The 119,244-nt window shown below is 39.5% G+C and overlaps 2 protein-coding genes across 2 annotated transcripts; one reads left to right on the plus strand and one right to left on the minus strand.

The window, feature by feature from the left end:
* Positions 1-16,007: 16,007 nt before the first annotated feature.
* kdm6a (lysine (K)-specific demethylase 6A) lies at positions 16,008-78,405 on the minus strand. The gene is given in 31 exon segments (XM_028435460.1): positions 16,008-16,405; positions 18,248-18,418; positions 21,593-21,719; positions 21,814-21,955; positions 23,749-23,936; positions 24,336-24,450; positions 24,525-24,673; positions 24,756-24,830; positions 26,588-26,640; positions 27,927-28,132; positions 28,775-28,853; positions 28,855-28,881; positions 28,967-29,096; positions 32,625-33,232; positions 34,842-35,135; positions 35,230-35,328; positions 36,197-36,256; positions 36,333-36,425; positions 37,889-38,023; positions 38,187-38,406; positions 39,719-39,817; positions 42,094-42,220; positions 47,971-48,064; positions 50,195-50,229; positions 51,882-51,936; positions 58,174-58,294; positions 65,242-65,300; positions 68,170-68,219; positions 68,323-68,431; positions 77,654-77,717; positions 77,890-78,405. Coding segments are annotated over 31 exon segments (3,993 nt in total). The 5' UTR covers positions 78,048-78,405; the 3' UTR covers positions 16,008-16,354.
* Positions 78,406-81,216: 2,811 nt separating this feature from the next.
* fundc1 (FUN14 domain containing 1) lies at positions 81,217-93,126 on the plus strand. The gene is made up of 5 exons (XM_028436969.1): positions 81,217-81,349; positions 90,302-90,455; positions 90,542-90,617; positions 92,255-92,383; positions 92,472-93,126. The coding sequence occupies exons 1-5, from the start codon at positions 81,331-81,333 to the stop codon at positions 92,547-92,549; spliced, it is 456 nt and encodes a 151-aa protein (XP_028292770.1). The 5' UTR covers positions 81,217-81,330; the 3' UTR covers positions 92,550-93,126.
* Positions 93,127-119,244: the final 26,118 nt, after the last annotated feature.

Here is a 119,244-nt window from a genome sequence, read left to right on the forward strand (position 1 = left end):
AGGAATTCAAATGAAGAACAAGCTGCTCTTTGAAGACCAAGTGTGTGTGTGTGTGTGTCTGTGTGTGTGTGTCTGTGTGTGTGTGTGGAGCTATGTCAGTTATGAAGACCTGGGCACCAGATGTGAGGAGATCCAGGAGCTTCTCCGTGTTTTTACCACCAGAAGAACGATGGACTTTCATCGTCGGGTGAAACAGAGAAACAGGGTTAAGAACACATGCCATTAACCCTTTGATAAAAAAACATATAAGAAATGATTGGTTTGACTCATTCACTTCTAGATATCAATGGTTCTAGAAGTTGTTGTTTCCTGAAACTGGATTTTTAAAATCTGAAAATGTGTTTTATCTGTGACAGAAATGTCACAAAGATAAAATTAGGCATAGAACAGGTTTGATTGTACTGTGTGTAAACTCTGATAATCTAAAAACGCACACACAGAACCAGCCTATCCCACCAGTGATCTTCCTCCAAGACAGAAATCTCACGTGATCAAATGAGATCTAACAACGTGATCTATTGCTGCATTCAAAGTAACTTGGAACTCTGGGTTTTCTGACCTCCTACTTGAACTTGTTACTTGGAACGCCACATGAAGCCGGAGTTCATACTCGGTAAAGTCGGGAAACAAATCTAATATTCTAGCGGTCAGCCATGTTTGAAATATTTCCCCGTGCTGAACACATTTGAACAATTTTCAACTCGGAAATGCTAAATTCAGGGGTTCCTTGAATGCAGCATTATGTGTTTCTCAATCAGCTCGCTTTTTGATTGGCTACATTTGTTCCACGTTACAAATCACAGGTCATGAGCCTGGAGTTGTCGGCTTTCCTCACAAACACATGACGAGTTAAGGCCGTAAATATTGAACAAGTTTAATATCTACGATTGTCGACACCGACCCGTTTAAGACCAGCTTCAATCAACACATCTCATACCACAGGATTATTTGATAGGATGATCTCATAAAACATGAGATCCTTTGGAGTTTGTTGTCCATTTGTCAGGAAGGTTTAGAATCATTATCTTTAGCTAAATGAGCTAAAAGAGTAAAACTAGCTAAACATTGCAAAGTCTGTGGACCAAAAATAGAGCCTTTAGTGACCAAACTTAGCACACAGGCCTTTTGATTGACACCATTATTTGTTGCAGATGGTACAGGTGGGTCAACAAGCGTGGCAGTGTCTACCTTATACGTTTGAATTTTGGCCATAACTAATAATATAATGCAATGTAATGTAATTACTTTTTTAATGAAATTGCCGTTAATTCAAATCAATTCAACTTTATTTGTATAGTGCAATTTACAACAAAGTCATCTCAATTCGCTTATCAAAATATAAAATTCATTATAAGAAAGAGAAAACCCCACAAGATCCACATGATCAAGCATTTAGCGACAGTGGGAAAAAAACAACTCCCTTATAACAGGAAGAAATCTCCATTAGAACCAGGTTCAGAGGTGGCAGCCATCTGCGTCGACTGGTTGGGGTTAGTGGACAGAAGGACCAACAGAACAGGATAGAGAGATAGAACATCAGAGTGTTCCAGACTAGTTGAGCCGTGAACCACAGATCAGGAACTGCCATCATCAACTTCACGACACCTGAAACAGAGCAGAGAGAGAAGGACGAGGAGAAGACACTGACTGCAGAAAAACATGATACATTATTATCTAGTCAGCCTGTCTTGGCCTTGGGCCTCACTCCCAGTGGCCTAGTCAATACTTATTATGAAAGTGATGAATCTCTTCCCGTTTATTGGTAAGCTAACAGCGACTCCAAGGTCTGTAAATGCAACCGTTCACAGACGAGCCCATGTCCACTCTAGTTGATAGGTTATGTTATGATTCAGTCCTGTTTATGCAGACTGTAAATCATAACCAGCTACATCACAATTTGAATCTCTTCCCATTGTTCAGTGCATTATTTAATTATTATTACGTAGATTAGTAAACTCGCTCTTTTTGGTCGGTGGCTACATAGTTTTATGTTCTTTTGTTCTAAATTGAAACAGACGATCATGGCGTCACAGATGAGTTCCTATTCTCATTATTTCTCATTTGTCTAAAACAAAGACGATAAGATTGTAGTTGAATGTATTCTATGTCTGGGCTCAAAGCTTCAATCTACTCCCAGTAAAATGATTTCTAATGTGTGGAAGCTTGATGAAGCTCAAAGTTTATAATGATTTCATAAGCAGCTTTAAGCCGTGGTCGAAAAAATGATTCATTTATATCGTGACATGGTTTTGTTTTTGTTTTTCTGTTATTCTTCCATATCCAAACTCTACTACTGCAGTCATTACATGTGTTTGGTTTTCTGTGTCTATGCTTTGGTTCGAGCCCCCTTTCTGTATTGCGCCCCCTGTTCTTTCTATTGCTGGTTTTGTGTCAATGATCTGATTCCAGGCGAGAATCTGTGCTAAATATCTCTGCACACATTACACGTTTATATCTATTTAACCCTGCTATTATTCTCAAATATTACCAACACATTTTAGCCTTGGGGTCAATCTGACCCAGAGATCCAGTATTTACCTCCAGAAAATGATTTTCAGAAAATTGTTGACCATGTATGTGTGTCAGACACTTTGTTTATTTGTTGAATACATAAATAGGCCCTTGATGATGAAACCTTGACCTGTTCTCTAGCGCCACCATCAGGACAGGACAGATTTAGAGTTAGTGTATCTTGGAAATCTTTCATCCAAATGTTTTCTAATTTGGGGTGCACATTCATGACTCCCACAGAATGAACCACCATATATTGACTGATGTTGGTCTTTCCATTTCAGGAAGGGATTGCGTCTGCTGGAGGGTCAAAACTCTCATTCTCATCAGATGAGAATACCTCAAAAATCAGCGTTCTCCTTAAACAGCTAAAGCAGCTTGGGGTCAAATTGACCCGAGAGAAACACCATTGTGTGCAATATGTTTCAGCACATTGAAAAAATAGCCTCAAGATAATTTTATGCCTAATCAATTGTAGCCATCAAATTAGGTAAAGTCATGAAATATAAAGCAAAAAAACAACAAAATCAACTATTATTTTTTGAATGATAAACATTGAATGGGGTCAAATTGACCCCGAGGATAATAGGTGGGTTAAGATGAACTTGTTGCATGCAGAGCTCCAGAGCTGATTAATGCAAGTCTATAGGCTTAGTCATGGAGCTCCATAGTGAGACCTTCTTCCATGAGGAGGAAACATCAAGCATCCCTTCATCACGTCTTCATTCTCTTGTTCATTAAAGCTCATACCCGTAGTTTCTGACAAACCATATATGTTTATGTCTGATTCTTTTGAAATGCAAAAAAATACCTAACTAGTCTTTTACTATGGTCCACTGCCGGTGGTCATTCATATACATTAATGTATATAAGTCCCTCCTTCGTCCTATAGACCCCTATACAAATGGAAACGATCGCAGAGTGCGCCCAGCCAATAGGCTTCGACTTCCTGTTTTTGAGGCTGTCAATCAAAGTGAATGCGGAAATGTGCACGAAAACAAGGACACACGTCTTAACAGCAAACAAGTAAATATGATTTTGTCTCTTACCTGACCCATAGACCTATTTCCCCATGCTTATATCACATGATGCAAATCATTTTAAATCTGAAATTGTTAAAAGAACGCTCAACTTTTCCCAAATCCTGCAATTTTCTTCAAATCATTTCACAAAATGTCCCCAAATTACATCAGAAATTGGCCACAAATTCAAACAAATTTCTATTACTCCTGCAGGGACTGATATCAGTCACTTATTGCTATGATATTATCAGTGTTGTAAACATTTCATCATTTATTTATATGTGGATGCGCAATAATGATTACAATCACATTTTATTTCTAAAGATGAAGATGATTCTTCCAATGAATGAACAAGTGTAAGGATGAGTCAGGAACGTCAATACGCAGACATGGAACACAGATCTGCAGTGACTCGCCGTTGTTAGTGGCTTCACGTGTTTGTCTTCCTGCATTAACGACTTTTCTACAGACACATTCCTCTCCAACCACTGACTGACTTCCTCCTGCAGATCCTACCACGCCACCCAACCAACAACACTTCTGCCCTCGTGCTCCTCCACTTCCTGTTCTCATATCCATGCATGTGTCCTCGCTGCCAACTGCAGCATGACTCACTCTGAGAGAATAAGAGAGAGAGTGAAGAGATAAAAACAGCCTGACTCACAGCTGTGACTCAAACATCTGGAATACACCTTCAGGAGCCACAGTGAGGGTTTCTCTGGCTTCTATCATGACTACAGTGACATCTACTGGTCTGTTTTTCAGAGTAAAGGCCAGACATCACATAAAGCAATGGTTCTCAACCTTTTCAGCCCCAAAATAAAGGTCCCAGAGAGCAGGGACCCCCACTGTAGCTGAAGGTGGTTGAACACAGACATGAACATTGAAGAACAGTCATGTGGAGACAGGACCATCTATAAGGGGGAATAAAGGGGAGAGATTTTTGGGGTCCATCCATAAAGTCAGTAAAATGATGGTCTATTGTTTTATGAATCTGTGATAACCACATTTATTTATTCATCTGGATAATATCCACTGTTATCCAGGAACTTTTATTATTATTTGGTCCATAATATATAGTCATCTTAAAGATGTAAATCCTTGTTTTAATCAGAAAATGGGATCTTAAAAAAAAAAAAAACTGAAATTGGTTAAAAGTTACAAATCAGAGTGGCCAAAAATGGACAAAGTGGTAAAAAGGGTTCAAAGAAATAATATTGACTTAAAAGTGGCAGAAATGGGGGGATGAGGGTGTTGGGGTAATGTAACAATTAGTTGAAACTTGCAAATAATGGGTGTGACAAATGGTTAATGTGGTTAAATTGGCAAAAAATAAGCATGAAATATGGTGAAAAGAGGTTGAAAGAGAAAGTACAAGTACAGTACAAGGAATTTGTCTTGGTAGTTGGTGCACAAAACAAACAACAAAAAAAAAGAGAAAAAAAACAAAGAACAACCCAGCAACAATAATAATAATAATAATAATGATAAATATAAAGGATGAGGGATAAATAAAGGATTGATAGAGAATAAAGGATAAATAGGATAAATATAAATATATATATATATATATATATATATATATATATATATATATACAGTGCAGCAGATAATGTCATCGTGGAGGTGGTGATCGGGTGGGTGGGGGGGGGGTTCAGTGGGTGACTTGGGGTGTGTTCATGTGGATGGTGGCAGAGGGAAAGAAGCTGTTTTTGTGTCTGGAGGTTCTGGTCCTGATGGACCGAAACCTCCTTCCAGAAGGGAGAGATTGAAACAGTTTATGACCGGGGTGGGAGGGGTCGGCCACAATCTTTCCTGCACGCCTCAAAATCCTGGAGGCGTACAGGTCCTGGAGGGAGGGCAGATTGCAGCCGATGACCTTCTCTGCAGAGTGGATACACTGCAGTCTGGCCTTGTCCTTGGCCGTAGCTGCAGCGTACCAGATGGTGATGGAGGAGCAGAGGATGGACTGGATGATGGAGCTGTAGAAGTTCACCATCATCTTTGTTGGCAGACTGAACTTCTTCAGCTGCCGCAGGAAGTACATCCTCTGCTGAGCTTTTTTGATAAGGGAGCTGATGTTCAGCTCCCACTTGAGGTCCTGAGTGATGATGGTCCCCAGGAAGCAGAAGTACTCCACAGAGCTCACTGTAGAGTCTCCCAGGGTGAGGGGGGTGAGGGGGGCTGGGTTCTTCCTGAAGTCTGCTATCATCTCCACTGTCTTTAAAGCGTTGAGCTCCAGGTTGTTCTGGCTGCACCAGGACACCAGCCGGTCTGTCTCCCACCTGTAGTCAGACTCGTCTCCATCAGAGATGAGACCGATGATGGTCGTGTCGTCTGCAAACTTCAGGAGTTTGACCGACTGGTGAGAGGAGGTGCAGCTGTTGGTGTACAGGGAGAAGAGCAGAGGAGAAAGAATACAGCCCTGAGGAGATCCAGTGCTGATGGTCCGGGGAGCAGAGATGGATTTTCCCAGCTTCACGTGCTGCTTCCTGTCAGACAGGAAGTCTGTGATCCACTTGCAGGTGGAGTCTGGCACGTTCAGCTGGAAAAGCTTGTCCTGAAGGAGAGCTGGGATTATAGTGTTGAAAGCAGAGCTGAAGTCCACAAACAGGATCCTGGCGTAGGAGCCTGGGGAGTCCAGGTGCTGGAGGATGAAGTGGAGAGCCAGGTTTACAGCATCGTCTACAGACCTGTTGGATCTATAAGCAAACTGCAGGGGGTCCAGGTGGTTTAAGGTGGAAGGAGAGACAGAGTCCGGTCCACAAGCCTTACGGGGGTTTTGTCTCCTGAAAAGTCTATTTACAGTACATCTCTCTCTTTGATGGAGAAAGGTGTCTCTGTGGGAGGATAGGGAGGAGAGCCTCTGTAAGCAGCTGTGGTGAGACTGTAGCTTTGATGGGGGGGGTGAAGGTGTTGGAGTGAGGCTGGTCAGAGGTGTGAGGGGGGTTGGAGTCAGGTCTGTCCCATTGTCTGTCAAATCTACAATAGAAGTCATTCAGACTGTGGCCAGGCAGAGGTCGTTAGCAGCCAGCAGGGGCTCTGGGCTTGTAGTTTGTAATTTGCCTGAGCCCTCTCCAGACAGAAGCCGAGCCATTCGCAGAGAACTGATGTTGTAGCTTCTCTGAGTACAAACGTTTGGCTTTTCTCACCTCCTTTCCAAACGTGTACTTCGACAATGGGTCAACATTTGCGACACAAGGTGAGAAAAGTGATGGAAAGGGTTTAAAAAGTGCTAAAAAAAAGTATTGAAAGTGGAAAAAATGTGCAAAAAAGGCATTGAAATTAATGGAGAAGGTTCAGGCAGAATGGGAGTAATGTAGAAAAATGCATTAAAAGGAGCACAAATATGGCAAGAAAAAGTGATGAAAATGATTCAAATATAGCAGGTTTGGAATAGTAAGGATAAAAATAAGCAAAAAGGGGCTGAAATTGGTCAAAAAATGTTCTTAGTGTCTTGAAGGCATCTGGCGACCCCTCCCAGTGTCTCACAACCCCAAATAGGGTCCTGACTCCAAGGTTGAAAACCACTGACATAAAAATCAAGAAAAATACAGAAAAATACTCCAAAAACACACAAAGCCTTTGTTCTTTCTAATGTTAAAATTCATATTGGTCATTATTCTGAATGCTAACACGAATGTTGATAATTTGATGCTTTTTGGGTTAAAAAAAAATCATGTTTTTGTGGCCCTCTGTGTGATAGACACTGGCCTAGAGTAACCAACATGTGCAGTAATTGTCCTAAAATAGAAAGAACAAAGAAGTGGTAAAAACAACAAAACATTTGAAAGCTGATAGTTGAGTTGAACTTTTGATTCCACATACCAATAAATATATCAAATGGACTCAAGAAACAAAACATTGACTTATTAAAAATACTTTTAGCAGCATCAGAAAATCTACTCTAACACAGGTGTTCTCACCCTTGGGGCCAGGACCCCATTTGGGTCTCCAGACACTGGTAGGGGGTCGCCAGATGTCTTCAAGAAACTTTTTTACAATTTGAGCTCATTTTTGCTCCTTTTAAACCATTTTCTTCTACAACTACACTAAACTTGCCATGTTTTTAACCTATTTTCATCACTTTTTGTCAACATATTTTGGTCCATTTAATGCATTTTCGTTACATTACTCCTATTTCTGCCACTTCTCCATCAAATTTCAATGCTTTTTCATATTTCTGTCACTTATAAACCCTTTCCACCACTTATCCCAGCTAATGTTGCATATGTGAACCCATTACAGTCACTTTTAACCTCTTTTCACCATATTTCATGCTTATTTTTGCGAATTTAACCACATTCATAATTTGTCATGCCCGTTATTTGCTAGTTTAAACTAATTGTTAATACAAATTTATCCAATATTGACACTTTGAACCCTTTTTACCACTTTTTCTGACCTTTTTGGTCACTCTAATTTGAAACCTTTAACCTATTATGGTGGTTTTTAAAATCCCAGTCTATGGTACCTTATTTTGGCGATCGTGGGCTGAAAAAGTTGAGAACCACTGCTTAGTCTAAATGACTGGAAGGAAATGTCAGTTTATCTGATGAGTCTGATTCATCAGATGATCTTCTGAAGTGGATGATCTTTTTAACAGTTTGGACCTGTAGCTTTCCTAACTTCTCTAACTCTCACTTTTACTGAAATCAGAATTAAAAACACAGCCTGTCAGTCCATGTGGGATGTTTTTAAAGCACATTTCTGAATAAATGAAAGGTGTTTTGGTAGCAGCCTGCGGGTTTGAAATGACCACCTGTGGCTATGATAATGAAGCCCACATTGCTGAGTCACTTTATTACAGTCACACAATGAGTGTCAGATCATGATGGAGGCTGAGAATTACACTGTTCAAAGAAATCTGACACCCCAAAGGTCCAAAGAGGTCTCGTTCTGTGTAAGTGATTCTCACAGCAGCAGTTAGTCTGAGCCAGCATTTACACTGCATTGTTCCCCAATATGAAACCAATGCTCTGCTATTGGTACTTTCATATTCCAAACATGTGGGGTGCTGAATTAATTGTTAAGTTGTGTACAATAAAATAAACAGAAACGTTTTGCAACACTTATCAACAAACCACGTTTAACAATCTTGTGAATTTTTTGTTACTTTTGACCAGATTTACAACAATATTTGTGACTTCTTTTCCTCATAAAAATATAATGTTAAATCTCAATGTTAAATATTACATCTAAATGTTCAATCTAAATCTAAATGTTAAATATTACATCTAAATCTAAATGTTCAATCTAAATCTAAATGTTAAATACTATATATAAATCTAAATGTTAAATACTATATATAAATCTAAATGTTAAATACTATATATAAATCTAAAGGTTCAATCTAAATGTTAAACAATAAATCTAAATATTAAATCCAATTGTTAAATGTAAATCTTAAATGTTACATATTAAATCTAAATCTAAATGTTAAGCATTAAATTTAAAAGTTAAATGTAAATGTAAAATCTAAATGTAAATGTTAAATGTAAATGTTAAGCATTAAATTTAAATGTTAAATGTAAATGTAAATGTAAAATCTAAATGTAAATGTTAAATGTTAAACATTAAATCTAAATGTTAAATCCAATTGTTAAATGTAAATCTTAAATGTTACATGTTAAATGTTAATGCAAACGTTAAATCTATATACTAAGCAATAAATCTAGAGCTAAATGTTAAATCTAAATGTAAATGTAAATGTTAAATGTAAACGTTAAACATTAAATCTAAATGTTAAACATTAAATCTAAATGTTAAACATTAAATCTAAATGTTAAACATTAAATCTAAATGTTAAATCCAATTGTTAAATGTAAATCTTAAATGTTACATATTAAATCTAAATCTAAATGCTAAATGTTACGCATTAAATCTAAATGTTAAATCTAATTGTAAATGTTAAATGTAAATGTTAAACATTAAATCTAAATGTTAAATCCAATTGTTAAATGTAAATCTTAAATGTTACATATTAAATCTAAATCTAAATGTTAAGCATTAAATTTAAAAGTTAAATGTAAATGTAAAATCTAAATGTAAATGTTAAATGTAAATGTTAAGCATTAAATTTAAATGTTAAATGTAAATGTAAATGTAAAATCTAAATGTAAATGTTAAACATTAAATCTAAATGTTAAATCCAATTGTTAAATGTAAATCTTAAATGTTACATGTTAAATGTTAATGCAAACGTTAAATCTATATACTAAGCAATAAATCTAAAGCTAAATGTTAAATCTAAATGTAAATGTTAAATGTAAACGTTAAACATTAAATCTAAATGTTAAACATTAAATCTAAATGTTAAACATTAAATCTAAATGTTAAATCCAATTGTTAAATGTAAATCTTAAATGTTACATATTAAATCTAAATCTAAATGCTAAATGTTACGCATTAAATCTAAATGTTAAATCTAATTGTAAATGTTAAATGTAAATGTTAAACATTAAATCTAAATGTTAAATCCAATTGTTAAATGTAAATCTTAAATGTTACATATTAAATTTTATTTTTAATATACTGTAAATGTTAAATGTAAATCCTAAATGTTAAATGTAAATGTTACATCTAAATGTAAATGTTAAATGTTAAATCTCAATGTCACAGGTGAAACTAAATATTTAGCTATTATGCAAATTCACTGGAAGTTCCAAAATAAAAGCTCCATGCAGGAACCAGTCACACATGTTTTGGTTAGCTTAGCATATAGCAGCACGGTCAAAGAATAAAAGGTCAAATGTAAGCTATAGCTGATGCACAGCAATGGTCAGTGTCAGCAAATTTAATGCAAAATGGTCCAATTCTGAGCAACAAACAAAGTGGAAGAAGATTTAAAAAAAAAAAAAAAAGTATGTAATTATGTAATTTTACATCAGTTGAGGCTTGAACTCACAATTTCTGGGACAAAAGATGATGCTCTGTGTCACTGAGTTAATTAATAAGAGACAACTCTGTGGTACATATGTTTAAAACTTCTCATTCTACGGATGCAATGAATTAATCAATCAATAAGTTGGATAATTTCTGAGATCCATAAGTGAAAAACTGATGTTTAAAAATGCTATTTTGGTATTGGCTTCAATTGTTCACATTAGAATGAAATTCAAAATATTGTGAACATTTCAGTTTTTGGAAACAAATTCAGATATTTTCCAAACCTCATCATAAATAACTATAAAATGTTCTCTTTTCTTTTTTTTGATAAACATTGAAAATGTATTATTGCAGAAATGCAAAAGTATGTTTACATTACCATTTACAATCAAACATGTTGATGCACCGTGGGCTCAATTTTTGATAAATCAGAAATGTGTGTGGATGGTTTGTGTAGAACAGTCTGAAGATGAGCTGTAGAACAGTTTGGTGTCAGTTGAATGGAGATAAGTTTAATATGTTCCACAGATTTTGATTAAAAAAAAATTGATGCAATTGATAATTTGCAACAAGTTTAAATTGACATGAGTTTCTTCAGTGTTGGGGCTACATTTGGGGAAAGATGCAAATCTGTGGCACATATGTTTGTTTTGTTGTAAATTTTAAAGACCTGCTGCAGCGCCAGCTTTAGGGCGATTAGTCTGTTTTTACAGCTGAGGTAATCTGACATGGGACTGGACCTTTGTGCAAAATATAGTGATTGTTCTCACATGGGAAAGTAGGATCTCCTCCTCCTCAGAAGAAGATGAACATGCAGGATAACAGGTAACTATGGCACAATACAAAGAAATAGTCACACCTCATCACATGGTGTAGGCTAATGTGCAGAACCTGAGATCCAATTAATCTCAGGCTATTTTAAAGTGCAGAGCTACGTTAACCCTGCTGTTGGAGCTGATGTGGAATTAATCTCCTGGGCTGAGTGAGAGTTCTTAATGGAAACCACTTTGACTCCTCCAGAGGTTTAGAAAGAAAAAAGCCTCTATTACAGTCTCCACAGCCTGGCTCTTGGTTTTTAGTTGAAAATAACCTGTTCAAACCGAGGCAGAGTGTTTTATTCCTGATGTAGACGCTGTGCTGAGCGACAACACTAACACTTAGTGAGCTTTCTCACAATACCATGCTGCGCTGCAGGCTGCATTTGGTGCACTACAAGTTTGCATTGACTACATTTTGATATTAACTAGACCCTAGTTCCCAAAGTGGAGTACGGGTACCCCCAGTGGTACGCAAATTGTCATAGGGGGTACAAGCAATAACGGATTACAAGAATTTACGTTACTGTAATTGCGTTTCTTTTATGGGTACTTGTACTTTTTTGAGTATATTTCTAAATCAGTCATTTTACTTGTAAAGGTGTAACTCTCAGATCTCTCCCTCTCCGCTGCTCTTTTGCCCTGCCTCCAAAGTCCCTCCCTCAGAGGAGCAAACAAGCCAACGTTAGCCCGACAGCAACATCACAGTAATATAACATGCTCTGTTAAAAGCATATTACTGCAGCGCTTCTCTCTCTCAATGTGTACCACAAGCATCAGCAGCAGCAACACACAGTGTGATTTACATTTAGTTGATTTGTAATTGTACACTAGAGCTCTGTAGTGCAGGTGTTGTTCATGTGTGCGACAGGCTTCGTTTGGGCTGCTGTAACTGACACTGTGTTTGCTGCTGCTGGCAGCGTGTGTGCACAATGAGAGAGAGAAAAGTGTTTCAGTAATATGCTTTTAACAGAGCATGTTATATTACTGTGATGTTGCTGTCAGAACGTTAGCTTGTTAGCTCCTCTGAGGGAGGGACTTTAGAAAGTTTGGAGGCAGGGCAAGAGAGCAGCGAGGAGGGAGGGGGAGAGAGGGATCCGAGAGTTGCAGACTGCACCTTTAAAGCTCCCATGATGCTACTTTCTTCATAAAGACACACTACACTTGGACGGATGTAGTAGAAATGGAAAGTATGCTTGAATATTCTTGGTCTCTGTGTTTTTACAGTCATTTTGTGTGTTGGTATTGGTATTTTGTGTGTTATTGGAGTCACTTTGTGTGTTTTGGAGTCGTTTAGTGTATTTTTATTGTAGTTTTTGTGGGGTATTGAATAATTTTCAGCTTTTGTTGTAATATGTGTTTTTGTTTTCATTTTGTGCATCTTTGTTGTATTTATGTATCTTCTGTGTGTTTGGTGTAATTTTGTGTGTTTTTGGTTTCCTTTGTTTTTTGTTGTCATATATCTTTTTGTGTTTTTTGGTTTGATTGTGTGGCATATGCAATTGAAGGTGGCACTATAACCCGGGTTGGGCCACCAGATGTCATGTCTAGCCTACATCTCTTGGGCACTTTATTAAAAATTTGAGTGTCTATTCATACGGAAACGTACCATAGACCCTGGGACTATTGACATGGAAACCGACGTTTTCCGGACCTTTTCTACATAAGCGTATGTGCCTGTGTGTTTTCAATGTGGCCAGGATGACTGAGTGGTCCAAGCGCCTGACTCAAGAACCTCTCTTTTTCCCTGCCGTCGGTTGAATTCTGCTTTGCAATATATATTTTTTTTTCATTTAAATATTTAACCAGCAAATTCCACCTTTAAAAATACAAACAGAAAAATATTAAAATTTTAGAGTATTCCCAAACAAAGGGAATGTCGTTTAAGGATATGGTTAGGGTTAGGGCTAAAATGAAAGGGTTAGCGGGGTAGCTAAAAATAAATATGAGCTAAAATAAAACGGTACTTAAAGTCACATGGTGCACCTATCGCTTCACCTAAAAAGGCCAATGAGGGGGCACTCTGTAAGGATAGAGGGGGAGTCAATTAATACATTTCCGTACAAATAGCCACGGCCTTAAAGATTTCAGTCTTCAAATATTTTTTGTCCATTTTTCATTTTTATCATTCTTATATTTTAGTGCTCTAAGCTTTATCATCTGCCTTTGTTTGCATTAGCATTTAGTCTGTTTTCACTGACGGGTAAAAGAACATTTAGGAACGCATCAACGGAATAAAACTGTGATCGCTGATAGTATTTTATTACTTCTGTTGGTTTTCAGTCTAAAAACATCTTCCACTGTGAATTAAAACTTTCTCTCAGACTTTATTTTTGACGACGGCAACATTCAAAGCTTGTCTTTGTCGCTCAAACGTGATGAAATGAGTCCTGATGAGGTCACTGTTCACTTTGTTTCCTCTGATTACTTCACATAGAGGAAACACGCCCTCATGTTCCTCTTTTACAAACTGACAGTTATCAGAGTTCCTCTTTGTTTCACAGTCCGTCATTAGCACTGAGCTGAATGAACACCAGGACAAACAGATAATATTATAATAATAATAAAAAAATAAAAATTCATCCTCTTCACGTGTTTACCATCCGACCTAAATGAACGGATTACACTCAATCATGATGTGTCATGTTCAAAGCTCCAGCTCCACCACAGAGGAAGTCAGTCGCTCAGAACAGGAAGAAAGTAATGGGCTACTGACTTCACTATTCTAAGCCCTTATGTTGAAGTTGAACTAGATTAGTTTTTTTTTTACATTAAATTAAATCATTTTTGTGTTTGTCTTGATCAGATTCCATTTTTATATATTTTTACCGTAATTACTGAGATAACTTCAGGTTACTCTCATAACCCCGGTTCTATGAGTAATATTAGTGAGATGTCTCACTATGGGATGCGACCTCTGTCTACATTCCTCAGAAGCACTCTATTTCACTGTGCCAATCCTGATTGGCCGGTGAAGTGTGACAGTCCGCTGGGAGACCCTTCCACCTCCTATGAAAGGAGGACACGGACAGGTGCGCGCCATTCAAAAAAGCAAACCACTTCTCCTCGTTCAAGAAAAGGGGCCGTCTGGTGAGACATCTCACTTATATTACTCATAGAACCGGGGTTACGAGGGTAACTTAAAGTTCTATTTCATAATATTTAATTAGATGTCTCACGATGGGCTATGGAAACCCCCGTAGTGTAGACATGCTTATCGAGCAGCACCAGCCTTCAGGGCAGAAGTCTGATTGCATCAGGACAGTAAAACTGCCCGTGCCACGCACAGCGAACAGCTGATCGCTCCTCCTGAGGCACCTTGTCCTGCCCATATAAGTGCGGACAAACAGGGCACAACAAATGAGGCCACTGCTCACCCTGTGAGGCAGAAAACGCTAGCAGGTCTATGGGAGAACATGAGCACACCACCTTCGGCACAAAAGCCAGGTTGGGCCTCAGAATGATTCTCTCATCACCTGGGAAAAGCTGAGCTTATGACGGGTGAACCGAGAGCGCATGGATGTCACTGACCCTCTTGGCCGAAGCCAGAGCCAGCAACAAGACAGCTTTAAAAGAGGCGAACTTCAGGTTCGTCTCAACCATCGGTTCGAACGGAGGACTCTTAAGTCCCTCCAGAACCACTGTCAGATCCCATGGTGGAACCATCAGTCTGGACACGAGGAGGAGCCTGCACGCACCCTTTATTAACCGGCAGACCAGCGAGGGCTGACTCTATTCTTAGTATAATACATACCCCCAGTTGAAAAATGTATTGATCATTTCTAATTAATACCCGATATAACTTTCGTCCATTTTTGGAAATCAGTTTGATTTTTGGGCTTTTATTGATTAGCCATGGAGTTGGTTCCTCAGAGGTCGTAGCACTAAAAGGGCATGAATTCTTGTAGTAAATCTATTATAGTAATACACTGATCAATCAACCAAGATTAATCGAGCCAATTCTAAGTCCATCGTACAACCATGACATGAGTGTGTGAAGCCTGAATTCTGAAGTATCACAATGAAGTGACAGATTTAAGTGATTTAAAGCCAAGGTGTCGTGGGGGCAGACTGGGTGACACAGGAGGTGGGGGTCCGATAATGAGGGTCAGATTTTTTCCTCTACTTTTTCTGAATACATAAAGAATTAAATGCTGTGTTAGATGTTTTATACTGCATTTTATTTGAAATAGATTTATTTTTGAGAAACTTTAAGTTGTGTATTTGAAAAAATAATAATTAAAAAATTGGAAAAATAGAATTTTAATCCATTTTACCTATATTTTTAACCAATTACTAGACATTTCAGGTGACCACATTTTAACTCCAGGCAACCCCACATGGGGTCCCGACCCAGAGGTTGAAAAACTCTGATCTAAAATAATTCAAAGAGACACATTTATGTGCTTTTACTCTGATGATGTCAGGAAATGAAGGTTTAAAAAGTCAGTAACTGGATGCTAACGCTTCTTCAAAAGGTTCCAAACGACTAAAATACGACACAGCAGCTGTGGATGTCAATAAAGACACATTTTGTTTATTGACACATGAAACATCCTTCAAACAATGTCTCTGTACAATGCTGACTCAGCATATTCAGATAGAAAACATCGGAGGTGCCGTGTTTAAAACCACCAGGCTCCTTTAAAGGTAATGGCAAGTTATTTTGGAAAAACAAACAGAAAAAATACAGCATTTTATCAACAAATATTTTAAGTAATAAATATGTTTTTTTTATAAATAGTGTAAATCTACATCCAAAAAAACCAAAAACAAATTAAAGTTCACTTTTTAAGTCGTAACCTGGTTTGAAGTGATAAGTATCACTAAACCCTTCACATTACAAATAACTCGTTCTTTTTCTCTTGATCTCACTGAAACTGTCCAAATGAACATGAAAAAAAAAACGAATGAAAAAACAGTCAGTAGTCATTTGATGTTGAAACAATAAGTAAAAAAATTTTTCAATAAGAAATGATTCCAGCAGACGAACAGAGGGGGGCTGTACCTCTCTTGTCCTCCAGGGGGCGACAGGTTGCATAGATGTGCAGCTTTTCAAGCAGCTGCCATGAAATAAAGAAGCTACAGAGTGGAGATTTCCTTCCTGAATATCAGAAACTAGGAATGGGTGAAGGTTTTTGGGTTGTTGGTGGAAGGCAGAGGAGTCGCCTGCAGAAGAAGAAGACAATCACACCTGTGTGGACATCTGTTGCTTTAAATTCACTCGCAGATACACAGCCCTCCTATTTTTGCTGCAATTTAACAAAGATCAGCCTGTGTGGGACAGGAAGTATTGCATAAACACAGAATAAAATACTCAGTGTTCAAGGCAGCCATTGACCTGGTAGAGGAAAACAGACATTCCATGGCCTCATTTATTAACTAATTGTTTTGAAGTTGGGGACCATGCTTGTAAAACCACACTACTGACAGTTTGCACAATACAAAAATGTACCATAACAATGGTGCACAATGTTGATTATTTGTAAAATCAAAGGCACTAAAATTCATGGACCTGGTGGATCAAAAACAGCAAGGGGGGGCGTTATCCCCTCAGTGCAGTGGCAGACTGTGTATGCTCTGACCTGAACATAATACCTTATGAACCATTTTCAAAAAACTGAGCACTAGGGATGTAACGATTCACTCAACTCCCGATACGATACTGGGTTCACGATACGATTCTCTCACGATTTATTTTACAATATAGGACTGTAGACAAATGATAGAAAATACTGTACTATTTTCCTTTTATTTTTCATTGTCAAAAGAATATCTTGATAAACTATTCAAAACAATGCAATTGAACGAAAATCTTGAATGAAATAAATAAAGGAATAACACAAATGAAGGAGAAGCCTATTAATTTAAATTCTGGTTCTATAAAAACAATGCAAAACTGCATAATAGTTCTTTTTCTTTTTAAAAGTGCAACTAAAAATGCATTTTGTGCCTTAACAATTGGACTTTAAAAAAAAAAAAAGCAGTCATTGCACTGTATTTACGTCAGATATGTGTTTGGACCAGCAGAGGGCATTGGTGACCCAGTGGTTGGTTGGCATGTAGTTATTCTAGCAGTGAAGAAGCGATGCTATGCTAGCAGACAGAGCTAATAGAAAAACGTGACTTTTACAGATATTCTCGTAATATTACAGATATTCTTTCAGTGCTAAAGGGGTAGGGAATCATTTATGAACATGTTTTAGAGTAGAAGGCAGCCAGAAAGAAAGTAGTAGGAGATTCCACCTGCCGCCTCCGCTTCTGGACAAGAGAAGGATAAATAGATAGTATTGATGTGAACCGTGATACCTATGAATCGATTTTTAACTGAATGACGATTAACCGTTACATCCCTACTGATCACATATTCGGACTCGGGGGAATAAAATCTGTCCACTGATGCCACATTTTTGACAAAATAAGCACTTTTTTTCCTCCTGCGGGCCCAATTCGGACTCTACCTGAAAACGAAGCATATATTCGGACTCGGAGAGACCACACCCTTCCGCTGACACTACATTTGGCCTGATCTGAGCACTTTTAAAATCATATTCCCCATATACATTTTGACTATAATTACTATTATTATAGTGTTTCTGGTTAGTTTTTTGGTCTTCGCACCATCCACCAAGTCACATTCCTTGAATTGTTATTCAACTGTACTTGGTGAATAAAACTTTCCTGATCTCTGACCTTATCCATGGTTGCATCACAATGATCTCCACAAAAGCTGAAGATCTACAGGACAGGACTGAGTGGATTTCCTTCTGCTCCAAAGACACAATGAACTGTTTGTATGGCTTTATGGTTCTCTTTGTATCAACTACAACTCACTACACAGCGAGATTACACGTGAATTAGCGAGATCTCCAGAGTGCTCGCTGCAACAGTGACGCAGCACAGAGGCGGTGGGAAATGACGGACTACAGATTACGCTGCAGTTTTACAGCAGAGACGTTTTGGAGCAGTTACGGATCCAGTGGAAATCCGGTGTCAGTGTGTGCTACTCACCAGTGTGAACTGGTCGTACACCTGCATGAGGTCTGCGATCCTGTACTGCTCCAGCACTACAAAGTTGTCCAGGTTAGGGCTCCCCCTACAGGCGCAGTCCTGACAGTGCACCACGTACGTCTTCCTGCTGTTGCTCTCGCTGGTGACGAACAGCAGGTCAAACACTTCCACCTTAGAGGACACGGAGGACGGAATTCATTTATTAATTTTGTCTTATGTATTTTTGTGTGTTATGTGTATCAAGGTTCTCGCCAGCGCTGTCTAGCGTAGGGGCCCCCAAGGCTGTGAATTTGATCCCCTACTCTGTGATGTCAGGCCCTAGTAGGCTTGGTAACACGGTAATATCGTATACAGCGGTGTCAAAAAAAGCAACGTTATCAGTTTCAATACTGTTTAAAAATAAAAAAATGCAATACACTTATATAGGTGATAAGGATTAAAAATCAAATATAATATATTTAATGTCTAAACATGATTCTATGTCCAGTAACAGCTCTGTGTGAGTGAGTGCTGGCTGAAAAAAAAAAAAGTGTTGCGCTGCCACTGACAAGCATCCACTATTGAATCAATCCTTTTTCTGCACAAGAACATGGATTATCCTTAGATTTGATACGTGGATTATGTAAATAGATCCACTGCTGTCTCTGGCGCCGCGGGCACACTGCACACCTGTGTTTGACGTGTGTTTGTTTCCTCGTGCACTGATCAGATGTTGACATTAACAGTTCATTAATAAAAGCAGGCTTACCACTAAAACTAACGTAAATATGTCATTTATATGAGGAAAAAAAAGGTTTTAATTATCGGTTTCATGTCGGGCACAGACATAAATACCTAATGTCTGCCAGACCTGTAGGTTTCACTTCTGCTTTGTCGGGTTCAGGTCAAAGCTTGAATAAGGTTCATATCATAAATGGTCTGTGTTTAAAAGCAAACCGGCACCACGAAACACCAAAACAAAATATTTGTCTCTCTTTTTTGTCTTTCTCCTCGTCCTCTTCCACCTGCTCATTCATTTTCCGGCTCCGCTGCACAAAAACTTTGAGACAAACGCGTCAATGCACATGCGGGTCACATTAGAGCCACAAACCGCCCACACTGGAGTCTGATACAGGTCACATTTTAAATAGTAATGTGAACAGACAAACAAAAAATTGGATCTGTGTTTGGTATTCAGAACGGTGAAGTTTGGTGATGCTGTCTGAGCCTTAGGTCATAATTTCTAATTAGTCACGGTAATATGGTATACCGCGGTAAATTTGGGAGGAGGTTTGACAGTATCAAAATTTGGATCCCGCCCAAGCCCAGCCCTAACGCTCTGTTTCAACCAGCAATCTTATCTTAATACCATCCATTGTCAGGTTTACCAATAGTAATTAAAACTTGAAAAAATGCATTAACTTGTGCTTTATATTTTAGTCGACTAAAACTGAAATAGTCCTGATGACTAAAACCAAGCATTTTAGTCAAAAGACTACAACTAAAACTAAATTTGCTGTATTAAGTATTAAGCAGCTAGTTAGCATAGCATAGAATGTTCAGTAACACTTAACTTGAAGTTTTATACATAAAGGCTGACATTACGCTGTTATTATTATGACACCTGTCATTAGCATGAATAAGGTGTCATCACAGCTTCAGTAAAATTATATTCAAGACTTTTTAAGACTTTTTAGTGCCATCTGAAATTAAATTTAAGACAAACGCCACATCAATCATATACGATTAGGGGGAATTTTTTCCAGTGTCTCGTGCAGATGTGGAACTGGCGGCCCCCCAAAGAAAACAGTGACAGTAAGATACACAAAAAACAGACTAAAATAGTTGGACAGGCAATTTTTGTTACATTTACATTTCAACATGTTGTTGACAGTTGCTACAAACATGACGTGCATCTGCACAGAGTTACAGTCAATGATTTATTAAAAAAAACACAAACGTTACCATTTAATTTGAAATGTGAGACTAATTACAATCATAAAATCTTTCTTACTGTGTGTTAAAATTTAAGACTTTTTAAACATTAATTTAAGACATTTTTAAATTAATTAATTTAATGCCTATTAAGAATTTTTAAGGATCCGCGGTAACCCCACTAGATCCCTCCAACTAACCCAAAAATGCCAACATAGCTCCAAAGGTTTCATCATTTAGTGAACGACACTTAACACAGCCTTCATGACACCCTATTCATGCTAATGACAGTGTAATGTCAGCATTATGTATAAAACTTCCAGTAAAATGTTACCTATTGTTCTTTAGAGATTTTAGAGCTACTAGTACAGTGTCCGTCGGAAGTTTGTATTCATATAGTGGGAGGAGCTTAAGTAGAGTTGTCAATTATGGCCAAATGAGTATGTGTTTGAAGGTTGGATGTACAAAGAGGTGTACATACTAAGTAGCATTAAAGCGTTCCTCCTGCTGCTGAGGTGTTTCTGCTGCACGCCGTCTTGCCTTGTGCGCAGCGTTGCTGGCCAGGCGATTAAATGATAAATGTTTGTTTTATTTTTTTTTTAACCATTTTTATATTTTTTTTAATTTGGTGTATTTTTCTGTAATGTATGTTTATTGGAGTCATTATGTGTATTTTTGGAGCATTTTTTGGTGTAGTTTTGTGCATTTCTGTTGTCATTTTGTGTATTTTTGCAGCTTTTTGTATGTGTTTTGGAGTCATTGTGTGTGTTTTTTGAGCTTTTTTGTGTATATTTACAGTTATTTTGTCAGTTTTTGTTGTAATTTTGTGTGTTTCTGGAGTCATTTTGTATGTTTTTGTGCATTTCTATTATAGTTTTGTGTACTTTTTGTATAAATATTGTTTATGCTTTTGTTTTATTTTCCTCATTTAGTATATTTTTACTATAAATACCTTGTGTGTTTTGAGGTGTGTGTGTGTGTGTGTGTGTGTGTGTGTGTCTGTGTGTGTGTGTGTGTGTGTGTGCGTGTCTCTCTCTCTCTCTCTCTCTCTCTCTCTCTATCTCTCTGCCCGTGGTGACGGTGGCTGGATGCACACACTGGGACTATGTTCTAGCTGCTAAAAAAGTTTAAAACAGCCAAAATGATGCATGCACACACAAACAGGACAATTTTTTTAATGAAATTATTCATTAAATGGACTATTTCAGTCCAAACAAATCCCTCGTTGCACAGATTTGAACCAAGCTGCAGATATGTAGCAAGTATGAGCTCTGTCTGTCCCTGAACAGAAAGACACACAGACATTCCTTGCTTTAATAGAGAAATGGACTAGGTGACCTGAAGTCATTGCTTTTGTGTTTGTTATTTAAAAAGCCGTTTTGTGTTTTGGTATATTTGTCTCTGTTCACGTTATTCCTCTCAGCTGCTCACCTCACAGACGCTGCAGTAATGAGCCGGCTCATTCTGGCTCCTCCCGTGCCACACCAGCTCCTTCCCGGCCGCCAACAGTGAATCTCTCTGAGTCTGACACTGCTTTAACGTCCTTAACAGGCAGTACCTGAAAACACAAACATATGATTTAAAGCAACACGCACACACACACACACACACACGCAGAGCATTCAAAAAGGTCACTGTCACTGAGCGCTCACTTGATCATCTCAAAGAGCCGTCGGTCCGACACTTTGATGTTCCTGGCCATGTTCCAGGACAGGTGGATCATGGGTACGATGGATTTGACGCTCTGCAGCTTGTTCCACTCGTAGCGCTCCACGGCTAGCTTATACTGATGAGCTGTCAGAGGATGAGGAAGGAATAAATCACTGCCCAGCCCCCGTCGGCTAAAACAACTGCACTTCAATTAAAAAAACAACTAAAATGTAAGAATGATACGACACGCAACAAACACACGCAACAATATTTCTGTAACACGTGGATAATAAGACGTTTAAAAACTGCAGGAAACAAAAAGAAGCTGAAGGTTTGTCAAGCTGTAACCAAAGTCCAGATCAAAGATAACCTCATGCATTGCTTAGATGAGGTCATGTGACTCGCACAAATGGACCAATCAGTGTATGAGGAACACTTAATAAATATGAAAAATATTAAAACTGCAGAGTTCTTAAACTAACTTCCTAACATCTTGGTTGCCACAGTAACACAGTCTGTGGTGCAAACCTGCTGCTGACCAGGTTTGAGCTGCAGACTCACTCTTATGTCATCATTTTGAAATAAGTCATTTATCGTTGCTTTAAAACACTCAACAAATATCTACAAAAAGAAAAAGTCAAAAAGACTTCTATTCTGTTCTAGTTTTTTTTTAATACCATTTTAATGCGGTATTTAAAAACAATATTAAACTCAATATGATGGTAAATGTTTAATAATGATTTGAAATTGATACAAATGATGATAAAATAATCATCTTATTACATGTTTAATGTTTCCCGTACTTTTTAATGAGATGATCACAGTCTCCATGTGTTTAAACGGTATCTGTTTAGGGACAGTCACAGGGCAGAGCACTAAGGCTCCTTAATGACAAACTCCATCAAAACTAACGCATTTTGCACCTGGAGCATCTGCAATGTTGGACGTGAGAATCCAACAGCATCGCAAAGCATCCATCGTTGTCATTTAATGTTTAGCGCTGAGTTGAAGAAAATAGTTATGAAACACTCAAGTCTCATAAATTACATATTACATACTCATCAAACTCACACGATTAGTGTGTGATCAGAAATGCTTCAGCTGTTTTCTATGATAAATTGACTAAATAACACCAACTTTAGCCCTTAACTACTTTCAAACCACAGAAACTTATTAAAGTTTTTGTCCTTTTTTCCCTTGACCTTTATTCTTATTGCTCAGTAACAGATGATGTCACGTCCTGTTGGTATCAGCAGTGGTTTCTATTGGCTGTTTAAAGATATATATTCCATACCAGTTCAGACCTTTGCTGAAAACCCATTCACACAATGTGTTTGTGGCTTTGTTTGCATGAAGACGGTGTTGAAAATGGGTCAAAAACGTGTTGATTTTTTTCAATGTTTTATCAACTCTGAAGAAATTATTCTGGCTTGTTTTAGTGAGTTTGTGCCTGTAATCCTTGTCCTTTTAAACACCCCTTTGAACGATGTCCAGACCTTCCTGGAGACATTTGAAGCCACAGTTTTGAAACAAGGTTTATTATTTGTTGATTATCGTAACAGGCCAAACCAACACCTCTTCCTTGTTCTGAAATTCCTTTTCCTCGTCTTTAATGGAAGGTAAAAAACTCGCTTGAATATAAAAACCATTCATGAGCTCCTCTGGGCTTCACACTTACACACTGTCATTTTTAAGGGTTTTTTCATTCTAAAAATCCTCTGAATTTTTTGACACAGCACATTTTCAGATTTATGGCGTACGCACACTTTTAGTACAAATTCTAAACAATGCTTTATAATTGAGGCACAGACATGCACATTAACCAGTACCACATTGTTCACAGGTGGGAGGAGCTTGTGTGGTTGATGTGTTGTGTTTTTTAAGATGACTTATATTCCCCTATGTGTGTGTGTACTACCGATGAGTCTCTTCTCTACCTGTGAGCGGCCCCAGGTTCCAGGCGATGTTGTTGCACCAGCCGATGGCCTGCACCCAGTGGACGGTGCCAGTGTTCAGCCACACCAGGTCCCCAGGGCGTTGGATGAAGCGGTAAACAGGCACATTGGTCTCATAGAGTTCCTCCAGGTTGGGCCACCAGGAGCCCATCAGGAAGTTGATGTTGTTTCTGTAAAAAAAAAAAAGGCACAACACAAAGTAAAGTCATGCTACTTAACATTTGTTTTCATGTATCTGGCTTTCTGCAGTACAAAAAATAAATGTTCCCATTGTGGGGATAAAAATATTGTTTTATCTTTGTTTCTGGGTACTTTGCACATGTTTGTTAAAAAGATAAGATTAATATTTTTATATAGAAAGTTTGTTGAGCATTTGAATAATATTAGATGATAAGACTGTTGACAGGATTTGTCTGAAGGATAAATACTGCCGTATGTAGCCCGTAATGGTTAAAATCAGTCATTAATTGTGCAATGCTGACTCAGTGTTCACACTATTACTGCTGACTCAGCGTTCCCAGAACAACAGATGCCTCCACAGTGCAATCATTTGGCTCCTGCTGACTTACTTTTCACAGAAGTTGTTGATGACGCCCCAGTACGGCTCAGGCACAGCGAACCACTCACAGTCTCCAGGACCAATGTTGATGTTGACCGAGCAGAAGTTGTTGTTCTCTTGATGCCCTGAAAAACAAAGTGGATTGCTCAAAACTCCCATCAGGCTTCTTTTTACAGCCAATCACTGTAAATGTGGATACCTGGTGTTCTGCTGCCTGGAACCTTCATGTAGAGCTGGACCGTGTTCATGCCCAGGATGGTGTGTCCCACGTGGCTCAGCAGGTTTCCAGCAGAGACAACGCGGGAAAAGGCCGGCAGCTTACTGAGCTCTTGGAGCTGCAGCTTCCACCTGTGCAGAAGAAAGAAGAAGAGTCACAGTGAGGCCCAGACGACTCGTTCAGGGACGCCTCACGTCTCCAAGTCTTACTGACTTCTTCTCGTCTGAGAGGTCGATGTTTGTGCCAAACTTGATGTGCTTGAAAGAACCTTTCCTGTGTCGCGTTGCACTGCAGATGTTGGATTAAAAAAAAAAATATTAAAACAAAAAATCATTGGCAACATCAAGCACACAATCATTGTGGAACAGGACACACAATAAGTATCAGTCGGCAAAGTTCCAGACGCCCCAACCGGCACCGCTAAGTGCTAAGCTAACCAGAACATGTGGTAATTGTGGGAATGCAAAACATTCATACTGCATGCAAATCTTAACTGATTTACACCATTCAAAGATTAAAATGTTCTGCTGCTTAGTGACTATGATATATAATTTGTAAAATGCTTACTTATGTAGTTCATGGTTTTATGCAAATTAGGCTGCTTTTGCAAACCTTAGAGTTCTTGATTAGGTCTAATGATTGCTCATGAACTTTGAGGAAAAACTGCTGTTATTAAAGCGTTAATTCTGCAGATATAGCCACAATTTGAAGCTTAAAATTATACTTTAAGTGGGAACGCTTAGCATTCATCTCTTACTTTGCTTCATTAGGTAGGACTTTTACCTCAGCTCAGTGTGATCAGAGCCTGCTTCTACCTGCTTTTGATCAATCAAGTAGAAACTGGTTCGTATCTTGCCCCCCACAATGTTTCTCACCTTCACTTTAAATAAATGCTTGTTAAATCCTCAATGACTTACAAGAGACATATTAGGAAAAATCCACTTTTGCTGTTTTTTTGAACACATGAGGTAACTTGAGTGCATACCTGTCAAGTATCCCGTTTTGGCCGGGAAACTCCCGTATTTTACCCCTCTCTCACGCCATCTTCCCGTATTAGTATTTTCCCATAAACATCCCGTATTTTAATGTAATAATAATTAAAAGATGCCTTATTAAACTGAGAGCCGTCACTAGCCTCGCGAGAACTGCCACCTGAAATGGCCTGAGTGACAGTTATCGCGAGATTAATGCTGACATCGGCAACTAACACGGAAACAACTCAGAAGAGAGATGGATTGGTGAAGACGTTCCGGCAAAAAAAAAAAACAAAGAACTGATGTAAATACGTTGTGGAATGTGAGTTTATCTTCCTAAAAAGCAGCAGGATAGGACATAGTTACACGTCCTGTTAGATTAATAACTGAGATTTTAACGTCTCCCACAGTGGAAGGAACGACGTAAGTCAGCATGAAAAATCAGCCAATCACAAGCTCCACAAATATACACTGCTTTCAAAAAGTGTTAAATGATGTAAAGGCTGTAATAAATCTATTTAATAAGTCATTAGTGAATACCAGAGAACCACATGAGTGAGCATGAGAAATTAAAAGAAAATACATAATGAAAATAAAATGTTATTGTTTAACTTAAAGACAAGCAACGTGAAATTAACAGTAAATATACAATGTGTTGACTTGTATATAAACTGTAAATATATTAAATAAACATGTACTTAATATATCCATGTATGTTTTTATTTAGGCTGTTTTAGAATTTAAGAATTAGGGCTGGGCGATATATCGAAATTCCAAATGTATCGAGTTTTCTATTTTGGCGAACACGCACAGCCAAAGGAGTTGGCTGTACGTTTTTGGCGTTCCAAATGTTTCTAGTTCAAAATGCAGTGTTTAATCACATGATGATAATGATAATAATTATGAAGTGTCTAGTAAAAATGTTTATTTCACGTTTGAGTAGCTGTTAGATTACAGATTCTACCAGTAGATAAAACCAGTCCAGGTTTGGTGTAGAGTTAAAGTAAGCAGGTAGATGAAGGATGGATTGGGCATAAAAACCTTATGGAGCACAAAAAAATAAAATCTCACCTGTCTGATGAACCAGCCTCTGATTCCAACTCCTTTTTCTTCTCGTTTTCCTCCTGAAATAAACGATATGTAATTAACGCAAATCAAAACCCGAAAGACTCACAGAACTAGGAGTTAAGGTTCCTACACACTTTGAGAGAACAGAGCACTAAAGTGTTTTGGTCGGTGAAAGTATAAAGTCTAAGATGTCTGAGGATTTTAACTGATGGAGGAAAACAACTCGATGGAAGCACCGAAGAGAGGAAAAAAAAACACTAGTACAAACCTGTTGGTGTATTGCTTCAACCAACTTGTGATGTCAGTAGAAATGGGCCGTAATGCCTTTTTAGTCACAATAAAATCAGTTCAAATAGTTTTAAATTTTTACAATATCCATCATAAAAATCAACTTCCATCAACCACTTTCTGCTGGGGTCTGCTGGTGCCTATCTCTAGCTTACTTCAGCGATAGGCAGGGGTACACCCAGTTCATCGCAGGGCAACACACAGACGCACACAACCATTCACTCCTAAGGGAAATTTAGAGACTTCAATCAACCTAACAGTCATGATTTTGGAAATGCTTAGGAAGCCGGAGTACCTGGAGGAAACCCACGGTGAGAACATGCAAACTCTGCAGGGGCTTGAAACCAGAACCTTCTTGCTGTGACTAGTTAACCATATTCTTAAATTATTTAGAGAATATCAACAGGAGGAAATTGGTTTACAATGACCTCTTTTACTGTCATAAATGAATATTGAATTGCAGCCATACCAAAGTCCATTAAAAGATCTCGGACTTTAAGCAAGGACTGACCTAACATATGTACTATATTTATTTTCTTCTTCTTTTGTTTTGTAATTGGGTAAGCACAGAGAAAACATGTAAACTCCACACAGAAAGGACCCAAGTGTCCACCCCAGGGCTTGAACCCAGAACCTTCTCGCTGCGAGACGGAAGTGTTTTAACCACTGAGCCACCATGATAATCAACTTGTTTGTCAGAAAGCAGTCATAAGTTATCATGATCAACACTCACTAGCATTTTCCTGCTCCAAAAGACAAAGAAGGACAAGGAGACATGTTTGAACTGTTTCAGGAAGTCTAACGTTGGTTTTGATGACTTTGTGATTCATTTAACACACACACAGATTAGAGTCATTGATCCATGAAGCAGAGAAAACTCAGAATAAACTGATGTAACTTTGTTCTCACAGACGTACGACAGAGAGAGAGAGAGAGAACAAAGTTGTCTGTCCTCTAAAAGTATGCAGGAACCTTAAACTACACTTCTGGCCAATCTTCACTTTGATATTGTGCTTCATCAAGATAAAGTCCTGTTGCACAGCCGCCCACTGACCCTCAGCGACTCCTGGAAGGACGAGGCCTGGTACTGGGCGTATTTGATGATGGTGGTGTGTGAGCGGCTGCTCTCACAGCGCCACATCTTCCTGCTGCCGCTCGGGTCCCAGTTCTCATCGGTGGGCTGAGCTAGCTGGGTCCGCACCTCCACCAGGTGGTCAGGGTTGGCCTCCACCAACGTTTTGGTGGAAAACAGACCCAAGTCTAGAGGAGGAGGATTTAAAAAATGTATGAGAATTTTACCAAGAGTACGTTACAGCTTTCAGTTTGATAAGTTATTCATCTAGAAGTGCTATTAGGATAATTTGAGAAGACAATATGGACCAATGGCAAAGCCCCGCCCCTTTACATATTGATCCTACAAGCTAAGCTAACCTAAACATATGGAACTGGTCATGGTATGGAGTTTCATCTTTAAGTTTCCTTTTCCCTCAGTTAAGACAACGCAGTAAAAATGACAGCGATTGGACAGAATATGAAATGGATTCTGCACTAGGGCTGGACAATTAGGACCAAAACTCATGGCGATATATGATATGAATCTCAATATTTTTAACTCAAAGTCTAACTAGAAAGACAATTTGGGTTAAATAGGCTGATGCATTGTCAGAATTTACATAAACTACATAAAAATACAACAAAAACCAAGTATAAACTACTTTTTAGATTAAAATGCTGCATAGATTAAAGCAGGTTAACTGTCATTTATTAGTGGTGCATCACTTGTCTCCTGTGTGCAGTACCTACTCCCACATGCAGGTGGCGCTGTCGTCACACACATCACATTCACTTGTGAAATCAAACACTGGGCCACTGAGGCACATAGTATGGTTTTCCTGCTCTTACCCAGTTTGAGCGCTCCTGCTAACCCTCTGATGACGGTGATGGGGTTGGCTGGGTTGGTGCAGAACTGGTGGAGGGGGGGGGAAGAAGGCGTCCCTCTTGTTTTCTAGCTGGAATTCATAGAAGAGGAACAGAGAGCGTCAACATGAGCCAACAAACACCGTCAGAAGATAATCCTGCACTGTTTGTACCCACATAAATACTGGGTGTCGGGGGGTTGAGTTTGTCCTTTGGTAGGGGGGGAGAGGGTGCTCGGGGGGGCCTTGGCGGGGGACATCTGTCCAGTAGGATGCTGCTCATGGAAAGGCCGTTTTTACTCAGATTCCTGTAGATCAGAAAGAGGTTTCCTTGATTAACTCATTCAGTGCCAGCCATTTTCAGATTTTCTACCCCCCTCAGTGCCAGCTGCTTCTGAGCATTTTGACTGATTAAAGACCCGCAGAATATTTTCTACTATGACTATCTGAAATCGGACACCAGATTCTGAAAGATTGTAGCCTCTACTTTCATTAATGTGGCTCGTTTCGTTCTTTTGTTATCAGCCATTGAATAGAGCAAGTTTTACACAAATCTTCAGTTTCAGAGCAAAAACCTGAGAAAAAAAACCCTGTCAGTGACTTTAAAGCTATTTTTTTTTCTTTAGTGACAACTCTAACATCTGAACATTGTTTCCTTATATAAAACATTAAAAATAACACTGAGACCAGGCTTTTGATGGCAAAATTAATATTATTTTACTATCTGGTTCAGAGTTGAATGTATTTCTTACTGTATTTTGGTGTTTCTCCAACTTTCTCCCCCGTCATTCTGCACACACGCAACTTCCTCTTCCTCCACGACATGCAGAGTGTCACTGCTTGCCCCATTTTTTTTATTGTTTTATCTCACAATCGCCACACTATCCATGAGTTCCACACATGCTCTGGTCGAGTGTGCGCTGCTGGGAACGTCAACTCTCATACGTAGCGCCATTTTCTGTCTCATAAGCGCCTTTCCTCTCACCCTCTGAGCTCTGCTGAGCATTGATGATCTCTCATCCAAAGGTGCGCTGCTACCTCCTACATGTCACCTATTATTTTGCTATCTGGCTCATAGACTGGGGGTCTTTTGTAATTGACGAGTTATCTCGTCAATGGCACTGAGTGAGTTAAAAATGAACTGTAAACTTATATAATTAGCCCCCCCTCAAACTCTTTCACACATGAACAAAGATCTAATCATTGTTGTTTTCACTACGGACATTTTAGAGACTCCAATCAACCTAACAGTCACGTTTTTGATTGTGGGAGGAGGCTGGAGTACAGGGAGAAAACCCACTTAAGCACAGGGAGAACATGCAAACGCTGCACAGAAAGGATGGAAGTTTCCACCTGAAGGCATGAACCCACATCGTCCTTACTGTGAGGCAGACGTGCTAACCACTATGCCACCATGCTCCTCTTCTATGTTGTCTTTTTGCATTTATAATAGTGTATACCTATATTATTTTCTTAATTTTTATTTTTATGTTAATTATTTTGTCACATCCAAAATAAACTAACTTCTCCACATTAGTTATAAGATTTATTTTTCAGCGTAAATTCTATTTTCCCAGTTAACAGGGTCTTGTTCAATCTTTTCATAATTAATCTATTAATATATATTTTTTATCATCATTGCTTCTAACTAATTATTTCAAATATGCCTTATTCTCAAATCTTTTTCTTATTTTTTTCTTAACATCACAAAAAAAAACAGACAACGGTCATCACAGGAACACAACAACAACAACAACAGAAACCACAGTGACCAACAAACCCTTTTCTTTAAACATTTATTAGTTTAGCATCATTGACCAGAATTCAGGTAAAATGGGAGAAAATATTTTTGTGTAAGTGGTCTACAGTACCAACCGTACACAATTCAGAAATGGTTCCTACAAGACCCCAGAACAGACCTGCTACAACCCGACAAAATGGAGAAAACACCCTGAAAAACAGTTCCTCAGATTAACTGAGAATGCTTCTGTTTCCCAGTTCTTACACAGTCACCAGCCTCCGTGCTGGTGCTGTGGTTATCTCGATAACTCTGCCTGTAATAATTCTTCCGCTCACACAGCGAGAAACACAAACCTTTGCATGTTATATACCGACCAAAGGCGTCAGCGGCCACAAACCCTGCCTCATACTGGACATCTCACTCCGTAATCAGTAGCTCAGACTCTAACTGAGACCCAGTTGCAGGGACTCTCCTGTTACAATTTCTTGTCCAGGCGGGTGCCCCCTAAGCACCCGTCTTTACCTGTCCCACAGGCTCTCCTACCATATGCTGTAATCACTGCCTAATGTTCAAATCACTGATTTTGTGTGGATTTTAAGGCAAAATCCTGAGTTACAATTTAGATTTATAGTAAAAATACAGACTGTGTTGCAGCAACAAGACAAATCATATCAGAAATTTAGACCTCTAATGCTTGACTGCTTCACATCTCTTTTGTTTTGGGGGAAAAACAATTGAAATTTTCCCACTATTTCACCACCACAAATTAAGATTTTAATAAGTTAATTTATGGAATCAATCATTTAACAGGCAAGGCACAGATTTCCATCTGAAATGTTAAGAAGGAAACTTCTGCACTCACCTCATTATCTGAGGTATTTAAACCTTGAGGCGAGCCCCCAACTGTTGTGGCTGTTTTGAATGGAATGAGACAGGGTCAAGTTGTAGGGTTACTGGTCAGATGCGGACACAAGGTTTATTTGGTCAAAGGGTTTTTGAGGCAGACCAGTCTGGGATTCAGAGGTTTACATGTGTGTATGTCCCAATGAATCTGTAGTTGTTCTGTGCTCTCAGGGTTTTGTATGCTGCTGATAACGCTAAGCATAACAATGATGGTCTCTGAGAAGTTTATGATGATATCTTAGGGCAGTTTGACCAGGACCAGGAGAGATTCCGTAAGCACATATTTCTCACGTACTCAATCTTTTCATTATAATAATAATGACGCATTCTATTTTATATAGCGCTTTACCATAGACACTCAAAGCGCTTTACGGAATTAAGGCATTATTCTTTTACTCCACACTTAGTGGTGGTAAGCTGCCATAGTGCGCTATCGGCCCCTCCGACCACAACCAACACTCACTCACACACTACATTCATACTAGGCAATGTGGGTGAAGTGACTTGCCCAAGGACACAATGACATATACCACTGGGGTGACTGTCCCCCACTGTGGGAACTGGAATTGTCAGCGGTCTTCCATCCAACTACTAACCAGGCCCAGACCTGCTTAGCTTCAGAGATCAAACGAGATCGGGCAATGACAGGCTGGTAATCTGAACGCACTACATACTAATTTTAACGTCAGACTTAGGATGAGTAGTACGTTAGGATAACCTTAACGACACAATCATGGTTTAGGCCTCACAGATCAATAAATCAAAAATCATTTGCTTGGAAAAAGATGTAAAAGGTTGACATTTCTGCTGGAAAGATCTCCACTATAAACACTGTCTTGTTGACATTGTTGGAAAAGTTTGGGGTGATGCAATGTGGGATGTGGAGGAGACATAGGAGTGTTTTTACTTGATTCAAAAACTCTGCCAAAGAAACTTCCCAACACATTTCTGATGTTTTCACTGAACGTTGAAGTAAAACAATGGAGGGTGTTTACTTTGGGGTTTACACGGAAATACCAGGAACAAACTAGAACAAAAATGGTGTCAAGCCAATCACTGTCCTCCCTGTCTAGAGAAGAAACATGTCACAAATATGTCACCCAGTCCTACATGGAACGCCAAAATTCCCAGAGAAGCGAATGCATCATCAAGACATGTTATGTATGAGACCACAGGTGAACAGAAGCCCTACCTGCAGGCTTTGAGGACGTCACTAGAGCTGGGATGGATGGAGACTGAAGAGCAAGCAGCCAGACGGCTAGAGACGGAGCGTTTGTGAGCTCCGGCTGGTGGCTCCACCCTGAGAGGACTGGTCATCCCAGTCATTGTGACGCCCTGATTGTCGTAGTGAGGGGGGCTGTTAAGGCTGGGGAGAGAACCTGTGGCATCAGCACGGTGTAGTCCTGGGTGGACGTTGTTGACCTTCTCAAAGGAAGACCCTCTGTGGTTATTGGTACCATCGATAGTGGTGCTGTGGGTTTTTTCCTTTAGTGGGGCTGAGAGAGGACGATTGTCTGGAGTGGGAGGAGATCCTGGATCAGAGCGGCATTTCTGCTGAATGTGATTAGCTAATCCCTGTGAGGGAGTGTGGTCAGGAGCGTTGGGACTTTTTCCAGCAGAGGGTGCTGCGTCTTTGGTGAGAACCCCCGAGGTAGTAGCAGCATGGGGGGGCGAGGACAGGTGGGTGGGTGTGATCTGTGGGGAGGTGGGCGACAGAGAGGAGGCTGAGGACGAGGCAGTGCAGGAAGCAGGTTCTCCATTAGAACCTGCCCAATGGGAACATGGACCTTTCAGAAGCCCCTTTAAGAGAAAATGACAGTCAGTCACATGACACAACACAGGTTTCTATGGCAATGGTTGGTGACCAAATGGTGCCTGAGCAAAAATAAATTCTGTTAACGTAGAAGACAGACATCATATACTGTACTGCTGATTGGAGCAGGCGTAATTTCACGGCGCAATCTTGCTTGGGGAATACCCATTACGTGCATTATGTTTATGGAGGATTAGCTTATACTATTATTAGGAACGGGGGTGCCCAATGCGTTGACCGGTCAGTCCACCACTCCCGGATCCCAGCGGAGAAGAAAAGGCTCACGTCCAGAGCCGCGCCGAATAGGCAGCCAGCGGGCGCCCGTTGGCGGGCCCAGAACCAGCAGAGATTGGACCCCAAACCAGAAGGAACCAGAACAGAAGCAGCACCGGCAGCAGCCCGCCCAAGGACAACGGCCACATCCCCAATCGCCTGGGGCACCAAGGGGACGCAGTTCGAGACGAGACAAAATGTGTTACATTTAATTATATTTTATCAGTGCCGCTGACTCCTTGTCCTGGAAGGGGGTGTGTTGCAAAGCTGAACTACTGCTGCTGCAGCTTGATACAATGAAAATCTGACAGACGTCAGACTGATTAAACTGTTTTAACACTGCGTATAATGAAAAGCCACAGTTTGATACACTACAAGAATACATAACAAGTGAAATATTGATGACAGATGAGGATGATGACTAATGCACACTGATCATTTCTGATGTAAGAAGTTAATAAAATAACATGAGGGGAAAAAGAGATTTTAACTGTGGCTCAAATGGAAAAATATGTCAGATCTTCACCTTGCAGTAATCTGATCAAATCAACCTTACATTGTTTATCAATGAAGGCGTTTCAAATTAAAAGTACGCTTTATCATTTTCACGAATTTCAATGACTTTTACAAGAGTTTTGAAAACTTCATGTTCCGTGAATTCTAGACAGCCCAAAAATAATCATCATGGCCCAGTCCACCTCCTTTGCTTCAGACCTCCTTCATTCAGAGACTACACACTTTTGGCTGATCTGTGTGCGGTGTGCGTGTCAGAAATCTGGACCGGAAAATGCGCGCAGAAGAGAAGTGCATAACTGCTGGCGCGTGAAAAGGCGCTTAAGTTCACACCGGAGAATAGGGCCCTTAATGGATAGAGTCTGGATTCCTCCTGTCTGTATCTATTATACACGACAACCTGCTCGCTCCACATCATTTCTCACTTCGCCTGTGAAAGGTGAGATAATGGGATCTAGTTACGCTCTAATGACTGGAACATTCATAAAAGGCACAAAAGTGTTGCATCGTTTTCTGTGTTCTGTTAGAGAAAAGCACATTTTGTATTTGAGTTATAGTATTTAAAACACATGACGATATAAAGAAAAAAAAAAAAATAATCCATTTCAAATCTGAACATGAACTCAGTAAATAATTCTAATTTGAGATTGTTGAGTGTCTAACCATTGTGGATTTACAAACACTCCTGCCTCTACATAGATGATGTCTATGTCCATGATGTCTATGGTGGAAAGTAGCTCTGAACTAAACGAAACAGTTATTATACAACGAACAGTGAGCCACAGGTTGATTAACACTGGGTTGTGGTACCTGAGTGGTTGTGTTGCACTGTTTGCTCCTCCACGTCTCATTTGTGCGACTGTTGGTGCTGGTGCTGCTGGTGTGAGGTAGACAGTTCTGCAGGTAAGGCACGTTTCCATTGCTCACGGAGGGATTTCTGTGCAGGTGTCCTAACGGACTGGAGGGACAGGACCCGTTGGTGGTGGGCGGGGCCACGCACGGGGAATGAGTGGCTGAGCGATTGAGGGTGGGGGTTGTTGCTAGAGAACCGTTGGGGAGACTCGGGCAGCGCTGGTCACATGACACATGCTGAGGCCTTGTCTGCTACAAGAAACAGAAGTCAGTGATTGGAAATAAAACTCAGAGAGGACAATAATGCACGTATAGAAAGTGCACGTTAAGTAGTGCATGTATAGACCTGCTGTTGCATCACAGATAACTGCTTTTCCAGCTGCTCCAACATCTGCAACTGAGGAGGCGTTAGGCTCGCCCTGTTAGTCCGCAGGTGACCCAAAAGCTGTGCCATCAAAGGAAAAATACAAATGATTGACTTGCAATTGCCTAGTGCAGAGGTTCCCTACGGTTTTCTTGTCGTGACCCCATTTTTATACCCCAAAAAGTTCATTCTCTAAAATTGTTTTTTTGCACATATTTATTATAAAAAATTACAACACAGAGTAGCCAGAAGTAGTAAACAAAGTAACAAGATATTTTTGTACTGAATTTTATTTTAACTAGATTTATATTTGAGAAAATGAAAGTATAGAAATAGAAATAGAATAGTTTGAGATTGCGTATGGTGTTTAAATTTGATTTTTTTTGTTTTATTATTTTATCTATTTCAGTGATATTATGCATTGTTTATTAAGTGTGCAAAATAGAAAAATAAATTGTTGTTTTTTTAAATGTAAAAATATAATTGTAATCTTTTTTATCGTATTATTAGACATTTCAAGCAAGACCGATTTATTTCAAGGTGACCCCACAATTTTGGAAAATTAAGAGGTTGCCTTTCATTTTAATTATATACTCCTTGCAAATAAAGCCTTAAACTGAATATATTTATGTGCAAAAAATGTCTGTAATTTTAGATGTTGTAATTAAATGCTTATATATATTTTTTTTTAATGATTTCTTCATTATGTGTTACTTATGAAAAACCCTTTCAAAACACAATGGTATGAGTAATTGACTTGATTTTTTAAAAAAAACAAAATCATAATAATAAAGTAAAAATGAATTAGTATGAAACAAAAAAAATTATTCATAATAAACATGTTTAATTATTTCATTGTATTTATTTATTAGTTTTTTGGAGTATTGGAATTTTGACCATCATCATAAATCCACACCAGCAGGCAGTGGTGCTAAAGTCGTGGCTTTACCTGAAGCTTCTGGGGTGTCAGGGAGCAGCTGGGGATTGGGTGTTGGTTTACACTGGAGTCCTGCACAGGAAACACAAAGAGAGAGCTCAGGTTGAAGCCTCCGTCATGGCCTGGATTAAACCCGTGGTATCCGTACCTTCACTGGGCTGGCGGTGCGTTGCCTCTTGGCCGGACTGGTCAGTGGATTCGTTTGGTTACTGGCAGACTGACTCACATCTCCTTTGGAGGGCTGAAAAAAGCAGCAAACAGACATTAAACATCTGAACCTCCAAGGACAACATAGGAAAATAGGCTTCACAGCATCCACTGACATGCATTAAAGCTACTTCAATTAATAAAGAATTACACGTGTGACATAGTAATCTAATAAACCGTTTGACTTCCAAAGCTGTGCAAATATTCTTTATTAGCACATTTTTAGGGCTTGTGGTGATGGATGAAAATGGGAATCTAAACAGTGCACAGACCAACACTCTGAGGAAACACTTCTCTTTAATGTATTTAAGTGAAGGAGGACATTGTACATGATATTTTTCCGCACGATCGATTATCGATATGCTCCCGCTAAGTATGGTTTTTATTTTTTTTTTTTTTACCTTTAAAAAACCTTTTCTGCTTTTTCACTGAAATGTGCAGGTATATATGTATTATCACTGTTTGTTGAAGGAACCAATATATTGTTTACTGGAATATTACACTATACTGGTGTCACTGGTAAGAAAGACCCTATTTTTTGTTTACACAAAGCACTATTGAAGATACTTATTCATTTACATTGTTATGTTGACACTTATTTACAGAAATGTTGCACTAAAATAGTGTCACTGTTCATAGGACATTTTCAATTTATTGTCTTTCAGAGATATAAAATAAAAATTCTATTTTTCACTTAATCTTTTTCGTATCGTATCGTGAGGTACCAGAGGTTCCCACCCCTAGTTGATATCATCATGTACCAATTCTACAACAATAATAGATATGCTGCAAGAAAACCACACAGTGATACATTGCAAAATAGCAGCAACACTGTCAAATACATTGACAATAGACAATAACATTTTTAAGTTTTGTGTTTCAGAGTAATTTTCAAAAACATTACACAGACTGAACAAGCACTATACAGAAAGTGCATGAAGTCAAAGTTTAGTGCCTCTTAAGTCAGACAAAACTTATATAATAATATTAATATAGAATGTCCTGGATGTCAGGACCCCATTTGGGTTCATCAGATTCCTTCAAGAAACCAAGATTTTTTTTGTTTACAGTTTGAGTGCATTTTGGCTTATTTTTACCCTTTTTCTGCAACTACACCAAACTTGCCATATTTTAACCTATTTTCATCACTTTTTCTTGCCATATTTTTGCACCTTTTAATGCATTTTTCCTACATTACTCCCTTTTCTGGCACTTCTCCATCAAATTTAAATGCCTTTTCTGCACACGTTTAGCACTTTAGCACCTGTTCCACCACTTTTCCCACCTAATGTCGCACGTTGACCCATTAGTGTCACTCTAAACCTCTTTTCACCATATTTCATGTTTATTTTTTGCCAATTTAACCACATTAGTGATTTGTCATGCCCTCCCCCAATTTATGTCATTTAAGACAATATTGACACTTTTTCTGTCTGTTTTCGTCCACTCTAATTTGCAACTTGAGAACCACTGCTCTATGGTTCACTCGGATCTCACCTGTGGTGCCTGTGTGGCGTTCAGGGCTTCTTGTCTGGATGTGAGCTCAGCAGGAATGGGAAGGCTCCACGCCTCCTCAATACTAGGAAGCATTTTACTCTTATTCTGCTGTGGCTGTGGGTTACACAGCTGAGCCTGAGGAGAGAGACACAAAGCATTAGTGCTGGACGACAAACACTCCTGATACACATGACATACAGTGGCAAAGTCAAGGCCATTAAGACACGCATGTGAAAAAACTACGATATGAATTAAAAAGGACATAAGCACAATCGGGGTTGTAAAGATGTGACTCCACCTGCAGCAGCTTGATGCGTTGCATGAGAGCGCTGGTGTTGAGGCAGGCTTTGCCGCGTGTGGCGTTGACGTAGCACTTGATGGCGTCGTGAGGCTGAGCGTTGGACTCGTACAGCGTGCCCAGGTCCATCCAAGCAGCGGAGTGGCTGTGATCCAGTTGGACGGCACAGATGTAGGCCTGCAGCGCATCCATGGGCTGGTTCTGCTGCTGGTAGAGAACCCTGTAGAACCAACAACACTTCTGACTACTCATACACATGCAAGACCTCCTTTATTTAAGGGATGCACTTTTTTTCTTCACAAATTTCACATTGTAATAGTCATGGAAAAACATTGATTTCTGATCGCACTTATTGATGGCCTCCCAACATTCTGTGCACGCGGAAAACGGACATAAAAAAAAGAACTCACGTTTTATAAACAGAAAAATGTATGTGACACTGGAATAGCATCTGATCTTTTTAAAATCCAGCCCCAAACTGACAGAAATACTTCACATGCATGTTTTTGGGACAATATCACACATTTACATACTAATTTTCACCAGAAAATGTGTGATTGAATGTTTTAAGTGCGACAAATGGGCAAATATGTCTAATTGTGCCCATAATTTATTTATACATTTAGTTTTTTTTATTTTTAATCTTTTTTAAAATGTTGTCTGTGTTATTGTCTGAGTAACAAACACACTCACTCTGTATTTATTTTTTTCCTTTGCACAACTGCCTCAGTAATAATCACCATTACTGGCTAAATAAATACGGTTTAATTTTGTACATAATGTCTGTCCGTGTTTTGTAGCATTATCGTCCATATCTTTGTCTTGTTCCCTTCAGAAATAAAATAAAATAGAAGCAGAAGGTTGTTTTTAATGTGTTGCGATGAACAAATGGTTCAGATTACTACGACTGCATTTAAATATGAAAAAGCTCTGGTACAATGACAGCTTTAGCTGATGGTGTATTAGCTGAACTAGTGATCAGTTTACCTGGTGACACGTCACGGCAGAAGAGTTTCCAGTCACACAGCTTTTCAGGATTACGTGCAAAATATGAGGGTAATTCATCAGTTGGCAGTAATTAAAAGTTTCATGACACATTTTTATGGTAAATTTCCTGCTAAACAGGTGGCTGATGGTTAGCAGTGTGGCTAACGTTGCTCTCACAACGTAATTTCAGCACAAAATTCTAATTTTGTAATTCATCAAAAGCAAATAAAATGTAAAATTAATATCAGTTGTTGACACTATTAACCCTATTTAACATGTTTGCCACTATTTCAGGAAGTTTAACGGGCAGCAAAGTATGTAAACAGTGAAAGAAGATGAAACGGAAAAGAGTAAAACGATGGAATTTGGGACATTTTAAACAGAAACCTGGAGTGCCTACTTAATTGTACTAAAACAAAAAGAAAATAGATTCATTGTTGAATATTTATTAAGTTCTTTGTAAAAAAAAAAAAAAAAACCAGTAAGAATAATCAAAAGTAATGAAAACAACAGTACTTCATGCTGTTTATGAGCGTATGTCTCACCCTATGGAGCACCAAGTGTCAGCACTAGCCTCTGACTTATCAATGGACTGACGGTAGGAGATAAAGGCATCCTGAACCTTTCCGATACTGGAGAAGCACCTGGAGAGGAAAAAAAGGAAAGAGTTTTTAAAAGATGGTAAAATGCGAAGGAACAATAACGTATACCTCTGACACAACAGCTTCAAACAATAGCACTAGCTTAGTAACTACAAAACAACACTAAATATACACTCATGGGCCCAATCATTAGATAGACCTGCAGTAAACTATTCTTTTCAGTAACTAATTAATTAATCAATTTTTAGTCCATTAATCATACTACTACAATGCCCGTCAGAAGTATGTATTCATATAGTGGGAGGAGCTTAAGTAGAGTTGTCAATTATGGCCAAATGAGTATGTTTTTGAAGGTTGGATGTACAAAGAGGTGTACATACTCTGTAGTGTCATAAAGGGGTTTGTTTGCGGGTGCAAAGTAAAATAGCGTGTGTGATTTTCCTGGTTTAATTGTATGGGGTATGCACATGATAAATTGATCAAGTTTGCAGAGTTCACCCAGAGGGAGGGGCCGTGGGGTCCTCCGGGGTTTGGCTCTGTCACAGTCGCCATGGTAACCAATGAGTATGGTCTGGTGACAACAGGGAGTGAAATAGGGGAAGGGGGGGCTTTGGGCTCCGAGGTGGGCCACCTCTGCTACCGCCCTGGAGTCAGCTGAAATGTGGTGATGGTAGGACATGGTTGGGACATCATATCTCTTCTACACGAGATATGATGAGAGCTTCCACCTGCTCCAGAGTCTCATCCTGTAAACGCATCCTCAGGTGGCGTCTAGCCCAAGATGAGGCTGTCTGGTAGGGGCCTCACCAGTCTGTTGTGGGCGGCTGAAAGCCTGGCTCTCTGTAGCGATATGTAGCGCGGTGTCCCCCGGTCCATGTGACAGGCGTATAAGTGTTATAGAAGCGGTCTGTGGAGTGTGGCGGAGTTTGAGCAGCGCCGTGGCTGTGCATGTCCACATAATAGCGGCACGCGGTGCGCTCATTAAAGCAATATTTTGAGGCGACAAAGTAGAAATTGTGGCTGAAAGAGACCACCGTCCACCCACCCACATAGTCCCGTCCATTCCCCAATTGGAGTAAAACAACCAAAAGGAAGAAAAAGCGAGCCGGTAACACAACGTTTCTGTCCTTAAAAGGACCTTCTTCAGCTGCTGCCTCTCTCCCTCACTCACTTATCCCAGTGACTTCAAAATAAAATTAAAAAACGTTTTGTAATACCAAATAAGTCCAAAATAATGCATGCACACATTCGGCCTATGTGGAAGCTGTTAAAAAAGTTTCAGCTCCATCAGACACCCCGTCAGGGAGATATTCGTTCCACACACGCACGCAGACCTTCCTTGATTTATTGGAGAGAAACCACACATTTTGCTGTCTTTATGCATCCTGTACTTATTCAACAAAAAAACTAAAGAATCAAATGAAATAAACTCATATGATCTTTTAAACAGGAATCACTTTAATAAAGGTCTAATAAGCAACACTGCTTTAAAAAAATTTCACATAACAGCGTATTCAGATCTAAATTGAGGTCAAATAAAACATTGTTTTCCCCAAAAATTTAACAATAAACAATAACGTATTTATTTCGGTAATTAATTTAAAAAGTAAGACAAGAAATAAAATGTTCACAACAAATACAACTTTCTTAAATACAAAGCGAAATAACAGAACATTACATTATTTTGTAAATGGTAAATGGACTTGATTTTATATAGCGCTTTATCACCACACTGAAGCAGTCTCAAAGCGCTTTACATATCAGCTCATTCACCCAATCACTCTCACATTCACACACCAGTGGGACAGGACTGCCATGCAAGGCGCTAGTCGACCACTGGGAGCAACTTAGGGTTCAGTGTCTTGCCCAAGGACACTTCGACACATAGTCAGGTACTGGGATCGAACCCCCAACCTCTCGATCAGAAGACGACCCACAACCACCTGAGCCACGGTAAGTAATATTGCAATTCATTTCCAAGGGTTATTCATATATTTATGCAATTTGTTTCTGTTATTTCGTTTACATTTTTATTGATTTTCAAATAATTAAACGTATGATTTTGAAATGTTGTGCTGCTTTTTGGTTTTCTTAAGACTGCCAAAATACATTTAAAAAATTCAAATTTCAAATTAAAAGAAGGGACAGGTGATTTTATTTTTTTTTACTCTTTAGTTTTACATGGAGTTAAACTGAAAGTTTTAGACCCATAAATAAAATCTATATATAAAAACCATTAACTTCAGTCTACAACAGTGATGAGAAATAATCAGGCTGGCGTTCATGATAACGCACACGCACACAGAGTGATGTTTTACCTGCCGAGGTAGTACCAGGACTGGCCTGAGTTTGGGTCGATCTCTACAGCTTTCTGCAGACACTGGATGGCATAGCCGTCCTTGGAGCCTTTGTCTGCCTGTGGCTCCACCGTGTGATGCATCCAGCCTGCGGAACACAGTAAGTGTGTGTGAGCTCTTTGGATTGAACACACCAATACACACCTCACCAAAACCTCACAGTGGCCATGGTTACATGATGTTTTTTTTAATTAGGAATTAGTCATTCCAAATTAAATTATTCAGAATCAAAGCGTTCTGCTTCGTGTTTACATGGAATTAGTCATTTTGAATTGAGGCTTACATGGAAAAAAAAAAAAGGTTTATTTATTCAATTTCACTTTAGGTCCGGGGGTTGGGAAGGCTCTCATAGGACAGGAAGAGTTGATTGTAGTTTTGAAGCAGCTGCTTGACAATAACATATGGTTTCACTTTGGTTGAAGAGAGATAGAGCAGTGGAGAAGGGAGATAGAAGTCCGTACTTTAGTCAATCAAAGCCAGAGGTTGATGTAACAGCTGCTCTACCTCCACCATACAGGACGTTGAATGAAAAATGAATTTCATAATGATCCGCGCGTCATTAATGAAGCTCGGGTGCTTCATGCCCCAAGGAAGCCTGTTCCGTTTGCTGAGGTCAGTGTGTGTAATAAGTCTGTGTCCGTGTGAATTTCCGCATGTTTATTCTTCCGTCCATCCACTCTTTTCTTTATATCCATGTTATTTTGGGCTCTGATTAAATAAATAGTGTCGATTGGAGTCCGTGCGGCCATTCTAGACTGTGTCATCACTAGCGTGTCATCCTTGCAAGTCACGCACTCACAGAACGTCTTGAATTAACTTAAAGCGGAATAAGTGTTTACAAGAAAGAGGAATCATTTATTTCAGAATTAAAATCGGAACAAACCAGGCACCGAATTCGGATTTAAGTTTAATTCGGAATTATATTTGCATTAGGAAACCTTCACAAGGTCAGTTCAAAGAGGATTTAACTTTTATTCTTAATTAAAGAGGAATTAAAGCTCCCATGTAAACGTGGCCAGTATCACCCAGACGTGTGGACTTGAGTCAGACTCAAGTCAAACATTTGATGTCTTTAGACTAGACTTGGCCTTTAACATCAGTGACTTGTGACTTCACTTGGTCTTGAGCCTTGTGATTTGGAAAGACTTGCTACTTTCCCCCAAAGCCCAAACATGTTGCTGTAAACTGCTCTAGCCGCGTGTGTGTGTGCGTCTCTGTATGAGGAGTGGGTGTGTACAGTCCTCTCCAAAAATATCGAATGGCAAGGTCAATTCCTTGGACATTTGGGTTTCAGATCAAAACATGAATATAAGACAAACGTTCAGAATTCCAGCTTTTATTTCATGGTATTTACTTCTAGATGTGTTAAACAACTCAGGACAGAGCACCTTTTGTTTTGAACCCACCCACTTTTCATTTGAACATGTGACTGATGGGTGTTTCTAGTTGCTCAGGTGTTGCCTTTTAGAGTGATTGCTTAAACATTAAATAACTCTTGTTTATGGCTTTGGGTTTCACCTGTAGATAGATAATATATCTAACACAAGCACATTAATATTCATAATATATCTTACATATACCCTTACATTTGTGATTTGCGTAACCCAGTACCCTGGACACAGGACTTTTAATTCATGATTCATGATGATATTGAATGTTTTTTTTTTTATAAAAAAAAAAAAACAATTCCGTTTCATAGAGAAGAATCAAAAACCCCTTCAAAATCTACTTTTTTCAAATTTGGTCTGTGAATTATTCTTACCAGCTATTCTTTTCACTGTTGAATCTTTTTTTAAAGATAATGTTTATTTAATGTAGTTAAATTCAGTATTGTTGTGAATGTTATGATTTTTTATATTATTGGGGAATTCTTTAGAGAATGATTGTTTTCCTTCAGTTGCAGCCGCCAGATATTTGTTTCAACCAGCAGAGGTCGCTGGTAACCCAGTGTTCGGTTCGGATGCAGCTATTCTGCACAGTGAAGAAGAGATGCTATGCGCTAGCAGACAGAGCAATTAGAAAAACCTGACTTTTACAGATACGTAATAATACAGATATTATTTCGGTGCTAAGAGGTAAGGAATCATTTATGAGCATCTTTAAGAGTAGAAGGCGGCCAGATAGAGAGTGGTAGGCGATTCCGCACGCTGCCTATGCTTCTGGACATACCTGTACATGGCCCTGTGTGAAAAAGTGTTTGCCCCCTAAACCTTATAACTGGTTGGGCCACCCTTAGCAGCAACTACTGCAATCGAGCGTTTGCGATAACTTGCAATGAGTCTTTTAGAAAGCTGTGGAGGAATTTTGGCCTACTCATCTTTGCAGAATTGTTGTAATTCAGCCACAATGGAGGGTTTTCAAGCATGAACCGCCTTTTTAACATCATGCCACAGCATCTCAATAGGACTGAGGTCAGGACTTTGGCTAGGCCACTCCCAAGTCTTCATTTTGTTTTTCTTCTTCCATTCTGTAGTAGATTTGTTTTGTATCACTGTCCTGCTGTAGAACTCAAGTCGGCTTCAGCTTTAGGTCACGAACAGATGGCCGGATATTCTTCTTCAGGATTTTTTGGTAGACAGCAGAATTCATGCTTCCATTTATCACAGCAAGTCTTCCAGGTCCCGAAGCAGCAAAACAGCCCCAGACCATCACACTACCACCACCATATATTACTGTTGGTATTATATTTTTAATCTGAAATGCGGTGTTACTTTTACGCCAGATGTAATGGGACACAGACCTTCCAAAAAGTTAAAACTTTTGTCTCGTCAGTCCACAAAATATTTTCCCATAAGTCTTGGGGATCATCAAAATGTCTCCTGGCAAAAATGAGATGAGCCTTAATGTTCTTTTTGCTTAGCAGTGGTTTTCGTCTTGAAACTCTGCCATGCAGGCCATCTTTGCCCAGTCTCTTTCTTATGGTGGAGTCATGAACACTGACCTTAACTGAGGCAAGTGATGCCTGCATTTCTTTAGACGTTGTTGTGGGGTCTTTTGTCACCTCTTGGATTAGTCGTCGCTGCGATCTTGGGGTAATTGTGGTCGGCTGGCTACTCCTGAGAAAGTTCACCACTGGAGTCCCAAAGCTTTAGAAACAGCTTTATAACATAGGTGGGATAACTACGGCCCGTGGACTACATCCGGCCCTTTGATCTTTTTAATCCGGCCCACCAAAGCCAAAATAAACACTTAAAACACAAACAAAACTCTCTTTCTTCCATTCTCCGCTTACGCCCACCCTTTTTCAAGCCTCCCAGCGAATCACCACGCAGAACACATGTAAACAAAGATGAACATTGGCAGAGAAAGCTGCATGTAACAATGATGCCTTCAAGGCCATGGGAAACCACAATACCTGTTCAATAAACTACATGTGGAACATTAGGCCCAATCCATTACAATATCATAATTATGACTGCATTCATTTGACTTTGTCCTGTAATGCCTGGCATCCTACTAGGTATGTACAGAAAATGTAAGATGAGGAAGAAAGCAGAGTTAAATTAGTCGACACCATAGCAAACCCACGAAGAAGAAGCAGCAGCAGAAGAAGAATTTACTCATGGTAGAAGCAGAAAAATTGGATAGCTGGCCAGACAAACAGTTCTTCTACGTCGGTTAATCAAAGTAAGCTGTTTGTTGTTGTTTTATTGCGGGATCTTGCAAGGCAGCGAGATTGACGGAGCAAATCCGCGGTGCTGACAAAGCCTTTTATACATATCTACAACAATGAGTGGCTCAAAGAAAACAAAAGAGTCGACAGTGAGTGCCGAGTGTTTAATAATGAATGGACAAGTAAATACTTTTCCACTGAAGTCCGGTCAAAGGCTGTATGCCTTATATATATATATATATATATATATACTGGAGTGGGAATCTTTAGGCACCTCACAATTCGATTACGATTCAAGGGGCTTCGATTCGATTCTAAATCGATTATTAATGTATTTTGATGCATGTTTTATTCACAAAATATCTGTTACATTCACTGTGTCCACGCACTGTATACATATATATATATTATTTGTAGTTAGAAAAAAAGAGATACATTACCATTCATTATCCTTTATTACACTAATAGAAGAAGCACGCTATAGGGCTTCCCATGTTCATTATGTTCCCAAAGTACTTAATTTTAGTGTAACAGAGCTTACATACAGCGTGGCTCTTGTCCAGTTCATTTCCACCGTGGACATTAAAGAAACATCAGATTTTAAGCTGCCGGGGCGGGTCTTAACACCCGCACGTCCATGCTTCCTTGTTGTGGTGCTCTCTTTAAAGTGTCCCTCTGGAAACGCGCTGCTGCCACAGTTCCGTGGTCTTTTTGTTCAGCCTTTTAAATGGCCTCTAAAATTTAGATTTACGATTACTGGAAATTAAAGAATCGATTCTGAATCGTCCACCTCCGAATCTCGATGCATCTAACAATCAATTTTTTCTCCCGCCTCTAATATATATATATATATATATATATATATATATATATATATATATATATATATATATATATATACACACATACATATAGTGTGTGTTATGTGAGCTTTCAACCCCCATCTGTGCCATTGCCCCCAAAAAATCCTGACAAATAACACATGTTAAAATGTAATATAATATTTCATAATAAATCAAAGACTAAATTAAACTCACTTTCTGAATTAAAAAAAAAATGCAATAGAAAACTCAAATTCAGTGCAAGTATGAAATGACCTAACAGGGAACAAGTAACACTATGTTTCATAATGCAAATATATTTCATGAATAAATCAAAACTGAAAAACTAAATGAAACTAATTACCTGCATAAAAAAAACAAATGTAAAAGTACAGCAGTCAAAATATACAGGAAACGACAACACTGTTTGCAATCTGTGCCAAAAAGCTTTAGAAAACAAAAAAGGAAATAAATGTTTTAAATCAACGATTAAAAGTTTGTTTCTGGTTCCGCTCGACTTCACATGCCGACATAAACCATCATGTCTGCACTTTAGTTCCACGTTACATTTTGTTCCCGGTCGCATATCTATTGCAGTCTTTAACTGAATGCTCTTTTCATTTCTGATACATTTTAGGCGTCTAAATTTTCTTGCCTAGTAATGATCTTTATTGTTGAAGAAGAAAGGGTTTTAAGAAGATTAGCATGAAATTGAAAATTTCAACCTGTCTTGTCTCCATTCTCCACCAAACACTTTGAGAAGCACTGCTCTACTAACAGGCCTGTCTCTACTTAAAAGTACAAACGTTTCTTTAGAATTTGGGTGAAAGTTGCAAATCTGTAACACATATGGTTGATTTGTTATGAAGTTTTATAAATTTGAACTTTAAACAAGAAGAAGAAGAAGAATGTATGCATGCATCGGGTTCTGGCCCAGCCTGTCTGTCAATTTTTAAAAGTCCATGTGGCCCCTGAGCTAAAAAGTTTGCCCACTCCTGCTTTATAAACTTTTCAAGACTGATAGATTTCAATTTAATTTTTTTCTCATTTGTTCCTGAATATCGTTGGATCTCTGCATGATGTCTATTTAAAAACTGCATTTTGTGTTTACTTGTGTTATCTTTGACTAATGTTTACTTTTGTTTGATGATCTTGCATGTGGGAAAACATGCAAAAAAGTAAGAAATCAGGAAGGGGGCAAACACTTTTTCACACCACTTTAAGTGTGATAAAAGGCCTCTACAGCATATAATAATCCTGTTTCAATAAATTACAGGAAAAAGTAGTATTTTATTGAGCAATAGAACTGTTAGTTTGTGGTGAAATTGTCAAAAAAAAAAAAAAAAAAGCCTAAAAAGGAACTTGGTACATTTCAAGATTATTTTTCAGTTAATTGGGTCTTACCGAGTTGTTGCAGAGTGGTGGCCTTCACCTGTGGAGGGAGATTCTCTGTGAGCAGCAGCTGCTCATATGCCTCCTTCGCTGCTCTGAACTTCCTCTGAACAGAACGAGACACGAGAGCTTTGAGTTTTACGACTCGGACCAGACAGACACAAAGAGTGCAAAGAGCTCGTCACACTTATAAAGACAGAACACACACACACACACACACACACACACACACACACACACACACACACGGGGGGGGAGGGAAGGGTCAGCAGCACTGAAGAAGAAGACAGGTCAGACTCAACACGTCTGCAGCTCTAAGTGTGTGTGTGTGTGTGTGTGTGTGTGTATGTGTTTTAGGAGAAACCTGAGCCATCTGGCCTGTTGTGGACCTGCAGTTTGTTTTAAGTCAAAGACCTATTTGACCTTGGCCCATGTGTGATTGTGTAGGTGGGTGCGTAGGTGTGTGTGTGTGTCTGGTCCTGATTTCTTCCTGTCTGCACACAATACAAACACTTCTGGGTAAACAGTGACACACTAATGAGAGTCTGAGGCTGTTTTGACTTGATGGTCAACTCTGATAAAACTGAATGAGATTCAAAAGGCTAGAGCAGTGATTCCTAAATGGTTCAGAGTCCTGTACCCCTTCAGACATTTAACCCCCTACTCCTGCACATTAAAAAACTAAACAATGTAATGGAAGTTACAATGTAGAGACTGAGTCTTAAATCGCTCTCCACACTAATGGCAGGTTTCCATTGGCGGTATCGGCTCTGCATTGCTCCGCACTCCTTGCTTTTGGAACCCGATGTGGTTTTTCCAGAGCATTTCCATTGAGCACCAACCTGACACGTGAAACTGCCAGACTCCATGGATTGCACTTTTTTGCTGCCATCCTCACAAGATCGCCAACAAAATCCAATGGTGGCCAAATGTTTCCTCTCTGTGTGTGAGTTGATGACTCTATGCTGTTATGATTCTCTGACCAATCATTGTCTGATTTATGTCTTTGTCACATTTTCAGACCAGGGCTGAATTTTTTTGAACCTCAACAAAGTAGGTACTAAAAAAGCACCACCAGGTACCACAGAGGAGGTACCTTTTACCAGTGGAAACGTGCAAAGACAGAGTAGAGCCAATGCCAGCAGTGGAAACGTGGAAGGCTTTTTCCCTATTTTGTTTTTCTGTTTGTCAAAGCTAAAAATCTAAGGGAATCAAAGTCTTGACCCTCACAATGTGTAGTCTTACATGGGCCAATGTGTAATTTGTGGTATTCTTCATATTGCTGGTCTATTTATATTCTAGTTTCTATTTTTCATTCTCCACCATGACAATTTGCATTTTGCTCAGAATTCTATGAAAAAACCACTATAGAGCATAATGATGGAATGAACGAGCGATACAAGTGGAATGAAACAGTATTTATTTCCTCATAAATAGAATTACTTGTATAGTTTTTATCGTTTCCGGTAATTTCCCGCCACACCCCTTGGATTTTCAGTTCATGTTCTCGTCAAGATTATTTCCATCATCATCATCATTAAGATTAGTGGTGGGCAATATGGAAAAAAATATATCAGAATTTCGCATTCGTAAAATCACGATCACAATTTTAATCACAATTTTTTCATTCAGACTATAAGACTGTTTCGCAAGTTATTTACCAGTAAAACAAATCAATTTAGCTATTTAAAATCATCGCCCTAAATGGGGAAAAATAGAATACAAAATTATTTACGTCAAGGTACTTTTCAAAAACCTTGTTCCAAGTACAATTACCATTAAACAAAAAAGTTGACATGGAACAAAACGACCATATTATTAATGGCTATGTGGCTCCTTTATTATAGCCTGGAGGGGTCACGTGAGAGGAGTGTAAACGGAAGGTTCTACGATCTCCGTGATTTGGCAGATCGTCATCACAATTTAAACCTTCACGATTCCATATTGTCAGATTGCACGTCCCTAATTATGATTATTATTTTTAGCTAAAAATAAACAGTATTAAATCCCATGTTTTTAATGCTTTTGTGTGTTAACTATTCACTCCATCTCAAGCACCCCCTGTAGTGTCATTGCGTACACGTACCCCCATTTGAGAAACACAGGGTTAGATTTTTGAGAATTGCCACAGATGCTTGGAAACCTATGCTCTAACGGAGTCACAGAGAACAAACTTGCTTGAAATTCAGGCTAAAAGGCATTGTTTTAAAGAATATTTTATGTGTGAAGTTCTTACCTGGATCTCATACAAATGAGCGATGTGGAACTGAACTGTGGGGAAAGGCAGAGCAGAGAGGAATCAGGATTTAGCAGAGCAAACAGTGCAGCACAGAGCAGAGCACAGATGGGCGGAGGCGTCGTCTCCTGCGTGCACGCACTAGGAAACATACATTGTGTGTCCTGCACGTTTCTCTCCTTGGGCTGTTTCCAAGGCAACGACAATCACAGGAAGTGTCAGAGCAGACTAACACAGAGGACGATAGCTGCACCTTTACAGCAAGCAACGAGTGGTTACTATGAGCGTGGGTTTGAATCCCCTCCCCAGGTTTAACCCACCGCACAGTTTGGTCGACCTACCTGACAAGATTCAATCTGCAGTCAACAAAAGAACATGCAATTAACCTTGAAACGCAGCGTGGTGATTTTAAAGACGTGCAAGTGTTAGAAGTTGAAGTTTCAGGCTCTAAATCTTCTTATGCATGTGTGTCAAACTCAAGGACAGGGGGCCAAATCCAGCCCTTTAAAGCATCCAATCCGGTCCACAGAATAAAGCAAAAAAGTCAGAGAAACCATGAATAATTGTGTAACTTACCAACTAATATCTCCAAAATGATACACAAATTCAATAAAACTCCACAATATTAGCAGGGCCCTCACGCTTATGCAGGCCTGCACGATTATGACCAAAATGATAATCGCAATTATTTGGATCAATATTGTAATCACGATTATTAATCACAGTTATCATGCCTGTCTTTTTTTAATGAAATACCTTTTAACAAACAATATGTGAACAGTTTAGAGTGCAAATTAAAAGCTCTAAACAAGAATTACAATTACTAAAAAGAAAAAAACGGGCAACTGCTTAAAAACTATTTCAGCCTATAAAGAAAAGGCAAGAACATTAAGGTGCGTTCACACCGAATGCGACTTCAGTGACTCTGGTGACTAGATATCATCCAAAATCAATGTAAATGATGCAAAGTTAAGCGACGCAATTATGAGTGACAGAAAGTCTCACTCGCTTTTTATTGAGATAAAGTAACGGAGCTTTAATCATGTGTTCACCTCCTAGTGGTTGGCTGACTACTGGGGTTAAAAAGTGCCTGATTAGATATGCAGCAGAGCCCACATTTTAAAACTAAAAATCACCAACAATCAGGTTAATTTAATCGTGGTGGCCAAAATCGTGATCACAACAAAAATTCAACTAATTGTGCAGGCCTATGCTTATATCACAGGTCATTTTTAATCAGAAATTGTTAAAAGAACTCTCAATTTTTCCAAAATCCTGCAATTTTCTTTAAAATTATTTTACAAAATGTCCCCAAATGACATAAAAAATTGGCCATAAAATCAAACTAATTGATATTATCAGTGCCTTAAATATTTTATCATGTATTTATATGTGGAAGTGCAAACTAGATGACAATAGACAATAATGATTAAAATACTATGGTAATTTTCACACCTATAATCTGTGGCACACTTAGGATGAACTGCTTCGTATTTGACCTCTGAACTAAAAATGAGTTAGTCACCCCTGTTCTAATGAATTTAACATGTTGCTATTCTAATATGATGTTTTGAGTATGTGATTTCTAACATACGATATAATCTGTCCTATGTTAACCTGCAGGTACAGTCCGAACTGGGGACATAAAATGGGCTGATACATCAGAAAACCAGTAAAAAATACTCACTTTCAGCTTTGGACAAAGTGCAGAGAGTGGAGTCGATCAAAGCCAGATGAAAATGCTGCAGAGAGAGAGAGAAGCAGTTTGTTATGAATGAAGATAAAGAACAGGATATAAATAGATTTCACCTCCATTCCTCTAAGCTGTGGTGCTTTTAAGGAACCGTCGGCAACATTTCACTTCTGTAGACATCTCAGTCTCTCATACCAAACAACAGGTCAATCAGATCAATCACTACCAAAAAACATATCAATTTAATAACTCTAGTTACCTTCCATATTTACTGAGGTCTGTTGATTTAAAGGTCCCATGTCATTTTATTTTTCACCCATCTCCATTTCTTCTAGGAACTCCAAAAACATAGTATTTGAGGTTTATTTTCCCAAACTCTCCTGTTTTCCAGAATTTTAGCCTCTGAAGTCACTTTCTGATCAACTCTACACAAACAGGCTGATTTGCATCCTACTTATGCATATTCATGAGTGGGCGTGTCTAGACGGGACACTGACTTCCTCCTCCTCGCACATTGACGTAGGGCCAGACCCACTCCGTAGCCGAGCTCATGCTGCTTTATAAACACGAGACAAAGCGTGGGGGCGGGGCATTCACCGGTACATACATAGACTGTAGAAAATGCATACATAGCACTGAGCGAAGGATGCTGAAATGCTCGCCTTCATGGGTGTGTCTGTTAACATGTCAATCACAACAGCGAACTTCCTGGAGGCGCGGCTTCTCCAGCTCAGTGCCGCATCAAATTCGTCATCAAAGTGGGAACGCGTCATCAAAATGGAGCGAGGTGTTTGGGCTCACCATTTTATTAGGGATGCACCGAAATCAAAACTCTTGGCCCAAACCGAAAATAAAAAAAAACCAAGGCCGAAAACGGAAAAATCCTAAATAAATTAATATGCAAATGATTCGACAATGTGATTTTCTGGATTTTTTTCTCATTTTGTCTCTCATAGTTGAGGTATACCTATGATGAAAATTACAGGCCTCTCTCATCTTTTTAAGTGGGAGAACTTGCACAATTGGTGGCTGACTAAATACTTTTGCCCCACTTTAAAAAAAATAATTAACTCGAACCACTTATCCATAAAATAATAATGTACAGTTATTGTACAGGCCTATAACTGACTGGACCACTGAAGAGGGTCAAATTAAATATGTTCTCATTAAAACACAAAGTCCATTGAAGTTCTTGATGAAGAACAGCTTCTCTGCTTTATTTGTTCTCCAAGTGTGTTCTTGGAGATGCCCACAGAGCTCTTATTTCATTGTGCGCGCTGGTTTGATCCCATCGAAGTAATTATCTTTATTACGCGGATTAAGAAAAGCCTTGATGAAATAAGAGGATCCCTGTGAAACGTGCGCTGACAGACTCTGAAACCAGATTCTACTGCTGATGTGCAACCACACGTCTGTCTTCTGTGTAGAGTGTCCGAGTAAACGGAGGGCTACACGTAACTACAGTGTTGACGTGACACATACATGAATTACACTTACGTCTTAAACTCTGATCAGAAAATGCTTTAGTGCTTAGATGGATTGAAATACAGCCGCTCTGTGATTCCACAAACAAGTTTGTGCGTTTCCTTTCCAGACAAGCCCGTCGCACTCACTGCTGTGTTTGCTTGCATCTTTAAGACACCCTGTTTCATGTCCCTATGAATGCATGGTGGTTTCTAACCAAGCTGTGAGTGGAGCTTTGTATGCGTTTAAATAAAATGTGGTACATACTGTATGAGATCATGGAAATGGCAAACAAAATACGGAAAATTATAATATCGTAGCCAGATTTTATTAAATGAAAATAATTAACAAGCATAAAGCATCCAAACCTTTTGTTTACTGGTTTCTTCCTGGTAAAAATTGAGCTGACAGATCTGAAGGCAGCAAAAAACGTATCATAAAAAGCTGTCAATGAACTGATTATATGCAGACGTGGAGCTGTGAGGAGGAGCAAGCTCAGCTGAGCCATTTGATTGGCATATTTCTCAGCCACTATCTGACCTGTCCCTATCAGGTCTCTCAGATCTATGGACAGGTCAGATAGTGGAGCCCAGAGTTCACAGCAAACATGGTGATACTGCTTTTAGTTGTTATGCTGCGAGGAAGTGGAACAAACTGCAGCACAGCTGAAGTCAGCATCAAATGTGAAATAATTTTGCCTTACCTTGCCTATAAGAAAAGATGCACACTTGAAAGCAAACCAAGCCAATTAAATACTAAACCACTAAATATAGCCGAGAATTAAGAGTAGATTGTGTTAAAAAAAAAAAAAAAAGTTTTGTGGAAAGCAGCCGATATACAGGAACGACAGTGTGGAACATAACGGAATTATACCCCTACACTTTGAGGATGCCAGAAAAGCCAAAAATGCCAGAAAAACATGATATATATATATGCTAAGTTATTATTGGCATCCTATTCCACTATCTGTCATCTATCCCAAAGAGCGAGGCGTGGCAACTATTTCCTGTCACAGAATGTTCCTCCTCTACCTCCTTGCTCCTGTTCTACTCCACTAACATCATGTGTACAGCAGAAGAACCAAAACCAAGTACCTGCTCCTGCATTAAATCCCTAAACATCTGCATCCATATATATGCACATGGGTGACCCTGCATTTCACCCAAGTCAGAACACAGTGTACCTCTGATGGCTCAGCCGTTTAAACAGAAAACACTAACATTCACTGACTGTAAAATCACAATCAGACTTCACACAAACACCACACATACAGTATCAGCCAGTAAGACCTCAAAGTGAAAGCTTGACTTCTGCAGAGCATCATCATCATCATCATCATCATCACAGCTTCAACCTTCAGCCTGAATTTCAGAAAGCGAGTCAAAGCGTTACCTCGCCGTAGCTTCCTACAGCATCCTGTGCTCGTCTGTGTTTCACGCTGGATCGTACAGCTTCACTGACACTGCAGCTCCCTCCTCCTCCTATCCGAGTGTCATCCTAGTGATTACTATTCAGCAGACAGCTGCAGGAGAGCGCACACACATGACACACAATACCTCTGATCTGAAACACACACACTAGCCTCAGGCTCCCGTGCTTCCTTCTATCTCACCTCCTATTCTCAACGCTGTCACTGCAGTAGAAAACCAACGCACAGCGGGAAAACTCATGTGGACTGGATTCATTATCAGTTACCAACTAGATCAGATGCACTGGAATAAAAAAAATCAGTTTGCAATTTATAGTTTATTTGTAGTATATTCTAATCTTGAGGACAAGTGAGTCAAACTGAATTCAGGTCCACCACAGCATCAAATTAGACTGGAAATTACAGTCAAAATAAAGTATCTATCTATCCATCTAAATGTTTCAAATCATTTGGTAAGTTAGAATATGTTCACATCAAGATATCGGTCAATGAATGTTTGACAAAATTAACAATTCTGAGCCAGTTGTTCTTAAAAGCGTAGAAACGAATTAACCGTGACCCCAAAGAAGACATTTCTGATTCTTTGATGTCATACATTATGGTGCCGATTCACTAAAGGTTTAAGGGTATTAAAACGTGTGCAAACGTAACTCCACACACTAATAAGGGGTACAAACCCCAGGGAATCAGGATTGCGTGTAACAATGCGCCCACAATCCATCTTGCGCGTTTCCCTCTGATGAAAATGTAAAGTAGGCGGATCTCATAAGGGCCGCAAAAAAATGGGAGGAGGAAATGCAAATAAATTAATACAGTGGACGCAATGAGATTCATCAAATCTGGAACTGTTAGTGGTGACTGCTTCTGCGCAGGAAAATGTTGCAGTAAATGTTGACACAAAACACAGCGGAGATGAAAAAGGCGCCAGTTAACCTTTCTAGTATAGGAAAATAATTTAAATAAAATAGTCAATATTAACAGCCACTGAAAGAAAACTCGGAGTAAAATGTGTGTGATGGAGAAAAACAGCTGGAGTCCGGTGTGGCTGCGGTGCAGAGGATGCTGTGCACGAAGATCCATGGATGTTGCCTTTCTCTCCATGTTTTGACCGTCAAACTCTTGTGTCGCGTTGATGGCAAAATCAGGCGAATCAGCTATGGCACAATGTTCGGACAAAGCCCTACTCAGGAGGTCAGACCTGCTGGATGATTCTCAATAGATCATCCTCAAGTGTAGTAGACTCACATTAAATTAGGGGGAAAAAAATAAAATTAGGTTTTAAAGTTTATCAAAAAAACACTACATTATTACATGTTTGTGCAGCAGACAGAAGTTCACCTGCCTCCAATTGAACTTCTTCAAATGTCATTTTGTGCTTCTATGCACTCACCTCTCCACGTTAAATGAGCAAAATTTTATTTTAAATATGGCGCTCTCAACATTTGCATCGCAATGTTAGTGAATTGCTCAGAGCAGGTGAGGAAACAGCGCCACCAAGGGATTTAGGGACGCACCTGGCTTACGACCCCTTATTTCAGGTCTTAGTGAATCCGCCCCTATTTGTATAAATCAGGTAACAAACTGCTACGCTCCAAACGAGCGACATTTTTGTAGTTTGTGCAATGGTTCTCCCCTATGTGCACAAATGCAAGTGAAATACTGTAGAGCCGTGCAACTCTGTTGTAAATGAGACGGATGAAACAACGCAATGGGAGCATCTACAGGAATCACGACAATGACATCAATGATCGGATCAGCTAATTAAGACCGATCACAATAATTGCATAAAATGCTAAATATAGGCTGATCCGATCAGTGTAAAGCCTCATTTCAATACATCTAAGCACTAAAGCATCTTCTAATCAAACTCTAATGACTATTGTCTTTGTCATTAGAGTTTTACAGATACTGAAAGAAAAAAACAGCGGAACGCTGACTGATAAAGCAAGACAATTACTCTTATTCTGTAGCATCAGTCACTTTTTCTGCACTGAATATATTATTACATTTCACTTCTCTTGAGAATCCAAACAAAGCCAAAAGTGGATCAGACATCACAACAGTTTCTCACATTTTAAACAGTCATCATCCACACATCCAAAAGAATTTTAATAATTCATATTCCGTCCCTGAACGCCAAACAAACTGCTTATACTTTATTTCTCGTCATTCATCATATAATTATATAATAATTGATTGACAATGATTGGGATCAAATTCCAATGGAAGGATCTAATTGGATGCTGCATTCTCAGACAAACCATAGAGTTGTACAGTCTGCACAGCGTGAGCTCCGGGTTTCAGGAAGCTGCAGAAAAATAAGACACCCGATCCATAATTTGTCCACTCAATCAATGACAGGGACATCTTGAGTTTGAACTGCCAACCTTCAACTGCTTAGAAAAGGTAAACTGCTGGATGACTGAAAACTTCCTTCAACTAAATCATGAAGAGATGGAGATGATTATCTTTGGTAACAAGGAAAAGAGGACTGCTGTCAGCAAGGATGTTGAGTCTCAATCTTTAAAAGCTAAAGTCCAAGTCAAAAACTTTGATGTTCTGATTGACTCAGATATGACATTCAGCAGTCAGATCAAATCTATCACAAAAACATCTTCTACCACCTAAAGAACATCTCCAGAGTGAAAGGTTTAATGACTCAGAAAGATCAGGAGAAACTGGTCCATGCTTTTATCTCCAGCAGACTGGACTATTGTAATGGTCTTCTGACAGGAATCCCCAAAAGAGCATCAAACATCTACAGCTGATTCAGAACGAATCTGAACCAGAACAAAGAGGTCAGAACACATTACTACAGTTTTAAAGTCTTTACACTGGCTCCCAGCCAGCCTCAGAATAGACTTTCAAGTTTTGCTGCTGGTGTATAAATCTGTGAAAATACATCAGTAACATGTTAGTCAGCTTTGAACTCAGCAGGTCCCTCAGATCTATGAACACAGGTCAGATAGTGGAGCCCAGAGCTCACAGTAAACATGGTGATGCTGCAAAAAAAAGTGGAACAAACTGCCAGCAGAGCTGAAGTCAGCATATAATATAACATTTTTAAAATCAAAGTTAAAGGCACTTTTTTTCCCTACTGAGTATGATTGAGAGGGAGATTTTTGGTCATGTTGTTGATGATGTTTGTTGATTTGAAATGTTTTTGCTGCTGATTTTAATGTTCTTATTGATTTTTAAGTTGTTGAATGTTCTCTGTTGCACTTTTTTATCATGTAAAGCACATTGAGTTGCCTTGTGTATGAAATACGCTATACAATAAATGTGCCTTAAATTCCAATTAGACAGCAACCATCTCTGCTAAGACACAGCCTCCAGGTAATCCCATAGGACACATTAAGCCACATTATCACAGCTTCCATAATCTGCGTTTACCTTCATGCTCGACTCGTAGTCGGTGTTGACTTTGAACATGAGCCCCAGTCTCAGGTGAATCTCTTTTGCCCGTGAGAAACCTGGGTCAATGTAAAGCACATCCTGGAATGCTTTGATTGCCCTAAAAAAACAAAGAAAACTAAATGTTACAGAAGAACAAGAACAGTTTCTAATCCTGTATTCTGCTCAGGATGGTTTGGCTAGTCAAACTCTCAGGTTGGATAGTGAAGGATTTAAAAGGTCACTAATGTCGATAGATTTAGTTAATAATATGTTATCTGAACATTAAGGGTGCTTTCACACATACTTCTTTGCTTCGCACCATGCTTCGCTTCCTCGGATAGTCCGGCCTTTTTGCGATATGTGACAGATCACTCGAACTCTGGTGCGGAGCAATCAAGCAAACTCTGGTCCTATGAAAAATGTGGGTTTCCGTTCGGCTCAAGCAAAGCATGGTGCGGTCTTTAATCATGTGAGAACGCAAACAGGACCAGATATAGGACCTTACGTTGAAGCGCAAGTCTAACTGAGCAACTTCATCGGTGACACAAACACACACACACACACACTGTCGTCACGACAACAGGCACGCACATACACAATCCAGCACTCCAGCAGGCAGCACACACACAAATATCCAAACATCCATCCATCCATTTTCAGACCTGCTTTGTCAGCACACAAACACATCACAAACATTTCCTCACTCTCTTCCGTATTACTTCCGCATCATTCATGTCACTTCTTTCTCTTCCTCAAACTGTTCACATAGTCAGCCATGACTGCACAACTGACTGCTTCATGTTTCACCTGCTCATACATTCACATCTTCACACATGATACATCCTTACCGGTAAGTTACCAGTGACATGACGCCTCTGAGCGCTGACAAGTGTGAGACGGACTGGCATCAGCTGTGTTTATGCAGTGCATTAGAGAAAGTTGTAGGATCGTGTGATAATGGTTTATTTTGAATTAGTATTAATGATGTGTCTGGGGGGTTTGCTTTAGAATTTCCTTAGGAAAACATGGAAAGAAAAACCAAATATCAGTGACAGGGCAGCGGCACACACACAAACACACCCAGTGCTCCTCGATCTGTTCTGCAGACATAGATATCACGCACAGTGTTTATGGGTCATTTTGAATTATTCTTAATTATGTTTCTGGGGTGTTTTTGTTAGGATTTCCTTTGGAAAATCATTTTTTCTGACAGAAGTCTATGGAGGCTGAAGTATTCTGTCCAATAGGTGACCGACCGTTTTGCCTACGTGACGTTCAGAAAGTTTGGTGCGCTTGGCAAATAGCATGTGTGTAAGCAGACTGAACTAAATTAAAATGCAACAATGTTGCAGATTCACTGCCTGAACCACACCGAGTCTACCGGGCACGTGAAAGCACCCCAAAACTGTGAGGGACGACGATTACGGTATTTATCATATAAAGACATATAGGCCGGGAGCCAGGTCCACTCCTCAGGACGTTTTTGATACCTTTTTTTCACTATTATATCCTGTTATCATATACCTTGGGCCATCACGAGTTGAAAATGACCACCTCCAACTCGGCCCCTTTGGTCTCAGGGGCCAAAAAACACCCTTTTAGGGAAAAGCTTCTGGTGAAATAATGTAATTGGCAACAAAAGTGATCATTTTCAAGCATTTTATTATGCATATCACTGCCTAAAATATACACAATATAAGCTTCAATTTAAGTCCAAGATGACCTTTCTATATAGAGGATGACAGTTGCTATGACCAAAGATCTCCATTGTACCTCAAATCGGAGAAAACTCAATTTCAGTGATCATGGTTTTGTCGGGGAAAAAAATTCTCACTTCTTTCTGGTAGTCTTGGACATGCTTAGCATGAATCAGGGGGGTGACAATTGTTACCTGTTGGGCAACTCATGATATTAACCCCTTTCTATCGGATACGGCCAAATTCTGAAATACATCAGATTCCTCTGTTTTTTGAAGTATGCTGAACAAACTTGAAATATGCTTATATTCTGCAATAACTGATCCTGAAGACATTGTCAGAATCATTTTAAGAGTATAATGTTGTTCCATTTGACAAGTCTAAATTCCTCCAGGCCATGTCTTAAAGGGACGTGACCTAAAGAAACTACTTCATAGTATATTTTTTTTTAGCAAAGAAACACTGAAATTACAATTGCTGTTCTATAATTTATCATCCGGATTGTAATATACAGCTCCGGGTCAGCAGCCAGTGGGACTCCATTGTAGTGCAAGTCTGACCCATTTTCGGGTGCTCATAAACGAGCTAAAGCATGTGGTTTCACCCCCTTTTTATAGCTCCCCTGCATGGAGAGACCCTGCAGGATTAGGCCAAAGTTCCACTGTGTTGAAGCACCCGATGCACTTCATTACCTCGTGTACGTGCCTGCATGCAATGTCAGGAAGCCAATAAAGATGGCCTCTAGAACTAGTAGTAAATTATCTGTGTACAACTGCATCACAGCAACCCTCAGGACACCTTTAGGGTCCAAACATGTACAGTGCTTTAAACTCTCTATCTCATCCAGTTTAAAGCCTAATTGTATGAACTTTGACGAGAATTTTTTTTTATTGTAAGTTACTAAATTCGAATAACAAAAGCCAAAATTAACTTTGGTTTTTTTTTCTTGATCGAGAGAAAGCCTTCTCTTTTAGTGGTTTTCCCATAAGCACCTAATAAATATAAGCCTCTACCTTCAAAATACATGGAAAACAGGTTTTATGAGAGACACCCACCCCCGCCCAGCAATTTTTTTTCCAAAAAATGCTCATAACTCTAAAAGTAATACTGCCTCAAAATCAATGTTCCTATCAATTATTGACCTACTCAAGTCTGTAACAACTTCATATCAAATGTTCCACTTTGCACATTATAATTTTTTTAAATGTGTATTTTGTGTTTTTCTATTACAGAAAGGACATAAAAACATTAAAAATACAAAAACATAATGAAAACTGTATAACTATGGTTAGGTCTGGAGTTGTTGTGAAAAAAGGGGGAGGAAAAATTATATACATTTTTATGACAGTTTTATGAAGGGTACCATTTTGGTTCCTAAGCTCAAAGAGTAACTTTTTTAAAGGTTCGCAGAAGATTAAAGAAAACACTTAGTAAATAATGTACTGAAACGCAGAGAAAAGCTTGTGGTTGCTATTTATTGCACCTCAATTAGTGATCTTTAAATAGTCCCCATGAGAAACAAAGACTCCACTCACCCTCTGCCTCCTTTTTTTTACTGAATGAGAATAAGACACGTTCCCTGTCATGTATAGGAACTCATATTTACCACTGAGTATAAAAGAGCGGTGCCCTGTTGAGTCATTGTTTCAGTATAAGGCTGATGATTCGATCACCTTGATTTGCCTCAGTTTGCATCCACAGCGCAAGTTTTCATTGGCTCCAAACTGTCCTTGATGCAGTTACATGAGCTAATGATATGGAGCGACTGGGGTAGAGCTTTCTTTGGGCAGACAAAGATATAAGAAGAGGCTCTTGTTTATTGGTCAAAGTGAGCACGTAAGCGTGCACGGGAGTTCCACCTGTTCTTTCATTGCATTCAACGATGGAGCAGCAACAAGTTGCCATGTTTTTGGAGGTGTTGGTGGTTTGCTTTCGTGCCGTAGCAGGTTCTCCTGCCATGCTCTCTACACCATCTGTGTCATTCCTCCTCATTTCAAATAAAAAAAATGTATTTTCTGATGCAATGTTTTTATATTTTTATGTTACCAGTGAAAAACGAATAAGCAATAAACAACTAGACACAGAGCCAAGCTACAATGTCCCCATCTAAAGGATTTTTTTTATATTGTCAAGTGGTGAAATAATGCAAAGTTGGGGTCCAAAATAAAAATGAAGAAGTCGCATGAAGGAAATTTGTTTCATATCAATTTTATACTATAAATTAAAACAGACCAGATTTTTCTCTTACTAGGGCTGTAGTCAACCAAGTAAATGGTTGGTCGACCAAGACTATGGCTCACGTAGCAATTAGTCGATCAAAAAGTGAATTAAAAAAAAAGGAAAATGAATGAGCAGGTGCAGAGGAGGACAAGGAGAAAGAAAAAGAGACACAAATATTTTGTTTTGGTGTTTTGTGGTGCAGGTTTGCTTTTAAACGCAGACCATTTATGATATGAACCTTATTCAAGCTTTGACCAGAATCCAACAAAGCAAAAGTGAAACCTACAGACTTTAAGTATTTATATCAGAGCCCGACCTGAAACCGACATTTAAAACCTATTTTTCCCCTCATACAAATGACATATTCATGTTTGTTTTAGTGGTAAACCTGCTTTTATTAATGAAAAACTGTATCAGATCAGTGCACGGGGAAACAACCCCATGTCAAACACAGGTGTGCAGTGTGCATAATCTACGTATCAAATATGAGGATAATCCATGTTCTTGTGCAGAGAAATGATTGCTCTGAGGACAGCACACTGTGCTGTCAGCTAAAGCACAACACTTTTATTTTTTACAGCCAGCACTCACGTAAACAGCTGTTGCTGGACATAGAATCATGTTTAGGCATTAAATAAATTACATTTGATATTTAATCCTTATCACCTATATAAGTGCATTGCATTTTTTTAAACAGTATTGAAAGTAAACTGATACCATTGCTGGTCGACTAATGGAAATCTTGGTCGACCACAATGGCATCGACCAATTAGTCCAGTGATTCTTAACTGGTGGGTCGGGACCTAAAAGTGGGTCGCGGACCTGTACTGGGTGGGTCGCGGACAGCTGGTCGATAATAAATTAATACTTAATATCTCTCATGTTCGACTTGTCTTTTATTTTGAAATAAACTTTTCTTTTGACGACTAAACGACCAAAGTTGGCAGTCCTATTTCTTACATTCCCACATGCAGTTACGGGCAAATGAAAATAAAAAAAAATATATTTTTTTTTTTTTTACTGTCACCCAAACCCTAGACAAACTTTTTTCCAAATTTAAGGGGCTAGCATATCCACCAGATAGAATATACAAAAAGATCTGCTATACATCCTGAGAGAGTAGGTGGAGCTGTATTACTAAACCAAATTTCAGTTTTCTATTTGATGTAGTTCCTGAGATATTGGAAAAAAATATAAGGATATAAGGATGCACAAAAATCAACACATACCCCTGCACGAAATTGTCCATATCTTAAAAAGTCTTAATCCGATTAAAAATTAAAATTGACAATGTGTCAATTGAATAATTAATGAACAAATGGTAAAAATGTCAGAATTTAGCAGATTTCTTTAGACCGAAATGCGTGGAATGTCCTGAAATTTTTTTGAAGTGACATGGAATGACCCATCTTGGATACTTCCTCTGTGCTTGATCCGAGCAAAGAGCGTTTGTGTTCACAGCGCACCGGAATCACTTTAGACTTTCCTCCGATTCTGGCAATTCTCTGAAATTCACCTGCCTGATCCACTCTACACTTCATTTGCATGTTCATGCCAGCACAAACAGCTGATTTTTGGTGAAAACTCATCTTAAAGCAGTTAAAATGCTCTCAGATTCATCAATGTGAAGAATCTGTGTAAATGTGACCAACAGTGTAATTTGAAACACAAGTCACAAACAAAGGTTTTTTATTTGCCAAGTACAGTTTAAAACAGCACAAGGAATTTAACTTGGCAGTTGGTGCGAAGAACAGAAAAAGAGCAAAAAACAAACCAGAAACAATAACAATAAACATGTAGGATAAAGAACAAATAAAGGATAAATATATACATATGCTGTATACAACTGTTGCAGGTAATATTGCCTTTATGGAGGTGGTACAAACAATCACATACACCTTTTACCTTTTTATATTCACTTTACAATTATCTAATGACTATACTGTCAATAAAAACAACCCTGTTGATATTTGTATGTGTTCTCTTCCTGTAAAGAGTTTTGGGAGATTTTGCTCATTTATAGACATTTTGATATTGAAAACTTCACTGTGGATCCAAAACCAAAGAAACATGTCAGCGATATGCAGGTGATCTAACGACACTTCACTCAGGCAGTCAAATTATGAAACGCCTAAAAAAGTAAGCGATTGAGACAACTGTCAGCACAGCATCCCTATCAAATACACAGGCCAACATGTAACTTGTACCTCTTCTGATAAATCTCAGGTTAAAGGTGCAGTTTGCAATTCTTAAAAAAGTGATTTTTTTTTTTGGTCATATTTGCTAAAGCTGTCACTATGTAAGGACAGCTTTACATCAAACTAGTAGTTTGTGCGAAAAAAACAGTCTCATTGAGTCCCCCCTGCTGCCTTTGGCAGATTGCCAGAATATACCGCGACCAAGCAAAAAGAACCAATCAGAGCCAGGATTGTGTCTGATGGGCTGTCCGACAGCTGTTGCTCACAGTCCCCGCCCATTTTAAGGGGCTGTAGCGCCATCTTTTTTTTTTTTTTTTTTTTTTTAATAGTGTATGGTCTGGAGGAGTAAAAGATCGAATTGGTGACTTTTCTGCTTGAAAAGTAATTACTGCTGCTTGATTTACATTATGTTTGATTTGTAATTGTTACACTAGAACTCTGTAGTGCATGTGGTTGTTCATGTGTGCGCAGAAGCCTCCGTTTGAGCTGCTGTAAGTGACACTGTGTTGTTGCTGCTGTTGCTGAGGTGTGTGCACATTGTGAGAGGGGAGCGCTGCAGTAATATGCTTTTAACACAGCATGTTATATTACTGCGATGTTGCTAACATACTAACGTTAGCTTGTTAGCTCCTCTCAGGGAGGGACTTTGGAAAGTTTGGAGGGAGGGGGAGAGAGGGATCTGAGAATCGCGGACTGCACCTTTAAGCAAATGCATCCGAGTTTGAATGACAGAGAAAAATGAATACAATAAAAAATACCTGAAGGATGAAAAGCTGCAGCGAGCATTAACAAAGTGTGGTTTGCGAATGGCAACTCTGGTCAAAACAAGACACAGTGGGCCAGACAACCTTAACATTGCACTCAGACCACAAGGAGTAAAACTGGAGCCTTTATTTGTCTAGAGCAAAAACCCAATCATCACAAAAGCTGAGTTTAGAAGAATGACTTACCAGTGAAAAGAGTTGAAATGGAAGTAAACCATGCCGAGGCCATACAAAAATGCAGCATTCTGTGGACAAAGGCACTAAGGTTAGAAATAAGGTTATAAGCGGTTACACATATTATGCAATAGTGTGTTAAAAATGTGTTTTTCATTTAAATTAAATTGGATATGCAATGTTTTCACTTACTAATGTCTCATCTTTGAATAACTAGTCTAATAATATAATCTTTTACCTTAAGAAGTGCAACGTGGAATGGACATTTTTAATTCTCTGAATCAACTTTTAATCTCCAATTCTTTGCCAACACTTTCACTTCAGGTACCGTAATTTCCAGACTATAAGCCGCTACTTTTTTCTCACGCTTTGAACCCTGGGGCTTAAACAATGATGCTGCTAAATTGTGGATTTTCCCAGTTTTATAGCCTTCATGCCGCCACAAAATTGAGCTCCATCACATTAGACCGGGTGGAACAATGAAATTGTGAACAATAAATCGTTTTTGCTCGCACAGAATCATTCAGAAAATCATCGCGTTAGGTTTGTTCAGGATTGATCAGTGCTCTGGACTCTGAGGCTGATGGAGACGCTTCCGTAAGGAGAACGGACAGACGGAGTGGCCTGGATACAGGCTGTATACAGACTGTTCTGATCTCCGCTCTGACTACAGTAAAAGTCAGCCAGTTTATAATAGTAGCATAACAGCATGAAGTTGTTAAATCACCACGTTGGATTTCTTCAGGAGCGATCGCGTCCGTATTCTGACTCAGAGTCTGACTCGCTGTGATCGCTCCGTGGTACTTCACAATAAGAAGAGCGGATGAAGCGGTGTATCAGTCTGGTTCCAGTAAAAAGTGACCATAAAAAGCTGTAAATGGACTGATATGTAGACGTGAGGCAGTGAGGAGGAGACTTCATGTAGTAAAGGAAACTTATCAGTTGAAACACGGACATTTCTGTTAAACTTAACTTGAGTACAACACCTACCTGCCTGTTCTGTTTGGCCAAGTTGTCTGACGGGTGCCCTCATCAGCCAATAGGATGCGGCTTATGTTATGCTGCGGCATTTGTGTCGATTTTTCTTAAAAAATAACTAAATTATTGTAATGCGGCCAATAAAACAGTGCACTTTATAACCCGGAAATTACGGGTACTTATTGTAATCAGGAATCTTACACCACCTCTGTCAAAGCTGCTGCTAATTCTGCCAAAACATTACAAGCACTTCCCGTAAAATCATGTCTGTTTCCCATTTATCCATACAAAACTGTTGAATTATGGACTTTACATTTCCTTAGAGTGGTTTACCTTTCCCTCACATGATAGATAAACACCATATGATGCATCCAGTCCTTTTCAAACCAAAGTGATAATAAATTTAAACTTCTATTGCATAATCATTTTACAAAAAAAACAGAATTATTTTTATACAACCTATTTACATGCAAAAAATATAAAAATAAAACAAAAAAAATTCTGCCATCACATACTAACAGAGTAAAACATTTAATGTATGAAAGTTTTTTCACTGTGTAAAAACTACCAAACAAGGTTTGATTTACTGCACTCATCAGTGCAGCTCACATAACCTGCTTTGAAATATACTTTTTTTCTGCCTTCTGTTGATACTAACGTTTATTCTGAACAGAAAGCCTCTTTCATTTATTATCAACTGTGATTTAGATTACTGTATATTAACTGAACAGTTATTAATCTCTAAATAATCTGTGATGATGCTTAAGTTTCCTACAATTAAATTTTATGGGTTTTATTTAGGGATGCAACGAATATTTGGCCACCGAATATATTCGCTTTTATTGCAATATTCGGCCTTTGGTTTAGTAAGTTAAAAGCAAGGCCGAATAGTAAAGTGTGACGCAATGAATTTTGAGTCAGAAAAGTGTGTGCGCGAGCAGCAGAAGCTCCTCCTTTCCGCACACATACACAACCAGACTCTCCTTTCCGTTCTCCGTCGTCCATCACCGCGTAAAAGTTGGAAACCGTCCAATTCCACAACAGAGTCTGTTGTTAGCGCTGTGAGCCACGAATCCACAAACATCCCTATTGTTTCCTCCTCAGTTTACAAGTGATGTCAGGTCTCACTGCATAGGCTGGTGTAGCATTAGCACAAAGTGCTAACAGCTGATGTGTGTAAACAATGGGCCCGTGGCTCCAAGCAGTGACTCCCAACACGATCAGCAGCAGAAAAAGAGTTCGGGGTCCAGTAGTGCAGTTTGTATTTACATATATGGCAATAAAGTACAATATATATTCTATATTAAACAGTGTCTGTTTCAGTTGTGAGCTGGTTGGAGAGGGAGGAGCACACATTCTAGGAGGCGTGTTAGGTGACGTCACCTGCCAATGTTGGCAAAATCCAACTGTCCCGTTTGGAGCTGACTTTTTACAAAATGTGGAACTTTTTCAACATTTCTGTTTACCAATGATGGTACAAATCCACTTGCACTTAAATTTGCATCATTACTTTTTTCCTTATTTATTGTAATCACAATAATGTTTTATATTGAAAAAAAAATGTATGCATCATTGTTTTCATTTGTTTCTGTAAAACATGCCATCAGTACAACAGGGTCACTTTTACAGGTGTGAAGATTTAAGCAGGTGCGTTAATAGCAGTCCAAATAATGGGCTTACATTTACCTGTTATTACAGGTGGTTTAAAACTGACCTAACAAAAAATATGAATGAATGAATAAATAATACAAATGTTTTAAAAATATATACTATACATATTAAAATGCACCTTCAAAAAAAAAATTATAATTTGTAAAAAATAAATAAATAAATAACTATTTTTAAAATTAAAACTCATCTTTCAAAAAGTATAGATAAATAAATAAATAAAATGTAAATTTTCAAATTGAACTTGCCTGCCAACAATGTAAATAAATAAATAAATAAATAAATAAAACTCACCTTCCAGTAGTCGGGCTGTAAATTGAAGTACCTCTGGTATGCAGATAATGCTGAGAGTGTTACAGGACACACAAAAGCAGAATAAAAGTTTAAAAAAAATCATAGTTTAACACCAAAATAAGAGCTTTTTTATGCAATTATGCTCAGACTCACCTTTAGGATAGTCTTCCAACAGCAAGTTAAAGTGTCCGAGCTGAGAGAAAACCTCTGGGTTCACTTTACCCTCTGCTTTCAGGATGACTGCTTCGTAGCAGCTAACAGCCTGAAAAAAAAAGAAAACGGAAGGTTAAAGTGCAAAAAACAGAAAGTAAAGCCATAAAACAGACAGAAATAAAGAACTAACTTCCTACAACATAAATGGCAATATTGTTATTATTTTTATTAAGGATGTCCCGATCCAATATTGAAATCGGATATTCGCAAAAAAAAAAAAAAAAAAGAAATATCAATATTGCCCAGACAAAACTCACATTTCCATGTATAATGGGTGGTCTAATGTGTGGCTTTAGCAACTATAGAGAGTGTAGCAAACAGCTGGTTCTCTTTCATAATACTCGTTTCGATGTCTCACTATGGGATGCGTGATCCCTCAGAAGCACAATCGCCGCAGGTAGTCCCACTTATTATAAGTAGAGTGGGCGAAGGATACTACGCCATTCAAACACCTCATCTTACTCGAAGCTATCTCGCATCTACTAGCTGCTTAACTATCCACAGACTAACCCTTTTTTAGATTCTGTTGCAGGACGCTGCTGGTGGATGCTTTTTTGCTCTTGGCCACACTAGGTCGACCAGTGCTTTCTCATCCTCCATGCTTGATTCAGCGCTGCCCTCACCAGGGCCGTCAAGCACCGACCGTTAACACACCTGTTGACCGCTGGGTTCAACACTGCTATCTCCCCCACACCACAGTCGCCAGGTGCTGGTTTTTGTTTCTCCAGAACACCAGCTAGCTGTTTTGTGTTAGAGTTTGCTAACCACCTCTATCTCTGGCTGCACACCAGCACAAGAGAGATGGAGAACAAGGCCTCACACACCACGAGGTTCGGAGGCAAGGCTTTGCCGGTGTGGCAACAAAATCTCGAGCAGGGACACACACCAGGTCTGCTCAGGCTGCCTCGGGCATGCCCTTAACACCCCCGGTTCTTGCCGTCACTGTGCCATGTTCACAGTGAAGAGCCTTTGCAGACGGCTAGCATGCCAAGCTAGTCTGTCTGAGCAGGGCCACTACCTCCCTCCGCACGACACCGTCGTCGCAACGGGAGCTGAGACGGGAACCTTCGTGGAGGCCACAGTGAGGCCTGGTTCCAGCTGCAGCTCTCAGCTCGACCTCGCCATTGTCCCTCCACCCAAGGAAGACATCCTGGAACAGGACTGTGGGAATGATGAAGATGCTGCCTCTTAACTCGTCATATCAGAGGACGAAGAGGAGGAAGACATCTTCGTCACTCAGGCTCTGTCACAGCCCGCTGCCTGGCCAAGTCCGACCATCTGCAGTCAGCCTTGACTGAGAGGTCCTGCAAGGCGGCGGCACTCTTGGCCAGAGCGCTCAATGTGTTGTCCCTCCTCACGGTCCACCAGGCGGAGCTGTGTGACAACCATGGGCCGACACTGGACCTGGCCAGATGGGAGGAGATGTCGGTGGTCACCGACTTTTGCGTCCGCGTCCAGCGCTGCGCGGTCTAGGCCACGTGGAGAGCGATGAGAACTAGACTGGCTCGACTTTGTGAACCTGTCCAAGAGCTACTCAGGGCTTTCAGTTTAAGACTCCTAAACTGTCTGTGCTCCGGCCCACCCAGCTGTCTCAACACAGTTCCTCCGGCTAGCCTAGGAAGCCTTGGCCTCGGCTGCAGCTCCGTCTGCACAGTCAGCGCAGCAAACACAGGCCAGGAAGAAGAAGAGAGCAGCGTGACTCTCTCCTCTCATCTCCTCCAGGGATGCAGCTGTTCTGCTTTCAAGCGTGCACCCGGGGGTCCCCCATGCCCCCGCCTCCCCTCTACCACGGTTTGGCTCAAAGGCTACCGGGAGGAACGGAAGTTTTCCATAGGAGGTTTCGGCTTTTGCCGCTGGATTTGCCCTATCCTGCATTAACAAGCACTGAACAGATCTGAGGAAATATAGGTTCAGGATGCCTCCCTGTTGTGCATGGTACATCAGAACAATTGGTTCACGTCTGTCGACCTGAAAGACATTTCTATATTCCGATATCCTTGCTACAGAAAGTATTTAAGATTCGCTTTCCGGGGGATGCATTATGTCACAGTGTTTGTACGGTGCACGGAAGCGGCAACAGCCCCACTGAGACGGCAGGGCATTCGCTTGGCTACGTATCTGGACAACTGGCTGCTTTTGGCACAGTCAGAGACGGAGGCCAGAGCGCACACGCTTATTCTATTACGTCCTAGACGACCTGGGTTACGCAATTAATGTGGAAAAGTGCATGTTGAAACTGGTAGAGATTTCTGGGACTATACCTGCATTCGGTGCCTTTCACGGCACGCCTTTCGGGGGCACGAGTGAAGGGTTTCAGAACGTGCCTCGCGCTATTCCAACCGGGAAAATCTGTCCAATTCAGGTCGTCTTCATTTGCTCGGGTTGATGACATCTGCCATCCTTGAGTCCCGCCTCAGCCGCCTCCACAAATGGCAATTCCAGCTTTGGGTGGCCACATATGGGCTGGACCCGGTGCATCATGGTGCACGAAATGTGATGGTCACGCCGGAGTGCGCAAGGGCTTTACGCTACTGGCGCGTCCCACTTTTCCAGATGCAAGGGGTGCATTTGGGCACCGTCACATCCAGGAAGGCAGTCACCAGCTGGGTGCACGAGGGCTGGTCTGTGAGGGGTCACTGGGATGTGAACCTCCAGCGCTCTCAAATAAATTATTTGGAGCTTTCAGTGGTGTTTCTCTCACTGAAACGTTTCCTCCCGTTCCTCATGGGCCATCATTTCCTAATGAGGACAGATAATACAACTATGGTTGCATGCATCAACTGCCAAGGAGGATTGCGCTCCCATTGGTTGCATTTGCTGGCGTGCAAACTGAGAGTGATGCACATCCTGGGAGCCCTGAACACGGGCACAGACCTGCTGTCCAGGGGGGTGCCAATTTACGGGGGAATGGATGTTACACCTGGAGGTTGTGGAACAGCTTTGAGCACATTGCGCATTGGGCACGGGCTGAGGTTTAGGTGCCTGACGCCTTCCCTTCATTGGCCTTGTTGATCCCCACCCTCTTCAGGGTGAGCGAGCACGGCCACATCGTGACCATGGTGGCTCCGCTTTGGCCTGCCATGAACTGGCTGGCATAGATATACCGGCAACTACCGTTGTGCAGGGACCTGCTGTCACAGGGAGAGGGGAAGGTCCTCCACCCGCACCTGGAGCACCTGGCGCTATGGATTTGACCCCTGAGTGGTGCAATCTGTCAGTCGTGGGACTCTCACAGCGTGTAATTTCCACCATACAGAGCGCTTGGGCCGCCTCCATTAGGTCTCTGTACGACTGTAAGTGGAGGGTGTTTGAGGGGTGGTGTCACCGGATGGGATAGACCCCCTTTTAGTGTCCAGTGGGAGTCATTTTGTCATTTCTACAGGATCTGATTGACAAACAGAAAGCTTTCTCCACGGTGAAAGTGTATTTGGCAACTATCACTGCCTATCATGAGGGCTTTGGGGATAAAACTGCGAGTCAGCATCCACTGGTGTGTTTATGAAAGGGCCACGCAGACTCCTCCCCGTGTCCAGGCCGCTGGACACGGGGAGGAGGAAGCAAACATCTTCGCAACGGTTCTGGAACCGGAAGTTAGGAACCGGTTCCTATTTGGAACCTGTTCCCGGTGCCCAACCCTAGTTGGGGTGCTACATGTCAGGGCCGAATGGTGCAATGAAAGTGGTCCCTACAGTTGAGCAGACTCCATTAAAATGTGCTAGAATTTTTGGCTCTCCAACTGGCTCTGCGTCATGTTCTTCCACAGTTAAGGAGGAGGCATGTAATGGTGAGATCAGACAACACCAGTGTGGTTTTCCACATAAATCATCAGGGCAGTACCAGGTCAAAGAGCTTGCTCACAATAACACAACAGCTCCTAACTTGGGCCACCCCATGCTTTGCCAGTCTGAGGACCGGGTTAATTCCGAGAATTCAGAACGTGTCCGCGGACTTCTTGTCTCATCAGAGACTGTCCACTTTGGTTTTCAGTGACAGACTGCATCAGCCCCCTGGGGTAGGACGAACTAGCCCACGGGAGGCCCAGGACACTTCTAAATGCATTCCCGCCGCTTCCTCTGATCTATCAAACCCTTTTCCGGGTCCGCCAGGAAGGGCACTGTGGCTTCTTTCTGGCCAGGAAGGATCTGGTTTCCCTTGCTGCAAGACGGCTCCCCTCTGGAGTGGATCGCCTGTCTCATTTGGGGGTCGGCTCCTGCACCTACAGAGCTTACATAGCCAGGGATGTTCACCATCTACTCTAAAGGTTTACATTGCTGCCATCTCCTGCTGGCATGCAAAGCTGGAACCGCGACGTTCACTGTTCCTGAAAGGGTCTCACCATTTATGTCCACCAAGCCAGCGGATGGTCTCCACTTCGGACTTTCCCATCGTATTTGAGGCACTAAGGTTACCTCCCTTTGAGACCCTTACACAGATTCACCTCAAGTTACTCTCCATGAAGACGGCATTTCTTCTGGCCTTGGCATCAGCTAAGCGGGTGAGTGAACTTCACGCTTTGTCTGTCGAGGAGTCCTGTTTTGCCAATGGCACCTAGACAGATCTGGTATGTCTTTTGTATGTCCTCAGCAGCGGGGCAGGTTCAGCCACTGCTGACTGGGACTGCTTCTGAGCATCTGTGTCCGGTACCGGCGCTTGAGGCAAATGTAAGATCTTTGTTTGCTTTGCAGGCTCACACAAAGGCCAGGCTCTGTCTAAACAATGCCTTGCACACTGGATTGTTGGGGTCATTACCAAAGCATATGCTCAGTACAGGGGCTGGCACTGCCACCAGGAGTGAGGTGTCATCCCACGAGGGGCCTCTCAACTTTGTGGGTAGCTATGAACGGGTTGTCCTTGGAAGTGATCTGTGTCAAGGACATCCCCAAACACCTTTGCAAGATTCTACAAGGTGAGCATGGCTTCAACGCAATAACTGGAAGGGGTTCTCCGGCAGCACAATATGGTATGGGGTTTCTCTGGTTGGATTCCTCGTGACTTTGCTGATATTCATCATCCATTGCTTAAAGCACCACCTCTGGCAGTCAGGAGGAATGAAATAGAACAAAAGTTACGACTGTAACTAAGGTTCTATGAATCCCGGATTACCGCCAGAGAACATGGTCCCTCAGAATCTTTGTGCTTGTGAGAAGGTATCTAGGGACTAAGCCTCCGGTGTGAGGTACTGATATAGACTTCCATAATACACCAGAGGGGCACACGTGACATTGTTGTTATTAATTTCTCGACCTGCGCAAGGATGATCATCCAGTGCTTAAAGCACCGCCTCTGGCGGTCATCCAGGATTCATAGAACCTTAGTGACTGTGTGTGTGGGTGAGCTTCACGTTGGGATTCTGTGTGCCTGTCATTGTAGTAGTTGAGCAGACAGAGCTCAGCTGTCACTGCGCAGCGCTGCGACTGAGCGTGTCTTAACTGCTTCGGGAGTAATGCCCATAATCAAAGCTTTTTATAAGTTCCCCCCTAGTGGCAGGTCAGCAGAAAGCAGGGGTTTTGTGACTAATAGCCTGCAACTGTCTCTGATTAGGGAAAGTAGATACAACTGAAACAAAACCAAACGAAAATGTATAAAATGACACCGAACTACCAAAACAACAAAGCACAGAGCTGCTTTGCACAATATTAGCCCAGTGCTGGATGCCGGTATTTAAACAACGGCTAAACAATTTACTGCTGATATTAGATCCGCCATGACAATCAATGAGACGTGAATGACATCAGCTGTGAGCAAAAAGGCAATACATTGATGCATTTAATTATCCACTAAGCACCAAATGCAATCAGCTCAAACAGGCTGATCATTGTGGACGTGAAGCTCATTAAAAGAGAAGCTGACTTCAGTGTTGTGAACAAAAGATAAATTCAAATGTTTTCTCCATACTGCGCAGGTACAGTAGGTACACCTGTAAAATAAATAAATATAGTGTCAAGTAGAGCTTCTGAAAGTTACATCAATGTCTAAACCTAGGGTCCAAAATTATGTACCCTAGTTTAAGTCGCACTGGTATATTGGTCGTCTTGCGGGATGTTTTTATTCCTGGGAAAATCTGAGTGCGTTTGTGGTAATAAATGTTATTTGTTTAATTATTTTTAAATTAAAATTCAAGTTAACATATATATTTCTTAATATATAAACTTTAACAAATATATTAATACAACATCCAACTGTTTGCATTGTAACAAGAAAACCCTTCAGTACAACTATGCAGTGTTTTTTCTTAATAATGCACAAATTAAAACCGAGCTCTACATACTAATGTTTTTGTTTCCATTCCCCTCTAGTAAAATTGTGTGATGGGGTCACTGTAGAGCAAATAACTAACAAATGAGCAAAAGAAGATTTAATAAAAATAAAGGTTTAATATTTTACAAATTAAAATAAACTGCAAACTTCTTTAATGTTAACTTTTTCCCACCACTGGCCTTGCACTTCACGTCATAAATATTGCAGTGAGCATAATCTGTATTACATTTTTAAAAGCAGATCCATACTTTTGAGCACTTTCTCTTAGCCAAGTTTGATCTGTCGATTAAACATGTAGCTACTGCATGCTGTGTTCTTGTCCGGGCTTGAAAATCGTCTACCTGTCCACTTTCAAATTCTCAAGGATGCATTCAAGTTTGATTTTATGTGAATCAGTACCTGCTAGTACCGATACAATATGATGAAATTAAATTTTCTAAATCGCGGAAGCTACGATTTGACAGGTCACATGTTCTTGTCATGATTAGCACTGATCAACCTGATATTTAATGGTATTAATGCTTTGAAGCGATCAATGTTAAGACCACAGACATCTTACGTCTGCAAACAATCAGCTGACTTTCCTATTGGATCACTTACCGGCTTGTCCCGCCTTCCACGCAAATAAAAGTCGTTTTGATTGGATACCTTCCAGAAAAAAGTTCTGATTGGACTTCGTTCCACGTGCACATTATAGTATAATAATTTGTTTTTATACACACATCAATATATGTTGATATAGTTTGTTTACTAGGACTGTAGTCAACAAAGGAAATGGTTGGTCAACCAAGACTATGGCACACATAGCGTTTAGTCGACCAAAAAAGAAAAGAAAAAAAACTGAGAATGAATGAGCAGGTGTAGAAGAGGACAAGGAAAAAGAAAGAGAGACAATTTTTTTGTTTTGGTGTTTCGTGGTGCCGGTTTGCTTTTAAACACAGACCATTTATGATATGAACCTTATTCAAGCTTTGACCAGAACCCGACAAGCAAAAGTTAAACCTACAGGTCCGACAGACATAAGGTATTTATATCAGAGCCCGACCTAAAACTGACAATTAAAACCTAATTTTTTCCTCATGCAAATGACATATTTACGTTAGTTTTAGTGGTAAGCCTGCTTTTATTAATAAACTGTTAATGTCAACATCAGATCAGTGCACAGGGAAACAAACGCACGTCAAACACAGGTACGCTGTGTGCCCACGGCACCAGAGACAGCAGTGGATCTATTCACATAATCCACATATCAAATATGAGGATAATCCATGTTCTTGTGCAGAAAAAGGATTGATTCAATAGTGCATGTCTTAATTGCTCTGATCTGCTCTGAGGACAGTGCATTGCGCAGTAACAGCTGAAGCGCAACTTTTTTTTATTTTCTTGCAGCTCATGTTTAGGCATTATATACATTATATTGATATTTAATCCTTATCACCTATGTAAGTGCTTTGCTTTTTTTTTTTACGATATTGAAACTGATACCATTGCTGGTCGACCACGACGGCATCGACCAATTAGTCGACTAAACGACCAAAGTTGGCAGCCCTATTGTTTACATGTATTCTTTATTTGATTAGTTATAGTTTTGTTACTGTCACCTAAAGAAATGTTCAGTCAGCAAAATTAACACTGCTTCCAAAAAACTAAAACTGTTGGATCTTTAAGGTCATTTGGACAGGTGTGTGTGTGTGTGTGTGTGTCGGAGGATTCTTCAGGTTCAGCTTGAAAGTTGAGGTTTGCATGGTGAAACACTCATTTTCTGCAAGGTGTTTAGTCGGGCTAGGACAACGCATCAAGGTAATCGATGACGTCGACGCAAAAAATACGTTGACGCAAAATATACGCGCCGATACGTCGGGTGGCTCCTCCGAGTTTTGAAAGTGAAAGGCAGTGAAGACACGCACTTGTTTGTCGAACGTAGTTGTTCCCCGTAACCCTTGTCCTTTATGCCGGGTGTGACCGGACGACAGTGCGTCAACGGGACAAGGAGGAAACACCTGCCGTGACAACAGCGGTAGCAGAAGCACACTCACGCACACCGAGCCAAGCATAAAAAAACACATTCTCCTTACAACCGAGCGCATAACATCATATGGCTCTCACCGTTAAAATATGAACAAAAATAGCTTTGCTCTTTTCCTGAGTCAGGGTGAGAAAATAATATAGATCATAATGATGGAATGAAGGAGTGAAAACACACATTTTAAAGAATCAGATTTTGTAAATAAGTGGAATAAAACAGTAATTAGCCTGAATAGATGTATTTCTATAGGTTTTATCATTTTGTGTCATCTCCTCCCTAGTGTGGGACCAAGACTGACCTTTGTATTTTCAGTTCATGTTCTAATCAAGATCATTTACATCATCATTGTCATAATTATAATTTGAAACTAAAAATGAACATTATAAAACCCCATATTTATTTGTTAATTTTTAATGTCTCTCTCTTATTTTTTGTTGGAAAACCACTTTCTGTATTAGCATTTGGAATTTTGAGTTTACGAAAAATGTGAGTGAGAGTGTATTCATTTAAGTTGCTGTTATTTTCATGTGAATGAAGAATTAAAATATTCACTTTTTTCAGTAAACTAGGGCTATGTGTTTTCAACATAAATCTTAAATTCTGTTGGTTCAGGAACGACACCATGACAGGCTGCTGGCTCTCACTGCCTTTTTCTTTTTAATGAACTCTACCTCTGACTCTGAATGCATTATTTTGTACATTTATATTCTTACCTGAACTTTATTTTGAAATTTTGAAGGAATAAACATATATTGCAATGTTAAGGAATTCATGTTTTGGTTTCTTCATCTTAGATATGTAAATCAACATGTAAATCAAATTACTTTTAGTCAATTAATGGGGAGATAATCGAGCTGAACTGAATCTAACTTAAAAAAAAAAAATAGTTAGATCAAGTGATGCATCGAAAAAATAATTGCTAAATTAATGGTTTAAAAAATAATCGTTTATCCCAGCTTTAGTGTGTGTGTGTCGCTTGTTTCATACCTTTAACAGCAAGGCCTTAGATCTGGCGCCATCTTCTTGAAGCTTAGGAAATCCAAACAGTGAACTGCAAGTCGAGGACACACACACACACACACACGCACACACACACACACACACACACACACAATAATAGAAGGTTCCGTGTTACTTGGGGGCATTTGATGTCCCAAACTGCACTCTGAGGTGTGTGTGTAGAGGAGAAATAACACACTGGAGGTGGCGGTGTCCACACTCACCTGTCAACCCCGGCCAGCCGCTCCTTCTCCTGGGCTGTGAGCTTCGGAAAGTCCGCTTTGGGTTCACTTGCTTTCCCCGACGCCATTTTCTCCTCCTCCCCATTAGCAGCAGCACCACAGACGCTCCGAGCGGCCAGCGAAACCCCGCACGACTTCATGGCAGAGTCCGACAGCACCGGGCGCCACCGAGCTGCAAACCCAGCACACCTATCCTGGATTAAAACGCGGCGTTCGCCTGATTCTGCTCCGAGTCCTCAAGGAAATGATCGCTCCAAGTTGGCTTCCACATTCCTCATGGCACATCAAAGCTCTCCGTGTGTCTCTGCTCACACTTTGTGCATTAAAAGTCTGTGTTTTGATGAGCGCTGTTTGATAATAACGGAAACTTCCCTAACGGAACAAAGTTGCTCTAATTGTGTCACACAGACAAACACACGCCGCCACCGTGGCCACGCCCTCAGCCGCCCCGTGGGCCAATCGGGTGCCAGCCCCAACCGTCACGTGACCGCGGCCCATCCGTATTTTGGTTAACGCACGGACGAGCACGCGCACGTATACGTCACGCTGCTACACGAGTAAAAAAAAAAAACACTGATCTATATTATCGCTGTCGCTCATTGGTCGAAATCAGTGACGCCACCCGCCGCCATATTGGTAAACTAAAAATATATTAAAAAATGTCTTTCTTTGTCTGTTCTTGTCATGATTAGCATTGATCAACCTGATATTTAATAGTATTAATGCTTTGAAGCGATCAATGTTAAGACCACAGACTTCTTACGTCTGCAAATAATCAGCTGACTTTCCTATTGGATCACTTACCGGTTTGCCCCGCCTTCCACGCAAATAAAAGTCATTTTGATTGGATACCTTCCAGAAAAAAGTTCTGATTGGACTTCGTTCCACGTGCACATTATAGTATAATAATTTGTTTTCGCTACAAACACATCAATATATGTTGATATAGTTTGTTTACTAGGACTGTAGTCAACAAAGGAAATGGTTGGTCGACCAAGAATATGGCACACATAGCGCTTAGTCGACCAAAACATAAAAGAAAAAAAACTGAGAATGAATGAGCAGGTGCAGAAGAGGACAAGGAAAAAGATTTTTTTGTTTTGGCGTTTCGTGGTGCCGGTTTGCTTTTAAACACAGACCATTTATGATATGAACCTTATTCAAGCTTTGACCAGAACCCGACAAGCAAAGGTTAAACCTACAGGTCCGACAGACATTAGGTATTTATATCAGAGCCCGACCTAAAACCGACAATTAAAACCAAATTTTTCCTCATACAAATGACATATTTACGTTAGTTTTAGTGGTAAGCCTGCTTTTATTAATAAACTGTTAATGTCAACATCAGATCAGTGCACAGGGAAACAAACGCACGTCAAACACAGGTGCGCTGTGTGCCCACGCTGCCAGAGACAGCAGTGGATCTATTCACATAATCCACATATCAAATATGAGGATAATCCATGTTCTTGTGCAGAAAAAGGATTGATTCAATAGTGCATGCTTGTGCTTCAAGCCTGTCTTAATTGCTCTGATCTGCTCTGAGGACAGTGCATTGTGCAGTAACAGCTGAAGCGCAACTTTGTTTAATTTTTTTGCAGCTCATGTTTAGGCATTATATACATTATATTGATATTTAATCCTTATAACTTATGTAAGTGCTTTCATCATTTTGATTTCGGATCGTGATGCAGAAACAGGATCCTGTTAGATTAAAACAAGACAAAAACAAGACAGAGAGCGCAAGCAGGAAAAAAAGAGGGAGCAAGGGAAAAAGCATCGTTCTCTTCTGAGTGCAAGCAGGAAAAATAAAATAAAACAAATAAAATAAAAATCAAACTGTTCCGTATTTGACCCTTGATGGATTTCATACCCCTGCTTCAGAGCATTCAATTTGGCCAACAGGAAAAAGTAAAAATTACAGAAACGTTGAATCATTGTGTAAAGTACAAACTAATTCATTTGTAATTCAGTAGACATCTCAGCCCCACCAAATATGCAAATTCAATCAAAATATTTTCTGGGACTCACACAATGGTAGTCATTTTCAGTCACAAATTGTTGAAAGAACTCACAATTTTTCCCAAATCCTGCAATTTTACTCAATATTTCACCAAATTAAAAAAAAAAATGAACATGATTACTCAAAATTGAATTTGAGTAAACATGTCCAGTTCAGAACATTAGAGAAGTGGGAAGAGAGCCAAGTTCCATCAGAGACCCATAGGCAGCTGTTGTTTACTTTACCCTGCTGGCAGACGTTGGGTATACCAAGATGGTGGCCAGTGACTACTCCGAGAACAGGGTTATTCCCCATTGGATTACCCATTGTTATAGTACAGATTTGTGGGTTTTGTTTTTTGTTTTCAAATGTAGTTGTTACGCACCAAAAAATGTGTTTTCACATTTTTAAAAATATTTTCACAAAAACAAAATCAAGCGTTTAAAGGCTAAATTTGTTTGCACTAATCTCAATTTTCTCATTTTCATTCTTTCACTCTTTTGGATTCTTTAATTCTGTAAAATATTTGACTTTTATAATTACACTGTTACATGTGAAATATGATTTTTTTTTACAAGAAAAAAAAAAAAAAATATATATATATATATATAAAATATATATAAAATTCAAGATTCAAAATGTTTATTGTCATCTGCACAGTAAAAAAACATGTCAATGAAATTCCTACTTTGCTCACCACACTGAATGCCACAAAAAAGACTAATTTGAAACAAACACATAAACAGAAAAAGAAAAAAGTATAAATTATATACAGTTTTAATGGCTGATGGCAGAGGGGAAGAAGGAGTTCCTCAGTCTGGTGGTCCTGCATGTCACACTTCTGTAGCTCCTCCCTGAAGGTAGAAGTGTCTGCAGTGTCTGAATAAAATAAACACTCCATTCTACAAACAGATAAAACACCAATTACATCTTTTAAAACTATGAAGGGGCTATATAGAGTCTAAAATATTATTTATTATCTATACCTATATTGTCTGATTCCATTTTATAATGGTTTTGATTGTGTTTTTTATTTCATTTAATTTTTTATCAAATGATAAACATTTAAGAATGAAAATAGCCCTTTTGAAATTAAAATGTTTAGTATAAAAATTCAGGCAATATATGGGACTTAAATGCCAAAAATGCTAAATAGATGTATAATTATTTTTTTTAAAGTTGACCCACATTAAATTAATTGTTTATAAAAACAAAACAAATATAAATTATTATTTATTTATGTATTTAAAAACGGTTTGTGGTCTACCTATATGTTAATTTAGAGAACAGATTAATTAAAAATAATAGCACAATATCAGAGACAATTTAGTTTTTTTAAAAATGTATTTTACTTTCTTAACTGCCATAACTTCCGTTGCGTCCGAAATGTCGTGACGTCTGACGTGGTGAAGGATTTCAAAATGGCGAACAGCAATAAGGGTAAGCAGGCCTCTAACGCACTGAACTAACTTCGTATTTGTTTGATAATGTGTTGATGTGTGTTTTTTCACACTCGGTCCCACAGTGGACATGTTTGTGATTCTTTATCACACAGTAGTGAGTCTTCACAGCTGTGTTTGTCCCCTCCTTGTGTCGCCTGTGTCCTCCACAGAGTTTTCCACTTTGTTTTCCTCTCTGTGTTAGCATGCTAGGATGCTAATGGAGAGTCTGACCATCAATTTTCACAGACTTCCAATAAAAGTCCGTACTTTAGTGTTCTCTGTTTAAACCATTTAACAGATACAAGCTAAATCTGTAAGTGAATTAATGACTGTGCTGAAATCATCTTAACACATTGACAGCATTATCAGTGTTTATAATACTGAGCAAAAAATATTGTGTTGCTATGGAAACAGGTCTCGAAAAAGCCACATTGTTTATTACAGAGGTTTCTTGATAATATAAATAATGAACTGGAAAGCAGACTTTCACAGTAGTCCAACATATTGTATTTTCACCTATTTAGGAAAAATAATTTCATCCATAATTTATTTTCTTCCAGATTTGGATGAAACTTGATGAGGTGATAGAGGAACCAACCCTACATGTCTGAGTCAAACTTCATTAACATCGGTCAATTACAAACCGAAATATACATTTTTGAATTGTTGCCAATTATGAAAGTTTATTCAATTATTAAAACTGATCCAGAGTCCATACATTGATTCGGATCATTTTCAAAATCCAAATACTTGTTCCTTATCCTATTTCTGATATTTCCTTAAAATTGTAAAAATCCGTACATAAGTGTTTGAGTTGGACTGTTCACAGACAAATAAATAAATGAATGAATAAATTAATTAATTAATTAATGCAGGAAAAAACTGTATAAAACAAAGTAAAAATAAATAAATCTAGTGCCAAAAGATACACTTCGTCTACTTAAAAAAAAAAAAGTACTCGGGTGAAAGTGAAAGTAAAGACTGACCTTCTGACTAAAGTCAATTTCTAAATCGAGACAAGACGTAGTTAGCACTAATCTACTTCCTGCTCCTGACCCTTGGGTTTGTACCAGTAGTCTGTAAGATCTGAAGCGGGATAACAGCCTTTATTTAATCTAGAATGTTAAACATCTTCAGTCAAAAACAAACTTTAAAAGCCCCTAATGGTAACATTAAAGACAAATCCAATAAAAAAAATTAAAAAAAATCCCAAATTTTGTGTTTTCCACTTGAATTTTTTTTAGAAATCTTAATTATTTTATTCAGAAAATAACAGTTTCTGTGAGGAAACAAAATAAATACAATAAAAAAATAATTAAAAATGTATGTCAAAAATAAAGGTAGGTTTAAGGTGTAGTGACATGGATTATTCTGACTGCTACTTTTTAATTATTTATGTCATAGAAAAATGTATGATAGCATTAATGTCACAGTCACTCAATTTGCCCTTGGGGATCAATGGTTTGCTGAATCTGAGCAGGTTTATTGATTCAGTTTTGATCAACTTAGTTTAAATTAACCTAATTTGAATTATTCTATCTTCTGTAGCTCTGATGAGATGTTAGAATGTAACATTCTAATAACGTTGCTCCAACAGACCTTTATTTTGTAAACTGGACGTTCCCACTGAAACGGTTGTACTTGAGGTAGCTTGCTGACTGTGAATGTGTATCAACGAGGCACGGACAAAACACTGGAATACACCTTTTCGTGTGATGTCATTACTTGACTTAGCAGTGCGCGCCGCCATTTTAAGAGTGGTAATCATTTTCCTGACAACCGCTCAGCAAAGTTAAATGGGCACTGGTGGCTCTGTATTTAGGAATCATTGATGATTTGCATTGTTTTTAGGTGGATTTACATGCAGCCAGGACAGGAGGGGGAGGGCGGTGCACCTAATAAGCGGTCCCCGAAAACATTTCCCTATTAAAAAAAACATTCCTTGCCCCATGGTGACTGCGTTTCATGCCGATTCTGTGCACGTTAGAGCAGTGGTTCACAAATTTTTGGGCACACCAAAGGACAAGTGAAAATCTTAAGGCAAACCTATTGTGCAAAATAGCCTTTATAACACACGTTATCACTCATATCATGTACAATATCACGGGCGACCGTACAAGAAAGCGCTCCATTTTCCCTCTCGCTGCGTCTCTGTTTTAATGTTGTCCTACAGCCTTTGTCACAGTCTTATAATTACTGCCTGCGCAACCGTGGGAACAGCGAAATATTGCATACAATTTTTTTAAAGAATTGTTTTTTTTCTTTTTAATAATTGTTTGCCTCTGTATTATGAAATGAGCGCATATATAGTAGCAAATTAAAATATAATTATTTTTGTGTAGTCGTATATTGCAATACTAATGTATGTGATAAGTGTCTTTATAACGTCATGGCTTCCCACACTTGAAAAAGGAAGGACTTTACCAGACTCAGGATTTCACTCGTTCTTACTTTTGAATTGAAACTACCTTTGTCCTTCGATCTTCCAGAAACCCAATTTTGTGGAGAAACCTTAAATCAAAATGGTTAAGTGAGGATTTGCTGAGCTTCTCACATTGGTTTTTAAAATTGCTCGGATCTGCCCAAAAGTGGTATCAGCGGAACTCTCTGGTCCCCCCCCCCCCAAGTCTGAATATGTGTAATATGAATAATTTAAACACTAAAGATCCCTGGACAAAAATTACAAATGCTGTTAGTTTGGAAATATCAACAGAGTGAAGGAACTCGTTGACGTTTATATCCCTCTCAACATATGACCTTTGACCCCCCCAGGTGTGCAGTTCCAGAGAGGATCCTGACAAAGCCACATTGTGCATTTGAGAGGTTTTTTGATAATAAGAATGAAGTAGAAAGCAGACCTCCTCCATAGCAGTCTAGCATTTTCACTTAAATCTTACAAAAAAATTTAGGAAAATCTGTTTTTCTGTAACTCATTTTCTTCCAGATTTGAAAGACACTTGGCTGGATGATAGAGGAACATGTCTCAAACCGAGATGGGATTTTTTGATCATTTCTTTTAGATTTTTAAAACTGATCCACATTCAAGATATTGATCCGGATCATTCCCAAATATCTAATCACTTATTTCTAATCCCATTTCAGATTAGGGCTGGGCGATATGGCCTTTTATAAATACCGCGATATTTTGAGGCCATGTCACGATACACGATATATATCTCGATATTTTGCATTAAGATTAAGATTAAATCGGGCTTTCGCCTTTAATTGGCCATGTAATGTTAGTACATTGTCTTCTGCACTTAACCCATCCCAGAGGAGCAGTCGGCAGCCATTTTGCGGCGCCTGGGGAGCAGTTCGGGGTTAAGGGACTTGCTCAACATCCCACAGTGACGGCCCCGGTGAGGCTTGAACCGGCAACCCTCCGATTACAAGCCCAGCGTCCTTAACCACTAGGCCACCAATCCCCACCTCCCACCCTTGAATTAACACTTTGATGCACAAAATCACACCAGTATGATGATTCTATATGTCTACATTAAAACATTCTTGATCATACTGCATTAATATATGCCAATTTTAAACTTTCATGCAAAAAAGGGGATATCACAACTAAGTCAAAGTTCACATAACTGTATTTATTAAACAGTGAGTGGCTCAAACATAAAATTGTCAACAGAAAGTGCACGTTCTGTGCAAAATTGTCACAGAGACATTTCAAAACAAGACATTAGTGCAGGATGCAACTCACATGGCATTTCAAAACACAAAATTAAAGTGCACTTTTTGTACATAATGCCACTACAATATTTTAAAACAAATAGTGCCCTTTTGTGCATGTTGTCATTAAGATGACATTTCAAAAAAAAAAAAAAAAACGGTATTTAACGGTATGGTCATTTTCAACACCGCACAGACTACAAGCTGCGATATATCGAGTATATTCGATATATCGCCCAGCCCTATTTCAGATATTACCTGAAAATGTCATCAAAATCCATCCATTAGTTTATGAATTAGACTGTTCACAGACAAATAAATAAATGAATTACAAAACACAGGCAAAAACGATACACATCATCTACTAGAAAAAAAAAACACTCTGGTGAAAGTAAAAGTACAGACTCACCTTCTGACTTAAGTCAGTCTCTTTATCGAGACAAGGGTGGCGTAGTAATTTAGCACTAATCTACTTCCTGCTCCTGACCCTTAGGTTTGTACCTGTAGTCTGTACCTGTACACTGTATTGTGAAGATCTGAGGCAGTGTAAGCAACCTATATTTAATCTAGATTGTTAAACACCTTCAGTAAATAACAGACTTTAAAAACAAACGTTAGTCAGCCCAAATGGTAACACTGAAGACAAATTGAATAAATGTCTTTTCAAAGCCTCTTTACATAATAAATAATATACAGTATAATCCATAAAGTAACGAAATGAAGTTGATACTGTTTTTATTCATTGTTGTTGTGTAGTCTTTTTTTTAAATTTCTAACCAACGGTATGTGAAATGTTGTTGACAGACATATAAAATAGATCTATTCCGGTCAAAGTGTAACAACTAAATGGCCATGTTTACATCAGAGCTTTAATTTGTCTTTAATTCAGAATAAAAGTTAATTCCTCTTTGAATTGACCTTGTAAACACTTAATTCATAATGCAAATTTAATTCCGAATTAAACTTAAATCCGAATTAGGTGGCTGTTTATTTCGTTTTTAATTCTGATTTAAATCATTCCTTTTTCTTGTAAATGCTTAATTTCGCTTTAAGTTAATTTCGGTCGTTCTGCCTATGCGCTACTTACTGCGCAGGAAGGCCACCCGGACATCAGCTATGAGACTATTTATTTAATAAGAGCCCTAAAAGACATCTACCTATAAAAGCAAGGGGGGGGGGGGGGGGGGTGCGTGCGTGCGAAACTCGGTCAACGGGTTTCAAATACCCCGAGTGTGTGGAACTGTTATTTTGGAGTAATTTGGTCATTTCAAAATGTTTACTTTATATTATTTCACTTCTGGACGGCCCCGAAATGAAACCTATTCAGCTTTTGACCTCAAGGTGTGAGGGGGCGCTAGCGCACCATCTATATCTATTTCACTGCACAGCTCACTTCCGGTGGGTGCATTAGTTCCTGTGGACTTTTCTTTTCTCTTTTGAGGAAAAATACTTTTTTACTGTTCTTTATTTGGTGATGACATTTCGAAACGTTTATTTTCATGTTAGTTTGACCATTCGCTATTTAGACCGGACAGACCTCACCCGGAAGTTATGACGGCAATGGCTGCTGTGTTGAAAGCTGCTCATTTCTCAGCAGCGCGCGTGTGTGAGAGAGAACCAACGGAGGAGATGAGAGTCCAAGGTAGAGAGTTTCTCGCACACACCGATCAGGTGCGCTTCACTATCGATCACCGTGTGTGCGCGTGCAACGGACCACCATTTAGTCCGGTTACAGTCAGTGTCATGACACCCGTCCATTCTAAACGGTGCTACATAGTGAAGCCCGGCTGATGATTACTGCAGCTTCACTCAAGACACACCTGTCACTACACCTAACTACTGAAAATAGATAAGTTTAGTGAAAGTTAGGCAGGCGCACACACACTAAACGACAACAAAAAACTCACACAAAACTAAATATTTATACAAAATTACACAAAAGACAACACAGAAAAATACACCCAAACGACAACAAAAACATGAAAATGACTCAGAATACACTAAACTAAATACTTATAATCCCACATGAATGCATACTTCCGACGGGCACTGTACATTACAGAAAAAAACACCAAACGGAAAAAATACAAAAATGAGTTTACAAAAAACAACACATTTATCATGCGCATGTCTCATAAAATTAAACCAAGGAAATTGCACACGCTATTTTACTTTGCACCTGTAAATATACCCCTTTATAATGGGCGACCGTGGTTCAGGTGGTAGTGGGTCGTCTTCTGATCGAGAGGTTGGGGGTTCGATCCCAGTACCTGACTATGTGTCGAAGTGTCCTTGGGCAAGACACTGAACCCTAAGTTGCTCCCAGTGGTCGACTAGCGCCTTGCATGGCAGTCCTGTCCCACTGGTGTGTGAATGTGAGAGTGATTGAGTGAATGAGCTGATATGTAAAGCGCTTTGAGACTGCTTCAGTGTGGTGATAAAGCGCTATATAAAATCAAGTCCATTTACCAAATCAAGTCCATTTACCATTTATAATGCTACTCTTCTTAAGCTCTCACTATCTGAATACATACTTCCGATGGGCACTGTACTCGACTTCAAAAAACATACATTTACAGAAAAATACAACAAAAATATGAAAATGGCTCAAAATACACAAAACTAAATATTTATACACAAAATTACTCCTGAATCACACTACAATAGCAACAAAAACAACAATTATACAAAAATACACGACTCCAAAAAAATACATTACAAAAAAAAATTAAAAAACAGCAAACATTTATGCACAAAAAGACAACAGAAAGATACACAAATACACGACTCCAAAAAACATACGTTACAGAAAAATACACCATACAAAAAAATATAAAAGTGATGAAGTCATGCACATGTCCCATAGAATTAAAGCAGGAAAATTGCACCCGCAAATATACCCCTTATGCTCCCACATGAATGCATACTTCCGACGGGCACTGTACTAGTGGATATAATGAAGAGTGAATGGGCTGATGCATAAACATGAGGACATTCACACAAGTACAGGCTTATTACACACACGGACATTGGCAAACAGAACGCCCTCATTGGAGTGTGAAGCACCCGAGCTTCACGAATGATGCACGGATCATTATAAAGTTCATTTTTCACTCGTCTTCCTGTATAGTGGAGGTAGAGCAGCTGTTACAATAACCGCTGGCTTTGAGTGACCAATGTACGTTGTTCTATCTCTCTTCCGCTCTGCGGAGCAAAGTGAAACCATGTGTTATTGTCTAGTTGCTGCTTCAAAACTATAATCAAAATAAAAGTGAAAACAGTCCTCATGTGGTCTTCTATGTTTTAGCTGAAAAAGAAAAGGTTTGTTGTGTTTTTTTCTGATAGACGCGACACGTCACCCCCAGACCTAAAGCGGAATTGAATAAAGCTGACTAAACCGGTTTTCCATGTAAACCTCAATTTGGAATTAATATTCCCATGTAAATACGAAGCAGAACACTTGAATTCCAAAGTCTTTAATTCTGAATAACTAATTCCTAATTAGAAACATCATGTAACCATGGCCAATCTAAAAACATGGGCCAAATCATCTATGAAATGAAACTTTAACAAATGACATTTGTCCCCAATCTGGAAAATTTTGAAATGTATAAACCTCTGAAACACTTTTCTCTACATTTTAAGGGCAAATTTTGTGAAGTAAAGCTTACATTTTTTGGGGTTTTTTAATCTTTGTTTCCTGCTTACTTTAAAGTCAAAAAATGTATTTGTTAAAATTATGAATGTGATGATGAATGTAGTTAGAGTTACTCATGCTTAGTATGAGTCCTCCACTAATAAATACTCACACACTGTATAGACAAGAAATACCTTTTTATTCAAAAGACTGATTCGGGAAAAAAAACCTTAAAGCTGCACTACTTGATTCTTGAACCATGACAGAGGGGCGTGGCTGAATTCGAACCGTAAATCCTTTCCCCCACTCTGATAATCCCTCCCAGTCTCCTCCTGTCACAGAAGTTCACAAATTTGCGCACGAGAGCTGAACATGCACTATCGGTAAAACACGTCGCCTCACAAAAGGATGCACACACAGTATAGGAAAATGGAACGTTAGATGACCTGTCTAGAAGGAAAACAGCCACTTGTGCGTCCAAAGTTAGTCCAAGACTGAAAACAAGTTCATATCGTGCACTCACTTCATTATATATTGTGGCAGCCAATGAAGAGGTTCCTTTATGGGCTCTGCTCACCCCTCCTTTCTCTAAATCCTGTGATTGGAGCTGGAGGGGGTGACCGCCAACATTTTGTCTTCCCAGGTTTTATTAACTAAAATACTTAATTATAAGACACAAACAGCACGCAGATGTACGATTTTTTTCAGAAATGATTACTTTTACGATATACTGTATATGCTAACAAGATTTTTTTTTAATTAAAGAAAATAAATTGAGTACCCCAGCTTTAACTCACGCGCTTGGCCCACTTAGTTGTCGTCCAATGACCATCATGCGAGTCACACACACACGGGTGTTGATTCCACCCTCTTTACACATTGCCTGAGCGGTCATCTTGGTATTAACAGAGACGCACAAATGGGTGTTCATTACATTGTTCTCTATTCTCTGAGATGTTCTTGCTTCAAGAGCAAATACTAATTTAATTTAAATTATGTATTATGTGGGACCCTCAGTAATATTGGGACTGTTATGGACCCCCCTCCCAACTCATTAATTTTGTATTTTTCTGTTTTTTTTTTTATTTAGTTGATCGTTTTCATTAAGATTATGAATCACACTGTTTGTATTACGGTAATTATGGGTTACCAAGCAGAGGATGCACACAGGCAACATCAGGGGCAGCTAAGTGGCTGCAGGGGTCCTCTGGGTCTTCAGGTGAAGACGGGAGCATCCTAGAAAATTGCCTGTATCAAATAGACGCCTGATGTATTTTGTGTTTCTGGGTTATGCAGATTAAAAAGAGAGAGCTTAAACAACCCGTGCATGCCTGGAAATCCCTTTTGTGTCCAAGTTTGCAACAATTATTGTGACGGTACCGATTTAAAAAAAGGAAAAAACAGATCCCCCACCCACGCTGTGTTAAAACCAGAGTAGGGGGCAACATCAGTAAATCACAGTGTTTGGGTCCCCTACCTATGCTTAACAGTGCTGGTGAGAACTCTGCTTTCATTTCAGCGACCACTCCTACATTTTGGTTAGCTTAGCATGTAGCGACACTGGCTGAAAAGTTTATTTCTGCCTCTGATTAATATTGAGTAAATAATGCTAACCCATTGCCTTCTGTGTTTCAGACCAGGTGGAGGAGATCTACGACCAAGTGGTGGATCTCACCGAGTACGCCAAACGCCAGCCATGGTGGAACCGCCTCTTTGGGAACAACTCAGGTCCAGTGGCAGAGAAATACTCTGTGGCCACGCAGATCGCCATAGGAGGAGCCAGTGGATGGTGTTTGTTTTTTTAACTTCTGCTGTTCTGATGTTCCTCTGTGTATATAAAGTGTTGTTAACCCTCGCTGTGTCGGACCGCTCTAGGTGTGCAGGTTACCTGTTCCAGAAGGTGGGGAAATTGGCTGCCACGGCTGTAGGTGGCGGTCTCCTCCTGCTGCAGGTAATCCTGTTTTCACATGCATCACAGACGGGGTATGAAATGAAAAAAAATATTATGGGGCAATTTTGACCCCGTACCCTAAAAAATGGGGTCATTTTTAAAATGACTGGGGTCCACGAAAGAAAATGTAGTTGAATACTTTTATAGATTAAGATGCACGGTAGCTTCTGCCAACGTAAATAACATGTTTTCCTTTTTAGAGAGAAGTTTACAAGTAGTTTGGTAGCTGATACATAAAGAAGAAGACAGATATAAGGAAGCTATGAGTTTATTTCATAGACTTACACTTTCTAAAGAAATTAAATTAGATGTATGGAAAAATGTAACTATTTTTATTGTCCTACGGCCATACTGGCCGTAGGTTTCGGTTTTGCCCCTTAGAATGCCCAAAGTCACACCAAAATGTGCACGCACCTCAGGCCTGCTGAACAAATAGACATTTTGGTTCAATGAAACAAATCGCCAAAATAATGCGCGCATGGCGCCACTTTTATTGGCGTCCAACGCTCACAGCTCTAGCGGAAAGACGATATGTCGTGTTGACTTAAAAATATTGTTGGATGAATCTTATAAGATGGGAGCAGATCGCTGATGGAGAAAAAACAGGATGTGATCAGTGGGAGGGGCCTATAATGTCACTGAAAAATCCTTCATCACATTCTAAATGCTGCATCTTGGCTACTTTTCAATGGATTTGCATCAAATTCACTAAGAGTGATTTTTTTAACTGGTTTTCTTTTTCATACTGGTTATTTTTTGACTGGCGCCTTTTTGCACGCCATAATAGAAGAACCGCTATAACTCTCATATACAAAGTTCATATTTGATACACATGGGTTACCGACCCTGGCCACTCCTACGGACCCTACGACGCCGCTCGCGGCTTTAATTATTATTATTTATTTATTTATTTTTCCTAACTAAGTGTAAACAGGTTCCTTACAAACACAAATGAATTTGAATCAATCAATAAACCTTAGTGTGCTTCAGTAATAGCATTTACACATTAAAAAAAGGCTCCAATAGCTGCTGACTCAGCTATTCTTCACGGGCTAATATGTGATGGAATATATTTGTGCATGTGGGTCACTCTATCAGTGTTATTGTATGCAATTAATTACTTTTCGTATTTGTAAATAAAATGTTTTCTAAAAATAACTGCAGTAGTGTTTTTACTGTTTAAAATAAACCACTACTGATGAATCTTGTTGATTTTATCTCTGATAATGAGTTCCATAAAGTTATGGTTGATAAATCTATCTCTGATTTCCTATAATTAAACCAGATCAGATGATTTAATCATTAATCTACTGAGAGCAGTACTAACAGGATATTTAAGTGTAATAATCACAATAGTTACATTATTGTCTAATGGGAACAGCTTTGTCTTGTGAACACGTTAAATATAATTTCAAATGTCAGGACAGATGAATAGTGAAGTTAGTGTTATGCTAAAATGTATTTCAACATGATGACATGTTAGCTTGTAGCCTTCCATACAAGTGTTAAATCTTCCATAAAGTAAATCAGTGGCCCTTTGTGGTTTGATGATGGTTTGGGGGCATTCCTCGCTAATTTACAAAACTGATCACAGAGGAAGTTTCTCTGCTGATTAAAGATGTGGATTTTCTTTTCAGATAGCCAACAACAGCGGCTACATTCAGGTGGACTGGAAGAGAGTGGAGAAGGAAGTAAACAAAGCCAAGAAGCAGCTGAAGAAAGGAACAAACCAAGCTGTACCAGAGCTCAACACGTTTGTTGATAAGGTTAAAGTTACTACTTTAATAGAAAACTAAAGGCTTCCTGTCTGAATGTCAGCATCTCAAACTCCCATAATTCCTGTTTCTGTTTCAGGCCACTGCGTTTGTGAAGAAGAACATTGTTGTGACGAGCGGCTTTGCTGGAGGATTCCTGCTGGGTTTGGCCTCTTAGAATCAGCCAATGAGGCGTCAGAAGGACTGTGTGTGTGGGAATAAAGCTTTAAGGAGATCATATCATATTTGTAAATCAATGCTGGATACGTTGAAGGAATGAGGAGAGAAAAGCATCCAATCCCATAGCTTAGTGTTCCCTCATTGGCTTCACTGCCTTTTATCTTTGCACTCCACATGTGGGACTAAAGCACTCTACTTTAAAGGCCAAATATTAGTTGTCCTGCTAAAAAAAAAAAAAGAAAGGAAACAATTACAAAAAGGTCATCTGGATTGTGTAAATGTTTGTTTATTTTTGTATTGTCGCTGTAAAGAAAGACAAAGTTGTAAATTCACCCACTGGTTAAAAAGACATTGTTAGATTTTTCAATAATGAACAACTTAAATTTTGACTAAGTGCTGATTGATGTGAAATGTTGCCGCTTTCATGCTATCATTTACCAGTTGTATCAGCCTCCCCTGTAGGGTTATTGGTTTCATACTGGTTAGATGGGCAGGGTTTGCCTCAAATGTGAAGAAATGCTAATAACACACGTTTAAGTGGTTGATCTTTGGTGTGAATACATCATTTGCCCTAATAAAGAAACCACAATGAACTGTTTCTCTCTATGAAATGTGTTTGTACTTCTTGGGCCTATGCTACGAATCTAGATTATTATATCCTGGATTCATCGCCATTAACGAGCTTCATCTAACCAAACATTCCCTGTCAGAGAGAAGCTGTCTTACGTCAGTCGATCACAACATGCTAAATAAGCCAAGTGTTTTCAGCCTGTGCATGTTCACATATATGAACAGAACAAAACATACTCCTGAACAGGCTAGCTGTTCAGCATAAGTTACCATGGAGATTTAGCTCCGTAAGACGTTAGCAAGCTTCGTAGTCCAGCACACACTGATTAAATCCTGGAAGTTGGCGCAATAAGAGGTGATCTTGCTTCGTAACATAGACGTGTGTTTGAAATCATTATATAGTTTTGCATTTATAATAGGAGTTTGTTTTCTCTTAGATTAATATAGTGATTTTTATTCTATTTTAAAGGGGACATATCATGGTTTTAAATCCTTCCTTTTTACATATAAATCATACAGTTGTGGTCTAAATAAAGCGGAACTGCAATGCTTGGGTCTGAGTTCCTCATTATTATAGCTCCACAGGCCCCTTTTCAGAATCAGAATCAGAATCAGAAATGTTTATTTGCCATGTACAGTTTTGAGGACAGTACAAGGAATTTGACTTGGTGGTTGGTGCACAAAACAAGCAACAAAAAGAAATAAAAGAAATAAAAACAGAACAACAAAGCACAACCCAGCAACAATAATAATAATAATGATAAATATAAAGGATGAGGGATAAATAAAGGATAGATAGAGAATAAAGGATAAATAGGATAAATATAAATATAAATATATATATATACAGTGCAGCAGGTATCAAGCTGGTGGAGGTGGTGATCGGGTGGGGGGGGGGGGGGGGGGGTTCAGTGGGTGACTTGGGGTGTGTTCATGTGGATGGTGGCAGAGGGAAAGAAGCTGTTTTTGTGTCTGGAGGTTCTGGTCCTGATGGACCGAAACCTCCTACCAGAAGGGAGAGATTGAAACAGTTTATGACCGGGGTGGGAGGGGTCGGCCACAATCTTTCCTGCACGCCTCAAAATCCTGGAGGCGTACAGGTCCTGGAGGGAGGGCAGATTGCAGCCGATGACCTTCTCTGCAGAGTGGATGATACGCTGCAGTCTGGCCTTGTCCTTGGCCGTAGCTGCAGCGTACCAGATGGTGATGGAGGAGCAGAGGATGGACTGGATGATGGAGCTGTAGAAGTTCACCATCATCTTTGTTGGCAGACTGAACTTCTTCAGCTGCCGCAAAAAGTACATCCTCTGCTGAGCTTTTTTGATAAGGGAGCTGATGTTCAGCTCCCACTTGAGGTCCTGAGTGATGATGGTCCCCAGGAAGCAGAAGTACTCTACAGAGCTCACTGTAGAGTCTCCCAGGGTGAGGGGGGTGAGGGGGGCTGGGTTCTTCCTGAAGTCTGCTATCATCTCCACTGTCTTTAAAGCGTTGAGCTCCAGGTTGTTCTGGCTGCACCAGGACACCAGCCGGTCTGTCTCCCACCTGTAGTCGGACTCGTCTCCATCAGCGATGAGACCGATGATGGTCGTGTCGTCTGCAAACTTCAGGAGTTTGACCGACTGGTGAGAGGAGGTGCAGCTGTTGGTGTACAGGGAGAAGAGCAGAGGAGAAAGAACACAGCCCTGAGGAGATCCAGTGCTGATGGTCCGGGGAGCAGAGATGGTTTTTCCCAGCTTCACGTGCTGCTTCCTGTCAGACAGGAAGTCTGTGATCCACCTGCAGGTGGAGTCTGGCACGTTCAGCTGGGAAAGCTTGTCCTGAAGGAGAGCTGGGATTATTGTATTAAAAGCAGAGCTGAAGTCCACAAACAGGATCCTGGCGTAGGAGCCTGGGGAGTCCAGGTGCTGGAGGATGAAGTGGAGAGCCAGGTTTACAGCATCGTCTACTGACCTGTTGGATCTATAGGCAAACTGCAGGGGGTCCAGGTGGGGGTCGGTGATGTCCTTGATGTGGGAGAGCATGAGGCGTTCAAAGGACTTCATGACCACAGATGTCAGAGCGATGGGTCTGTAGTCATTAAGTCCTGTGATCCTCAGCTTTTTAGGGACAGGAACGATGGTGGAGGCCTTAAAACAGGCTGGTACGGTGCATGTCTCCAGTGAGGTGTTAAAAATGTCTGTGAACACTGGAGACAGCTGATCAGCACAGTGCTTCAAGGTAGAGGGAGAGACAGAGTCCGGTCCACAAGCCTTACGGGGGTTTTGTCTCCTGAAAAGTCTATTCACATCTCTCTCTTTGATGGAGAAAGGTGTCTCTGTAGGAGGGGGGGAGGAGGGGGGGAAGATAGGGGAGAGAGCCTCTGTAGGCAGCTGGGGTGAAACTGTAGCTTTGATGTGGGGGGTGAAGGTGTTGGAGTGAGGCTGGTCAGAGGTGTGAGGGGGGTTGGAGTCAGGTCTGTCCCATTGTCTGTCAAATCTACAATAGAACTCATTCAGACTGTTGGCCAGGCAGAGGTCGTTAGCAGCAGCAGGGGCTCTGGGCTTGTAGTTTGTAATTTGCCTGAGCCCTCTCCAGACAGAAGCCGAGTCATTTGCAGAGAACTGATATTGTAGCTTCTCTGAGTACAAACGTTTGGCTTTTCTCACCTCCTTTTCAAACGTGTACTTCGACTCTCTGTACCTGGCTCTGTCTCCACTCCTGAAAGCGACCTCTTTGTCTGTCCTCAGCCCTCTGAGCTTAGCTGTGAACCAGGGTTTGTCATTGTTATAACTCACCCTGGTCTTTGATGGTCTACCCTTTTCTGATGTGCTTCTGAGAGCAACTCGTTTTGGTGCGGTCTCTTTAAATGCAAATGAGACACTCCATACCCCGCCCCCTCTTCATGTGACACTCGGTTCAACTCCACCCTGCTCGGCCATTTTTGTAGTTTGATAGAAGAGATACGGCTATGTAGCGGAGCATAAACTTTTTATTCAGAGGTTATTTACAAAATGTCAACAACAGAAGACTTGTCCATCCAGCCTTACATGTTCCAGCCAGAGTCTGACCCGGCGGAGCGAGATGAAAATGATGATGATGAACCTGCAGAACCCTAACAAGTGAGCTAACACAAGCACCGAGCTAACGCTAGCGCCAAGCTAACGTCACGAAATGCATTTTAAGTCTTTTCAAAGACAAAAACGGCAAAATGAAATGACTAATGAAAACTTTAGACTTAAATTAAATCACGTAGGCCATATCATCAAGGATCTAAAACGAGCACACAGCGCTAACATATGAAGATGGTGCAACTGCTAATGCTAACAAAACAATGACAGGGACGTCTTATCTTATTTACAGCTTACCGAAGTACTCTGTTCGTCGTCTCCAAAGATAGAAGGAATTGAACCCTCAATCAGACAAAGTCTTTCGGCAAATCCTTCTTTATACTGGTGGAGGTTGATGAAGCAGTCATCCTTGAAGTGCTGCGCACACACAAAAATGACCTTACCCACAGATGTGGGTACATTTCTGTGAAAAATAAAACTCAACCAGACACTTTGAAAAGGTTCTGATGCTGGGAGACGGTGTAATGAAGCGTGTGGGTTACTATATCCAACAACTTAACATTTTGACTTATCCTCTCGTAACTTCTGCATCCTTGAGCTTGGACTACAAAATAAAAGCGAGAAATAAAAATGGCGGATTGCTGGAAGTGTTGGGCCTGGAGTCGATGTACTAATTTGGCAGTTCCGCTGCAAATACTGTGATGTAATAGTTCAAAAAACGTAATAGAGAATAGAAAAATCGAAACAGATTGAAAAATATGACCAAAACAGAATATAAAGATATCTACGGAGCACCTGAAGAGACTAATTTGATTTTTTCTGTACTTCTAAGCACTCTAAATATACAACAAAATGCATTTAAGGGCTAAAAAAGTGGATTTAGCATGATATGTCCCCTTTAAAAAAAAAAATCAAATGTTGGTACAGTGTAGAGGTAGATTAGTTCAGTGTCTCAACCTTGGGGTCGCGAGACACTTTAAAAAAGTAAAATTTTCTAAACCATTTTTGCTTATTTTTAACCATTTTTTGCAACTAGACCAAACTTGCCACATTTTAACCTCATTTCATCCCTTTTTCTTGTTACATTTTTGCTCCTTTTAATGCATTTTTGCTATTTTATGCCCTTTTCTGCCTGTTCTCCATCAAATTTCAATGCCTTTTCTGCACATTTTTTTACTCTTAAGACATAATCGGCATGTATAAACCCTTTCCAGTACTTTTTCCACCTAATGTCACATATGTTGACCCATTATTGTCACTTTTAACCTCTTTTCACCATATTTCAGGATTTTTATGGTGAATCTAATCACATTCACCATTTGCCCGTTATTTGCCAGTTTTAACTAATTGCCCATTATTTGCCAGTTTAAACTAAATATTTTTAAAATTACATTACACTTCATAATGCATAATTAAAGTTGTTAGGAAGCTTTAAAAAAGTCAGATCTTCCAAATTGTCTCAAAATTTAAATCCTCAGCACCCGCACTGGAGGTTGCACCAGAATTTTTCACTCAAATTTATTTTTAATTTGTTTTTCCAAAAGATAACTTTTCTTCATCTGCAAAATTATAGAAATGTTTTCCATGTTTGTTTTTTTTGTTTTGTTTTTTATTGTTAATATGATTCATTTATTCATTTGTTTTTTTTTTTGTTTTTTGTTTTTTTTAAAATACATTAATATATTAATTTACAACTGTTATTTATGGCTTCATAATTCCTTTATAACTTTAGTTTTCAGGTAGCTTTGAAAATGCACATTTTTCTAATATGTATTTGTAAATTCTTTTCATTTTTGGTGCACATGCTTTTATTTTCTTGCTTTTGTTACAATTACTTTATGTGTGGCAAAAAATTAGCAATTAGCATGTGTTGACTACATGTTCATGTGTTATCAAACTTCAAGTCTTTCTGTAAACCTTTAAATACATGAACTAAAGAAAAATCTTCTTTATATAACACTGTGTTCATGTTAACTGAGATGTGTAAGAATTTGAAGACGCAAGATACTGTATTGTTGATATTTACTGACGTTAATTTAATTCATTTTATTTTATTTTAAAGAAGTTTTAAGGTGCCATTTACATGATCAATATAAACAAAATAAAATTAAATCAAACATCATTCTATATAATTTTAACTGTATAGAATTTAATACACTGTATTGTCTTCATTTTCGGCTCCGGGAGGACTTTAATCCAGGTGAGATGAGGCAAAATGGCTTCTTTGAAAGTAAAGGTTGCAGACCCCTGCATTAGATGAAACTAAACCGCCCACATTCAGGGAGAACCTGCAAATCCCCCACAGAAAGACTTGGGACTTTACCTCGAGTTTCCCTAAACTGGACACATGGGGGCAGTAGAAGCAAGCAAACAGCAGCAGCAGCACATCTACCCATTGCTCTAAAACCTAAGGCCAAAAACAAAAAGACAAGTTGACAGACAGATGCAAAATAGAGCTGTTCATGTCGAAGTGAAATGTACAAACTAGAACCAAATCATAAATGCCTTTTGGAACCAGTGATAGTTTTTGCTTGTGGTTCCAATTTGTTTTTCATCTCTTGTTTTTTTTTATTATTGTAAAATGATCCTCAAGAGAACTGTAAAGTAGTGCGAAAAGTTGATGTGATACAAATTATTTGAGAATTGTTTACTACATACAGTGGATATAAAAAGTCTACACATCCCTGTTCAAATGCCAGGTTTTTGTGACGTAAAAAATGACACCAAGATAAATAATTTCACAACTTTTTCCACCTTTAATGTGACCTATAACCTGTACAATGCAATGGAAAAACAACTGAAACCTTTAAAGGGAAAAACAACAAAACAAAAAAACTTAGATAACCTGGTTCCATAAACACACCCTTAAACTAATACTTAGTTGCAGCACCTTTGTTTTTTTTTACAGCACTCAGTGTTTTTTAGTAAGAGTATCAGTGTGGCACATCTTGATGAGGCAATATTTCCCTACTCTTCTTTACAAAACCGCACCAAATCTGACAGATTGCAAGGCCATCTCCTGTGCACAGCCCTCTTCAGATCACCCCACAGATGTTCAATCAGATTCAGGTCTGGACTCTGGCTGGGCCATTCCAAAACCTCAATCTTATTCTGGTGAAGCCATTCTTTTGTTGATGTGGCTGTGTGCTTAGGGTCATTGTTGTGTTGAAAGATAAAGTTCCTCTTCATCTTCAGCTTTCTAACAGAAGCCCCAAGGTTCTTTGCCAACACTGCCTGGTATTTGGAACAGTTCATAATTCCATATGGAACATAATGGGCCTTCAGTAAACTTAGCATACAGTATGTCTCAGCTCCCTGTAATTTGATCAGCTTTGAGCTATGAACATAGACTGTTCACATCACTAATGATTAGTCACATATATCCATTGGTTCTTGGGTGACATGCTCTTGAAGTTAAAAAATATTATTATTTTTTTAAATTATTTTCATTGGCTTATAACTGCATGTGGGAATGTAAGTAATTTATATTATAAAGATTACTCTTTCTTGGGATATAGAACCATTTTTCTTTATGCAACTAATTAATTTTTATTTTGGACCCCAACTTTGGGTTATTTCACCACTTGCAAATATTGAAAATCCTTTACATGAGGCCATTGTAGCCCCTGTGTCTTATAGTTTTTTGTTTATTTGTTTTTTCCCTTTGCTGTACCGTGTAACCATTGTGCTTAACGCCGCGATGTGGACTTTTGCGGCTGGAGCATGCGCCATTAAACTTTTACTACGTGAACGCGCATCGACTTCAGTTGGGCAGCCAATAGTAACGCCCCAAAAGAGCTCATGGACCACTCTGTTTGTAAAAAGATCTCTGATTTCTAAAAAAGGAGTGTCCCACTCCTGGATTTCTAAAGCTCAAATACAGAGCCAAGACAAAGACCAGAGGTCCAGGGTCATCTCAGAACACTTTGAATTACAATAAGATCAAAGATTATTGTGGTTTTTTTGACCAAATGACACTAAAATAATTTACATACTGTAGCTTTAAGGGACTTGCCCAAGGGTCCCACAGTGGATTCTTGAATAGTCCCTTTCCTCTCTCTTGTCTCCATGCAGGTGTGCCTTGTCTCCTCTTTGCCAATCAAAGCATTCAAGGTGTCTGGTTCTCCATACAAAGATAAAGCTTTAGTTCTAGGATTTGGTGAAATGATTATCTTTGACATGTATTATAAATGGATCCCCCCCCCTCTACCCCTACCACTGTGAGGGGAACCCCTGTGTCTCCCTCTTCAGAAGTATTCATTACCTTGAGGTTTTTGCAACATGGAATATTCCATCGTGAAACAGCAAATTTGAGTGGTGTGTGTGGATCAACTGTCCTCGAAACAGTGCAGAAAGTCTGCAAAGCAATATGAGAACTGAGAAGTGATTATTCATTATGTTCCCTCAGAGCTCAGTGACAGCGCTACAGCTGAGCTAGTCTCCACAGAAGAGGACTAGACCTGTGCCTGTTTGTTGTCTAAAAGAATCATTTCCATTGTCTCAGGAATACATTGTGATTCAATGAAGATTACAGTGACTGCCATTCAATTATAAATCAATGCAACATTTCTTTCTGTCTCACATTGACCACTGATGATTTGCTATCTTTAAAAACACAAACATTGTATTCAGACACAGAAGACCAATTTAGCTTTTTACCTTTTTCAAACCAGTAAAGGACATCTGTAAAATGTTCAGTTAGAACCTCATGGTAAAGTGCCAAAGTAGCATGTGTAACGTGTACAATAAACAAAAAGTGATGTTCTACATGATAGATTGTATTATACTAGTGCAGTGCCCATAGGAAGCATGTATTGCTTAGAAAAGTGGGAAGTTAAGTAGCTTTTTCATGGATGGCTAAATGAGGTTGTGTTTGAAGGTTGGACGTCACGTCAGGGACATTTAGGTTTGTTGTGAAATGTGTAGAGTGATAATTATTGTGTTTTCATATATTTTAATGAATAAATTGGGAAAAAGCAACACACCAGCATGAAGTTATGCCTGGAGAAACACTTTGAGACACTCACGTTTACATGGGAACTTTAAGTCCTCATTAATTAAAAAAACACACACACACACACACACAAGATTTTCCCAAAACGAGCAAAAAGTGAAGCCACTCCAGGACAGGACGCCTCCAACTCGGCCAACTCCAGCTCTACAGTGATTGGCTCTGGCGTGCACGTGACTGTGCTGGCTCCACTCCCGATGGACAATTCTATGAAAAAATTCATTAACGGTATATCATTGCAGTGCAAACAAATACAACTTTGAACCAAGCAGCAGCCATGTTGAAAGTCTCAGGTCAATCTGAGCCTGAGCCACAAAGATATTTGAGGAAAACACACACAGACAGACAGACAGACAGACAGACAGAGCTCCCTTGCTTTATAAATAGATAATACTCTAAATCAGCAGCTTAAGTACTATAGTGCTTTTAAAATATCCTTCTACTGTATTTCTTAATGTAACAATGACCAACCCATGGAGGAAGTGACAAGTTCTTTATCAAACAAACCTACAGAGACACCATTACACATCCTTTTCTTTAAAACATTTAAGACATAACAACAAATTAATTCACAAGACACAAAAATATCAACAAAAATACACAAAATTGTGTGTGTGTGTGTGTGTGTGTGTGTGTGTGTGTGTGTGTGTGTGTGTGTGTGTGTGTGTGTGTGTGTGTGTGTGTTCCTCAAATATCTTTGCAGATCAGGATCAGACTGACCTGAGAGTTTCAACATGGCTGCTGCTTGGTTCAATGGTGTGCAATGTCGGAAGTGTTTGGACTGCAATGACATCCTTAATAAATTATTTCATAAATGCTTTACAAATTCCGTGTGCATCTAAACTGACTATTGTGGATTAGTGACACTAAACGAGTCCAGACCAAGTCTGTTCCGGTCTGAGGAGATCCGGATTCGCGAGGACAACAAACTGGAATCAGAATAGATTGGGTTCAACTCCCTGCCTACAGTGTCCTTATTAAAAGCCAAAATATATGAAAACACAATAGTTATCATTCTACACATTTCACAACAAACCTAAACGTCCCTGACGTCCCACCTTCAAACACAACCTCATTTGGCCATCCATGAAAAAAGCTACGTAACTTCCCACTTTTCTATAGTAATGCTTACTTCCTACAGAGACTGCACTAGTGATTCTAAAACAGAACAAAGAGAAGAGAAGGAGCTGACCTGTGACTGTAGAGTCTCTGTGACTAATGCTCACAGCCTCGTATTCATGGCCTTTCCTGCTGGGAGGCTGTGGACTAGGGGGGCTTCTTCCATCTCATAATGTCTACAGACGTTAGCACATGAAGACATAATAACAGGATCTAATGTCAGGAGCTTGTTTCATCATCTACCTTATCCATCAACGCAACAGCCAGGAAAACTCACAACTTCATGATTCTTCCTCCATTTTCAGCCCCAGTATATGATCCATCACCAGGAGAGTCTGTCACTTTATTAAAGGCTGATCTCTTCCTTAGTCATGGAATAATCAGTACTATGAGTATCTTGTAGCATGTTTAATGTTTTTGGAGGGTTTTTTTTTTTTTGGTATGATCTTTCATTCCAGTCTCACACGGATCTTGAAACTGTCACAAAAAATGGCTTGACGTTATTTTTTGACAACATGATTTCCCCATTTTTTTTCGTGCTGCAGGAGACAATTTTTTTTAAGTGGTACAAAATGTTTGCGTGCCAAGCAGGGTTGGAGTCAATTATAATTATGATTGTGTAATTAATAATTAATTACAATTATGACATATATGTAATTTGTAATTGTAATTGAAAAAATGTGTTTTTGTTGTAATCATAATTGAATTGTAAATGAGTTCAGATAAATGACATTTTAATTGTAAATGACATAGAAATGATATAAAAACATTTTTACATTTTTACATTAAATTACAATTTAATTAAACACAAAACTGGGGAGCCATGTTACAGTTCTATGACGTACACATACAGTGGATATAAAACGTCTACACACCCCTGTTCAAATGCCAGGTTTTTGTGATGTAAAAATCACACTAAGATAAATAATTTCACAACTTTTTCCACCTTTAATGTGACCTATAACCTGTACAATGCAATTGAAAAACAAACTGAAACCTTTCAGGGAGGTGAAGTAAAAATAAAAAACTGAGAGAATGAGGTCGCAAAAGTGTGCACACCCTCTCATAACTGGTGACGAGGCTGTGTTCGGATTTAACCAACTACATTCAAACTCATGTTAAATTGGAGTCAGCACACACCCGTCACCATTTAAAGAGCCTCTGATTAACCCCAAATAAAGATCAGCAGTTCTAGTAGCTGTTCATGACATTTTTGTAGCCACATCTTCCAGCACAAGACATGGTCCACAGAGAGCTTCCAAAGCATCAGCGGGATCTCATTGTTCAAAGATATCAGTCAGGTGACGGGTACAAAAGAATTCCCAAGGAAATAAAAATAACCTGGAACACAGTGAAGACAGTCATCATCAAGTGGAGAAAATATGACACAACAGTGACTTTACCAAGAACAGGACGTCTGTCCAAAATTGATGACAAGATGAGAAGAAAACTGGTCAGGGAGGCTGCCAAGAGGCCGACAGCAACATTGAAGGAGCTGCTGGAATTTCTGGGAAATACTGGCTGTGTAGTATATGTGACAACAATCTCCCTTCTTCTTCATATGTCTGGGCTATGGGGTAGGGTGGCAAGACAAAAGCCTTATCTTACCAAGAAAAACATCCAAGCCTGGCTTCATTTTGCAGAAACACATTTGAAGTCTCCCAAACGCATGTGGGAAAATGTGTTATGGTTCGATGAAACCAAGGTTGAACTTTTTGGCCATAATTCCAAAAGGTATATTTGGCGCAAAAACATCACTGCTCATCACCAAAAGAACACCATACCTACAGTGAAGCATGGTGGTGGCTTACACTAACCTTTTTCAAATTTGAGGGGCTGGCATGTCCACCAGATATGATGTATAGCAGATATGTGTATTCTGAGAGAGTAGATGGAGTTGTATTACTATACCAAATGTCAGTTTCCTATGCGATGTAGTTCCTGAGATATTGGAAGCTGAAAATGGAAGAAAAATAAGGGCGAGCATAAATCAACACATACCCCCCTCACGAAATCTCAAAAAGGAATCATCCGATCCTACAAATAATTGACAGTGTGCCAAGTGAATTATTAAGGAAAGATTGGTAAAAATCTCAGACTTGTTTTTAGATCAAAGGGTTAGGGTTAGGGTTAGGGTTAGTTGAAATGACATGGAATAACATGATTCTACGTACTGCAGCTTTAAACCTAACTGCTTCAAGGACTATCTTGAAAAAAAGATTCTTAATATCAATGAGACTCTCCTGGTTAGATAAATGTAAAACAAACTAAATACACTGGTTTGAATGATTCATGTTTAATTATACATTGTCCCTTTTAAATGAACCCACTGAATAAATGCAAGGGATGGGACGGACTGCAGTGTGGCACATTGTGGAGATGTGTCAATTGTGTCTGTGTCGGACCTGCTGACACTGTCAGTTACTCTGAGAATGTTCTTCATCTTCACCGTAATGAAAGTGGAATGACAGGAATGAGTGTGTGGAGCATCTGGAATCATGCTGAAAAACAACAAGAGGACAAACATCTTGTGTGTCACGCTCTATTCCAAATAGATATAAGGTCTCTGGTTTGATTTCCGCTGCTTCCTTCACAGCATTGCATGGTTTGTTGTTTTCTGTTCATTTAACATCAATAAAGCACTTATAGGAAGGAAACCCAAATAATTAAAAAAAAACTGACAGACTGAGGGACCAAACCATGGAAGGGTGAACATTTCACTACTTCAATAGTGAAGGAAGGCCATCAGAAGATGAGTCCCACCTGAATGGAGACAGGAGGGAAGCTTATCACTCTCAGCAGTAGTGACAAGACAGGGTGTGTAGAAACCAACAGGAATTCTGATAATTAGTCATTGGAAATGTCACCTGGAGATTCACTAATTAACTAAGACAGTTAGGTGTGTGCCAGACAGCAGCTGTTAGCGTTTAAAGATATTTTTTTATTTAGAATGGTTTTAAAATTTCAGTTATTAAGACAAAAATCCAAAAATAGATAAATTGCATATAGACAGCATGAAGATGTTGGTAATTTATTTCTAACAATAATTTATTAAAAAATGCCACATTTGTTTGTATGAAAATTCAAAACACTATAAAAAAAAGTTTTTTTTTCCCCTCCCCCCCAGACATCATCTACAATGACTCCATTTTGCCATATTTGTCAATGGACATTGAAAATATTTTTGAATTTTCGAAATGAACTTTAATTGCTTGCTGTTGTGCCTTCTTGAGGAAGATTGGCCTGTTTCAGAGGCAATCTGGCATGGAACTCAACTTTTGAGCAAAATTTGGTGCTTTTTGCACAAGGTAAGAAGGATTTCCTCAGAAGAAGAAGAAGAAGAAGAAGAAGAAGAAGAAGAAGATGCAGGATAACAATAGGTTTTCGGCCGCTAATAATTGCACTTGAGAAATGAACACAGACCAGCTCAGCAACCCCAGAGAGAGGCAACACATGTGTAATCTGAATGACTTTATCTGCACTGACACTGAGAGTAAAAACATCTTAATGGTTGTAATCTATTCTACATGCAGATCAAGGCCAGGCTCTGCTGAGGTGCAGATGATAATAACTCTTCTGTTTGTAGGAAGTGTCTCCTTTGTTCTTCTCTGTTGAATTTGTGTCTTTCCGATATAATGCTGATTTAACACGCTGTGCTGCAGTCAGAGCTAAGCTGAACCAGGTGAGCAGGAAAGATACACAGCACAGCGTGACCAATGGCTGTGGCCAGGCCGTAAACCAGTGTGTGTGCTGGGAGGCTGGTCTATGTCTGCATCTATCTACGCTTTGTCCCAATATTTTCCATCACCTCATAAAAATGTCAGAAATTCTGACGGATAAATTCAGGATTGGATTTAAACGTCATTCCAGATAACCCTGTGAGTCTTTTAGGAAGACGGTCTGTATATTTGGAGTGGAAACCAGAACACTGGACAACAACCATCCATCTGCTTTATCCTGCTCTTTATCGCCGTGCACTCAGGATATTAAGTAGCGTACAACACTGACAGCTCAGCAGTCAATCACACACTAACACAAAAGAATCACACTTACACGCACACACACACACACACACACACAGTGTTTAGAAAGCTGTCACCAGGCTTTGGGTCTGGCTTCTCTCTCAGAGTTAACATGCTGAACTTCCTCTACTTCAACTTGTCAAGGATGTGATGCTAACAGACTCAGAATATACTTTATCTGTTGGATAAAGTTTTACTGCCGTCAGTGAGAGACTTCAGACTTAGGTCTGAACGCACCGACACGCTCTGATTTCATGCTCAATCAGGAGAACATCAAAGCTGCTTTCCACATTCATGGTTTGAATTTGATTTACAAAGCATTGCATACAACACAGTCATCATGGAGCCTGTCACTTTAGAATAGTTTCAAGAAATTGTGGAGTGAAAACTGGTGTGCAAACCTGCACCAGATATCTGGATCAATGATTCTGATCATGGGACCAGGATCATTCACATGCACTTTAAACTCACAGTAGGTGGGTAACCATTGGTCTTAATAAAAAAAATGTATATAACACTTTTTTGGACAGTCAAAGTCGCTTTACAGAATCAAGGCATTATTCTTTCACGCCACACTTGGTGGTGGTAAGCTACTATTGTAGCCACAGCTGCCCTGGGGCAGACTGACGGAGGCAAGGCTGCCATAGAGCGCCACCACCACCAACCCTCACTCACACACTACATTCATACAGATGGGGTGACTGTCCGCCCACTGTGGCACCTGGAGTTTTCAGTGGTCTTCCATCCAACTACTAACCAGGCCCAGACCTGCTTAGCTTCAGAGATCTAACAAGATCAGGCAATGACAGGCTGGTATGGCCTTGTCAGGGTCTGTTGTGTTTTGTTTGTGTGCAGCCCTTTTGGTCCTCTTTGTTTTTCTGAGAGTCTTTGTTTATATCTGTTTTCACGTCTAGCTTCTTGTGTTAACTCTTGTTTTGTGTTTCCAGAGGGGTATTGCACAAACGTGGGATAAATACATCCAGGATAAATGAGAATGCGTGGTGAAACTAAGTCTGGTCGGCACTATCTTGGATTAATTGGTTGCACGTTTGAACAGGACAAAGAAACCACGATAAATGAAGCCGGCTGTGGATGTTTGAGATAAGTGGGCGTTCACGGTTTTCTTAAGAAGACCATGAATTCGATCACAGAATCCCCAATAGATGGACGCGTAGCTTCGTTTCCACCTGCTGAACAACGTATGAAGAAATGAAAGACATGATACAGAAAAAAGGAGAGAGAGAGAGAGAAGCTGGCAGACAACAGTCGACTGCCTTAATGCATAAATATTCCAAACATGTAGAATTAATAAAGTGAACTGCTATAGTTACAGTATGAGGAGGTGGAGCTGATCACTTTTACAAATCACTGATTATTACATTTATTAAAAAATTAAATTTAATTAAATTAAATCGGGGCTTTCGCCTTTAATTGGCCATGTAATGTTAGTACATTAATGGAATTCGTCCTCTGCATTTAACCCATCCCTGAGGAGCAGTAGGCAGCCATTTTGCGGCGCCTGGGGAGCATTTATTGTTTTTTTTAAGTTTTCTCATAGAATAGAATAGACCTTTACTGATCTGATTGTATGATGTATGTTGATCTATATACTGTAAACATTTACGTGTAGATCTATATGTATATATTTACCTTGAGATGTGGGGTGGGGGAGATTGTGGGTTGTGAGCAAAATTGTCTTTTTGTCTGGATTAATTGTTGTATGTTTGGTAATTTGCTGTATGTGAAAGGTTTTATGTTCATGGTCCCCCTCGAAAAACGAGATGTTACATATCAAGGGGCTTTCCACAAATTAATTTCAAATTAATTTCAAATCTCCCAGAGGGGAAATTCACAAAAAAAGTAAGGGACAGTGTGTTTGCCAGGACTCAAACTCGGTTCTCCCCTGATCCATCAATGTAAGGAACCATAGAACTGCATGTTATTGAGGCTATATGACATATAGATACGTTTTAAGAAAGGATCTGTCATCTATAATTTAACATAAAAAAACTCATACAAGCCAAACCTCTGACAGCAATTCAAAAAGCAGGATTTATTAGTATTACAACAGGGATAACTTTATCCTGGTTGTTGACCATTAGCTGTAGAGGCTAAATCACCATGGTTACTTGTCCTGGATTAACTTGGCTGGCTTTTGTTTCACCGACTTGGAGATAAGTTTATCCAGGATAGACCATTTTTCCAGGCTTTATCTATTATCCAGGTTTTGTGCAATACCCCCCCAGGTCTTCCTGCTCGTGTCTCCACCTCCCAGTGATGTCTGTGTGTTTAGGTTGTGAGTGATTAGCTCCCTCATGTTTCCACCCAGGTGTGGCCCGTTCCTAATCAAGCCTCCCTCACTAGTTAGCTGAGTGTGTGAACACTGATTGCTGGTTTATTGTGAATGTTAATGTTAGCCTCTTCGTGTCCTGCTGTGTTTTGTATCCTGCTCTGTCTTATCCTTGTTCCTCTTTGTGCCATTTTCTGATTTTTGTTTTTTGTTGCCTTGAGCATTAAAAATGGAGAATCATTATTAAAGCTACGCCTGCCTGCTGCGCTTGGGTCTTCATTACCAACTCTGAAACGTGACAGGTTTAGTGTCTTTCAAGACACTCGCCACAATGTCTTATTAATTATACTTACAAGTTTTGTATTTAATTCATTTTGAGAATGATCTGAGTATTTATAGTAACACTTTACTTGAAGTTATATACATAAGGCTAACATTATGCTGTCATTAGCTGAATCATAGCATAATCTGATCGCTAGAGCGAACATGGGCTCGTATGTAAACGGTCGCATTTACAGACCTTGGAGTCGCTGTTAGCTTACCAATAAACGGAAATAGATTTGTCACTTTTATAATAAGTATTGACTAGGCCACTGGGAGTGAGGCCCAAAACCAAGACAGGCTGACTAGATAATAATGTATCGTGTTTTTCTGCAGTCAGTGTCTTCTCCTCGTCCTTCTCTCTCTGCTCTGTTTCAGGTGTCGTGAAGCTGATGATGGCAGTTCCTGATCTGTGGTTCACGGCTCAACTAGTCTGGGACACTCTGATGTTCTATCTCTCTATCCTGTTCTGTTGGTCCTTCTGTCCACTAACCCCAACCAGTCGACGCAGATGGCTGCCACCTCTGAACCTGGTTCTAATGGAGATTTCTTCCTGTTAAATGCTTTATCATGTGGATCTTGTTGGGTTTTCTTCTTTCTTATTATGAATTTTATATTTTGATAAGCGCATTGAGATGACTTTGTTGTAAATTGCGCTATACAAATAAAGTTAAAATGAATTTAATTGAATTAATGTCATGAAACCTGTTATTAGCATGAAAAAGTGTTGTTCGTTACCCTAACCTTAACCTTAACCCCACTAGATCCTTCCTCCTGACCCAAAAAATGCAAACATAGCTCCAAAGGTGTCGTAAATTAGCGAGTAACACTTAATGACATCCTTCATGACACCTAACTCATGCTAATGACAGATAATGACAGAGTAATGTCAGCCTGATGTATAAAACTACAAATAAAGTGTGACCGTACTTACTAATTTGGTAAAGTTTCTATATTTTTTAATTGCACACTACACTACATTTAAATGTATTAGATTTTTAAATCTTTGACTTTCTATTTCATGATTATACATGTATTTATTCCATCAGCAGACTCTGTGATTGAGCGTTAGTTCCACATGGATGAAGATATCACCAATCCCCTCAGTGTTCAGTGTCAGCAGACCTGGTTTGAGTGACAGCTTTTAGGCTGGTTGTAAAGTTCTGTTGTATTCCTGGTTTGTCATGGTTTTATTTTACTGCTGCTCTGTGGCACCGTTAAAGCTGATACGCAGGAAATCCACTCCAGCCTCCTGAGTGTGGGCGATCGGAGTATATTTGCGTTTACGTGCATGGATCATGGATTCTTTGTGGTGGTTCATGAAGTCTAAGCAGATATCTGAGAACGAGCACAGGGGGAAGTTTCCGTTTACTGGCCGTCTGCCTCTTCCTCTGTCGTGACAGAGGATGTTAAACCTGAAATCACACAGACACATCACCGAGCACCTGCGTCGAAATGTTTTGCCCCAAAGCAACTGTTTTCTTGGCCTTCCAAATGATCCTTAGATAACTCTCTGACTTCAGAGGATTTTTACACAGTTTGAAATCAAAATCGTTTGTTCGTATGGTTTTTGTTTACACGCTCAGCATGAAAACGATTAGCGGAGGCTAATTAGCATCCACAGCTCGAGCCAAAAGCTGATCACAAGTGCTTACATTTCATTTTTGGCTCAAAAGGCAAAGAGCAGCCGAAGCTGATGGAAACATAATTTGTTTATCAAAGGGAAAGTATTTCAACACAAACTATTCAACAGTGGTGATTACAATCTGATTACTTTCAGGGGTTTTACATGAGAAGTCAATCTACTCCAACGGAATCATCTCCCAACTTCATTATCACATTCATGAAGGGGATGCATCGGAGCGCCGTCATCCTGTTTACATCATGGACCCCACAGCTCTGTCTAACTACAGACCAATCTCCAAACATGAAATCGCAAAATCTCATTTCGCGAGACTCAAACCTCCTTATAGCACTCTGCATTCCTTTGTTGTTTCACGTCTAATGTGGCAGTAATGATTCTAAAGTCTAATGCTAAGAAATGTCCCGGTATCCTTTTCTGTTTACACGTACCGCGCCATGTTTTCTTAAAGAGCAGTTGTCATGTGACCATGTATTGTACGTGTATGTCCGGAAAAAGTTTTTCCATAGGACTTTTGCGACACATTTCAATATTGAAACGTCTGAAATTCCTCCTCATGAAAGCGTTAAAACCTTTCAGCAATATTTGAGTGTTTCTTCAAAATTCAGGTATTTCCATTACCATTTTTATTGCGCTATTTAGTTTTTTGCGCATTTCCAAAGGTAATGGAAATCCAGCTTCTGCTGCCTTTGATACAGTGGATCTTGTCGAGTTTTTTCTTTCTAATTATAAATTTTATACTTTGATAAGCGCATTGAGATGACTTTGTAATTTCCACTATACAAATAAAGTTGAATTGAATTGCACTCTATCCTCCTCTCACGTTTGGAGAATTTTGTCGGTATTCAGCCTGAGACTGGTTCAGGTCTTATCTTTAAGGGAGTAGTTTTTTAGTGACGTTAGGGGAGTTTTCCTCCCTATCTGCTCCCCTCACTTGTGGGGTGCCTCAGGGGTCCATCCTTGGCCCTATTCTTTTTTCTTGCTTTCGTTAGGTCTTGTTTTTTTTTAAAAAATATGTCTTTCCATCGTTACATGGATGATACACAAATCTATTTAACGCTGAAACCTAACCTAACCACTGCCCCTCCTAAGTGTCTGCCGGAGTGTCTAGAGGAAGTTAAAAGTTGCGTGTTTCACAGTTTTCTCAATTTGAATGAAAATAAAACAGAAGTTGTAATGTTTGGACCAGTTTGCTTTCAAGTCATTATTGATCTTGGCTCTCTGGGTTCTACTTCAAGCCTCACTTTAACAAATCAAAGGAATGCAGTGGTTAGAGCTGGCTTCTTTCAGCTTACAATCCTGACAAAGGTCAAGCCTTTTCTCTCCCTGAAAAACTCTGAGAAAGTGATTCATGCTTTAATCTGGTCTCGGATCGACGACCGTAACAGCCTCTACTCAGGGGTCTCTGAGTCTCTGCTGTCCAGGCTTCAGTTGGTCCAAACCGCTACGTGCGAACCAGAGCACATTACACCTGTTACATGGGTTGGAACCCTCTTATCTTTCTGATCTTTTAATCGTGCACACTCCTCCCTGTTTACTGAGGTCTGCTGACCTGCTGCTCCTGGTTGTTCCAAGGTTTAGACTGAAAACTAGGGGAGATCAGGCCTTCTATGTAGTTGCTCCTAGACTTTGTCACAGCCTACCCCTTCTTATCAGGACCTCTTCTACTTTTAAAACTCATTTAAAAACCCATTTATATGCTGTGGTTTTTAAACCACACTGAGAACTGGAATTTTTGGTTCTGTAATTCTACTGATATTATGTCATAACCTCTGTACAGGACTTTGGTCAACGTCTGTTGTTTTGAAATGTGCTCTATAAATAAAATTGACTTGACTTCTATGGATGACATGCATCAAAGGATTTATGGTCTTTGGAACTCAACAAATATACAGTTTACCCCAGAGGTTTGTTTTTTTGTGGGTACTTACATTTAATTTCATGTATTGGCTTCGTTGGGTTTAACTTTGCCTCGCTTGGTCTTCTCTTTTCATTTAGTTTTTGAGTTATTTCATAGTCAGCTGTTATTGAAGCACTTATATCATCTTTTTTGACATCTTGAGTTTCAAAACCATCTTGTTCTATATAATTAATAGTGCTGCTGATATCCGGTAATGAAAGTGCCAAGCGATGCTCTATTTGTTGTAATCTTAAATGAAACATCATCATTTTCACTTAAGCCCAGCATCCAGTTCTGGGTTTGCTAAAATCTCAGCAATCAGACTGTGACGTCAGTGGAGGAACATCCGAACATTCGTAGCACAAAATAAACTTTGTAAATGTTTAGCGTTAATTGATGCAATTGAATTTCAGCATTTGTTGCAGATAGACATTCTGCTTGAAGGATTAATTCAGCTTTAACAGTATGAGGAAGTAGATAGTCGGCTGTCAATGTGGTAAATCAAGCCTAGGGTCTGTGTTCAGTTGTGGGAGAACGCAGAGTGAAACACTGCAGAATAGTTATAATTTATATTAAAGCTATTTAGTGCTCCAGCTTCAACTTCCAGGGCCAATTTTAGGACTATAGCGATGTGGAAGTTTTGATGTCTTTTGGAAACTTGACCAGGTAAAGTGACACCCCAGGCTTTAGAGCAGGGGTGTCAAACTTCGGGAGCCAAATACGGAATGTAGAAAAACATAAAAAACAAAACATGTAATAAACTGACAATATCCAAGCAATGAGTGACAGACATCAGTCCCAACAGCCTGGTATAGGAGGTATCAACAATATCTAACCAATAAGTGACATAAACTTAAATGTCCTTTGATTTATTTATTTTTTGACCAATTTGTATTTGATTTGGGGATATTTTATGGAATATTTTGAGAAAAAATGCAGGACAAATTTAGTTCTTTCAACAACTTTTTACAACTGAATTATTTGGTAATTTACACAATGATTCATGTTTTCTCTGTCATTTTCACTTTCTCCAGTGGTTCAAATCAGATGCTCCAAAGGGCCGGATTTGGCCCCCAGGCCTTGAGTTTGACACACGTGCTTTAGAGGGTGTGTACGTTTCATTGTGTTAGACACTGCAGGGCAGGTTTCTTTCAATGTTTGATCCACTTGTACTTGTTAACTCGTCTGACTTTGGTTACCTTGAATACATTTTCTATCCACTTTTCCCCATCGGACATTGAATGCTTCATACGATGTCAATGAGGTCAAATGTCACTGCAAAAACAGGAGCTATGTCCACAAAGTTCAACTGCTTTCTTCTGAAACAACACAGGCTAGAAATGCTTTTGGTGATTGGATGCAGAACGGCACACACCCCTGCAGGGTCGTCCCAGTTATCGTTCCACTTGTGCACGCCTGGATCAGAGGAAGGCCCTTTGACATGTGGAGAGTTCAGGAGAAGCTTCTCCTTTATTCCAGTAATTCCCAGGTGCCTATGGGCACGGAGCGATGGGTGGGGGGGCCGGAGCTTAAACCCCTCTTTAAAAGGTCTGCCTCAGGTGCACATGGGGAAATACTTAACCACGGCGGGTCTGTGTCTCGTCATCACAGAACAGACACAAGCAACTTTCATCACAGCGGGGCCACAAGGATGGGATTGTCTGATCCGAAGCCTAAATTATCAACATTCATGTCAACTTTTTGAACAAAAACCAGTCTGAGTATCAGTACAGTAACGGTCAAAGAGTTCTCTGTGTGTGTATATCTGTTGTGTCGCATGTTTTTCTGATATTTTGTTTTCCTTCTGTGTGTTTTTGAAGTCATAATTTTGTTTATTTTGATAGTTGCTTTTTTGCTATTTTCTCTAATTTTGCAAGTTTTTTGGACTTATTTAGTCTATTTTTGTGTTAGTTTTTTATGCTTTTTGAACTCATTTTGTATATATATATTGTGTATTTTTCTGATATTTTGTTATTCCTTTGTGTGTTTTTGAAGTCATTTTCTATATTTTTCTCATACTTTTGTTTATTTTAGTAGATGCTTTCTGTTATTTTATGTAATCTTTAAGTTTAATGGCTTTATTTTGACTATTTTTATTTTTGTTTTGTGTGTTATCATTGTTTTGTATATTTTTCTGATATTTTGTTATACTTTTGTGTGTTTTTGAGTCATTTTGTATTATAATGTAATTTGGTCTTCTTTTTTAGTGCGTTTTGTATATTTTTGTTATGATTTTTTATATTACTCTGTAATTTTTGTGTGTTTCTGTAGTTGTCTTGTGTGTTTTGGGAAAAATTGTGTGTATTTGTGTTGTACAGAATCATCTGACGTGTGCAGAGGTGGTGGAACTACACACATTCTTCACTTCAGTAAAACTACAGATACTTGTGTTAAAATCTAATCCTACATAAATAAAAGTATTGTGACGCTTCATGCCTGTATGTACACGGTAGTCTCTGCTCACTTTTATGCTGAGGCTTCACTTCAGACTTGTGCTTGTGTTGTGCTTTTCCTGAACTCTAAATCCAGACCTGGTACACTCATCAAACTTGCAGTTGTCTTTGGCAGCGACTACGACGTTATTCTACCCAGTGAAGAACAGACAAAGTTATTCTATTCCAGTTGTAAATTACCAGAATGGGACTACTTTTGGCTCCCGACGGAGATCATTTCGGAGGCAAATGGGCCTGTTTTTTTGTTGGGGTTTCTTGTTGCAAAGGGATTTACAGAAATCTCCTGGAATCATTTCCCATTACCATGTTTTCATGCAACCCAAAATAACGCTGAAAATCAATCTCCCAAACAAAAACGGACTGTCTGTGCACTGTCGGTTAAATCGCAGCTATGGGGGAACAGAAGACAGACAAACTCCCGAAGTTACAAATGTCCATGTTGGCAGCAAATGGTCCAGACAAACAATGACAGAACAGCGAATCTACTGTTTGGGTAACCCCCGCTTTCATCATCTGATGTTTGACAAAGAAGCTTTTAAGTCGTAATTTACTCAAAAATGACAGACTTTAGGTCTGTTGATCCAATTTGTTTGATTACTGCATGAGTAATCTAATGAGTAAGAAAATGAAAAATGATTACAACCATTGCAAATCACTGTTCATTGTTTTAAACAATTGCCTCGTGACTCAGTCAATCCTCCCTGGCACAGAACACACACATGAAGCATATGGAATGTAATCCACGCTGGCCAACTTTTTTGCATAGTCTGTTGTTGACATGATTGTTCCTGCTCTTTCTGTCAGGTCTGATGAGTGAAGGGTGAGCTGTAGAGGACGACTCAATTTAATGGAGATAGGAGGCAGGCAGGCGGTCAAAGAAATGAAAAATGTACAAAAACAAGTCCAGAAGTGTGTAGTACTAATCAAAGAGTTCAGAAAATAAAATGATCTGCTTTGAATGAGAAACCAAAAGAATAGAAAGAAACACAGCATGGGAAACGCAGCCACTAGTAGACACTCAGGTACAGGCACACCTTAAATAGTGAGCGAAGGTAATCATGGAATTAGGCACATCAACACAAAGTGCTCCACTGAACAGAACAGAATATCTTCATGAAAACAAGCCATGTAATTGTATCTTCTTTTTTAGAAAGTGTATTTTGATTTGTATTCTATATATTACATTTTAGTGTGTTTTTGTAGTCGTCTTGTGTGTTTTGGGAGTCATTCAATCTCGACCTACGGCAAGCCGTGAGGACCAAAGTTCATTATCATGAAAAAATAAATACAGTATTGAATGGGGAAATATAAGCATGAGAAATGTCAAGTGTGGTGTGAGAATACGTCAAATTGCGTGACTGTCACACTCAAAGGGTGCAAGAACTCAGCTCATGGTTAGCTCTACAGCTAACCGATGCTCACTCTTTTTGGCTACGTTCACACTGCAGGCAAATGCGACCCAAATCCGATATTTTTGCCTCATATACAACCTTTATCAGATCTGTTAAAGGCAGTCTGAACAACATAAATCAGATTACTTCAAATTCGACCTAGGTCACTTCCTAATTTGGTCCTAAATCCGATACGTATCCGATTTTTTGCAATGTGACAGCAGTCTGGACGGCTGAGCCGCTTTCTATCCGACTATGCCAAAACGTCATAATTGTGTCTCAGGAGAAGCCTTGTGGAAAAACAACGCTAACGCTAACCCTAACAAATTGCTAGAGCGATAAACCTGGCCCTCTTTTTTTTCAGTCTCCTTAAAGTTATGAAGCGCTGACTTCTGTTGGAAAGAAATTTTTTCTCAATGTGACACACAGTCCTACACTAGACGCCTTTATATTTACTTTTGTAAACACTGTACGTGCCTGCGGGGTCATGGGTCACCTTAGGACCTCTTCTGCACATTTTGTTCATACTCCAAACTGATTGAAGACACAATTAATATGTAATATGAACAACCACACAAATTGGGCATTAAGACTTGCAGAGTGAACATAGTGATAGTTTAAACACGCCAAATTTGACGACTATACAGAATCCATGTTTCATAAATCTTGAGATTTTTGGAAGGACTTTGGTTATATCATGAGTCCTAAATCACAAAAATAATCTATTCAACCCAATGAAGCCTCTGCTGTCATCTATTATAAAGATGCATTAGGCCAGGAATACCTCCTCTTGTGAAGTTTCTCCTCTATTTTTTCCAGCACAAACAGCTGATTGGTGGACACAGTGGCCGGTCAGTGTTTAACCTTGCCTTGTTAATCCCACTGTGATGAGGGGATGACTCATGTCCCGTCAGGTTCAGGCACATCCCAGATGCTCACAGAGACGGTATGATCACTGCGCCTGCAGCCAAGGCGGGACTTGATTAAGACCTGGACAACTGTCATGTAACGCTGCAAATAGTCCGCGGCTTACACGCTGAGGTAACGGGCGCAACCTGAGCCCACAACAGGCCTCAGGCTCCCTAAACTCCACAGCCACTGATGCATCAATAACAAGGACCTGAAGAGTGGAAAAGTAATTTACCAACTGTGTGGCAGGAAGTGTTTGTAAGTTATTAAAAAGATGTATTTTCAATATATTTTATTTCCAGTGTATTTAGGCATGTGGTCCTGATGAGCTGAGCCTAGAAATGAAATTAATAAGAAAATTTTTTTTTTTTTTTATAGCCTTTCATTGGAATGGTTGGTGTACTGAGCTACTGGGATTTGCACCCACAGCCATCTTAGTGGTTTCCAGAGAACGGCCCAAAAGCATACGCATAAATCTGCAGCTTTTAGGGGTCAGAGTAAAATGAACGGACTGGTTCTAGATGATAGAAAAACAACAGGAACTCCAAGAAAGGCTGGTTCCAACCAACAGAAGAACATCTTTGAGACACATTCACCACGAAGAAGATGGAACACATCAGCAGAAACCACAGCAGGTGTCACACCGCAAACCGTGGCTCCACTTAACACAGAATCACCAAAATTGGACCACTGATTGAACGCCTTACAGAGTTGTGTTGGCAAAGTACAGTTGATGCATCAGGGTTTAAGAAATGTTTTCCAGTCACTGTTTGAAAACTACAGCCTAGTCCTGATTCGTGCTGTGTATTGCTGCTGAGTCATGGTTTCAATATTGTTAGTTGTGGTGTTGCTAAGCCATGGTTTGTGTGTGGTTGCCAATTCATAGTTTAGCAATGTTGCTAAGTCATTGTTTGTGTATTGTTGCTGGATTGTGTTTGTGTATTATTGCTGAGTCATGCTTTTATTACTGTTGCCAATTCATAATTTGGCAGTGCTGCTGAGTCGTGGTTTGTATATTCTTGCTGAGCCATGGTTTGTGCAGTGTTGCTGAATTGTGTTTGTGTATTATTGTTGAGTCATGCTTCACTATTGTTGCCAATTCATAGTTCGGAAAATGCTGGTGAGTAATGGTGTGTGTATTTTGCTGAGTTGTGTTTTTTGAAAGGCTGCTGAGTCATGCCTTGTGTATTCTTGCTGCGTCATGGCTTGTCTATTAATTGCTGAGTTGTGGTTTGTGTGATTCTTTTAATTGAGTCATTTTTGTGTGTGATTTTTATTGCTGAGTCATGGTTTGTGTAGTTCTCTCTGTCGTCTTCTGATCTCCTTCCAGCAGGAAAACTCTCCTCTCAAAGATCAAACATCCCAAGTCGTTTCAAGATGTGGTGGAAGGTGAGCTTCACATGATGGACGTGGTCCTAACGTCTCTCAACATCTCTGAAGAAGCTTTGTTTAAGGTGTCTCTAATAAATTGGCTGTCGGTAAATGTTCTCCACTCTTCCTCTCACTGCAGATGGGATTCACATTTGGCTTTCGCTGAACATTGGATTGATGTGATGTTCTGACACGTGATGGGAAGCCCCTCCTTCCCTGTCACCACCTCTCTTGCTGAGTCAGCCAAGGCCGGCGTTCCCGCCCTGGGATCTTCTGGATGTTTAATTTGACACTGTTCACAGTGGAGATCATTTACAATCCCTCACTGTGTAATCAAAGCACTGCTGCCTGTGTGTGTGGCTCTCACTCACTGATACACAAGATACTCCTGCTGCTGCTTGTAAATCGTCACTGTCGAGGGTGTGTGTGTGTGTGTGTGTGTGTGTGTGTGTGTGTGCGACGGAACAGAAGGTGAGAAATCTGGGGTTCAGCCGAGGTCTTTCAGGTAATTGCACTCCTTAAACTCTCGACCCTTTAAGCTCCACTTAGAGTGATGAAGCTTGCTCCCCTTATTTCCCCCGAGAGTTTCCACTCTGCATACCAGGACATGTGTGTGTGTGTGTGTGTGTGTCTGAAACAATGAGTAT

This window comes from Gouania willdenowi, chromosome 21, assembly GCF_900634775.1.
Source record: "Gouania willdenowi chromosome 21, fGouWil2.1, whole genome shotgun sequence".
NCBI classification, from domain to species: domain Eukaryota; kingdom Metazoa; phylum Chordata; class Actinopteri; order Blenniiformes; family Gobiesocidae; genus Gouania; species Gouania willdenowi.

Bases quoted from the DNA above. Each gene is read 5' to 3' on its own strand.
- fundc1 (XM_028436969.1), top strand. The intron at 90,618-92,254 runs GTAATCCTGTTT...TTTTCTTTTCAG, and splicing joins GCGGTCTCCTCCTGCTGCAG to ATAGCCAACAACAGCGGCTA. The intron at 92,384-92,471 runs GTTAAAGTTACT...TTTCTGTTTCAG, and splicing joins TCAACACGTTTGTTGATAAG to GCCACTGCGTTTGTGAAGAA.